Source organism: Ictidomys tridecemlineatus, unplaced genomic scaffold, assembly GCF_052094955.1.
Source record: "Ictidomys tridecemlineatus isolate mIctTri1 unplaced genomic scaffold, mIctTri1.hap1 Scaffold_150, whole genome shotgun sequence".
Classification (NCBI taxonomy): domain Eukaryota; kingdom Metazoa; phylum Chordata; class Mammalia; order Rodentia; family Sciuridae; genus Ictidomys; species Ictidomys tridecemlineatus.
Window position 1 is genome coordinate 255,740 of NW_027521325.1, and position 144,179 is coordinate 399,918.

Below are 144,179 nucleotides of genomic sequence, written 5' to 3' on the forward strand. Positions count from 1 at the left end.
GAGGACTATATGGATGTGTGAACCTGTCCTAATGGAAATCACCATTTTAACCTAAATATTGAAAAGCCTTTAAATATCTCTTTTCCTGCATTAAAAAAAAAACACAAAAAACCTCACCAGTACACTAAGAATTATTAAACATTTCCCAGTTGATAGAAAATGTTAGAAGGATATTTTTAAATCCTCTCAGAATAAAGTACAATATTTCATAGAATTAAAAATATCACTGGTTATAAGATCTTCCATTATTTTATTTACTATTAAAAATACTGCCAAATAGACTATGACAATTACCTTCTTGTACAACACATGTTGATTTCAGATATCAAAATATGAGAAAAGTGCATCTTACAGTAGATAAAATATAGGATTTTAGATGCTGCTTGAAAGATTATAAGGTTGAATTAAATGTATATTGATTTTAGAATATTCCAAAAATCCAAAGAAAATGTTGTGCCTAGAGCAATGCCAGGTACAGGTGACTGATGCTTGTGGATAAATGGAGACTTTTACATGGCATTGGATGGTCACTATAATACAGATGGAAGAAAGCAAGAAAGTCTGTTTTAAAAGAGATACTAAGCATAGACTATGTCGAGGCCCTGTACTATAATATTAAAGATAGAGATTTTTTAAAATAATGAGGTTAGAGCCCAGTCCTTGCATGGTTTATACCCTAGTAAGAGAGAGAAATGTAGCATCACCTGACAATCAGAGAAGAGATAAGACTAACGCTGCAGATTTAGGAGTCACCTTCAGAGAGAGAAGCTGACAGCAAATAAGCTTGTCTGCCCCATGAACAGAGGGGCAAGAACAGGTCCCTGGAGAGTATTATGTTAGATGGGAAGAAGAGGATCCAGTGAGGCAAGTAGTTAAGGCTTGAGACAATCTTAAGACATTTGAAAAAAATAACATTTATTTTTCCAGAAAAACACTGCCCATTTTCATTAGCATTATCAGTACATGGGCATTAGTATGGCATTAAGCTGTTGCCATTGCTAATCAGCTATTTTATTTTAAAAAGGTGGCAAACTTGATTACTAATGCTGTAAGCTCCTATGATTTAAAATAGGTGTCCTCTAAGGTGGTGTGAGTCAGGAGGCATGTTCTGTTTCCAGAAATCTGAAAGCCACGCATCACATTGGTCAGAATAGTGCTGTTACGTGTTAGGAGAGCCCAGAAGGAGCAGCTATTTATTGCATTATAACATATGGCTTTTATTAAAAAAAATAAGAACAATGATCCTTGTTTCTATGTTTTTAATTTATCCAAAGAAATATAAAACAGGACAGAGAATATCTTTCTGTTTATGTGGCCCTCCCATGGCCTCCATTCTGCCTGTAAGCACCTGCTTCTGCAGAAGCATGCTCAGAAAGGTTGAATATTTGTTTCTTCTTCTTAACATTGCACACAAAGTCTACATCCGCTCAAAACATAGAACCCAGGTCATCTGGATTTTATTAGGGCTTTGTGGCATCTAATAAAATTGAACATCAGAATTTTTACAGTTATCTTTTCCTTATTCATGAAAGAGTAAGAGACTCGTTTTCCAAATTAATTTATGTGACTTCCTTAAGGCAAGGGCCCAGAGTGATTTTGCTCACCATTATATGGGCTTGCTCATAGATTCTGCTCAAAATATGCCTGGTCTATAGAGACAAGCCCATATTCTTTTGTCATCGATGACAGAATGCCATATCTCCAAAACTGCAGGAAAAATATAGACCCTCAAATGACAAAAATAATGTATATAGCAGTCACAAATATTATAATAGCTATCATAAATATGTTTCCTTTGCTTAATTAGGTCAAGAAGAACATAAAGATGAGAGAAAGAAAAGTATAAAAAATTCAAATGGATCTTTTAGGAATGAAAACTATAATAGCTGAGTTGACAAGTACATTGGATAGGAAGAGCAACAGGTTAGACACTACAGTAAAAAATCAGAAGCAAAGAGACAAAAAAGACTGAAACAAATAATGGTAATGCACCTCATTGACCTGAGGAACAATAACAAGTGGTCTAGTTTTATGTATGACTGGACATGTGTAATATGTGCAAGGTGTACCAATAAAGTCCCAGAAGTATAGGAAGGAAGAGGGAGAAAATAGTTGATAATTTTCCAAATTTGACAAAAACTATAACCCTAATGATCCAAGAAGCTCAAAAAAATCCTAAGCAAATCTTAAAAATCCTATACCTCCAGACATGGTGGTGCATGCTTGAAATCCCAGTGGCTCAGGAAGCTGAGGCAAGAGGATAACAAGTTCAAAGCCAGCCTCAGCAATTTAGTGAGGCCCTAAGCCACTCAGCAAGACCTTTTTTCAAAATAAAAAGATTAAAAAGGCTGGAGATATAGCTCCATGGTTAAGCGACTCCTGGGTTCAATCCCTGGTGAAAAAAAAAAATTCCATACTAAGACAAATAATAACCAAACACTGAAAACTAGTAACAAAGAAAAAATCTAAAAAGCAATCAGAGATAAAAAGACACTACAGAGGGATTAAGTTAACAAAGATAAGTATGACAGCAATACATCATAAAAACCATGTAAGTCAGAACACAATATTACAACACCTTTAAAGTACAGAAAAAAATTAGAAAAAGAAAACCTGTCAAGAATTTTTCACCTACATTTTCAATTCTGAATATATGTTTCAGAAATGCAGGCAAAATAAAAGGCTTTTTCAGACAAATGAAAACTAAGAGAACTCATTTTGAGCAGAATTACAAAAAACATTTTTTTAATAAAACTTGTTAAACAAAAAAGAAATCGTGTTAATGGAAATCTGCACGTATACCAAGGAATAAAGAGCTCCAGAAACAGCAGATACAGAGGGGAACACAAATACCTAGAGGAGAGGAACCCGACTGAACTCTTGTAAGGATCTCACAGATACTTAAAGGGGTATGCGATTATGAAAAGGTAAACTACAATAAGTTAAAAAAATATATGTTGGGGCTGGGAGGATACACAGTGGTAGAGTGCTTTGTCTAGCATGCATGAGGCCCTGCATTCAACCTCTGCACTGCAAGAAAAAACAAACACACAAAAAAAATATATATGGAGGGGCTGAGGATGTGGCTCAAGTGGTAGCACGCTCGCCTGGCATGCGTGCGGCCCGGGTTCGATCCTCAGCACCACATACAAACATGTAGTGTCTGCTGAAAACTAAAAAAATAAATATTAAAAATTTCTCTCTCTCTCTCTCTCAAAAAATTATAAAATATATATGGAAAACCTGGGTTCGATCCTCAGCACCATATAAAAAATAAAATAAAAGTATTGTGTCCATCTACAACTAAAAAATAAATGTTTTGGGGAGCTGGGGATGTGGCTTAAGTGGTAGCACACTCACCTGGCATGCGTGCAGCCCGGGTTCGATCCTCAGCACCACATACAAACAAAAATGTCGTGTCTGCTGAAAAATAAGAAGTGTGTATTAATATTAAAATTCTCTCTCTCTCTCTCTTTCTTAAAAAAGTAAATAAATATTTTCATAAAAGAATAATATGTTAGACTTAAATTTAACCATATCAATAATTACCTTAAATGAAAATGCTATAAATATTATAATTAAAAGGAAGAAACTGTCAGATCAAATTGAGGCAGGGGGGAAGGCAAGATCCAGCTATATGTTCTTTACAAGAAATATGCTTCAAATCTGAAGACTCAATTACAAAGAAGCTGAAATAGCTATATTATTATCACACAAAGTAGACTAAAACAGAAAATATAACCTCATAGGATAAAAAGGGAAAAATAGGCAAACCTACAAGTATAATTGGAGATATCAACAATCCTTTCTCAGTAATTGTTGAAATGGACCCCCCCTTACATACAAAAGCAGTTAAGACATAAAAGACTTGAGCAATCCTACAAACAAACTTATTTAATTGAATTTTTACACAATAGAAAATGTTTCATATTTTTCAAGTGAATACTAAACATTTACCAAACAGACCATATTGGAAACATTTACCACAGACTTATTGGAAAATAAGTCCCTACATATATGAAGTAATTAAAGCCATGTAGAGTATTCTTTGTCTACAATGTAATTAAACTCAATAACAGAAATCTAAGTGGAAAATCCCCAAGTATTTGGAAATGAAGCAACATGCTTCTTGATGACATATGAGCCAAGGAATCCATCAAGAGAGAAGTTAGAAAATATTTTAATTGGATAATAATAAATTATAACATATCAAAATCTATAGGAAGCAGCTAAGCTTTAAAGGAAAGTAAGAGCATTATATATATTTACAGTAAAAAAAAAAATCTCAAATTGGTATTCTAGAATTTTACCTTAAGAAACTAGAAAACAAAAGACAAAATACATCCAATATAAGGTAAAAAACAAAGCAAAAATAAAGGTGAACAAAATAAACTAGTTAGAAAAGACAGAAATTAGGGAAATCAATTACTGAAAAGCTAATTCACTGAGAAGACAATATTAGAAAAACTTGTAGCTAGAATGAATGTGAAAAAAAGATAAAAGATTCATTTATGAACATCAGGAATGGAAGAGGGAGCATCACTACAGTTTGTACAGATATTCAAGAAATAATAAGGGCATTTTCTAAATAAGTTGATGCCAACAAATTCAATCCCTCAATGAAATGGAAAATAATAATTTTGAAAGATTGATGACTAATCAAGAAGAAATAGCTTGAATATTCATTATAATTATTGAAGAATTTTAATTTCTGGTTAGTAATCAAACCACAAAGGTAACTCTAAGCCAGATGACTTCATTAGTGAGTAATAATCATTACAATTGGAGCAACAAAATAATATAAACTCTACCTAAAAAGTATAAGAGTGAATACTTTTCAATTCATTCTATGAGGCCAGCATTACGCTGTTTTCAAAATAAAGACAAAGATATTATAAGTAAAGAAAACTTCAGAACAATATCATTCATGAACACAGATTTTTAGAAATCCCTAACCAAATATTAGCAAATTTTAGCAAATCAAATTCAACAATATATTAAGGAACTACATTATGCTCAAATGGGATCTATTCTAGGAATGCTGCACAATTAGTTTAACATTCAAGAATAAACATTATTAATTTACCATATTACTTACCAGAAAAAAAGAAAATCATTTGATCATCTCAAGAGATGTAGAAAATCCCATGATAAAAATCAACACCTATTCATGATAAAATTTCTCAGCAAACTCAGAATAGAAAGGAACTTCTTCAATCTGATAAAGAATACTTAAGAAAACCTATAATTAATGTCATATTGAACAGTAAAGGCTGAATGTTTCCTCCAATATCAGGAATAAGAGCAATATGTCTGTAGTTACAACTTCTAGTAATTATTGTATCAGAGGGTCCAATCCATGAAGTGAGGCAGGACAAATAAATAAAAATCTTCCATAATAGAAAGTAAGAAGTAAAATTATCTTTATTCACAAACAACATGCTCATTTATGTGGAAAATCTAAATGAATCTTTTTTAAAGCTACTAGAAGTAAAAAGGATGTTTAACAAGGTCACAGGATAAAAAGTCAGTATAGAAATATCAATTGTTTATCATTACTACTGCCACCAATCAACTAAAAGCAGAAATTTAAAACACTGTATCAGCCATTTTATTATTAAAAAAACATAAAATATGTAGAGATAAATTTGCCAAAATATATTTGAAAGTCCTAAACCTGAATATTCAAAATTACAAAATATTGCTTAAACATTTTTAAGAAAACCTAAGTAAATGCAGACACATTCCATGTTCATAGACCAGAAGTTTCAATATTTTCCCTACATTAAAATTTAATTTAATGCAAGCCACGTTAAGATATCAACAAGTTTTTTTTTAGGAAATTAATGAGCTAATTCTAAAACTGGTATAAAAAACAAAAAGCCTAGAATAGTCAAAACAATGTTAAAAGAAAACAAGATTAGAGGGTGTGAGTACTCACCATAAAGTCACCATAATAAAGACAGTGTGATATTGATGTAAGGAAAGACATAAATCCAAGGACCAGAAAATTATAAGATTCCAGAAGCATTGTTTGTGTATGTTAAGAATTCAGAGGCAGTTTAGATGTGTGGTTCTGGTTCAGGCTCACCTGAGGTTGCAGTCAAGATGTTGGTTGAGACTAAGCATTTGAATTCTTAAGTGCAGTTCGAGGAGCTACTCCCAAAATGGTTCACCTAAGTGTCTGGTAGGTAGATGTGGGATACAGGAGGCTTCGTTTCCCTGATAAAAAAAAAACTCTCCATAGAGTAGTTTGAGTATCCAACTGGTTTCCCCCAGAGAAAGTGATTCAAGAGGGCAAGGTAGAAGCTAATGTTTTTATGATTTAGCATTGTAAATCTTACTCCTCTGTTTCTGCAAAATTATACACTATTGATTGCAATACAACCAAGGTTGTGGGAGATTACACAGGGGCATGAATATAGGTGTTCATTAGATGCCATCTTAAGATCTAGCTGCCAAGGTGCTAAGGTTATTCAAAAAATGAAATGATGCTGGAGCAATGGGGCATCCATGTAGAAAAAAAAATGGCCCTCAACCTGTACCTCACATCATATATTAAATTTACCTAGAAATAAATCATAGACTTAAAGATATGAGCTAAGACTATAAAAATTATAAGAAAAACAAAAAAAATCTGCACAACTTCATTTAAGGCAAAAGATTTCTTAACTAAGGGCTGTGGCTCTAGCTCAGTGGTAGAGCACTTACCTAGCACGTGTGAGGCACTGGGTTCAATTCTCAGCACCACATAAAAATAAATAAATAAATAGATAAAAAGCAAACAAATAAAGTCATTAAAAAAGATTTCTCTGCTAAAATCCAAACATCACAAACCAAAAAGGTAAATTATCCTCAATGGGCTTCACCAGAATTAAAACTTTACTCTTTGGAATGCAGAGTTGAGCTACTGAGGCTGCAGCAGGAGACTTGCAAATCTGAGGCTAAACTTGGCAAATTAGTGAGACCTTCTCTCAGAATAAAAAATATTGGTGATGAACCCCAATTCTAGCGACTGGGGAGACTAAGGCAGAAGGATCGAGATTACAAAGCCAGCCTCAGCAACTTAGTGAGGCCCTAAGCAACTCAGTGAGACCCTGTCTCTAAATAAAATATAAACAGAGCTGGGGATGTGGCTCAGGAGTTAAGCCCCTCTAGGTTTATTCCCTGGTTCCAAAAAAATAAAAAATAAATAAATAAAAAGAAGCTAGAAATGAAGTTCCATGGTCGAGAGCCCCCTGTATCTAGTACCAAGAAAAAAGAAAGAAAAAAAGACAAGTCACAAACTTAAGAAAATACATAAAAAACATAGACTTACTTATATCCTAAATATACAAAGAACTTTTCCATTTAATAATATAAAGCAAATTACCTTATAAAGCAAATGAATATTTGAACAGACATTGCACTAAAAGAGATATATGAATTGTTAAAATAAGCAGATAAAAAGAAACCCCACATAGAGACTTGAAATTAAAAAAAAAATAGTAAGATACCACAAGACACCTATTCGAATAACTAAAATACAAATGTTGGTGAATATGTGAAAATGATCAAAACTTCATATTCTACAATTGGGATGGTAAAATTCTCCAACCACTTCAGAAAAATAGTTGTACAGTTTCTTATAAAATTGAGTGCATTTTCTGATATGACCTAGCAATCCCATTCCTAGAAAACCATTCAAAAAAATGAAGTTTTATTCCCCACAGACTCACTTGAATATTCATAACATCTTAATTTAAATAGCCAAAACTGTGGGGAAAGCCCAAATATCTATAGACAAGGAAAAGTATAAACTTGCTATACAACCAGACAATGCAATATTAGCAATAAAAAGGAGTAAATTAATGACTTACAACAAAAGGGATGATTCTCAACAACATTATGCTAAGTGAATGAAATTAGGCCAAGTTAAATATAAATATGTATCTATAGTGTTCAGAAAGCAGTACATTGATTGCCTGGAACCCAGATGCATGGATGGGTTGGAGAGGGGGCTGAGAGTAGTTTGGGATACCACACAGATAACTTGTGTGTGTGTGTGTGTGTGTGTGTGTGTGTGTGTGTGTGTGTGTGTGTTACTGAGCATACATGACAACTTTTAAGGAGATGTACGTTGTATATAAATAATCATGTCAGTGGTATGTAAATGTGTCAAAACTCATCTAAATATTCACTTAAAATGGGTGCATTTTTTTGCATGCAATCTGTACTTCGATGAAGTTCAGTTTAAAAAAAGAAAAGAAAAGAAAAGAAAAAGGAGGCAGCTTTCCACTGAGCTTCAACCTGGACAGGCAATATTCTGGCACCTTTGTATCTTCATTTTCACCTACAGAGCCCCAGGTTTTCTGCTCGGAGACTGTCGGGGTGCCACAGAGCCCAACATCAAGAGGAACTCTAGTTAATACCTTCAGCCCGATTGGACTCCTGAGAGTGGAGCAGGTGAAGGTGGCGCGGGGTGAGTCCAGCGAACAGGCCAGGAAGAGCTGCAGGTAGGATGCGGAGCTCCCTCGTCGCCCCCGCGGGGTTGGGCGCCGGGAGCACCACCCGATCCCACCGCTAGGGGCCGCTGATTGTTCGGAGGCTGGAGGTCCAGAACACCCAACCAATATGCGTGCCCCTGACTATGCGCGGAGGCCGGATGGCCCTGGAGGTCGTGGATCCGCCCTTGGGTCCCCAATGCCTCAGCCTCGCACCCGCTCCTGCACCGAGCGCCACCGCGTGCCACTTCTGGATGACTGGGGCGATGGACCACCGAGCAATGGGAGCGGGCAGGACCTGTCCGGCCAGAGCAGCCTACCGGGCGGGAAAGGAGAAGCCTCGGCCTCCTCTCAGGAGGCGGTCACCCGCCCAGATGCGCCCGGATCTGCCCTCCTGCAAAGCCAGCTCGCTCAGGACGTGCCGGGGGGGCTCTGGCTCGTCCACTAGCCTCCTGTGCCCCATTGTAGCCTAGAGGTGCATCAGTGGACATCCTCTGGGAGACGCCGCCGATCCCAGATCTGCGGGCTCCGCAGCTCCCCGAGGGGCACTGACAGAGCCTAGCCCGATGCGGTCCGGTCCCAACGGTCCTCGGTTGGTGCTGCTTCATTGATCCGAGGCATCTGCCCACCTCTAAGTAAAATAGAATTCCTGGGAGTCACTGTCCAACCAGAAGGGGATGGGGACGACAGGGAAGCAGAAACTATCTTGGAAGAGCTGTCGCCCTGCTTAACCCAGAGACAACCCCCCCATCTTGTACATATCCTTCACTCACTCCCCACCGCCACCTTTCCAGCCCCCCACCTTCCCCTTGGACGTCTAATTGACTAATGTCTATGATTGCAACCAATTGTTTCTATTTAAACTTAAATTTTTTTTTCTGGAAGATTATTGTTTTGCAATCAGCTTACCAGCAGCTTAATCTTTAACAATCAGCAACTAAAAGCAAACGATGTTTGCATGTCCCCTGGCTTGTGTTGGATAACACAGAAAAGGGGCAGGAGCTGGTAGAGAACAGCAAGGAAAACCCCCCTCAGGTGGGAAAAAGGGAACTATCCTCGACTTTCCAGCTTTGAAGACTTTCCCAGATACCACTCTTGAGGAGAAAACAAAAAACTAAAACACTTTCTAGTCCTCTCAGCTGAATGCCTTGGGCTCAGTCCTACACAAGAGCTTAGGGACTGTGCAGCGTGGAACTTGGATACTGAGCTGCTCACACTGCTCCTGTTTTTGATAGGTCTTGCAAGTCTGAATGGGCCACGTTTTCCATATCTGTCACTCCTTTCTTGTGGAAAAATGCATCAGAGGAAATGTTCTATCATGTGCCTCTCCAGCTCCATGCAGGCTCTGGATGGCATGTAGCAATCTTGTTCTGGGAATCCTTGTGCCTTAAGAGAAGTTAAAGAGAAACTTGATGCTGTGTCAGAATGAGAGGGAAAAGACAAAGCTCAAAATTCCTAGAAGCCAAAGAGCAAAAATTATTTGTGTTCAAGGAATCCCCTTCCCGCTCCAGCAGTCCATCCTTACTGGGCAGAGTGGCCTCTTTTCTTTCATGGAAATTCCTGGACATCTAGTCCTCCAGAATGGCCATACCATTAAAACTTTTGCATTTCAGTCTTTCCTCACAGTTGGTTCAGATTCAAATGGTAGCCCTTAAAGATGTCATTAAACAGAGTACCACTATGTTTGCTTGTTATGAATACAGCTGTAAAAATAAATAACTAAATAAAAATAACTCACAAGAAGGGATTATAGGCTCTGCAGAAGGCAGTATATTGGAATACTGAGCCTTCAGTATGTAAGCAGTCAGTCATCTGCCTAGTAGATGGAATTAGGGCTGCCACTCATCAATTGAGAAGAGAAAACACACACACACACACACACACACACACACACACACACACACACAGCAAGCATTGACTAGAGAATAGAAAGAGCCTAGAGATGGAAAGTATCTTCATCTTCCTCTCCCCTATCTCTGCACTCCCAGGCCAACTCTTGTTTTAAGAACTTATCATTTCTTATCTAGATTATTGTCAAAACTTCTGATCTTTCCTGTGCAGTTTCACCCCTCATCTGGACTTAGCAGTTCTGTCTTCAATGTGCTAATCTACTTTGGCTTTTGTTCCTGAGTTCTTGTGTGGCTCTCCATTGTCTTTAGTGTAGAATTCAAACTACACAGTATCCAGCTTCTTCCAAGCTCACTCTGGCCAACTGTCAGCTTCTGCAGTGGCATTTATTACTCAGCCTAACCCTAGGCCTTCTCATCTTCCCTAAGCATTTCTTGTGGAGTGTTTGGACTGTGGGGAATTGGGTCCCCAAGGATATAACCAGGACACAGCCCACATGTTATAAAATGCTACAAACTCTAGAGCTGGGCAATCCTGGGTAAATCCTAGTTCTTCTGCTTGTGGGCTCTATGATCTTGGGCAAATTAGTTAGACTCTGGGTCTTAGATTCCTTGTCTATAAAATGAGAATATTAATAGCTACCTTATGAAATTGTTCTGAGGATTAATGAGACAACTCACATTGCCTGATCCTCCCCCACCAATTCTCACTTTCCATATGCATTTTCCTGGTCTCTCTCCCAGTTAGTATGAAAGCTATCGAAGGCCCAAAGGCTTTTTTCTCTCTCTGCTTCTGTAAACTGGTGTTAATAGCACTTACCTCGTAGGTCTTGAGCAGATTAAATGTTTCAAGGTACATGTAATCAGTTCACTGAAAAATTTTTCCAGTTCGTTGAAGTATAATGACTTGGGTGGGGAGGCTCAAGCAGGAAATAATTTCATTATTACCACACCTTTGTCTTTAATCCCAACATTTTTGTGGTTCTGGATGAATCTCAGGCAGCTTCTATATATATTTCTGGTTGCTTTTAGATAATAAATTGCCCTGATCAATTTCATGAGTTTCAGGGAAGAAAATAAATTTTAGTATTTATGTTAACATATTGTATTAATATAATCAATTACGTTATAATTGTATGATTATGGTCATAATAATATTCATATTAATGTGAGGAAAACATTTTTAACTATTGCAGTTCTCTTTTTTAGAGTTAGTTATGTGGTCATAGTTGGTGTTTTTAACTTCATTCTCTATTATTCAATCTATATTCCTTTTGCTTCCAGGACACTAAATGTCATCACTGAAAGATATCTGTATTATTGGGCTGGGATTGTGGCTCAGTGGTAGAGCACTCGCCTAGCATGAGCGGGACCCAGGTTCAATTCTCAGCACCACATAAAATAAAGGCATTGGGTTGGGTCCATCTAAAAAAAAGGTATTCTCCCTCTCTCTCTCTCTCTCTCTCTCTCTCTCTCTCTCTCTCTCTCTCTCTCTCCCTCTCTTAAAAAAAAGAAAGATATATGTATTACATGTTTTACTTACATGCCATTAACCTAGGCAGTTATATTTTTTTTCTAAACCTGAAAAGAACAAAGTTGTGCAAAAATTTCCCTGATGGATCACTAAGAATGACAATGAGAGCAATCATTCTCATTTCAACCTTTTGATTTTCAGACCATGAATCCTGACTATGGGGGGAAAAAAGCACTACATATTGATCATTGCTTCAAGACATACACAGCTTCCTGAAGTACATTGCTTCAGCTCTGTCCTATGTGAGTATTCAACTAGCATTGAAACTGTGTGACCAAGTGACCATTCCACCATTCTATTAGGCCATTTACTTCAGAGTGACCAGGTACATTATAAGACCTCTGAATTCTATGATCATGAGTACTTTGCCATATTTTATTTGCTGTTAAAGGATCCTTGATCAGAAGCCATGTTTAGTGAAATATTATATTAATAAGATATTCTGTAAGTTGGTGATCTAATTAGCAGTATGTGGACAAGGAAGGAAAAATCCATATTCAGATTAAGTGTCCCCTAGTGAGGAGAGGCTTGCCCCCTTCATGATAAAAGTGTTCCAATGTAATCAGCCTGCTACCATGTGACTGGATATTCACCCTGGGGAATGGCACCACATTGAAGGTTCAGTGTTGGTCTAAGCTGTTGGCAAGTTGGCCTTTAAGCAGTGATTGTAGACAGATCAGACTTCATGAATAGAAGCCCATATTACTAAGCCATGCACAATTTCTGTCCCTGAACTTATATAATGGAACTATGAGACACTGGACAAAGATAGAGATGGCTGATAAAGACAGCTGGGGAAAGAAATTTGCTATCTTAGTGCCCTGATTATGAAGATCATCCTCCACTAAGATTTCACTTCAGTGGACATTCATGAAGACACAAATATTTTCACTTTGTCTCATCTCATCATTGTTCATTCACATACCTCTTCCCCAGATTTCCTTATTACCGATTTTCCAAATGTGTATTTCCCTCTAATACTATGAGTATCAAGTCAAATTTTCAGCCACAGCACACACACCCATTCAAAAACTTTTTTTAAGTATATATTTTTATCACTGGCTATCTGGCCTTCCAGGAAAAATGAGCAACTATGTGTATTGCTTAAAACTTCTGAACAAAGGAAGGATTTTCCAGCTATCTTTCTGGGTCTCCTCTGAGTGGGATAGTAGTACTGCAAATATTTTCCTTTAGGTCAACTGGGTCAGAGAGAATTTCTCATAGTGTCACATGACAGGGAAGAGGCAGTTTAGCAGGGTTAGGAGCCAAGGGAATCTGTGGCACTTGTTTATGCAATTTTTTTTTCACCTTTAAGGCCTGCTCAAGTTCTAACACATATGCATACCACTTCCACTTGATAGTAGAATATTGCTGTAAATAATATCCAGCTCACGATATGCAGCTCAGGTCACATGGTAACTTGGTAATCCAGAGTCAAACATTGAGTTTCTAGTAGCCCCTCCCCAATGAAGCCAAAAAGGGAAAGTATTATCTGAAGAGAATGGCATAGTTCGATCCAAAATCCTAAAGGTTTGTTCTGTAATTCATCTTTAGCATCTGCTGAAGTTTCCATACACTTATTCATAGTCCTACACAGTACCAGACACTTGAAGTGCCATTGAACCTGAAAGCTTGGTTCAAGGAGCAGATAAGTTTGCACATTCTGGGTCCTACTCAAAATGTCCAGACATTTGAATTATTTGATATATTAAAGCTGCATGACCAAAGTAATTGAATGTTACTTTCCAAATCTAAAGAGGCTCACCAAACACTGCACCCCTTTCTTAGTGTAGAGAAGCGAGAGGTAGCAATTTGTCTTTCACCTTAGATGTGATACTTTAATGTACCTCAAATCTCTGGGCCTCAATAAATTTTACCCAAATTTCTATGGTACTTATTTCCAACCATCTGGATGCATGTGTCTTACCAAAGCCTCTGAAGTACTTGCTACTTGCTACCTACCTGGTCCATTCAGCATCATCTCATTCCTGTAGTAGATAAAGCCCTGAGGAAGGAAGATGAAGGCATATTGCTGGCTTTACCAGTTGGCAGTAAGCTGAGTCTGGTGATCTTTTCTAACAGGCATAAAGAATAAGCATTTTGCCAGGTCAACACCTGAAAACCAGATGCCATTAGAGGTCTTAGATCCACAGGCTGGAAATCTAAGAGCACAGCCAGCAGCTGCTCAGTTTCTGTGAGGGCCTCAGTGTGGCAGGGCATACGGGTGTGTGCAGAAGAGGCAAAACCCACTCCTATGAGAAAGGCATTAACAACCAAATCTCCTTTTAGAGGTCCCACCTCCCATCACTTCAAATTACAACATGATCTTTGAAGGGAATAAACCATAATCAAGCAGTAGTCATGATTTTTGGAGACAGTGGGGGAATAAGGTTTGCATAGAGAAATTGTAGGATGAGAGAAAGCCTTTCAAACTTTTTGAGCTCAGGCAGGCCAGCTACTAGAGAAGGATCCTAGAGAAGTCAATGGAAGACTGTTGTCTCTGCCTCTGAAATATGGACTGGGATTTCTGTGGGTCAAAAGGGCTGGAAGTTGCTACTACTTCTGGTAGTGGCATGGGGCAGAATAAGTACAACATGGAACATGCTGGAAGTAATTGCTGCTTCTGCTGAATTTCTCTGCCTTCCACATAATTTAAAAATATATCTTTTTAATGAACCCTAAACATGACAAGAAGATGATTCTGGAAAATATAGTTCTAGCTTACCCAAATTGACCCTATACAAAACCACCATACACCATTTATTAGCTTCTTGATATTGAGCAAATGTTTTAATATCTATGAATCTTTCTCTTTCTATCACAGTTTGGCATTGTCTTGAGGGACAGTGTCCTGGGTTTCTGGATGATGTCCTATTGCAGAGGATCTCTTACTTATAGGTATAAGTAAGAGGTTCTCTGCAATAGATGTGGGCAATACTCCTCCCACTGGCCACTTAAGACCATTTGGCCATTTGGCTTCTGTAGGTCTTTCCCTAGTTAGGGTCACCTCTCTTTTCCAGGCCCTCCAGGGCAGTCTACATCTGGCCCATGGAAAATGCAAACATCTGCTCTACTAAGCTCTCAGGGGTGCACTCACCCTGAAGGCAGTCATCTGGACTCACTATCAGAGCAGCAATCCTGCCACAGCCACTTGCCTTTAGATTATCTTTAGGCCTGAGTCCCTTTACCCCCAAACTTATATCAATGATTCCAGTCAAAACTATTTTCCCTCTGGAATACCCACCTTAAGTGTTATAGTAAGAAAGAATCAACATCCTTGGCTGGAGGGGGAAGAAAGTGACATATCTCCGCAGATAGTTCTTCAAGTGCACCATTTAGCCTCAACTCTTAGACTTCTGTCATTCTGTGAGGAGGCGGGTAATGAGCTGTTGACCACCCACTTTACAAGTCTGAACAAATAGTCTTGCATCTTGATTTATAATGTAGGGTTGCTTGAGAATAATTCATACCCCATTTTCTTTTTCCAACTTTTAATCCCTCTCTCAAAATTTTAGGATGGGAGGAATTCCATTTGTCAACAAAAATAAAAACTCTGCTCTAAGGAATAAGAAAAAGATTTATTCAGAACCAAACATGAGTAACCATGGGCTGGGAACAGATTCAAGTTCCCTGGAATGACATGGTTCTCCTGTGGAAGAAGTTGAATGGGCTTTTATAGTCACAGAAGAAAGTAGATGGGGACTACAAACAGATGGAGAAATCTCTTCTAGAAGACTCAGGTGTTGTCTTTCACAAATTGAGGAAATCTTTTACAAGATTCAGATGTTGTCACATTTTTACCAAGCTTAGTATTCATTCCAAGAGTTTTATTTCATAGTCACAAGAATGCTAGGTCGGATACACAGGTCAATAATAAAAAGCTATTAAAAGAGATAAAAGATAGCCCAAGATAACTTGGCTCTTGATCTGCAACGTTCCATCTCTCCACTCAAGATATGTTAAATGTCAAAGGTCCAACAGTCTTCAGGCTTTTTGGAAATATTTAGTTCACATGTTTAATATATGGTTACCTCGCATGGTACTTGATACATGGTAGACATTCATTAATAGCAGTGATGATGGTATATTGCCAATTACCCAGCATGTAGGTCAATTCAACTTTTGAAAATGCATAATCATTTTCAAAAGTTGAACTCCCATTCCAGAGTTAGTACCCTCATTAATGGTTTAAAGGGCAGTCCACTGGGTTTTCTTTTACCTATTCTACAAGGCTATTCCAAATACATGAATAGCTATCTGGGTCCAGTAGCTGCTGTGCCCATGTCCACTGCAGAACCACACTGAGTGACAAACCACAAGCTTAAGGATATCGGGATCCAGTTTAGCTACTTGACCTGGGGGAAGAGAGAAATGAGTCCTCTCTACCCTGTAATGGGGTCCATCTTAGCCCCAGCAGGTGGAGGAGGAATGTACAATAATGTGCTGGACTGTGTGCAGCCAGTGTGCCCTGTTCTAGCCATCTGTCTTGATTAATCATCTCTGTGCTGAACTAGTTTGATGATACAAGTGTCATCCTTGCTTGTAGATATGGAAATACGAAAATCCACAGATACCCCAAACACCAGCAGCATACAAGCATGTACAATTATATCATTACCCCAAGGTATATATGCAGTTTATTATTTTTTTAAAAAGTATGTTTCTAGTTGTAGATGGACACAACATCTTTATTTATTTATTTTTATGTGGTGCTGAGGATCAAACCCAGTGCCTCACACTTAAGAGGCAGGCTCTCTACCACTGAGCTACAGTCCCAGCCCCTGAAGTTATATTCTTTAAGTTTAAAAGTAGAAACAACATGAACTTGGAAAGCATGAACTGAACTGATATATGGAGAGACAAAACCTTAGGGAAGGCTCTATCTGCTCCAAGTCTTCTCTTGGCATCTCTCTTAGTCTTTCTTTCTTTCTTTTTTAAAATTCATTTATTTGTATGTAGTGCTGAGAATCAACCCAGTGCCTCACACATGTTAGGCAAGCACTCTAACCACTGGGCCATAGCCTCAGCCCCTCTCTCTTAGTCTTGATGTCTTCAATTCTTTTCAGGTAACACAAGTGACAACGGAAGGGAATAAAGGGGACACAGGCACACTCAGTGTCAAACAAACAGGCCCCCAAAAGCAGGAATACAATGCAGTCTCATTTTCCAGATTGTTGAGTGTGCATATTGAGAAAGCTAAAAAAAAACACTTTAGCAGGGATTGGCAAAATTGTTCTATAAAGGCTCAGATAATTATTTAGGTTTTTATGAGGGAGGGGGGCCATATGGTCTCTTTTAAAAAATTCAACTCTGAGGCTAGGGATGTGGCTCAAGCGGTAGCGCCCTCGCCTGGCATGGGTGCGGCCCGGGTTCGAACCTCAGCACCACCTACAAACAAAGATGTTGTGTCCGCCAAAAAACTAAAAAAATAAATATTGAAAGAATTCTCTCTCTCTCTCTCTCTCTCTCTCTCTCTCTCTCTCTCTCTCTCTCTCTCTTTCTCTCTCTCTCTCTCCTCTCTCTTTAAAAAAAAATCAACTCTGCTGTTATAGCACAAAAGTAGCCAATAATAAGTAGGCAATAATAAACAAATAAACATGATTCTGTTGCAACAAAACTTTATTAACAAGGAAAGGTGACCAAGGAGTTTCATTTACAGACTCCTGTAGCAGACTGTAAGAAACTAGAAGCCATCAGTGCTGGCTTCACAGCTTTCAGGGGACAGGGGCTCCATTCCATTTCCTCCAGAAGAGGCAAAAATCAATTCTATTTGTAATGGCATTAGTTTTGTTTTATTGTGTCCTGTGCTCTGGTGTTTTGATGTTGTGGTGAAGTGATACAGTACTGGGCTTGAACCCAGGGGCACTTGACCACTGTTATATCCACACCCCTTTTTACTTTTTATTTTGAGACAGAGTCTTGCTAAATTGCCTGGGCTGACCTCAAATTTGTGATCCTCCGGATTCAGCTTCCCCAGTCACTGGGATTACATGTGTGCCCACTGCACCTGGATGCTTCTTCCCTCTTTCTGTGTGTATATCTCTAAATGTTTCCATTTTTCTTCTGTCCACTTGCACTCAAGCCATGAAAGTGTCCAGGCTCTTTCACATTAATAATTCTCCTCCTCCTTCTTTCTCTTCTTCATCCCTCCCTCCTCCTCCTCCTCTTTTTCTCCCTTTGTGCTGGAGATTGAACCCAGAGGTGCTTAACCAATGAGCAACATCCCCAGCCTATTTTATAGTTTATTCAAAGACAGGGTCTCAGGAAGTTGCTTAAGGTCTTGCTAAATGTTGAGGCTGGCTTTGAACTTAGATCTTCCTGCCTCAGCCTCCTGAGCTGCTGGGATTACATGTGTGCACCACAGAACCTAGCTTCACATTCATTCTTGCTAACTACTTTCCAGGTCCCTCATCAGTTCTGGGGTAAAAAATGATGAGCAGTAATTAAAAGATCACTTGTCTGGGTGGGTCACTGGGCAGAACAAGCCAGCAGTCTGCTGCGTATCTTTGGGAAAATTATCTAAGCTCTCCAAGCCACCCTTTCCTTATCTAATAAATGAGCAAGTTAACTAACTGGCCTGAAATCCCTTCCAACTGTGAGCTTGTGATTTTAGGAAGCTACAGCATCAACTCTGTGCAACTGTCTAGGGCCATTAATTAAGATGTCACTCACAGACCTTAAGGAAACTGCCAGGAGACAACAGAAATCCACTACATGATCTGTAACTAGCAACCTTCCTAAGTTCTTCACAGCTGAGGGGCAGAGGGTGCGTGTGAACTCAGAGGATGTGAGACCCAGCACACTAAGGGGAGACGAGGAAGACAATCCATGGAAACCAATTTACATTCTAGGCTCTCATTGTACAGCTACAAAATGCACACAAATATTGACTTAGTTGGAAACAAGATCCCAGGGAGCTACTATTGGAAAGTGGGACAACTTCTCCATCAGATCCTCTCATGTGGGGCTTTTCTGGCCATGCAAAGGATACCCTTCAAAGCCCTTCAGATAAATATATGAATAGGTTTGGAGGAAATGTGTCTTTGAGGAGGTAATAAAATAAACTACCAGATCCCAGCATGTATCAAGGGAAAGCAGTCTCCTTTGAGCAGGAATGAGGGCGGCCAGGGAAGGTAGGAGAATAAGGTTGGCTGGTGCAGAGGCTGGCACTGGTTGGCTTATGATGAGCAGGGTCCTGGAGCTCTGTCCCTACCTCCTAGACACAGTCTTGAGGGTGAGGAGGGAATGGAGGAGCCCACATCCTGGCCTCCAGAAGAGCAGGCTTTTATTGCCTGACTCTGCTAAAGTTATCTCACTTGTAGTCTAAATAATTAACTTACCCATCCCTAAAGGAGCATTCAGAGAAAAACAACCCCCCCCCCCGCCCTCAAGTTCAGGTTTCCATGGCACCCAGGGCAGGCCAGGAGGCTGGGAAGCCATCCCAAGCTGCAAACGTGGCCTGACTTCAGAGGTTCACTGGTTAGTGACCTGAAAAAGGCCAAGAGTTGCTTTTTGTATTTGAGCAATTTTTTTTGGCAATTTTGAAATTTTTTTATAAACCAAATGACACAAACCACAAAAACAAAGAATGTTCAACAAACTGTCCTCAATCTGATGGAGGTGTCCCACTTTTGTGGTCTGCAAAGCCTAAAATATTTACTCTCCAACTCTTTCCAGGAATAGTATGTCAACCTTTACTCCCCTCCTCCAGGTCCTTTCCCAGCCTTGAAGGAGGCAAGAATGGCTCTGATCAGCTCACTGATAACCCCACCTGAGAGCCCACTCTATGCAGAGATTATAGTTGTCAGAGCACTGATATTTACAGTCCAGCAAGAATCTGACACCATTGTTCACCCCATTAACAAAAAAGAAAGAAAAAGAAAAAATACACTAGGGTGGGGTGAGGGAAACATCAGTCTTGATTCTACTGTATAAAGAGGTAGGCAGAGAGGGAAAAACTGAAACTAGTCCCAAATCATCTTATTTGCCTACTTGAGAATCAGAAAGCGGCATCATCCCAGTTGGTTTCTGATGACACCCTATCCCTAAAGCCCTGGTGATCCCCACCGTCACAGAGGCTGCATCCAAGCTATCATATGGTGCCAGCTGATCCTCAGCCCTAGACAAAGGCTCCAGCCTACCACCTCAGCAGGTGAATTTGAAGTGGCAGGACTTTGTCCAGCCCTACACTCCTCCCAGACTTTCTCCTAGAACCAGAACCTCTGAGAGCATCACAGGCTAAAGACCACAAAAGAGACAGGTCAGAGCAGGCAATGGGGATGCCAACCGAGCACCCCCACTGCAAGTGGGCTGAGTGACCTCTGTGTTATCATGGAGCCTATTTGGAATTTGGGGGGCTTAGGGCAGAGTGGAGACAAAGTGACTCTACATCCTGGTGTGTGAAGATTCTGGTTTATTGCAGATAGGAGAACAGTAAACTTGGTCAAAGTGTCTAGCATGTTCCAAGAAAAATGTTGCTACTGTCCAGCCAATGCTTTACAGGGTCAGGTGTAATAAGGAAGGTCTAGGTTGGAATTCCAATGTCCACACTAGTGAAAGGCTGCAGTCTTAGAGATTTGAGAGACCAGGCTGTGAGCTCATGGGATAATCATCTCAACCTCAGCACTCTGGGGCTCGGTTTCTTCTCTCTCTCTCTCTCTCTCTCTCTCTCTCTCTCTCTCTCTCTCTCTCTCTCTCTCTCGGTAATGCTAGGGATCAAACCCAGACCTCTCACATATGCTAGGCAAGTACTCTACTATTGAGTTACATCCACAGCTCTTTTTATTTTGAGACAAGGACTTGCTAAATTTTCCAGGCTGTCCTCAAACTTGTGATCCTCCTGCCTCAGTCCCAGAGTTGCTGGGATTAGGTGTGCGCCACCAAATCCAGCTTTCTTATCTGTTACAATAAACAAATAAACAGAAACCTGAGGTGCTTGGATGAGGCTGATTCTAAGGACCTGTGCATTCCATACCCAACAAACAGCTCAAACATGCTGTGACTCCACAGATGCTTCATTGCTTTCCTTCCCCAAGTCAATCCAATCCCATCCAAATGAGAGATTACTGGCCTGGCATAAGGAAGAAAGCTTTCCTTCAACTTATTAGCAGTTTACCATGGAATCAGGGTGGATGGAAAGGTGCTGATTGTGAATTCTCATCTTTTTGCCTTGTGACCAGGGAGTAGCCAAAGAGCTTCAAAAATTTCATCCCCAAACTCCTATCATGCCCTCAGCAGGTGGTTCAGAAGTCATGGTTCCATAGACTCTCAATGACCTAAATTATCTGTCTTCAATTCCCAGCCCAACTGGATATTCCTTAAGGGCAGGAATTGTGTCTTGGACTTCTTTGTCTCTAGCAGAGCACAATCTTCAAGATATGTGGTTGTAGATCCATCCATATCTGATTAGAGACTTGATTAAAATCAATAGAGTTAATGCTGAATTTGACATGAAGTATGAGTCCAGGTGAGTGAATCTCCAAATTTGCTGGGTGATGACTGGATGCCATTCTTCAGTCCAAGGCTCAATCAAGCTTCTCCTGTCCAGGCTGTGATCCCTAAGAGCTATGATGTGACCTAAACAGCAAACAATAGAAGACAAGGTGGATCCATTCCATTGTGCCAGAGACTCTCCAGGATACGCAGGTCACATTGCTGCTGGTCCCTTGCTCCTGAGGCAGTCCAGGCTGCAAAAGTGGCTCAGCTGGACCATGCAAACATAAATCAGGCACGCTTTACCCACTATTTGCTTCCAGGTCACTGTACAAATTGCAAGCACAGTGTAGGCTTTATGGGCTACAAACCTAAACATATAATGTGATGACAAATGTCACAAGCTCTGTGGTGGGTCTTACTCTCATCTAGGCATAGGTATATTCAGAATGGCTGTCTCCTTTCTCTGCCTACAGATAAGATGCTCTATATCTAGTCAAACTCCCTGCTCCATTTGTTCTGTGCTCTGGGAAAATTATTGCTTTCTTCAAAACTGTTGAGGCTGCCTTTCTTTCTCTTCTTGTTTGTTTGCCTGTTTGATGTGTGTGGTGATGGGCACGGAATGTAGAAGGCAATGCCTTGGCTTGCCCCACATTGTCACTCATCTGTACAAGTGGTGATGACAAAGAGATGCAACTAATTAACCATGACATGCATGGAATTGCTAACAACTTTAATAAAATTTTAATTACCCCTTGTATCATGGGATAGGCAACAAACCATGAAAATAATAATCCTCTTGGGTGCTGTCATAGCAGACAGAGCAATTTGTAGAGGAAGGGAGGTATGAACTGTTTGGAGTTTAGAATTGTGAGAATGGGGGGATAGTCCATGGAGAAGTGTTGGGCAGAGTGACTACTATACCTGGAATTCAGGTAGGAGGAGAGACTCCTTCCTGAATTATCTAGATAGCTTCCGCAATTCCCCACTTTTTTTTGTATAGACTTGATGTTTTCCAGAAGCAAACTCACTATAGGCAAAGAAGAGAAAACAAGGCATATGGACCATCAAAAAAATCTGCCAGAAAGATACTCCTGGATTTCTGATCCACAGCCCTAACACCAGTCCTCAGAGTCTGACTGTACATGGAAGGACCACCTGGGGATGCAGTGAGTATCTCATTGCTCACAGATACCAACTTGGGTCATGCCATCCTGGGTACCCAGGGCTCCTGTGCCCCCTTGGCTGCCCCAGGTGAAAGAGGAAGAAGAGGAGTAGAATGAGGTGTCCACCTGGATACCTTAGTGGGTTTTGACTTTGTGTCCACTGCTGCAGCTCCATCCCGACAGGTTTGGGAGCACCTTACACTCCTCCTCTGGCAGGCAGGGTTCCATCTGACACCACCACCTCTGCAGGATGAAAGAGGCTATTGGGGCAGGAGGCAGGAGTGCAGCTCTAAGCTCTCTGCAAACACAGCCAGCAGTCAAGAGGTAGGGGGGTCTGTGAATGAGGTACACATTTCCACACACCCCTGGCATGGAGTCCCATGTTTTCCTTGTCTTCTGCCTACTCTAGGATGCCCAGAGAGGAAGAAATGTTGAGGCCTGGGGACATAGCCCTACCAACTTTAATCCTACAGTTCCCAGCATCTCACCAAAGACATTGAGGGGGAAAAGAGGCAGGTGAAGTTATCTCTGAGGCAATCATGTCATTGTCACAGAGGTACCAATCTTCAGTTTGGTGTGTGTGAGCTACTATGCATCATGTGCAGAGGTCCACAGACCAGGAGGGCACAAGCTGGCATGCATGTGATCACACTGGGCATGGTTACTCAGAAGCCATTTAAGCGTGAGAACAGAAGCAAGGAGTGGGTAGGTGGGAAAGGGTGATGTGAAGGAATACAAGTGTTCATGTAAAGGCAGGGTTTAGAGTAGAGCATGTGGAAGAGGCTGGGGAGAGAGCAGTAGGTGAAAGGCTGTGTGTGGCAGAAAGCCTAAAGTATGAGGGAACTAGTCTGTTGGTGTGGGCTGGGCAGTGAGGGACAGCACACAACAAGAGCTTTCTTTGTCTATAACACAGAGATAGTCATATCTTCCCTCCTGTCCCCCAGAGGGTGCCCCATCATTTGAGACTCTGATCATGAAAGCCCTGAGATGGGTATGAAATTGGATCCCCAGAAGATGAAAAGGCCCAACCAGACCTCCTTATCTCTCTGCTCAGAGTCTCACTGACCAGGGCCTAGCTTCTCACTCACCATCCACACAGGAGGGCTTTGCCCGCATAGTGCCAACCACCTGGCTGGAAAAGCAGGAGCATTTTACAGTCTGGGAGTGCTCCTCCATGTGGTATCTGTTGCAGCAGTGGTGAGAAGCGATCACCTCATACGTGCCCTGCTTTACAAAGACTGATGGGGCCAGCCACATCAGATCAGGTCCCCAGCCCAGACCTCCAGCCCTGCTCCCCTCCCTCCCACCTGCTGGTCCTTGAGCCGCTTATACCTGCTAGGGAGAAGGCCTTTCCTTCCTTCCTTTCTTGTTTGTGTGTGTTGGGTGGGAACTACTAGGGATTGAACCCAGAAGCCCTCTACCATTGAGCCACACCCCCAGCCCTTTATATTTTATTGGGAGACGAGGTCTTGCTCAGTTGCTGAGGCTGGCTTCACCCTGCCTCAGCCTCGGAAGTCACTGGGATTATAGGTGTGCACCACTTCACCTGGCTGGGGGAAGGTTATTTAAAAAATTTCCAGGGCTTTGGTTTTAGCTCACTGATGGACCACATGCCCAGCAGCATCAAGTCCTGGGTTCGATCCCCAGCATCACACACAGAAAAAATCCAATGGCAGGGGATAAAGAAGCAGATGAAATCTTCCTGTTCCTCCCCAGTGAAGCCACACTCATCACCCTTTGGCAGACCCTGGGTCTGAGCAGAAGAAAGCTGAAGTCCGGCACCAGGTCCCGCCCCCACCTCCCTGCTTTCTCAGGGTGAGGGCAAGGGCCCCAGGACTTACAGTGCGTGGGGAGGATCATCCACTTATATAGGCTTCAGCCATCCCAGAAGGAAAACCCCAGAATTAGGCCAGGAGGCTAAACTTAAGCCCCACTCAGTGAGACCCTGTCTCTAAATAAAGCACTAAATAGGGCTGGGGATGTGGCTCAGTGGTTGAGTGCCCCTGAGTTCAATCCCTGGTATCCCCCCAAAATTAAAAAAATGGGCTGTGGTGTGGGAGGAACAATCATGCTAACTCCCATTTTTTTTTTCAGTTCTTAACCCAGGCATGCTCTTGAATCCTTCATGACTATTCCAAAAAGTAGGATAGTTATTACCTATTTTTTAGATCAGCAAATGGAAACTCAAAAAGTCTGGACACAACCCAAACAGCCACCAGTGAAGGACTGGCTAAATGCTTTGAAGAGAATCTGAGCAGTCTCTTCCAAACAGCTGTGGAAACACAATGGAAAATGCTTTATTTAATGATGCATGCAGTGATCTCCAATGATTATCCACTGTTAAGAGGGAGCAGCAACATTTGGGACAATGTGTATAAAATGTGTAAAAGAGAGAGATTTATGCTGCTTGAATAGGCATAAACTAGCTCTGGAGCCACATGTGGTGGTCTGTACCTGTAAATCTCAGCAACTCTGGAGGCTGAGGCAGGATTGCAAGTTGAAGGTCAGCCAGGGCAACTTAGTGAGAGCTTGTCTCAAAATACAATAAAAAGGGCATGCACTTCGGAGGCCAGATAAGTCTGGCTGAAGATTCCTTAAATGGTGTGTCCTCCAATGTCCTCTTAGTAGGTTCTATACCAGGCTCCGATGTCATTGGTGTAGGACCCATATTTTAATACTGTTCCTAAAATTTCACTTAATACCAAGATGTCTTTGACTTGATTTTATTCTTTGTAATTCTAGAAACGAGATTGTAGTTTAGCCATTACTGATATTTTTAAAAAAGGGATATGATTTCTTGCACAGCGCTTCAAAAGAGAAACAAGCTTCAGTTCTCAATGCTGACCTTTCTTTTTCAGGTACAAGTTTTCTAGTTCAGACAACTGAGAAAAACTATAGACCATCCTTGAGGCATTGGTTACACGTTGATTTTCTATATTGCAGGCAGATTGGACTGTGATGGGTGGTGTGCAGGCAGATACAGGATCTGACAACCTGGGAGGTTCTGTATTAAATGTTACTTTGTATCAGTTTTAGTACAACAAAATAAAGGAAAATTTCAGAAAAAAATTAATTAAAAATAAAAAGGGCCAAGGAAGTAGCTGGCAATAGAGTAGCCCTGAGTTCAATCACTAATATTGCGAGTGAGCGCGCGCACACGCAGGCACACACACACACACACACACACACACACACACACACACACACACACAAACACCAAACCAAACCAAACCTCACCAAACAAAAATGTTAAAAAATTAGCTATGGAAAAAAAAAAACAGGAATAACATTGTTTGCCATTAAGAAGGAAAAGTGGTTGGCTGAGAAAGAAGATGACTTATTTTTCTACCAATTTCTTTTTTACTCCCTATTTATTTTTTCCTTTTTTGTACCAGGGATTGGACCCAGGGATATTTAACCATTGAGCCACATCCCCTGCCCCACACTTTTTATATTTATTTATTTATTGTTTGTTTGTTTGATTTGAGAAAGGGTCTTGCTAAATTGCTTAAGGCCTCCTTATGTTGCTGAGGATGACCTCGAACTTGCATCTTCCTGCCTCAGGGAGTTGCTGGGTTAATAGGTGTGCACCACCATATCCGGCTCTTTTTCATTTTTTGAGTTTCAAACCTGGGGAATGTAGTGGCCATTTAATTTAAACAATATTTAAACTTAAAAATGAAAATGAAAAATGGGGGTGGCAGGGGCCAGAACCCAGCAATCTTCCCTATGCCCACCTACCACCTTGCTTCTGAGCTAAACTCTCTTCCCCTTTCCTTATCTTCCTCCATCCTTGGTGGTTCAAACTCCCAAATCTGTTCCAGAGAGTCACTAGAAATGGAGGGAGTTTCATCTGGGAAGTAGAGGTACACAAAGGCTGGGAGCTGCCCAGCCACAGAGGGGGGCAAAATCCGTCTCAGGAGGCATCAGGGTCTCAAGCTCAGGGATAGACCTGGGTCACTACCTCTGTTGCTCACCTAGCCCCTTGGGTCACTGCTGACCTCCCTCAAGTGCCAGCACAATTCTGAGAGTATTAGGGATCAACCAAATGCCAGGAACCTGCTGCCTTTATTAGAATAAAATGCCCGATGTCTGCCCACCCCTCACACTTCAAATCTTCAACTGTTTCTTCACTTACCTTTTGTTAAGATCTTTTAGATTCAGTCTGCTCATCTGCTGGTCTCAGACTCACTCCACCTGGACAAGTAGGAAAGATTTCAGTGAGTTGTGAGATCCAGAGGGAGTCCAGGCCCTGGTCTGGTTGGGTAAAGGAAAGCTTAGGAGAAGGCAAGGGGGTGGGATGGCCGGAGTCCAGTTATGAAGCTCTTCTAGGCAGTGGCAGAGTCTCTTTTTCTAGATTGGGAATGGCCCTTACAGAGTCAGGATGAGCCTGGGACCAGTGGCCAGGGAGCTTCAATGTCACAGGAGTGAAGCAGTGGTGGGAGGGGTCTAAGAATCAGCACTGTCATCTCTCTGATCTTGGGACAGAGCTGAGGATCAGGGGAGGGTTCTAATCAGAATCTGACAGATAGATTCCTGCTGGGATAGACCTCTGGGGAGGATTCCTGAGTCTTGAATCCTCTTTGCCTCTACCACCAATGTCCCATGGCACTTGCTTCCTGGAGTTACATACAGCTGGCTCAGTTCTGCCACTGTCACCCTCTTTCACCCCACAGAGCCAGAATGGGGGTTCAGCAAGTCTCTGAACTGCAGGCCACAGCTCCCCAACACCTTCTCCTAAGTACTCCTCCTTTTTCAGCCTCCTAAGGAGGCAGAAGTGAAACGCAGGATGGTGAGGCCCTGGAAGGAAGAGAACCCTCCCTCCTAGCTCCCAGCAACAAGGGTCCTACAAAGGGGAATGAAGGTGTTCAGAGGAAGTGATGGCAATATCCTGGAGATAGTTAAGCTCCCACCTATCTGGATGTATCTCTTTCCTGAATAGGTCTCTCCTCTCTCCGCCCCTATCAGGAAACCTCATTTCAACTATTAGAAATGCAGCTTCTCCCAGGTGAGGGGTGCTGGGGATTGAACCCAGGGCCTCAGGAATGCTAGACAAGGGCTCTACTACTGAGCTACATGCTCAGCCTGTCTCAGGTGATCTTGTTTCTGAGCTTACAGACCCTTCACTCCCACTCACCTGGTCTCTCTTATGAACCCCAAGACTCAAAAGACCTGGGGGAGGGGAGAGGATTGGGGCTAGAGGAAGCTGCAGAAAGCTTCTGGGAATGTTTCTTCAACTTCTATGCTCTACCTCAGTTTCCCAGCCTGTTTCCCCCCCCCCTCCAACCCATGCTATAGTGAGACTGAGTGAGCAGCCTGCACACCAACAAGGAGTTGAAGACGTGAACCACAAGAACCTCCAACCTTCCCCAACCTACCCTCACCCAACTCCAGTGTCCATTCAGATCTCAAAAATTCTGAGCACTCTCACAGGGACCTACCTGCCCCACAGCGGTGACCACTGTTCAACCTGCTGGCCTGAGGTCCGCGCTGCCTCTGAACCTGGGACCAAGACTCAGAGAGCAGACTACTGTTGGGTGCAGCCAGGTTGAATGCCCTCCAGTCCAGGGCTCTGTCTGCGTCCCTCACCAAGTTGCTGTGCCCCAGGACGGCAGGGCTCTGGCCAAACTCGCATCACAGACGTGGCAGTGATGAGAGCCCTTGGCCCGGCTCTGATCAGTCGGACCCTCTCCGATCCTCCCGTCAGAAGGATGGGGAGCGTGCTGCGGCCGCTGCAGCCTTGGCGCCGGTGCGGCCCCACTCCTCCACCCTGGGCCAGCACAGGACAGCGCGGGGCAATGGGCGGGCTGGCGGTTGCAGCGGCCCGCAATGGCCCCTGGCGACTCAAGACAGGAGGAGGGAGAAAAGAACTCCTGGCCCCTATGGTCAGATAGGTAACCCCGAGGAAGTCCTCCCAAACCTGCAGGCCTCCTGACGCCTAGTTCTGATGCTCGCAGGTGAAGGGCGGAGGCGGGGTGGAGGTGGCAGTGGGGAGCTGGAAGTGAGGAGTCATTGCCCGGACCTGCAAGGTGTCTTGAGCTTTGAAGATTCCAGAACTGCATTGTCCAATGGGGTAGTCGCTAGCCACATTTTATTTAAATTTAAATCTAAACTCATTAAAATTTTACTTAGCACTCAAACGCTATTTAAAGTGTCCAGTAGCCACAAGAAACTAGGGACAAGTGTATTGGGCAGAGCAGATATAGAACATTCCCACGGTTGCACAAAGTTTTTCCCTGTCCTCCTTCTACTAGGGCTTGATCAAGGGGCCCTCTACTGGAGTTACATTCCTGGTCCTTTTTATTTTGAAAGGAGGTCTTTTTTTGAAGGGGATATATGTGTATGTGTGTGTATATATATATATATATATATATATATATATATATATATATATATATATGATTTGTTTTTAGATATACATGACAGTAGGTTGTATAGATGAGGGCTGGCCTCAAACTTGTGATCGTCCTGCCTCAGTCTCTGGAATCAACAGTATTACAAACAATCACCATTAGACCCAGCTACAAAGTTCTTTTCAGCATTCCTCTCCTAGATTGATATCTGGAAGGCAATATTTCTACCCCAGAAATGGTACCCTTAGTGACAGGCAGGAGGGCTATTATAGCCTGGTGAATGGTCCCTATGGATGATGGGTGTGAGTCTCAACTTGGGAACCAAATTCTGGGACCCAGTGTCTGCATCAGAAAAAAAAATTGTAATATAATTTCCACTGTAGATTTATTTATTTAGGTACTGGAGATTGGACCTAGGGGTGCTTTACCACTGAGATACATCCCTAGTCCTTTTTATTTTATTTTTTTTTTTACTTTGAGACAGGGCCTCACTAAGTTGCTTAGAGCCTTGTTAAATTGGTGGGGCTGGCCTCCAACTTGCCATTTTCCTTCCAAGCCACTGGAATTACAGGCATGCACCACTATGCCTGGAAATAGTAAAATTCTTTGTAAGGTTATGTTTTGTATGTGAAAATCACTAGGAAAATAAAGGCAAAGAGATTCTGTGAGTTTCTCTTCATATGAAGGACATACCTCTTACTGTAACAGGGCTCTGGGGTTGGGGTAATGTGGAGGGAAAAGGCAAGGAGGAAGAAATGGTAAGCAAACTATCCCTGAAACACCAAATAATAAAAATAATAGGCCCTGAACCCCTGCATGTGGACTGTGAAAAAGGGGCCTGCCTTGAGGCTCTCCAGTCCCCCTTTATGGCTAGACATTATCAGTCTGAACTAAGGAAAACATCCCACAGATTTACTTCTTCCCAGCCTGCTACCTTTCTCCTCTCACCTTCTGCCACCTTGGGATGGGTAGGGGCGATGACTGCATTACCAGGTCTGAAACAGTCTGAGGATGAAGGAGGTGCGATCGTGTTAGGATGGGTGGGTGGCTCAGGGAGATGAAAGTCTTAGGGTCTGGGTAGGCTGGGGTGCTGTTCAACAGCCCACAGACGCTGCCAACTTCCCTGGGGATCATCTGGTACAGAAGCAAGGGGTCTCCAGGCCCTAGCTCTGTGGCCTATTTTTGCAGCCACTCCATAGATGCTGGGAAGATCAGGGAATAAGGAGCTGTGTGACAGTGAGAAGTGATAAGTAAACTGTCCCAGAAACAATGAATAATAAAAATAGCTAGGAGTCATATTTTTCTTCAGTCTTTGACCTGGCAGTGATGTTATGTCATTTATTAGAGAGCTGATTCCCATTTTACCTCAAACAGGAGGGGAACACCCATAACAAGCAGCATCGTGTTCTTTGTCCCTGTCTTTGCTGCTCTGTGGGGTCTGATGTTTTCTCCCTCTTGTGACTTCATTTGATCTGGTTTTCTGCCCAAATCTCAGGCATAATTACAGCAAATCCATACACCTTAGTGACTATTGTAGGCCAGGAAAGCCACCCCTTCTGGGAGCACAGTTTAGCCTGGGGTACAGAGTATACTATTTTCAGGAAGCACTCAGTGGACAGAGCCCAGAGGTAGGGTCCCTATAATGAACTTGATTCCAGTGTCCCGTGATGGCTAGCACAACTTACATTAGGGAACAGAGACCTTGACCTCATTTGAACTGTGTGTTGGGTGGGTGTACCTGGGACCTAAAATGATCTATTCCCTGATACCGTGTGTAGGAATAGAGCTCTTCCCAGGTCAGGTCAGTACCACCTTCCTGCAGGAGGCAGAAAGCAGAAAGAATAAGCATCCCACCTGGTACTTGGTCTAGTTTCAGTCCTGGAGCAAGTGGGCTTTTAATCCGCCCAGGCAGGAGTTTAACCTGGCCTCTGTCTCCCCCTGGCTGCAGAGAACTTGCCCAGCACTCCAGGACTTCCCAGCCTCTGTGCAAATAGGAGAAAGGCAGAGGAGGAACCTCATCCCTCTAACTGCTGTCATCTTCTCCCTAACTCTCCCTCCCTGATTCAGAGAAATCAACTTGATTCTCAAGTCAGAACCGGGTTTTGGTATCAGGAGACTGACGTGGCTATGAATCTCTCAATGGCCGTATGATCTCTTCTGGCATGCCATATTAAATGACAGGTACATCCAGTCCCGTCTCATTTGTAAAATGGGAGTGATAAATTGGCGTATAGAATGTGCTTTGTAAAAGGCCTACTGCCCAGTAGGTCTTCTATAAATGGTATTTATTTATTATATTACATTGTTATCCTTATTAACTGATGAGAAGTCTAAATCTGAGTGTACAGGGAAGGTTCTGAGAAAGTAAGTGGGGTAGGAGTGGCAACCGCTCTCCCACACGTGGAAGTGGCCTTCAGAGATAACAGTACCATTAAGAGCTCAGGAATTTACCCCCGCTCTCTGATCCAAGGTGATGAGCTGTGACCTGCATGGTTACCATTGCCTCCACTCTGCACCAGCTCGCTGCTCTCGCTCTCACTCCAGTAGCTCCAGAAGTGTTGTCATACCAGCTGTTTCACACCCAGCGGCCCTAAAGCGGCTGTTTGGATCTGAGGTCATCAGCTTCGTTGCCCTGAAGGCAGCCTGACCACCCCGAACCAGGAGTGGGGAGACCGCCTCCCCCACCCTCGTCACAATAGGGAAGGTCTATTTGATGTCTCTCCTACAGCACCACTGAAGTAAAATTTCCTTCTTTCAGACCTTTCCCACAACAAACCCATCTCCCTCTGAGAAATTGCGGCTGGACGAAGACAGAATGAGGTGGAGAAGAGATCGGGAGCCAGTGGGGCTGTTCCCAGGGTGGCCTAGAGCTTGGGGAAGTTCTGCCCCTCACAGTCCCAACCAGGCAGGGAGCCAATGGCCTCAAAGGACCAACAGGGGTAAGCACCGCCCACGCTGAGCCCTAGGGTCAGGGTCTGAGAGAGGCGGGGCCACAGCCGAGGGCGGGGCCAAGAAGCAGCAGGCTAAAACTGGTGCACTCTCCCGTGGCTCACCTGGTGAGCTCTGGGGGTGCTTCATCTCCGCGCACCAAATCCCCAGACCTGTCCAGCATGACCTCCGCGCCACTGGCTTCAGCTACAGAAACGCCCAAGAGCCCTCCAGTGAGGCCAGGAAGCGAGAGCTGGGCGTCAGCGAAGACCGCAGAGGCTCCAGCAAGCTTCTCCAGACCGACGTTTCTGCAGCTGAGTCCCGGGGGGGGGGTGGGGGGGGGTGGGGGGGGGGGCTGCAACGCGCCAACGACCACGCGGGCTGGGCGGGCTGGGCTGTGCAAAGCCCTCCGGACAGGGGCCGCCGCCTGCCCTGGAGCACTGGCTACATTGAGTGAACGCCCTCCCAGGGCACCCAAACCTGGATGGGACTACCACTTCTCCCTAACTCTGCATCCCCGTTCCAGGGATGCGCCTCCAGTGCGGCGCTCAGAGCCATGAACCCCGTTTCCCGGGACCTTTGCTATCCTCTGGGCTTCGGGCACCACCCGCTGCTCTGGGCCCTCTTTTCAATCGGGTGCAGCCTGAGTCACCTTCCTCAGAACTTTGTAACTCGTTGATAACCCTCACTCTGTCCCCTCAAAACCCCGTTTTTTCCCAGAGCTGAGGGGGTGGGGGGGGCTCTGCCAAGGATGAGTTGGCCAGGTCCTAATCGCAGCTCTGCAGGTTAAAGGCTAAGGGACTGCGGGGTGAGGGCGGTTGTTCAAAAAGGAGCGGAGTTCCTTCTAACCAGGGGATAGGGGTTGGAAAGACTATCAGCAGCTTCCAGCCCTAGAGCCCCAGGTCCCTGTCCCTCTTACCGTTCCCCCTCCCTCTCAACACCCAGAAATAGCCCAACACCAGAAGGCCGCCGGCCTCCCTGAGTGGGGAAGGGGGCAGCCTATTGCAGTGGGAGGGTACCCTTTGGATTGCGTTCTTTGGGTAGACTTATTGGTGCAGCAGATAAAGGAAATAGACCCCTTGATCAGGACGGTGGGCGTGCTTCTAGGCTACATGGATTTTTTAATGCATCTACCAGAAAACCTAACCCTGAGGGAGATGGGGACACTGAGATCGCTGAGAAAGGTGGCTGGTGGTCTCATGTTCCCACCACCACCTCTTTTAACTTCCTACAAGGGAGAAGTTTGTGGTTAAGTGGCTCCTTCCCAGTCCAGGTGGGCCTATACTCTTACTCTACTTTCAATTCCTCTTTCAGGATCTGGGCTGAAGCACTTCCTCACTGCCAAACAGGCAGAAACTTTTGCTGGGCAGTTTTAAGGTGAGGGTGGGTGTGCCCATGAGTTGTGGAACGCTGGGGAAAAAGTACTGGGAGAACTGATTGAGATTGGAGGTGGAATGTAGGGTCTTGGCGAGCAGAGAAGTAAAGTTTCTTACCCTCATCTTGCCTCTTCCAGCAGAACCCCTGAGGGAGCCTCTTTTGCCAAGTAAGGGGGGATCTGAGGCAGGCAGGTGCTACTGTCTACCTTTCTATGAAGTAGGGCCTGCCACCAAGACAGTATTCCTCGTCAGCTTTCCCTGCTCCTTTTCTCTCTGGTCTGGATACCAAGTGGCTGTGACATTTCTCAGCTTGGCCAGCCCACAGGGGAGGATGTGTATATGTCTAAGGTGGGGGTTATTCCAGGACCTGGTCTGGTGTCCAACCTGATGTGGTCACTCTGGCCTGGCAGTGTCATCAACACTGGCAAGAGCCAGCACAATGAGGACCAGGCTTGCTGTGAAGTGGTGTATGTGGAAGGATGGAGGGGTGTTACAGGGGCCCCTAGGGAGCCTAGCCAAAGCCCAGTAAGACCTCACCCCTTCTCTTAGCCTCCAGAGACACAGACACTCGTCCTGAGGGATACCAGGCATCTGGTTTTATTTCTGAAACTGGGAAAAACTGCCTCCTAACTCACTAGCTTTCTGTGTTTGCCTCAGAACCCTTTTGTGGCATTGATTCCTGCCATGTCAGATGAATGTTACTTTTCTACTTCAAATGTAGATGTTCGTGTATTATGGATAATTTAATTAATTACTGATACTGATTTTTGCATCTTTTATCTTCAGAATTTGGCTTTTTTGAGGGTCTCCTTTCTTTTGACACATAGTGTGCCCTGGGTGAATAAGTGAATAAATCTAATTTGCCTGTAATGTCAACCTCTCTAATATTTATTGGATGCCTACAGTCTTGTTCTTTTCCCTATATTATACTATACACACACACACACACACACACACACACACACACACACACACACAGATTTACTCTCCTTCAACTTTTTCCCCACCAGGGACTCAGCTTCTATTATTGGGGCCTGTTTGATGGACAGGATAGTGGTGGAAATGCCGAAATGGCCTCACGGCTCCTGCATTGCCACATCCGGGAGCAACTAAAGGACCTAGTAGAAACACTTCAAGACCACTCACCACCTCCCCTCTGCCTCCCATGCACCTCAGGGACCCCAGGTTCCTCTGATTCTACTCACTTGATTGGTCCTCAGTCCTGCTGGTCTTCACAGAAGGAAGTGACCCATGAAAGCCTGGTAGTAGGGGCCATTGAGAATGCCTTCTAGCTCATGGTGAGTGGGTGGCCCAGGACAAAGGCTGGCTAGGCAGACACTCTGTCCAACTCTGTGTGAGAGCCAGGTGGCCTCAGGGACTGACCTTGAGAACCCACAACACTATTGAGAACCAGAGCAGAGTTTGGTTCTGAGGGGAGGCAGAAGGAGTAGTTACCCCCATGTGTTTCACTATTTTTCCAGTTGTGGTTTGGCTGTGCCAGATGATTTCTGCAGATGGGAGTGGGGAGGGTGACTCGGTGTCTGCAAACTCTTCTTTTACTCTCCTCCCTCTTGACCCTTCCTCACTTGGCAGGATAAGCAGATGGCTTGGGAGCAGGAGTGTCATGGCCAACAAGTAGAGGGGGGCTGCTGTGCACTGGTTGTGGTGTACCTGCTAGGCAAGGTGTATGTGGTCAATGCAGGTGACAGCAGGTATGAAGGAGAAGGGCTTTAAAAGTGGCTACAGGAGCCATACTCTCTAGGATGGGGGGATAGAAGAGTGAGGTGGTGGGGTTCAAAGTCAAATATTGGACTTGGCATGGTGGCACATGCCTGTAATCCCAGAAACTCAGGAGGCTGAGGCAGGAGGTTCACAAGCTCAAGATCAATCTAAGAACTTTAGTGAGACCCTATAATAAATTGGGTCTCAAAATAAAATCAAAATGGCTGGGGATATAGCTCAGTGGTAAAGCTGCCCTGGGTTCAATCCCCTGTACTGTAAAAAGAATAAAATATTTAAAGAAACCCTAAAGATTGAAGGAGCTTGGAGGACCACAGATATAAAGAAAGGCCTGATATATCCACAAGGAGAGGAAAGATGGAGTCCTGGGTAAGAAATCCTAAGCAGAAGGCCTGGTCCCTCTGAAATTATCCATGAAGGGGGCTGAGGAGAGCCAGGCCTTTTCTGTCTCTGGGCAGGGCCATCATTGTCCGGAATGGTGAAATCATTCCAATGTTCGGGAGTTTACCCCAGAGACTGAGCGCCAGCATCTTCAGCTGCTTGTAAGTAGAAAACAAACTTCCTACCCACATCGTTTACTGGTTCTTTTGCCTCTCTGCACTCTTGTCCCTGAGAACATCCCCCCAACCCTACCCTCTCTCGGTCTCTCTCTCTCTCTTTCTCTCTCTCTCTCTCTCTCTCTCTCTCTCTCTCTCTCTCTCACACACACACACACACACACACACACACACACACACCACCACCACCACCACCACCACCAGTACCACCACTACCACCAAACACAGAATACTCCCTACTGGGAGCTTCTTGGGAAGGCGGCTGTGTGGGCTCTTGAGTGCAGGGCTGAGCCCAGGGGATAATGCTACAGGAAGGAGTCTGAGATGGTTTGCAGCACCCACCGTGGCCCCAGCTGAGGAAGGAAGTAAAATCAGAGATGGGAGGAGGGAACAGAAAAGGCCCCTGGGCTCTGGAACTGGACTGCCTGAATACTGAATCCTGGTTTGTTGTTCTCTGCTAATTATGTGACCTTTGACAATTCCTTAACCTCTCTGTGCAGTAATAGTTCCTGCCCCATGGGTTGTTTTGAAGAGTAACTGAGTTAATGTGTGTATCAGAATAGTGTGTAGCATGTGGACCTTTACTTAAAGGTCTGCTATAATAAATATCATCACAGGTGGCACACCTGTGATTCCTGCAACTTGGGAGCCTGAAGCAGGAAGAGCATAAGTTCAATGACAGCCTCAAAAAATTAGCAAGACCCTGTCTCAGAATAAAAATTAAAAAGGGCTGGGGATGTAGCTCAGTGGTAAAGCACCCCTCAGTTTAATCCCCATTAGTGCAAAAGAAGAAAAAAATCAACATTTTCTATATATTGTACTAGGGTATGTTTTGAGTGTAACACCCCCTGGCCCTTTGCTCTTTCTGGCCATTCTCAACCCCAGGGCTTCCTGAAACCAGAGCTGCTGGGTGGTGAATTCACCCACCTTGAGTTCCCCTGCAGAGCTCAGCCCAAGGAGCTGGGTAAAAGGATGCTCTATGCGGACCAGAACATGACTGGCTGGTAACACTTCCCTCAGAGCTGGGTCATTCCCATGGCAACCCAACCAGTCCCTCACCAGTTGCAAGGTGGAAGCTGAAGGCTGGGTCAGGCTGGGAGTTGGGGGATGGGGCCCTTCTAAGGGGTTTGTGTGTGGGTGTCCAGCTCCTAGAATAGAGGAGGCTTTGATGCCTAGGTTATGCCTCTACTCCCCCACTCCTCAGAGCCTACAAAAAGATCCAGTTGGAGGACCTCAGGTTTCCTCTGGTCTGTGGGGAGGGCAAAAAAGTAAAATCCATGGTAGAGGTGGGAGAGGGCAGGAGGACCCACCACAATTTGTCTAGGGAGGTGGAGGTTCTACCTGAGGTTAGGTGTGCGAGGGCTGTGTGGTTTCAGAGAGCCTGGCAGAGGACTAAATAGCTGTCCCCCTCCATGTTTCCCTCAGGCCCGAGTGATGGCCACTATTGGGTTAACCCTGGAATTGGGAGACCACAACCTTAATGTCTGCAGATCCACCCTGCCCATCAAGCCTTTCCTCTCCTGCTTCCCTGAGGTGAGCTGTATGGGGGCCTCCTTAACTATACCTTCCCTCCTCTGTGGGTCTCAAGCTGGCTTTTATCCAGGGTCCTTTTATCCCCAAGCTTCCTGTCCAGAAAACCCCACACCTCAATCCTCCCTATACTCTTTCCCCACCAGGTTCAAGTATATGACCTGACACAGTATGAGCACTTCCCAGATGATGTGCTAGTCCTGGGAACAGATGGCCTATGGGATGTCACCAATGATTGTGAGGTAGCTGCCACTGTGGACAGGGTGCTGTCGGCCTAAGAACCCAATGACCCCAGCAGGTAGGGGTTGCATGACATGATGGTAAGGGGATGGCACTGGCAAAGGAAAGGACAAAGGGAAGCAATGCTTGGGGACCCCATGTGGGCTTCTGTGTCTATATTACCATATACATGAATCTGCACATGTTCTCCTGGCAGGTATACAGCTCTGGCCCAAGCTCTGGTCCTGGGGGCACGGGGCATCCCCTGGGAACATGGCTGGCATCTCGCTAACAACAAGCTGGGTTTCGGGGATGACATGTCGGTCTTTGTCATCCCCCTAGGAGGGCCGGGCAGTTACTCCTGAGGGGATCAGCCCATCCCTCCCACCACCACCCAGCCTCTCCATGCTTACCCCTCTCTCAGCTCAAATTCTGAAGTTGTCTCCCTTTAGCGGCAGTTTAACCCAAAAAGGGATATCCACTAGACCCAGAATTACAGCTCTTGGCAAATAAACCCGATGGATAAAGGTGTGTGTCTTTATTTGCTTTAATTAGAAACTAAAAGTTAAGGAAAAGTTCTGTGCTGTGGTGGAAAGGACATCAGGACAGCCCCCCCAAAATGAATTTTTTTCCAAGTTCTTCTTTCTGCCCTCTCCTCTCCTCAATCCACTCACTTGCCCTAAGTGTTCTCAGACACTTTTGTATCTTCATCCATCTGCTGATGTTTCTTCCAAATTGGGCTCTCTTCCCAAATCTTTCCTGAGCTTTAGATTCATACATAGCAATCATCTCCCAAACATTTCCGTGAAAACCCACTGACACTTCACCTCAACACACCTCAATCCGCTATTTTCCCCACAACATGTTACTTCTCCTACTTCATCTTCTCAAAGGGCATCAGCTTGGCTGCTCAAATTAGAAATATTGGAGTTGGTAACCCTTTAATTTCCTCTTCATCATGCTAATCATCACTAAGTACCATCATGTGCTATATGATGACAATGAGCTGCATTTATGATGGTATACACCATATAGCCTTGGTGTGTAGTAGGCTATGCCTTCTCAGTTTGTGTAAGTACACTCTATGATGTTTACCCAACAATGAAATTGCCTAATGATGCATTTCTTATATCCCCATCATTAAAGGATGCATGACTGTATTGTTGAATATATACATTTATGTATCCGTGTGTGTGTACCTTTTCCCACATATCTTCACTCCCACTGTCACCTTCTTATTTTTTCATTATATTAGTTTCCTAACTCTAGCAGCTCCTTGCTGTACCTGAGAAAAATTCACAGTCAACTCCTAGACATGGCATATAAGGACCTTCATGGTCTGTCTCTGTTTCCTTCTCCAGCCTCATCTTCCATCACCATCACTGTCTTCTGGGGAGTTCCCATGACTCTGTAGGCCTGCAGTACCTTCAATTTGTTATTTAAAATATACACATCAACCTAATTTGAATACTTCATTTGTTCTTCAGGGCTGGGCATTCCATAGCTAATGCATTCTCTCCACCCCCCAACAGCAAATGCCTCCTGTATGGCCGCCTGCAAGAGTTGTCCATAGGGAATGGCAATTAAGAGCAAAGTCTCTAGAGTCCATTGGTTTGAATTCTAGGACCAGACCCAACATCAACTCTGTAATCTCTCTGAGCCCCCATTTGTTTTCTCAGTAAAATGGAGATAACACTACTAGGCCATCAGGTTATTGTGAGGACTGAAATAGTTAATGTGTATAGAGTCAGGTTCCCCAAGCGTTAGATATCTTGAGATTGTCTGTAGTCCTCATTTAGACTATAAATTATTTGAAGGCATAAATCAATCTTCAGCACATAGCTCTCACTTCATACTGAGTGAACTATTGAGTGGATTAAGAGGCCTGGGGACCAAACTGCTCTTGAGCTCAGTTTTCTCATTTACCAAATGCGTTGGCTGTACTTCAGATCTTTAAAGTCTGTAATACTTCTAACATGCATCCATTCGGCAAATATTTCTTGAAAACCAATCATGGGACACACACTGTGCTAGACGAGAGGAAGGGAAGACTGGAGGAGCACGGTAGTCATCAGAAGACAGCACCAGCATTGTAGTCACACAGGACTGACTGTATGAATTCTTGCTATCAGAAATCTCAAACATTTGCTAAGCTGCGTCTTCAAATCTCAGTTTCCTTACAGGCAAAAGGAGATGGGTATACTTCCCCCGGAAGGATTGTGACAAGTATTTAAAAGGTTGAGTTATGTAGTTCCTAGAATATACAAGTCAATAAAATGTTGATAGATTTCCTCCTTCTTTGTCCACCTCCTCAGTCATTTTTACAAGAAAGATCTACATGTAGGTAAATATGGTATGTAACACATCATACGGGGCTAAGCGTCACTAACGGCACAATAATACAATAGTTGTGGGAACTGTATTCCTGGTTGGGGATCCAGAAGCACTTCCAAGAGAATTGGACTCAGGGAAATTCCAGGCAGTGGAAGGAAGGGGATATGAGGCAGAACGGTGGTCTGGGTCTGCAGGTCCCAGAAGGTCCGCAAGGATTCTAGTGGCAGAGAGTGGTCTTCTGCACACACCTTGGCCCACTCCATCGCCCGCGCTGGCACCCGGGTTTCCCAGTCCTGCCTCCCGAGAGCGCCCAGGTGGGGCAGGAGCGGGTGCTGTTTGGCCGCGGGAGGGCACCAGCGGCCCTTCCTGACGCCACCCCGAGGGCCTCTCAACTTTCTCAACTTTCTCTACGCCCATCTGCCCCTAGGGGCTGGAATGCTGGGCAGAGGCCCCTCTGGGGTTCCACCCGCTCTGGTCACCGCCCACTCCTCTGCGGTACTGGCAGCTCAGAGCGACTCTCCTTCCAGCCTCTCACCCAGCCCGGGGCAGGCGCCCCCAATCTTCGCGCAGCGGAGGCGACCCTTGGCCGCCTGGGGCTGGGCCAGAGGCCAGCCGAGCCAAGGACTGAAGGGGGGCGGGGGCGGGGGCGGGGCCCGGCCCCTAGGGTCAGTCTCAGCCTCCTGCAACGGCCACGCAACTCAAGAGGCAACCGAGCGGAAGGTACAGGGGTCGAGCGAAAGGTACAGGGGTCCGGGCAGGGGGAGAAGGGCGTCCCAGTTCCCGGGAGAACACTTTCCTCCTCTCCACTCGCTGGGAGCTCTGGCGGATCCGGCGAGGGGTTTTGGCCGGTTCCCTCCCCTTGGACGCGGTGTCCGGGCTGCGCTGGGGTCTGGCCTGCTGGGCTCCTCCCCGGACTGCAGCAAGGGGCCCCAGGAGCGGCCTGGCAGCGGCTCTCTCCTGCTGAGGCCCTGATAGGAGCCCTTTCCCTTCCCTCCGGGTTTCCCCTAGCCTCCCCCGCGGAACAGGGGAGAGGCCTTGATGTCCTTAGGCGAGGGAACCCAGCCCAGACGCCCTGGCTAGCCCCAGGCTAGACGGCCCAGCGCGGACCTGGCCTGGGGTGCTGGGCATGGGCTGGGAGTTCTCCCAGGCCCGGAAGGTGGAATGGCATGAATAAGGGCGTGGTGTGACCCTTGGGGGCTGCTACTGTTGGGGGAGGTTGGACACTGCCCTCGACAGTCCTTGGAAACTGCTTGGGGCATGGGGTAGGGGAGACTGGGAAGGATCCAGCCCGTGTGTGTTTGTGTATTCGTTCATACGAGTGTGTGAATCTACCCTCCACACTCCCCAGCTAGGCTAAAGATTTATTTTAGGGGTGTCGGCTGGGGAGCCCGGGGCACAGAGTTCTCTCAGTTCTGGCTTTAAAGTTGAGGAAGAGGTGTCAACTGAAGAGTGAGTCTTTCCCAAACTTCAGGGGAAGTGAGCCAGGTAGGAGGCCCACTGGATCTGCAGGAAAATCAAGAGAATGAGCTAGGTATCCCACATATCTTGTCTCAGGGGAGGCGCCACAAGTTCCAGGCTCCGTTCCAGCTACACTTCAGTCTCTGCGGGGGTTTGGTTGCCCCTTTTAGAGTCAGTGGGGCAGTTCCTCTGGGGTTTCCTCTCACAGGGAACTATTGTTCATGCTATCTTGGCCTTGGGCCTTGTGTCGTGGCTTGGCCTGGGCTGCTTGCTCTTCTGGCCCAACCAGAGCCTGGAGGGAAAGTCTTCTGAGCTGGGGGTTCCAGGTCACTTAATTCATGTCCTTGTCCTGAAGTTCTGGCCTCTGCCTCCCACCATCTGGTGCCCGTTGCCTTGCTGGGGGATGGCAGTGGCGCACTCTTGCCTAAGTGACTGGTAGATCAGTAGTGATTGTTCTCTATCTGCACTGCCTGGGTTGGAGTTACCCCAGCCCGTGTTTACACAGCTGCGTAAGTTGAACTAATGGGAGTAGGTGGGGGAGTTGGAAGAAATCCTAGTGTCAGTCACCTGGGTAGACTTCAATGAACCACTGTTTGGAAAGGGATGTGCTGGCAGGGCACATCTTCCCTGTCATTTGGGATATCAGCAAGAGCCCCTCTGTGATCCGGAGCGTGGTTCTGATAAATTTCTCAGTGACTCATGTCCTCTTCCCCCACATCCCAGTTTTCTGAAGGTGTAAGTGGAGGAGAGGGAGGGGTCGCCTAGCATCCCACTGTTGAAGAGAAACAGCCTGGGGCTGGAGTATTCTGCTTCCTAAAAAGCAGACCCAGGCTATATAATGTGAGGTGGTGGAATGCAGGGACCAGAAGAGCTCAGCCCAGCATGAACGGATGTGGAACTGAGGAAAAACTAGGTTTGAGGCAGAGATCAGGTTACCTACCATACCCTGTGCTCCCTGCCTAGTTGGTGGAGGGACTGGTCCTAATTTGTCATTTCTTTTGGGGCTCCTCCCAGCCCAGGCTCTAGCTCCTTCCTTTTTCCCAACAGCCTAGATTTCATTTCAGCTCCAGAGCACACCCTCTCTTTCTCCCTGACTGCAGGGCTGGGAATCTAGCTGGGTGGAGTTTGGCTCCCCTCCCTGGGGAAGGAGGAAGTGAGGGGAGCTGTGAAGGTGTGATGAACTGCAGGTGTGATGAACTGCTCCTTCATGTGTGTTTGTGATGAGGGACGCATGTTAACCCTGGGAAGCTGACTCCTTGCCCTTAGTCACAGGGAGGGGTGGGCAGGGCATAAAAGTGAGCTGGACCGAGGGAGGAAGGGGCTGTTCCAGAGTGGGTGGAGGTGATTCCCTAGTGGATTATTCTGTCCCTCTGCTGTGGTGGATTCATGACTCCCTACAGTGTAGTCATTGTCCCCTATTGGGGGCTGAGTAACCTAGTGTTGCCACAAGCCCCGGAGGAAGAGGGGAGGAAGGCAGGCCGTTCAATTGTGTGCTGTGGGCACTGCCTGGACTGAGCCTCCTTTGTGTGACCCGGGCTTTGGGTACAAGGTGGGGTGGGTCAGAGAAGCTGCTGGCTGCTGCCTCTGTCCTCTGTCTGGGTTTTCCTCCTCCTTTCCACCTCTGAGGTGACATGTAGAAAGGCAGAGACTCTGGAGGCATACAGCCTGCTTTGAGTGCTGTCCTTGACACTCTGATTATCTAATCTTCAGAGAGTTTCCTTGTTGGTCAAAATGGGAAGTGCACCATTCACCTAACAAGCCACTGGAAACTGAGGTAAATAATTTTTGTCAAATTACCCAACAAAGAGTGGGCACCTTGGAGCTTTATAAATATTCCTTCTCTTACGTATCAGCCACCCAGTAAGTGGTTATGCTAGTATCTGGTTTTGTAGAGGGACTCCTTGTTTTTGACGAGGCAGGTGTGACTCAAGCCAAGGGACAATCTGTTCTAGATTACACCTTAGCAATTATTAAACCTTAAATGTATAAAATCTTGTTACAAATGAAATCTGTCTCATGACTCCAATATGCAAAGCAGATAAAAGCTGGCTTTTCTGGAGGCATCCCTGAACACCTTGCTGAATGTTTCTCCTCAATTGAATGGATAACATTGAAAGTCATGTTTTCTGGTTCCCAAGTGGGTTCTTCCACCTCGCACTGCTATATTTTAACCCACTGGAGAAGACCTGTCCCTGCCCCAGAAATTAGGATTCTTAAACTCTGTTTCCTACAGGATTGGTGCTTGGCAAGAATGTGCTGAAGCAAGCCCCCTTTTCTGTTTTCTCTTCCAGGTTTGTGGAGAGGTTTTGGAGTCCACAGAACAATTTTTGGACTACCATTTTTTCCCCAAACCCCTCCTGCCTCTTGTTTGCCAGTCCCAGCCATGGCTGCAATCAGAAAGAAGCTGGTGATTGTGAGGGATGGTGCCTGTGGAAAGACCTGCATCCTCATTGTCTTCAGCAAGGATCAGTTTCCAGAGGCTACTTCCCTACTGTCTTTGAGAACTATATTACAGATATTGAGGTGGACAGCAAGCAGGTAAGTGTTGGTAGCAGGCCTTCCCTGGCCCCCGGAGCCCAGCCCCCAATTCCTTGTTCTGCATGTCAAAGTGGCCAGCTCACAAGGCCATGACGCAGACTTGCGGTTCTCCTGTTTATCCGCCTGAGACATATGTGCTCCACAGGAACATCTTGACCTTTTCCACTCTGGTGGACTTCCTGATAAGGGAAGTTTCAGTATCTAACAATGGCAGATGTCGCAACCGAATTTCTCCCCTCTCCCTCCCTCTTTTGAGTAACTTTCCACTTCTGCTGCTTGGGGTATAAAAGGGGATGATGTAAGTAATGAAGTGGAGACTCCTGGATGAAGAACCTTGGTGTCCTGTGAGTTTTTTTTTTAACCTCGACGTCTCTTGCCGGACTCGGTTCCCGTTAGCCGGACGCGGCAGGTAAGGCCAAGAGCCCTTTCCTATCCTGCCTTGGAACCCTGTTCTTGGTCACGTAGTATGTCCTTCCTTACCACTCACTCACATTTTTGTTTTATTTTCCTGTGGGAACAAGTAAAATTTGAGATATGAAACTGCACTTTTAGAAAACCTGGATGTATTCACGTGTGGTGGTACATGCCCATCATGCCAGCTACTCAGGAGGCTGAAGCAGGAAGATTGATCACAAGTTTGAGGTCAGTGTGGGCAACTTATCCAGACCCTATCTAAAATAAAAAAGGGCTGGAGTGTGGCTTATTGGTAGAGTACTTGCCCAGCATGCATGAGGCTCTGATTTAATCCCCAGTACCCCAAAGAAAACCTGGATATATCCTCTGGTTCTACCACATACTCACTGTGTAATCAGGGCCAAGTCCCTTTGCTTCTGGGTTTAAACTCCCCACCACCACAAAATGGTGATGATGGCATGACTTACCCCAAAGGAATGTGAGAATTAAAGTGGTATTCATGATAGCAATTCATCTGAGATCACCAAAATCAAACACATTTTAGTGATTTTTGTGGGAGAGGGGTTACTAGGGGTTGAACCCAGCAGCACTTTGCCATTGAACTACATCCCCAGCCCTTTTTACTTTTTTAAACAAATTGAATCAGCATCTTGTTAAGTTCCCCAGGATGGCCTTGAACTTGGCGATTTTTCTGCCTCAGCCTCCCACAATGCTGGTTTATAGGTATGCAGCAGTACACCCAGTTTACATCTTAGAACTTTAAAGAAAAACTCAATTGAGTTTTTTATGACTGTGATTAATATGGTGCCTTGCACACAGCAGGACTAGTGGTTTGAGAGGATCTCTGGGTAGTAGGTTGGGGCCCTTGGGGTCAGCTATGTATTGCCCGTTTGTCAGGTGGAGCTGGCTTTGTGGGACACAGCAGGGCAAGAAGACTATAAATGCCTTCGGCCTCTCTCCTATCTGGACACAGATGTCATCCTCATGTGCTTCTCAATTGACAGCTCCGACAGCCTGGGTGAGGACTTTGGAGAGAGCGGGTGGAGACGCTTTGGAGTCAGCCATCTTCAGAGGCTGTGGGGATGGAGTCACAAGGGCTGCACAGGCTCTGCTGGCTCCTTTGTTGTGGTATCTCCAGTGTTTGGAAGGGCTTGGGGGAGGATATGCTACAAGGGACCGGGTTTTGAGGTATGAAGGAGACCATTAGCCTCAGACTGCTATGGGAAGGAAGACCAGTGCCCACATGCTTAAACTGAGGAAACTGTTGGGACATGTCTGTACAGAAAACATACCTGAGAAGTGGACCCTGGAGGTGAAGCACTTCTGCCCCAATGCGCTCATCATCCTAGTGGGGAATAAGAAGGACTTGAGGCAAGATGAGCATACCAGGAGAGAGCTGGCCAAGATGAAGCAGGTGGTGGGGCTGCCTGATGGGGAACCCTGGGGAGGAAGGTGCCCTCTGAGGGGTTGCAATCTGAGGCAGAAAGGAGCTCTCTCTTCTGCCAACTGTCCTGTGTTAAGCAGTCATAGTGATATCTACCTCCTCCTCTCCCATGTGTGTGCCCTGCTAAGAACCAGAAGGAACCTCAGTATCAAATCAGATGATCATAGAATGAAGTGACTTGTCCAAGGTCACTTGGCATTTTAATTTATTCCAGTTTATTATTCTGTCTTTGGAATTGGGGCTACTAAGATGAATAAGGAAGTCCTTGTCCATGGGGAGACAGCTTATGTTTCACTTAGGGTATGCAGACTGTGCCATCAGTGTACCTGGGGAGGAAGGGCATCATCAATGGCTGAAGAAAGGCTTAGAGGGTGAGGGATCTGGCTTATTCAGGGTCTCACTAAGTGGCCCACTGACCAGAGGAAGAGTTTATTACATGAAGCTGCCAGGGTATGGAATAGAGACTATCTTGAGAGGATAATTATGTAAGGCAAGGTTTTAAACTGGGGACAGCAGGCAGAGGATGGGTTGGGGGGATGATGGAGAAGGTAGTCATTTAGGAGTTAGCTGACACACATTCAGGCAAAACATATGTGGACCATAGAGTCTGCAACTAGGTGGGAGAGGAGGGGCTAGTCTGGGGATAACTTTTAATGTAAACATGAGGTTTAGATCCATGCCTGGGGCAGCCGGGGCCTGGATGCTTTGTAAGCTCAAGGCTGAAGGAGGTATTTGTTATGGGTGATGTGGTGTGAGGTGCACTTAGCCAACAGCTTCCTCTGCCTTATCTTCTGTCTTCTCAGGAACCCATCGGATCTGAGGAAGGCCAGGATATGGCAAATCATATCAGTGCCTTGAGTGCTCTGCCAAAATCTATGAGGGATTGCGGGAGGTTTTCAAGATGGCCACTCAAGCTGGCCTCCAGGTCCTCAAGAATAAGTGCCAGAGGGGCTGTCCCATTCTCTGAGATCCCCACGGCTCCTGATGCCCTTTTCCTTCACAGTGGCTTAGGGATCACCCACCTGCCCTTGAGCTCCACCCTTAGGACTCCATGCTGAAGGCTCCTTTTTCCAGTTTCCTCGTGCCCAGGATTGCTTCGTTTCCCTAGCCCCCAGAGTGGTGACAGGCCTGCTCTCCCTCCCTGTCCTCTGGGAGCTGGGCCTGTGGCCTGCCCTTCTTGAGCAGTCCCTCTCCCTGCTGCCTTGGTCCAGGGGTAGGGCTCTTGCTCCCTTTGGCCCTCCCCAGAGGATGGTCACACACCAGCGCTTTATATACTTCTGGCTCAGAGGAGCATTTCTAGGGTAGGTGGATTGGGGTTTCTCCTTTGGGCAGGGGCCTTGTCTCTGACTGAACTTGTTGGGGGTCATGAATAAAGGCCACAGGTTCCAACACGTGTGTGGCAGCTTCCTATTTCCTTTGTCTGGTTCCTATCTTGGCTACAAGCCCAGAGTCCCATCTCTCTCTTCATTTCCAAGTTGCTTGCCAGACTGGCCCCCTGTTGGCAAAGGCAGGACTATGGTGGAAGGGTGGAGTCTTGGAGCAGAGATGAGGTCATGCCTGGCTTAGCCTGGGGGGTAGGTGAGGGGCATGGTCTCTAGTCTGGACTAAATTTAGTAACTGGTGGGTGGCTTCCCACTGAGTTTCCTCCCCTGGACATGGAGGCTGTGAGGAGATGTGGCCCTGGACAGGGTGTGACAGTCTCAGCCTCTTGCAGGTCAGCTTGGGGACACAGGAAGCTGGGCCCAAGAAGAGGAGACACGATCTAGAGGATTTTGCATAGAATAAGATTTTTTGTTTTCAGAGTTTTTCTTCCTTCCCCTTCCCCCATAACAATGCTAACAAGCAGCTTGATGTGTCATTCTCGCCAGCAGTGGAAGGGGTGGAATGGCTTGGTTGTAAACACCATCCCCCAGCCTTCCTGTCCCTTAGAGGGGCAGCCCAGCTGGATTCTGGTTCAGGATTGGGTGCAGCGGGCTAAGGCTTGGCTTGGTGTGAGAAGGCAGGCAGCTGTGTCTTCAGAGCTCATTCCTCCACTGGGGCTCCACTTGCAGGGACAGGCCCCCTTTACTCTCCCACTCCTGGGGGAGGTAGTCATGACCATGGGGCCCTAGAAAGAAAGGAGGTATGGTTTGTCTTCTTTACCTTCTCTTCCACCACTGTCCCCTGCCTGGTCCACCCTGGCCTAGTCATACCTAAGGTAGAGGGGCTGAGCTTGCTCAGATCTTGAAGTAAGTTCTGTCCATTCTGTAGGTCCAGTTTGGCAGGAAAGGGACACCCTGTATACCCTCTGTTTTCTTTACCGAACTCCAGGAATCTGTGGGGTACAGAGGTGTTGACACACAGAGCTATGCAGGCCTGGATGAGGAGTACCAGCACAGGCTGGAGGCGAGGCCTGGGTCCTGCCACATCTGAGCTTTGGTTGCTCAAGCTCTAAATGTCAGCTCACTTACAAATAAGATGGAGGTTTTATGAAGATTAACTGATCCTGAGGATTGAGCCATAAACAGGTACTAATGAAGATACAGCTGCCTAAGCTGGGGCTTGTGGCAACCATGAGGGATTACAGGGCAGGAATGCTCACGCTTTCCAGTCGGGGTCATGGCCCAAGAGAATGGGGTTGCCCACTATGAAGAGCAAAGCTTTGGCCCAGGTCACAGCCACGTTGAACCTCTGGAAGGAAGAAGTGGTGGGGTCATGGGAAGGAAAGGCCAGAGGAAGGAAGAATTCCTGCCACACACACCAGCCCTCCAACCTTGGGGTTCTTAAGGAAACCCAGGTTAAAGAACAGATCCAGCTGCACAAACCTCTGTCTGCTTCGCACAGTAGAGATGAAGACCACGCTGCATTCTTGGCCTTGGAATTCTTCCACAGAGTCCACCTAGAAGAGATAGAGGCAGGGCGTGAGAAGAGGTGGGTTCAAGGGGAACTTAAGGGATGTCTGCCACATGGCGCTTGAGCTGCAAGGAGGGTACACTGGGCAATTGTCAATCAGTGGGTGAGTGCTGCCACAGGGGACAAGAGGCATGCTCTGGAAGCACAAGCCTCAAGAGTAAAGCTAGCTCTGGGATTCGGGCCTGTAAAGTCATCAGAACAAAGCAAACAGTGTTTCAAAGAACACAGTAAATAAAAAGAGTGTTTCTAAAACTTTCCTGGAGATAATCAGCAAGTACTTGTTAAGACTATAGAACCTTGGGCCCTAACCCAGACTTCCTGATCAGAATTTTCCAAGGCAGATGTCTCCAAATCTCAAAAGAGTAGGTTTCAGGCTTGTACCTGAGGAGCTATAAAAAAATACTAGTGCCCTGGCTCTGCCCCCAGATATCAGTGTTAATTGGCTGGGAGGGGCCCTGGTAGTATTAAAATCCCTCCAGGTGATTTTTCTCTGTATTAAGAATCACCATCTCAGAGCAAGTGTTAAGCTACTGAGGGTGGAGATGAGGTGACAATATCACATGACAAATGGGGGTAGGCTGTGGCATTTGGACTTCATTCTTAGGGCAAAGACCTCAAACCTGCCCAATCACAGTGATGTGGGAGGTTGTTAAACATGCAGGCTTCCTGATCCCATGCCAGAACTATAAGCTGGAGCTTTGAGGAGCAAGAGGATAAGGAAAAACCCAGTTCTGTCCAAGGCAGTGGAGGTGGGACAGGGACATGGGCCAGACTGAAGCAGTGGCACAGGAGCTGAGGTCTCTGATTTGGGAAAAAGAAGGGTACAAAGAAGGTGAGAGTGAATGTGAAGTAGTGAGTCACCTTCAAGTCCTTCCAGTCTCTGAAGCTCCCTGTCAAGTTTGGTGATGCAATAATGGATTTTTCCACCTGGAATGAAGGGAAAGGCATCTTTCTCTTATGCAGTCACCTCAATTCAAGAGGAACCAGGCAGGAAGGAGGCCAGAGAGCTGGGGAGCAAAGAGGGAGGAGGAAGCTGACCTCTGCACTCTTCTGAGATATAGGGCCAGCAGAGGCCAGGGCTGTTCCAGAGGTATCACCTGGGGGAGGACCCATCCTTGCTGGGAACTGAGGGCCTGACCTGCTTCCGGTAATGGCGAGATGACTCCAATGCTTTGTGGGCTCAGGCAGGCTTTCCCCTTCTTAGAGGAAGGGGCCAGGAGCAGCTCAGGTAGGAGGTCACCGTGGCAGCCTCTTCAGGGTTGAAGAAGGATGGGCTATTGCACTCATGCTCATCTTTGCCCATCACACTATGAAAGATGATGGGAAATCCCTGGTCATAGGTTAGAAGAAACCCTCAGCTGGACTTCCCTGCTTCCCTTCCCTCCCACTCCAAAACCCTTGCAGGCAATAAGGAAGCTTAGGCCAAGGTGACAACTGGAGGGACCCCTGGTGTTCAGTGGAGCCTTTTCCTACCTTCAGTAAACAATCAAGATATGGGGGTGGGGGCCTGAGTCCTGCTCTTTCCAGCCTCACCTGTTGAGGCAGACCCTGTCAGCAGGAGAAGCACTCTTGATCCACCACATCTGCACAGGCCTGTAGCTCTCCATCGTAGTAGAGTTGGTTGGGAATGTCCAGGATGGTGGGATGGGACCTGAGAGGCAGGAGGGAGGGAGAGCTAGACCAAGGCCTGGATTACTTTTGTCCTGCCCTTGGGGGACAGGCTTTAGGTCCACACATGAGCATCTTGCTTCCTGCTTTCTGCATAGCAGGACACATTCACCTGCAAGCTCTCCTGCCAGGCATTGCACACCACATAAAGCAGAACTTGTGGGTCCATAGGGATCCAGTGAACAGTGAAATTATTATTATTTTTTTCAAATTACTTTTAAAAACTAAGATTTGCCAGGCATGGTGGTGCATGCCTGTAATCGCAGTGGCTTTGGAGGCAGAGGAAGGAGGATGACCAGTTCAAAGCCAGCCTTAGCAAAAAGCAAGGCACTTAAGCAACTCAGTAAGACCCTGTCTCTAAAAAATACAAAATAGGCCTGGAGATGTGGCTCAGTGGTCATGTGCCCAGTTCAATCCCTGGAACACTCCATCCCTCAAAAAAAAAAAAAAAAGAAAGAAAAAGAAAAACTAAGAAATTAGGGACTCAGCTTTCAATTTTGCCAAGGAAGGTCAGTACAAAAACAATGTATCACTTCCCATTACCCTTATTTGAGATAATATGTTAAATCCAAAAATAAAAGTAGTAACGACACAATAACATTTCCTTTCTGCAACTGTCCTATATGGTACTCATTCAAGCATTTTTAATGTCTAAACTTATTCAGTAAAAGAAGTATATAAACAGGGTGTGGTTCTGTGTGCTTGTAGGTCCAGCTAGCTATTCAGGAGGCTGAGGCAGGAGGACTGCCTGAGGCCAGCCTGGGGAACAAAGAGACTCTTACAAAAAACAAAACAAAACAGAGCTGGCTATGTAACTCAGTGGTAGAATGTGCCTAGCATGTGTGAGAGCCTGGGTTCAATCCCCACCACTGCAAAACAAACAACCCTGCCTAGCCCTCTAATCTGACAATATGTTTATGAAAAACTATTCTTTTTCTCATTTCTCCTTGGATTGCCTGGAAATGCCATCCGAGACAGACATGAGACAAATCCTGGTGGCTGACCATCCCCATATCTAGATAATCTCAGTAGTCCAGAATAAAACCACTAGCTAAAGGAGGCCTCCGACCTTCCAGTCTATACTCCTTTCTGCATCACAGAGGCACAGAGCACCAGGAATGCAGACCACAGCCTCCTGCTGGAGCACAATGGGTACGAAGGCATGGGCTAGCAGTGGAGGGAGATGAGGGTGTGGGCATATCTGTAGTTTCATAGCAGCTTGGTTATGAACTGAGGTGATGAGCTTGGTCATAGCCATCAGGGCCCTTCTTGTACAGGGCATTGTAGGTGAGAAGCCATTCCAGCAGCGAGTACACCAGCCCATACTTCTGTGTCAGTGGGGACTGCAGCACAGGTCCCAGCTGTCAAGGGTCTCCAGCCAGCACCAGTTGCCCTCCTGGATTGCCTGTTTCCTTAACTTCCATCAGTCCTAGAAGGCAAAGGTGGTATGAGGAGAAAGGTAAGTGATGGGATCTCCCCATGCAGGGTGGCACACCTGTACCCCACTCTGAGCCGCTCACCTACTATGGCCACCAGACTCTCAGGTTCCATGCAGTGGCCAGCATCATCGATGAAGATGTGTGTGAAGTGATCAATGGGAAACTGGGCTTATAACAACCTGGGAGGTGTCAGGCCAGGCAGGGTCATCCCCAGGCACCCAACTACCAAACCTGAATGCTCACCCAATCTGATCCCTCACTCACCCACTGAAAACCCTTCCCCATCTTCCCAGCCCACTACCCTTTTATTTACACACACACTCTCCACCTGCTGGCCATGATGAGAGTGGTAATTAAGATGCAATATTCCTGCAGTTCCTTCTTGGCAGGAAACACATACTCCCCCATTTTCGCATCCCTGTTACAGTAGGGCTGTGGATTGTGAAGCAACATGAGGCATCAGCTTGGCTCTACCCATGCCCACCCTCACTCTGTCACTGGGCCACTTTATAGACATGGAAACTGAGGCCCAGAGAGGGTTCTCACCCACCCAAGGATGAGGATCCAAGTCTCCCTACTTTTCTGGTTTACCCTTAGAATCTCCCAGACATCTGCCATCCCTTGACCCTCTGCACTTCCCTGACCTTAATGTCCTCAGGTACCATGTAGATGTCCCTGCTGGGGGCCAGGAGGCAGTAGATGGAGCTGGGCAGGTGGACCCAGAGCCGCTGACAGAGAAGGTCAGCACCCGAGTTGGATGGAACGCAGGCTAGGATGTGAGCTTCGGGCAAGTGCTTCACCACCTGAGATGCGGACAGGTAGAGTGTGGGAAGCAGTTTCCCAAACTCTGGTGACTCACACTGGGGCAGTGAAGCATCTGCCTCCCACAGCCAAGGGAGGCAGTGATATAAATGACAAGTTCTATCCTGGAGCCCTGCTAGTTCAATTAGCACTTTGACGTGGGACAACAACTGCAATAAAACACACAAGTCTATGAATACCAAAATGCAAAAAGTCACTCCAAGAGCCACACAGTGCCCAACCTACCCAACAGTGCTCAACAGCCACACTGACTCTAGCTCCCCACTTTTTTTAAAAAAAAATTGTAGTTGTAGATGGACAGAATGCCTTTATTTTATCTGTTTATTTTTATGTGATGCTAAGGATTGAACCCAGTGCCTCACCCATGCCAGGCAAGTGCTCTGCCACTGAGCTACAGCCCTAGCCCTCCCCACCTACTTTTGATGGCTGCTGAGAAACAAGAACTTTCAGGGAGATGAAGGAAATCAGAATTTGGGGAAAACCGCTCCATCTGGGGGAGTCAAGGATATAGGTCCCAGGTTTATCCTCAAGCCTCACCTGCTTAATGGCCTCTACTAATGTGACAGTCTTGCCAGTGCCTGGAGGCCCAAAGATGATGTAGGGGGCTGGATGTGTGGTGTCCATAACAATGTGCTTTATGGCCTGCAGCTGCTCTGGGTGTGACTCCAGACTCCAGTCATACAGCCTGGCAGGGAGGCCGGGAATCCGAACTTCAACTTATCCAGCCAGCATCCCAGAGGCCTCTAGGACTCCATCCCCAAGCCCCACACTCCAACCAGCCCTGGAGTCCCCTGCCCTCAGTCTCACTTGAGCTTCACATCTGAGGGCAGCAGCAGGACCCCACAGGAGGCCACAGGAAAAAGCATGGACCACAGCAGCCAGCACCCTGTCAGTTCCAGGGCCTGATGCTGGACCTGCAGGGGCTGGCGGTTGAAGGTGAAGTTCACCTTGAAGGTCAGCCCATCCACAAATCGGTTCAGGAGGGTTTGGATAGGGAGAAAGGTAGAGTAGTTCCAGTTAGGTGGGCCAGACAGTAAAAAGCCAGGACCTCCCTCCACCTCCCTCTGCTACACTCCCTCTTTCCAAGACTTCCATAAAAGCTCCCTAGGACAGGCAGCTGTTGAGGTAGCTCAGAGTTCCCTGGAAGAAAAGCCCCTGCCCTGTGCTTGGGATCCACTCATCTTAGGAGAAAGCCTCTCGTCTCCCCTGGCCTGAGGGAGAAGACTGGAGAAGGGTTCCCCCAACACCCACCTCATGGAAAAGCTCAGTTTGACATGGTCCAGTTCCACCTTGTGCATGAAGCCCTTGTAGGTTATGGGGTCCTCCTGGTGTATCTCAGAGGACAGAGGGAAAACAGGTGGTCCCTCCGCAGCACTGAGGGGTGGCTCTCGGTCACACCAGGAACCTACAGGGTGTGAACGTAAGCAAGCTTCTGTCCCAAGCATGGTCACTGAAGGACCCAACCCCCAGGCTCTCCAGATCTCTGAGGGACGAGAACTGAGGCTCTGGCCTTCTAACCCAAGACTCAGAGAGCTGTGTTTTCCCTATTTCCCTTCCTCTCCCACCAGACAGGAGTTGTGGGGACAGGAAGAATACAACCTTCCCCAGCTGCTCACAGGTTCAGAACTCCAGGGTGCTAGTTTAAGGCCTGGCAGACACTTCCCACTCTACTCAGCTGCCCTCTCACCAGCTCAGTTCTACTCTGCCTTTAAAATATTGTTAAAACTCATCTCCTGTAGTCATCTTGCCCTGATCATCCTTGTTCTCTCTTCCCACCTGCATTTGTGTGGAGAAATTCATTCTCATGGGCAATTCTGGTCTAAGGTACACACATTCAAAATCTGTGTGCTAGAAAGGGGCCTAAGAATTATCCAGTCCAGCTCTGTGCTTTTTAGATAAGGAACCTATGGCTCAGAGAAAGCAAGGATCTTGCCCAAGATCACACAGCCAGTAGTAGCAAAGTCTAGATTAAAACCCCAATGTCCTGCTCTGACACCATTTTGGGCAAAGGATGCCCACCCTACCCCTTGCTGACCCCTCTGGGACAGGAACCATTTCATCCTTCTTCTAGTTTGCCCTGTATTTAGGAATGGCCTATAGAGGTTGGCTGACTTGAGCCTGCCCTCCCTGCACCTGATCTGAGCCCCAACCTCCAGAGTGAGCAGCCTGGGGTTCTGGTCCACGGAGTCCCAGGTCATGGGCACTGATTCCAGGTCATAGTGCCAGATGTCGTGCTCCATCTGCAGCTCCTCCAGGTGCAGCAGCAGTCAGAGTTTCACCTCATAGTTCCTCTACGTCAGGGCTGTCTCCAGCTGGGCCCTGGCAGTGATGGTTGGAGGATGAAGTGGGAAGGGCAGGAAAGGGACAGGTCAAGCACCCCCATGACCAGGAGCATTTACCCTCTCCCATTTGCAACTAGGAACACACCAGGAATCAGAGAAGACCAGAAGGACAGAGAAATGGATTGGGTCAGAGGCCTTGAAGAAGGGAGCCCCAACTCTTGCTTCCTCCGATGTCCTTGATCCAACCTCAGACCTGACTTGAGTATCCGTGGTAGATCTTATGGTGGAAACATTCTTCCCCAGATCTTCCTTCCATGACTCACACCCTAACCTCATTCAAATGTCATTCTCTGTTCAAATGTCACCCTCTGTTCAAATGTCACCTCCTCAAAGAGGCCAGGACTGACTGCTCTCTGTAAAACATCACCAATTCATCCCCTTGTCCTGCTTTGGTTTTACTTTAGCATTACTTGAGTTCTTCAAAGCACTCACCAGAATATGGAATGTACAAGAAAAAATAAAAGAAATGATCAGTGCTCACTGTTCCCCACCAGAATGGGCAAGGCTCATTTGGAACAGCACCTGGCAAGAGGGCATACTCAGCAAGGGTGAACGAATAGAGCCTGGGAGGCTGGACAGACATCCAAAGCAACAGGCAGAGGCCAGCAGGGAGAGAGAAGACGGGAGTGGGGTATCGAGGGGAGGCACTTACTTGATCTCAGCAATCTCCTTTGAGGCAGTGAAGATACTTGTTCCCTGAAGACGGATGGGGAGCAGCTGCCTGAGGCATGGGGGTGGGTACTAGGTCCCCAGTTCCATACTTAGCTTCAAGTCATAGCCTTTAGCACTGCAGAAGTCGGGGGAAAAGCTTTCATAAACATTGAACTTGTCACCTTCAAGACTCTGGGAATGCCCCTCCGTGGAGGATGCACAAGGACCCCTGTGATGCCATTGCCAAAGGGTGGTTGGCAGCCTCTGCCCAAGGACATGGAGCTCACTAGCTCATGTGGCTGCTCGGTCCATGGCTGGACCAATTTTGGAAAGCCCAATACTTGGAATATTTAAAAAATATTATTTATAATACATTTTCATTATTAAAAAAGAATCTGGCAAAAAAAGTATAACATTTTTACCATCCTGAGACAGCCAATGTTAATTTTGGGGGGTATTCAGGCTTCCAGGTTAATATATATATATATATATATATATATATATATATATATATATATATAGTTTTTGTTTTGAGGTACTAGAAATTGAACCCAGGGGCACTTTACCACTCAGCCACATCCACAGCCAGCCCTTTTTAATTTTGGTTTTCAAACAGGGTCTCAGTAAGTTGCGTAGGGCCTCACAAAGTTGCTGAGGCTGGCTTCAAACTTGTAATTCTTCTGCCTCAGCCTCCTAAGTCACTGGGATTATAGGAATGTGCCACTGCACCTGGCACCTATACATTATTAAATAAAAGTGAACAATTATCTAACTGTGAAAGTCCTACAGTATTTTGTAAGTAGCTAACTATGTTGAAAAGATGTTTACACATGAGTCCATTCACATGACGTCCAGCATAGGGAAATTTATGGAGACAGAGATAAAGTGAGTGGCTGCTAAGCACTGAGCAGGTGGGTGAGTGATAAAAGGGTGGAAGCTGAAGGGTATTGGGTCGCTCTTCTTTGGCATAATAAAATGTTCTAAAACTGACTATAATAATGGTTGCACATATCTGTGAACATACTAAAAAAAATCACTGACCTGTATGATATGTGAATTATTTCAGTAAAGTTGTTTTAAAAAAGAGAGAGATCTGGGTGCGGTGGTGCATGGCAATAATCCCAGCAACTCAGGAGGCTGAGACAGAAGGATCAAAAGTTCAAGGCCAGTCTCAACAACGTAGCAAGACTCTGTCTCAAAATAAAAAGGACTGGGCCTATAACTCAGTAGTAAAGTGTTCCTGATTTCAATTCCTGTACTACCAATTTTTTTAATTTAAAAAGAGAAGAGAGGGGGCTGGGTAGAACATGGGCTTAGCATGCATGATTTTGATCCCCAATGCTATGAGAGAGAGAGAGAGAGAGAGAGAGAGAGAGAGAGAGAGAGAGAGAGAGAGAGAGAGAGAAGAGAGAGAGAGAGGTGTGTCTGTCTATAATGGGCTGCCTGATAATTCATTACACAGTGAAAACACTTCTTAAAAAATGTTTTTATACTGTCCTTGCTCTTGATACTGTCCTGCAATTTGCTTCCTAGGCAGAAAAATTTTTCTGAGCCCAGAGGAGGGAATAAAGGGGCCCCTGGTTCCCAGCTCTGGGCTTTTCCCAAGGGCCCACACTGTTGTGATAAAGACATGCCAAGACCCATCAGGTCTGGATGGAGGGCTTACAAGTCAGGTCTTTCTCCTTCCTCTATCCAGTTGGTCAACACAGGGTTTCCAGTGATCCAGGTGCGCTTGAAGGGAGTCGTGGGCTTCAATTGTGCAGCCAGAGGGCTGTGGGCAATGGCAGCCAAGAAACGGGAAATGTAGAAAGTGCCAGCTTCTTCTGATCCCGACTCCCAGCAGCTCCCAGAGCACCGTGGCTGGAAAGTAGCCCACAAAGCTGGTCTTACATTGCACATGCAACTCATAGCATTCACCTGCAGAAAGAAGGCTGAGTGAATGGGAGGGGGGAGGAAAGGCAGAGACCCTCCCACCAACATACTGACCCCGACACTCCCCCATCCAGACCCATCCTGAGAGGAGACCTCTGGACAGCCACAGTGTGTGCTCCAAAGCTGCAGCCCTGCTAGGACAAGCCCTGCCCACCAGAGTTCTTTCCTTTGGAAAGCTACTCACCAGGGCCCAGCAGGCAGGGCAGCTTCTGGTCACCATAGTAGAAGGCAAACTGGGGTGTCTAGCAGAGAGGGAAGAGGTGACTGAGGGTAGCAGGTTTTGTTTCCTCTGTTCCGGAGCCTCAGGGTCAGCACCTCCTTGTGGTTCAAATCCAGGCAGATAAGGAGCTGCTCATCTTGTGCTTCTTGGGGCCCCTGGACTTCCACATTCACCACATGCTTCCCGTGAAGATTCTCAGCCCTGGGGAGAGTGGGAGTCAAGGGTGGGGGCCAGGGCAGGAGGGGCCTGGGATGGGGAATGCCCTGGGGAGAGTGCCAGCCATGCTCCCACCTGCAGCCAAGCCCCCCACCTGCTTCCCCCATTCCTTAAGGAAGAGGCCTCCCCACAACCTGAGCAAATTACTCTTTTCTTGGTTAGACAGCCCCTTCCCCTATGCCCTGAGCACCCCTCACAAGCAAGTGTGTGTGCACCAACAAACACACACACACACACGGACACACACGGACACACACCTGTCATAAAAGTTCTTGGCTAGCAGTGACTTGTGGTGCTTGCTGATATCTCCTTGTGGTGCTTGCTGATATCTCCTCTTTTCTGGGAGCCGCGAGTCAGTCCAGCGGTCCAGTTTGAAGAACCTGACCCGAGTCTTGGTGATGTAGGCCAGATTTGCCTTGAGAAGCACTCAGACTGAACCCAGAGATTCCAGTGTGTGACCGCAGTGCAGCTTCTGAGGCTCCCAGGGCAGCCTAGGGGAGGAGACAGGTCTCCCAAAGATGAATGGGCACTACCCAGGCAAAAGAGGGAGGGCACTGTGAGTCAAGGTGAGGGGGTGTGACCTTGCTACCTGGGCCGTTACTGCACCTCTGGGAGCCTTGCTTCCTTCCTTTATGAAATGGGAATGGCAAGGCTTGCCTCTTTTAAAGGTTGCTGTGATCCTCACCCAAGATAGTAGCATTGCGGCAAGCCACTTAGCCCAGCACCTGGCACATAGAAGACCTCAGTAATAGTGAGTGATGATTAGTATCACATAAAGTTTGGTTGCACTAAAGTGAGAAGTGCGAGGGGAGTGGCAGGAGGCAGCAGAGGTAGGCAGGGCCCACGATTCGGGCCTGGGGTGCGTAGGCCCTTACCTGATCTTGAAGTCGGGGTTATAAATGGTTCGCAGCTGCTTGCAATCTGTCTCCATGTCCAGTCCTCCTACGACTAGGAAGCACTGGCCCGTCTCCCCGGAGCTGCCGGCAGCTGAACATATTGGGCATCGTAGTGGCGGCTGCTGCCCAGGCAGGAGGGTCCGTGGAAATGAAACTGAAAGTCCCCGCTGCGGCTGGATGTTGGCGGCCCTGCGACAAGGGTGCAGAAGTGGGAAGCTCCCTACCTCTGAACCCCTGCTCCTGCAAGCTCCCTTTCCCCTACCAGGCTTCTCTCCGCTGTTCTTTCCCTACCTGAGCCTTCCCTTCGTTCTCTTCCTCTTATCCCCTCCCCCTCTTCACATTAACTCTTTACTAAGGAGTCTGAACCCTCCCTCAGGGCCCCCCCCCTTACCCCAAGCTCCCTCCCCTGGCTTCCAGCCAGTATCTGAATGTGGCCATCGCCAAGGGCCCCCAAACAGCCCAGGAGGACCTCTGAACCTCTGCTGGGGATACTCCCTAGCACTGGAGGCTACTCCCACCCTCCACAGCCTCAAGACTTATTGAAAAGCAGAAGTGCTTTGGGTCAGCTGCAGCTGGACTAGGGCAGCTCATCCAGCACTTCCCAGAGACTGGCAGAGACATAAACCAGCATGCCAGCCAAGCGGGCATCAAGCCCTATTCCCCCATATTCTCTGCTGGGCTCAGATGCAGGGAGGAAGGCATGAGTCAAAGAAGTTTGGGGTGAAAGAACTAGGAGTCTCTGAGATAAAGGTGCCTGCCTATATGTGGGAGAGAGGGACAAGGGGTTCTGCCAGGACGAACAGTCATTTTCTTCACCACACAGGCTTCATTATGTTGAAAGGCTGGTGATTCTTACCCTTGACCCACATATTTGGGCACTTAATTACACTCCAGTCTGTATTGCTCTTTAAGTGTTAGTAGTATTTAAGTAAAGGTTGCCCCAGTCATCAAAATAAACTTAGGTCCCTGAGAGCAAGGTACTGTTATGTTAGGCAATAAATGGTTAACAGCAACAGCATGAGTACCAGGAAGAGAAACTGTTTAGACAAATAAAGGGGTGGAGCTACCACCAAAACAAATATAGCAAGCCTTTTGCGTGTTTATCCTCCAGAAAGAAATAACAGAAACCCACAGTAGGATGGGATAAAGATAATTATATAAAAAATTAAATACACCATAAAGAAGTTTCAAATATATCACAGCTTGTGTTGTTCTCAAGTAGTTCTCCATAGGAGGCCACACAATCTAACCTAATGTGAGGAAATGTCCAGAAACCAAGTCATTCTCCAGCTGGGCAAACCGTGTACCTTCTTCCAGGCCAACAGTATAGGAACGCCAGGAATAAGGAATAACAGGCTTTAGCAACAGGAAATGCAATGTCAGTGAGAATCAAAGCTACAAGGATGGGGAAGATTAAGCAGGGGAAAACGTTATGTTGTAGAAATTGATTATGCAAAGTAGAGGAAAAAACTAGGAGAGCAGCCAAATATTTTACCCTTTTTCCCCCTCCCCCAACTACCCAATGAAGCCCCAGAGGAGTACAGATGGTGAACAAAAAATTGCTGTTGCTTACCATCTCAAAGACCTATTTTTCCACATGCTGATATGTGTCCTATATGTCAGAAAGAGAGAAAGATGAATATGTATTTTTTAGTTGTTTCAGCAAAATCTTGTATCTATTATCTCTAGTCTCAGATCCGAGATCTATGTACTAGTGCAAATAAGAATGGTTTCCATCAATGAACTACATATAAAGCAGGAGTGACAACTAAGGCCTTGTGAAATTTATCACACAAATCAACAGGTAAACCAAGTTTAGATTCCAGATGAAATAAATGGGCAATAAATAAAATCACATGTGTTTAAAAAAAAGTACAAGGACTGGTTGATTGTGTCAAATTTCATTCACTTAAGAAAACAATGAGATGTTGAGAGATGGTTCAGTTGAAGAGCAATTGCCCAGCATGTGTGAAGCACTGTGTTTGTTTCTCAACACCATATATAAATAAATAAAAATAAAGTTCTATCAAAAACTAAAAAAACAAATTTTTTTTTATTTTATTTTTTAGTTCTCGGCGGACACAACATCTTTGTTGGTATGTGGTGCTGAGGACCGAACCCGGGCCGCATACATGCCAGGCGAGCGCGCTACCGCTTGAGCCACATCCCCAGCCCAAAACAAAATATTTTTAAAAAAGAAAACGAGGGCATCAGGATAGAGGCTTCAAGTGCCGCAGTCTGGCTGGGCACAAAATCACGAGCCACTCACACCTTGTAGATTCAAAGAGCAACTCTTTATTCTGGAAACTCTCACCGGCACTCTACAGACACATTCTGGGAAAATCCATGTTCTGGCCAAATTCCACCTCCACTGGGCTCTGTCTCCCAAAAATACTCTCTGAATCCTGTGAGAACTCAACGGTAACTCAGGCAGCAGGATACGCCCTATTCCCAGCAGGAATAACCTTAAACCTGGAACCGTCCTAAACCCCAATCCTCCCTAAACCCAGATCTGCCCTGGTCCTTGAGCAAGGTCACCTTACATGCAATGTCACTGCAAATGACCAAGGCAAGCCCATTTCCACAATGGAGAGTCCTTCTAAGCAACATGGGGTACGCTGACAAGGAAATTGCCATGCATCATACCTACTTGGCTAATGGCTCTCAGCATTCAAGGAGATTGACCAGCTGCTGTTAGAGTTCAGCCCAGAGAGAAGTGCATTGACACTTATCACTGTATATATGGTTAAAGTAATTTGTGAATAAATATGTATATATTTTTTATTTATGGAAATTATATCACAGTTACATTAAAATTATTTAACTTTTCTGTTTTCTGGTCTTATAAAAAACAGCTTGAGATTTAAACTCATTAGCAATTCCCTGAATCAGCAATGTTCCCATATTCCTCCCCTCAAAAAAAGTGACTCAATAAGTATAATTTTAAATTTTCTACTATTCACATTAAAAATGAAAACAAAAGTCAGTCACAGTGGAGTGCCCCTGATTTCATTTCCTTGTTTTCTTGCCTCAAATGGGCCTGGAGGTATTGCTAAGCTTGTACAGTGCTTGCCTTGTAAGCATAAGGCCCAGGATTCATTCCCCAGGATCATGAGGTGGGGGGAAGGGGAGGGAGGACAAAGGAGTTTAATGAAACATTTGGAATGTGTCTATGGATGATTTAAATAAAATGGTCTTACATATGAAAAAAAAAATTGTGGACCCATTACAGTTAGTCTCCAGTGTCTGACAAAATAAATCCTCCTATGGAGCAGTTCATTTCTGAGTTTCCTCTGGGAAATCAAGTGGGAAATATACCAGCAGCTGAAATTTTGGAAATTCTGTTTTCTCCATTCATGGTATCTTCAATCATGGCCCCAACCCATGTGCATAGCTTTGTTCTGGCAACCTGGCATTTCCCCAGACTGTATGCTAATGATTGCTGTGATTATCAGGAGAGAATCCCAAATCCAGGTGTGATTTTTGTTTCTTTGCATAAGGCTTTGCTGGTATATAGGTGATTGAGTTGTTTTTTCTTCCTGAAATTTCTGAGAAGCAGAACATCAAATTCAGAATGCTGGAACTGATCTTTAGCTTTATATTCGTATCTCAGAATATATCCTATATTTTCATTTTCTTGTTCACATTCCTAATGCTAACTTTATTACTCCACAGTATAATAAACAGTTTCTCCTATTATATTTCAGACACAGTATTGTGTAACTATTTTCTCCAACACTAGATGGCACTGTTTATGGGATTTTTCTCTGTTGTATTTTATATGAGAGGAAAAAAAAGAGAAGATCGCTTGGCTCATTTGTAAAACAATGCTCATTTCTGCCCCCTCTTTGTCTTTCATAGATACAGATACCTTATTGGAAAGTCTTTGAGTGGGATTTCCCCATTGTAGACTTGACAGGATGATGTGTCCTCGTGTCACTTTTATACTTTCTCTTGGCTCAGAGGTTTCTGAGCTATCCACAGCTCTCATGTCTATATACTTTGGAGTGTTTAGCTAATTTGAGTCTCAGTGTCCTCTGTTGCCAAGAGAAAATGGTCTGAAATATGGTATAAGGGTTAACAGGGGAGTAGTTAGATGCCCTGCAGTTACAAGTAATCTCCTGGTACACCCTTCATTTGAAGAAACTTTATTTCTTCTTCTTTTTTTTTTTTTTACTACTGACAATTCTGCTACATAAAATTTGGCATGCAGTTGTTTCTTTATCTTCCTGATTCTAATACCTTGAAATTACACCCAGAATCAATTTAACCATATTATACGTTAGTTGTGTTTTAAATGGTTCAGAGTTTACACTATTTTCAAAAATGACATTTTTAAACTTACATTCTCACCCACAGTGTACAAGGGCTTTCTTTTTCCTGTAGTTTCTTGAGTCTTGGTTATTATTAAATTATTGACAAAAGCTGTTCTCTCTCTTTTGGGGGAAAGGCTATTGGGAAATAAACTCAGGGACACTCAAACACTGAGCCACATCCCAAAGTCTATTTTGTGTTTTCTTTAGAGACATGGTCTCACTTAGTTGCTTAGTTCCTCACTGTTGCTGAGGCTGGCTTGGAACTCTCAATTCTCCTGCCTCAGCCTTCTAAACTGCTGGAATTATAGGTATGCACCACCATGCCTGGTGATAAAAGCTATTTTAACAGTGGTGCTTTGTATACAATTGTCCACTGTTTGACTTGTGCATCAAATCCCTGATGAAAGATTGTAGAGTTCAGTCTGCATGAAGCCAAAGAGAGTGTGTGTTACAAACCTTTTGGGAGATTAATGGGCAAGTATTATTTATAACACCTTCTCTACACTATTGCTTGGGATTTTAACAGCCCATTGAGAAACTTGTACAGCAATGAGAAATGACTGGATTGTGATCTAGGGGAGATTTGCACGTGTTCAGTAAGCTTACTCCCAGCGCTTGAGGATTTAAAATGGCTTTATATTTGGGGTCCTTCAGCCTAAGCCTCTCACTATTCTTTTGCCACGTAGGTTGGGAATCTTTGTTTTATGTGAGACAATTAGTTTCTTTCATTGAACAGAAGCTATTAAGAGATAATACATTCAGTGATGAAAATTTTTCCTTCTGGAAATAATTGGCAGTCTTGTGATTTTTACAGGGGAAAACCCAAGATTGGAGCTCTTCGTTTGCTGAACACTCATTAAGGTAGAAGCCAAGTTCTTTTAGATTTAACTTCTCTCTCCTGATCCCAGGAGTTAAAGTCCATGGAGGTCCTTGCCTGAACATAGACAACTATCACTTTTTCTCTGATCTTAGCACTTATGAACGTGTAGATCCTTTCACAGCACAATGTAAATTAAAATAGAAAGCACAGAAAACTGTTTAGTTAGGGTGTCATATAAATGGTCCCAATCTTGCTTTTCTCAGGGTGACACTGGCTATTGATGTTTTTGTTTCAATTATGTAGCATACTGTCTAAGGCTGGACTAAGGCCTAAGTCTACCCTAGCTTTTTTATATCATTAAGTGGCAGATATGTTCCCAGTTGTGCACAGATATAAATCTCTCAACAAATAAACACACACACACACACACACACACACACACACACACACACACACACACACATGAAAGTGGATTAAGAACAAAGATTTGCTTTACGAAATCTATCCCCCAACAAACTGAATAGCCAAGATGCAAAGAAAGCACTGAGACCAGTGGTGGTGGTGGCAGCTGCTAAGGCAGATTTGTTGGGCTGGTGGATTTATTACAGGAGTACTCCTGGTTGGATGGGAAGGCTCAAGCTTATGCTTTTCCCTCTTTCCGCTTTTCTCTCTCTACCTCCTCCCACCCATCTCCCATAAGTACTGATAGACAAAAGGTGACTAAGGAGAGGTGGGGAAAATATCTTTGGCTGGTGATATCAGAAAGCTGTTTGAATTCTCAGCGAGGAGGGAGGCAAGAGACGTTGAGAGACGGTAAAGCTCAGTATTGGCTGTGCGCGCTGGCGAGCTGCGCTCCATCTCCCCGGGGTATGCGCTAGAGAGTTGCCGGTCCCCAAGCTCGCGCCTGCAAGATGTCCCCCTGCGTGCTCCTGGGCGCGCGCACCCGCTGCCAGCACTCATTCTGTGCGCTGAAAAGCTGGCCTGAGGTTCCTTGTGCGCCACGAGGTTGGGGAACCTTCTAGGAACTCTGTCTCCAGAGGGCGGGTGTGTGTGAGGGCATGTGAGGAGAGCAGCTGGGTGGGAGAAGAGGGAGGGCCCTAAGGGCGGGCGGGAGAGAGAGAGGGGCGGGCAAAGAGAGCGAGAGAGGCCGAGCATGAGAGAGAGGGAGAAGGGCGGGAGGGAGAGGGGCAGGCGGGAGAGAGAGAGGGGGTGGGCAAAGAGAGAGAGAGGGGTGAGCTGGAGAGATGGAGAGGGGCAGGCAAAGAGAGAGGGGGCAGACAAAGAGAGAGGGGCGAGGGGAAGAAAGAGGGAGAGGGGCAGGCCGGTGAGAGAAGGAGCATGCTGGAGGAGTGTGCCATGGAGATCCAGCCAGGGCCATGCCTGCAGGTAACCACTACTCAATCCCAGGCAAGTGCCAAAAGTGGTAGTTTCTGAGTCTGGGAAGGTTTTGTGTGCTTGGTTCCTACTCTCGGGCTGGCAGCGACCAACTATAAAAGAAACTGTGAGGCGGGGGTCCTGTGGGGTGGGGGGGCGTATGGTGAATGGGAAGGCGACTCTGAAGGGTGGGAAGTAAACGCTGGACTTGACCATCCTTCTCTTTCTGTCTTTCAGCACGTACCTTGCTCAGCGAGAGAGCTGTCATTTCAGCATCAGGATTCAGAATTGATCCAGGCCACGCAGAAGGGGCTATATCTCAGCTTCCATTGCTGTGGGTCTTGGCCTGGAAATAGTAGTTTTTCTCAGCAAGGACACAATTAACATCTAATTTGTTCAGGTTCGGTACAGGTTATGTAGGGACAGCAGTGAAGCGACCTAGGTTGGTAATCTTGCATTTATTTCTGCATGGGAATGGGATCATGTTTGTGGCATCTAAACTTTTGTTTTGTTTTGTGGTCTTAATGTATCTTTTTCTTTTTCAAGTTTCCCCTAGTAACAAGCTTGGGGAACAAGTGGGATGAAACCCGGGAAAACCAAGAGAAGGACCTGATTCTCCATGTAAGAGGGAAGGAAAAGATAAATTTCCACTGCCCCGCCCCATATTTTATTATTTATTTATTTAGCCTCCTAAACTGTAGGCTCTTGAAGTATTTGCTGAACTAGCTTCAAATATGGGCTGCAAAAATATCATTGGACTCCTTACTATGTCTCTGCTTGTAGACTCAATTGGTGGTTTGCAAAACAAGTGCTCAAATAGTTCAGTGATGTGTGGGAGGAGACCATAAAGGGTAATTCATTTCAAGTGTGGAGTCTTCTTAAGGGTGAGTTGCTTGAGCTACAGGTAAAGTTTTAAAGCAATTTACCATCATTTTGTCTCCTCGCTCTTCTGCATTTTTGTTTCTCTTTTATTTCTCTATCCTGGGGCAATTGTGTAGCCACAAAAAAGATATTTTATTAAAATGTTAGAGTGAAAACAGCTGAGTGAAAACAACATAGTGGTTTGAAATATTAAAATTGGCCCTTTGTTCCTTAATACATGTTAATAGAATGACCCTCTTCAAGGCTTTCTTTTCTAGGATAAGCGTTTAAAGAAAAACCCTGTAAGGGAAACGTTAATCATTTCCTAGCTGGCTTTAAGAGTATTTGCAGGAACAATCACCAGTGAGAGAAACTTGGGTGGCATTTTTGTTTTGTGTCATTTTTGGTTCATTAAAACAATTTTAATTCATTGAAACAAATGTGCAAAGAAAATATGGTTTATATGTTCAGGGCAAACTCTATAAAACAAACACATTTTTCTTAAAAAACAAAGAACATTCAGCAATACAAAGAAGGTACACATTTTATTTATTTCAACTTCCAGAGATTGAAATCATGGTATCTCCAAAACATTTTGGTCAGTTCTGTAATTTTATCCAGACAAAAATACAGATTAATGATAGATATGTAATAAAAATTAAGAAAAACTGCTTTGCACAGTTTGTGCTTTAAAAAAATGAAAGAAAAGTAAGGTTTAAATATGCTTCTATTTTACATTTAGTGGTTTCTCACATTATCCTTTAACATAGTGATTTTGATGTTTCTAAGAAATTCTTAAATGTCAAAACTCAGTGATGTAAGAATAACATCCAAAGAGAATTTTAAAAGGCTTAATTCTAAATGGAAAAGAGCACTCATTCTCGGGATCATTTCTATTCAAGTAGAGTGCAGGGCTGGATCAGAAAAGAAAGCTACCCTTAATAAAGTGTTTCAGCCTTCACACTGTTTCCTGTAACCTTCATAAATCACAGGTTCCTGAGCTGGCCTGATGATGAGCCTGCTGAGGTATATTTATAGCAGATGATTTGTAGATGATAAATATGCCAAGAAAGACATCATCTCCAGTAACCCCAGGCTCCACCGAGTTCCTCAGGGGTTCATAATTAAGACTCATAAAAGAACCCTGGATGTGGAGAATGTGTTCTCTGAACCCTGACAATAGTACAGTCCAAAGGAAAACCAAGGAGTAATCACTTTGTTTCATGTTTGCACAATGTTCCACATAAAATCTTTACCTACATATTGATTCAACAACTAAAGAGAATAGCAGTTTGCATACCTAGACTCTGTGTCTTTTCCTTCCTATTGACATAGGTTCCTTTTTATGCTTTAAAGTATTTTAAAATCACCATTTCAAATTATAAGCTGCTTAACCTCTTAAGTCCCAGTGCATGTTCATGACATCTGTATGTGTACAAACACATTTTCACACACATATATAATGCACATATATGCTTCAATTTGAATACATACATATATAAATATACATGCATGTTTTCCAGTTGGAACACATTTTTGAGGATGTTTCACGAGATTGCTTTGTGTATCTCTGTTAAAAAAGTGAATTTTACCCCCAAATTGCCAAATTAATGGTGTAAACTAATTTTGTTTCCTTTTGACTTTCAACAGAACCATTGAGAAATCAGTTTAACACATCAAAATATGGACTGACATTGCATTTTAAATTAGCCCATGTAATCAAGTTTAAAGTCAATTAAATTAATCTCTCCTATTATATATCCATTGGACTAAGATTTCTTTAGAAAACATGACATTTCTAAGTGTATTTTTATATGTTTTCCTCTTATTGTTTGTTAATTCTTCTATATTTGAGAATAACCTTATTCTCCAAGATTCCTACATAAAATTCAGTGTCACCTGCAAAATTCTTCTACTCAAAAATATGTTTCTCAAACTGGTTTACTCAGTTTTAGAAAGTTTTTTCTTCCTTTGTTCCTCCCATATCTTTGATGCATTAAAATTTTCTAAATTGTTAGTTTCAATAAGGCTTTAGAAAGATGAAATAAATTTGTAGATTATTCCTTGTTCAAAATCTTCTGATATATCTGTTTTTATTGTCTCCAATATGCACAGAAATGGCTTCTGGAAATAATTTCTATAATTAAAAGGAGAATTACCAGTCACTACATTGTTTCCTACCTTGTCCCCCAAGAGTCTTAAGGTGCATAGTTTAATAAAGGTATTGTGAAGAGTTAGGAGAAAAGAAAGTTTTTATGTTTGTTGAAAGAGGTTTTCCCAAGATTTTGGACATGGAACAATCCCTACCCCATTTTTGCATGACATCTGTTAAATTTCTGCAAAATTTGTATTCTTTGGAAAATACCTTGGGGACTATTGACCTAACCCCAATTCCGAATTTTACTGATGGAGAAACAGACACCTGAGAGGGGCTGAAGTTCTTAGAGAATATTAGAGGGGAAGTTGAAACTAGAACCTAATCTCCTGACTATTTGGCCTAAATGGTCATCTGTACCCTAAGATGGGTCCTAGGATGCCAGGCATCATGAGTAGTGCTATGAACCTCTTACTCCCTTATGAGTTCTTCTTGGGTTGATTTGCTAAAACAGAGTTTTTTGTATGTTCTTTTAAAAATGGTATCTATATCCTATTCTTATATAATAAATCTTAGGATATCTGCCCAACACAGCATGGCTATGACACTGGTACTTAGTAAATATGCTAAATGAGGATGGAAGTGAAAGCTCCTAGAAGGGCTTTAAAAGGAGGTTTATCACAGGAAGGAAGAAGGAAAGGGTCAAGAAATGAAATCAAGTGAGAAGGAAAAAACATGAAAAGAATAGAGGATTGGGGGGAAAAAATAGCCTCTCGATGGAACTGAGACTGAGAGAAGAAAGGATTGTTGCAGATGATAAAAAAAATCATAAAACTGAGTGGGAAGCTGTGATCTTAACATGTAAACATGACCCATGAGGCTAATTCAGATGCCCTTGTCTAAATGATGGGGAAGACTACCAACTGCTGAGAACCTTTATGGACTCGTATCAAGATGTATTCATTGCATGGGTGTATTAAGTTGATGAAGCAATTTTTTAGGCACCACAATAATAATGAGTGAGACAAATCTTGTCCTCATCAAGGTTACATTCTTGTTAGGGAGAAGAGTTCAGACAGGGACTCATATAAAATAAAACTAGGTAAAATTTGATCAGGGCTTCTGGTACTGGGAGAAATCAAGGAACAGGAAAACAGATCATGAAAATTATGAGGCAGAATAACGACTAAGTGGGTGCAGCATGAGGCATGGATAGGATTGCACCAGGTAGAGATGGAGTAGGGCAGACCCATTTCAAGGTGATATGATGAAGAAAATGGGGAAGCATATGTAGCTGTGTTTGATGCAAGTGGGTTGGAGTCAAGGTGGGTATTACTGGAAAGAGCATAGAGACATGGCCAGAAAGCCTTCAACCTCACTGCGGTTCTTGAAAGTTTAGCTGAGGTTCTGACACTCCAGAAGTTGATGAGAAACTAGTGAAGAGTGTTTTATTTTGTGCAGAGAAATAGTAGCACTAGAGGTGATATGTAGGCATGGTGAGGTTTAAAGACAGGAGAAAGAGCCAGCTGGTAGGGGAGGAGGCAGTCAGTTTTGGAGAGACCAACACACCACTCAAACATTGTCCATCAGATAGCTTGTGAGGAAAAGTCACAGAGACCAGCCACAGGAGACTGTTTCAATACAAAAACCGCCTGCATGGTTGAGAACCACAGCCTTGAAATTCTGTATGGGTGCATTTGAATTCCAGCAACCTACCTAATTTGCAAAGGGACTTCAAAGCTTGTTTTAGTCTCTTTATCTGTGAAATGGGAACTATTTCTATATCAAACGGTTGTGGATATTCACAAAGAGAAACTTCTTAGCACGGGAAATTCACACAGCCAAGGAGTGAGCATGGGCCACTGAGAGAAGGAACTGGAGAGTTAGGGTTATACCCTGAGGCAGTCCAGAACGAAATTTGGGCCTTCAGGAAGCCCAAAACCCTGGCTTCAGCTGAGTATGTTGAATGCCTTCTGGAGAGAATGGGTGAGCTGGGGCAAGGCAGCCTTGTCCTAGCTCCCATCCCAGGTTCTGCCCAGGTTTCATCCAGACAAGTGTCCCAACAATTCCGAGCTCCAATGCCTCCACTGTGAGGAGCCAAATGCGCAGGTGCCCCGCTGTGCCCCTCCCCCCAATTCCCTTCAGCACTCTAGCTCCACAGCTATGATTGACCAGAGGACCTCTGTGTCTTGGCCAATAAACGCCACTGTGTGCACAGCTTTTACTGGGTAGAAGAATACCAAAACGGTGAGAGGGGCCCCGGTGGCCTGAGGTGGCAGCCGAGGCTGAAGAGCCAGGTCTAGGCCAGACAACCAGGTACCTGGGGAGTGGTGGCAAGACTGAGGGGTCAGTACAGTGGGCATGGATTGTAGAGTCAGGAAGACCTTGCCCACTCCTGGAGCTCCAGACCCTCCTCAGAGGCCACAGCACCTGGGGAGGAGGCGGGGTCCTGGCCTGGCGGGTGGACAAGGATTCTCGGCCCCTCCAAACCCACCCGCGTGGGCTAGTGGCGGTGGGACTTAGGGCTCAGTAATGTTGGGCACTGCTTGCAGGCTCGGGAAGACCATGTCCTCTGACCCCGTCCTGGCGCATCCTCGGAGGACACCACGCTGTGGGGAGGGGAAAGGGGCATGGAGGATATGGCGGGGTCCTGGAAGGCAGGGCGCACCACCTGATCCAAACCCGCCAGCGGGCCGGCCTGTCCCTTGGCCCTGTGCTGCAAGGGGTTGGCGCTTCCTCTTCTCCCAAGACCTCTCCCCACCGACCAGGCGCTTGTGGGCGTGGGCGCTTTGTCAGGGATGCAGATTATATTTGAATCAAGAGTTTATATTTGCAGCAGAGTTTTAATTTTGGAGAAGGATCGAAGTGTGTTTCCGCGAGGCTGAAATTCTGGGAGAATGGTCTACACGGTCCCCACCTTTTTGCTTCCCCTAGAGAAGCCCAGGCACCTCCCAGGAGCCCCGGGGTTGGGGGCCTTGGGAGTCCAGAACACGCGGCTGCATTGCAGCACGTTCATGGGGAGTCAGACACGTGCCCACCGCCCAGCCCCGCTCTGATTGTGCTGTGTCCCTCCACTGGAAAAGGGTCTGCGTAAATTAAATATAATCTGAAAGAAACGGGACGGAAGGGGTCCTTGTTGTGCTGCGTATGTCAGTTTGCTGTAGGATGCACGATTTTTTTTAAGAGCTTAGAGCCGCTCTGCAGTCGTCACTGTCTCCCATCTCCCTCTTGCCCTTGTGCCAACCGGCTGCATAAGCAGCATCCATAGGATCCACAGGTGATTAACAATGCAGTGCATCAGGATGGTCAGGATGAAACGTTGCCACCTGTTTTTTATTTTAAATTGTTACTGTTGTTTTCCAGAAATTTTAGTGTTTTTATTAAAGGGATACTCTTTGGGAAGCCTCCTTATACATTTTAAAAAAGGGACCACAGCAGATATGTTCTAAATTTAACTATTGTTATGTATGCCTTTAATTACATTTCATTATAGGTTAATTTAATTCCTAAGTATCCCAGTAGGTGTCAAAATATACTTTGTTTTCATGTAGTAGTAAATGTCAAGGGAAAATAGGAATTCAAAAATAAGTGCTACTTGGATAATTTCTATAGTGCAAATTTTTGCGTTACACTCCTAGAGTATTTCCGGGTGATTTTATGTTGCTGATAAGGACGATTGGAGCCAGGGAATGCAAAAAAGTCATTTTATATTTTAAAAAACATGTAATTTTCTGGGCTGGGGATGTGGCTCAAGCGGTAGCGCGCTCGCCTGGCATGTGTGCGGCCTGGGTTCGATCCCCAGCACCACATACAAAGATGTGTCCGCCGAGAACTAAAAAATAAATATTAAAAATTCTCTCTCTCTCTCTCTCTCTCTCCTCTTTCACTCTCTCTTTAAAAAAACAAAAAAAAATTCAATTTCAGCCTTAATATTTTCCAACTTAATGTTTTTCCACCTCTTGTTTCCTCATTGAAAATTAACTTTTATAGATTAGTATGAAAGAACTAGGGTTTAGGGTTTTTTCCCTGTACATTTTCTTAATTTTAAGTTGAGAATATTTTAAGATTGTTAAAATGAAAAATATCTACTTTGAAGAATGGGAATGTGGGATTTTTTTATCCTTTCTTTTTTCTTTTACTTTTTTTTTTAATTAAAAAATGTTTTAATCTTTATCCTTTCAACTATTTTGCTACTACCAAATGTGTGGCTGAATTCTTGATTTCTTCATAAGGTTATCATTGTCTAAAGAATTACTTAATAAAAACAAATTTAGTAAGTTATAGATAATAAGCAAAACCTGATAATTTTTTTCTAACTCAATGTCTTCTGTATAATATTTTAAAATAATTTTGTTGTTCAATAAGCAGTACTTAAAATTTTGATTTAACAATAGAAGTCTATGCTTTAATAAGCTTCCCTCTATTAACTCTAAAGAGAATTTTCATGAAGAATATTATAAAATCTTTTACTTCATTTATTAGGTCTGAATTTTAACCTTGGTTATTCCATTGAGCAGCTTTCTCTCCTTGGACTGATTACCTACCTTCTCTCAATATATTTAATTGTGTGAAATGCAGAGTAAACTACCTCAAAATTGTCCTGTGAGGTGCATGAAATAAAGAATGTAAAATGATTTTGAAATATAAAGGCTTTATGAGCTTTGGTTATAATCATTTTATTTCTAAGGTTCTGTAGGAAAAACTCTCATAGATTATATTTGCATCAAGAGTGAAACACTTTAAAATATAACTTTAGTTTAAAAAAACTCAACATATACCATATAACAAATATAACACATTATCCCTTTCCTATAATATACTGAAATTAAACAGTATGTGGCATTCTTAGACATGGAAAGGGCTAAATGTTTTGGTTTACAGATTATTTTTGTTCATATGTGTTTGAATCAGTGTACATGCATTTAAAAATATTTTTGAGTTATTGCCGGACACAATACCTTTATTTATTATTCTGTGTTGCTGATTATGGAACCTAGTGCCTCACCTGTGCTAGGTAAGCTCTCTGAGCTATGACCACAGCCCTCTTATTCATATTTTAAGATTCAGTTTTCCCCTAAATCCAGAGTTGCTTGGAATTATAATGAAAAGTGATTATATAGAATCACATATGCCAGTTTATTCTGAATAGACTTAAATAATGATATTTCTGTTTTCTTAATTTCTGAATCTATAATATGATAGCATCTTACACTAAGGTTTACCATATGTTTATAATTTTAGCATACTCAGTATTTATGTTGGTTTCACAATTTCATAGCCTCTTATTTTGAGAAAAGAGCTATGGACTTAAGGAGTATTGAGGAATTCAAAAGTCAGCTCATCTTTGTGTTCCTAGAAGCATCATATAACATTTTATCCTAGAATGACATCTAACAGTAAGTCATTGTATATGAAAAAAAATTCTGAAGTTAGTTTTTCACTAATTGTTGCATTTTATTTTGAAAGATAAGCACACTGCAGCTGTAATCACTGCAAATTACTGGAAGAACTTATATCCAGAATTAATGACTTAAACAGTATACAACACTTATGTACTTTAAACTACTTTTAAAAAAAATATCCAGAAATTTTGAAATCTTACTTCAGATTTGACATCTGGCAATATATTTTAAAATATATTCCCAAGAAACAAAATTGTAAAGTCTTTCTTTAAAATAATGAGTAGTTCTTGTAAGTAATTGGTAGAGAGCTTGCCCATATTTATGTATGTGTGTGTACGTAAACATCAGATTTTGGGGCTTGATATTCTTAAAAGATTTGGGATATGTGTATGTCTTTAACTTGAAATGTAGACATACAGAAAATGTATGTTTTAATTCCAAGTTTAAAGGGTGCACTGCCACACACTAAAATCTTGTGGTATTTCATATAGTTAAACTTGTCGAGAAAATTTGAATCAAATGTTAATTAATTTATTCCTGGTTTTTTGGAATATAAATTGAACTCATAAAAATAGAACTGAACTTGTCATAGTGGTGTATGCCTGTAATCCCAGTGGCTCAGGAAGCTGAGGCAGGAGGATCACAAGCTCAAAACCAGCCTCAGACAAAGAAAGGCATTAAACAACTCAGTGAGGCCCTGTCTATAAAAAAAACAATACAAAATATGGATGAGGATGTGGTTCAGTGGTTGAGTGCCCCTGAATTCAATCATCAGTGAGCCCCCAAAATAGAATTATGTAATTTTTACCATGTTCTTAAATATGTTGGATTTACATTATTTTTATCAGTTTAGAAAATGTTAAAATTTTGTGTTTTAAAAAATAGATACTAAAGGAAGTCTTCTATTTGGTAATTCGTTTAATCAGTGCAAGTGAAATGAAAAAACAGTATAAAAATGAATTTAGAAAATGAGAAGATACTGAGTGTAAATCCCATAGGTGAGTAGAGATTTATGACGAGTGCGGGCCATTTGATAGTAAAAGTGTCTTTAAATACTATCGTTTTTTGCCATCAGGAAACAAGTGATGCTATTTTTATTTTTAATTTTGTTTTTATTTCTTACATACATGACAATAGTTGAATGCATTACTATTATAATTTTCCATTCACAACACCATTTTTCATAACTCTTCCCTCATCATTAAACAAAATACATGTATGAAGACATGAATTTGGTGTCAACATACCATATATACAATCAGAGATACGATGCTATTTTTAAAATCAAGTTTTTGATTCTTACTTTCCTAGAAATTTATTCTGCCCTCATTTTTTTCTTCTGCCTGTCCTTACACATTGCATATATTCTTACTTGCCATTATTTATAATAAAGTATATAGTACAGAATGGAGAAGAATAGTGAACCTACTTACTAATATTTCACATTGACTTGTTAGTGATCTCTTCAACATAGGCTATAATTGGCATCTTTGATATATTTCCTAACTATTTCTTATAAATTACATATGGTATTTTCCCATGGTACTTCAAGCACATAAACAACATAAAAACAAACATGGTTTTGTGGAATAGATGACCATGTTCTAAAGAATATGTGTTCATTTTGTAACTTTCAGAACATTTTTCCAAAAAGAGTTAAATTAGGGTTGTGCAATATGTTAATAGTGATATTGGTATATTATAGATAATTGCTTGTTAATAATTTTATTAAAATGAAAACCTTGTGTTTTCTGTACTTGTAGATTATTTAACAGTTAAATACTAATTTCATTTCTCCAGTGACTTTTATTCACTATTGTATACAACTTTAGTTTTCTTTATCTAAACCTTTTGATTTAAAGTAGGATAGAAAATTATATTTGAAAATTTGCTCCAGGGCTGGGGATGTGGATCAAGCGGTAGCACAATCACCTGGCATGCCTGCGGTCCTGGTTGGATCCTCAGCACCACATACAAACAACAATGTTGTGTCTGCCAAAAACTGAAAAATAAATATTAAACATAAATAAATATTAAATATTTTATATTTAATATATTATATATTTATTTTTAATATTAATAATAAATATTAAAAATAAATATATAATATAAATATTAAATCTCTCCTCTCTCTCTCTCTCTCTCTCTCTCTCTTTAAAAAAAAGAAATAAAAAAGAAAATTTGCTCCAAAAATTAGTGATTATTATGTGCTGCTATATACAATGACTAAGTGAGTACTGGGAAAGGTGTTAGAGAATGAAGGCTGAGGCAGGAGGCCCACAAGTTTAAGACCATCAGGAATTTAGTGAGGCCCTGTCTCAAAATTAAAATTTACAATTGCTGGTGATATGGCTCAGTGGATACGTATTCCTGAGTTCAACCCAAAGTACCAAAACAAAAGTTTTTCATGTATAGGTAACTGTTTCTTTTCTGCACTGTCCCTTACAATATCCACTAGGCATTTGTGGCTATTCTGAATTTAGATGCAGGTGAAATCTCAAATTTCATATTGATTGCATGTTCAAATAATATTATTGTTACATTGGGTAAAATATTTTAAAATTAATTTTACCCATTTTAATTATTTTAATGTGGCTACTAGAGAATTTTAAATGATGTGGCCTAGATGTCACTTCTATGAGGAAGCATACCTTTAAGCTTTATAAGTTTGTATTCTTACTACAAGAAGACCTCATTAAAACTCATCCTCCCAGTACTTCCTTGAAATAAGGGATTTAGTCTTTAATATTTGGATAGCCAAGAGGCAAACTTTGCAGTAAATTCTTCCTAGAGCATATAGTTCAAGTCAGAGACAATAGTATTTTAATCCAACTTCTACCTTTACCTTTACCAGTTTTTTTTTTTACTATGAGGAAGTAGGTTATTTATGTAACCTTCAGTTTCCTTATGTATAAAATGGGAGTATACAGTTTTATAAATTTATTTTTAGAATTATCGATATATTGTATGTCAAGCATAAAACCCTTTAAGGTATGTAAAATACTCCTAATATTGTTACTCTAAGGTTGCCATTCATTGGAACTCCAGAATTGGAAATGTGATTTCTGATACTTTGGTCATATAAGTGGAAGTGGTTAATACTGAAATGTCAGAGAATTCAGAGAAGGAATTAATTCACAGTAGAAGATACCACCTTCTCTGTTTTCAGTTTTTTTTTTCCTTTTTAATTTTATTCAGTCAGATTAACAGTTACTTGACTTGCCCCAAATTTAGGTAAGTCTGTATAGCAATATATCAAAAAAAAAGAATTGATTTAGGCATGGATGAAAAATTATAATATTATTATAAAAATATTATAGAAAACAATGCTGCAGACACAGAAACACATATTGAAGAGGGTGCTAAAATAGTTGGAGAAAAGAAATTCAAGTATGGAAATACATATGTATAAATTAGATACTTTAATATTTCAATAGAGTTTTTTTTTAAAGAGAGAGTGAGAGAGGAGAGAGAGAGAGAGAGAATTTTTAATATTTATTTTTTAGTTCTCGGCGGACACAACATCTTTGTTGGTATGTGGTGCTGAGGATCGAACCCGGGTCGCACGCATACCAGGCAAGCGTGCTACCGCTTGAGCCACATCCCCAGCCCTTCAATAGAGTTTTAACACCTTTTGTTATACTTGTAAGCCCTTTATCTTGTGGACCCTCTATAGTTTAATGTTAACAGAATGAAAGCAATATATTTCAATGATATTTTAATGATTTTTTAACCACCCATTCTTATTTGAAAACTCAATCTAATATGTCTATCTCTGGTTTTTCCTCCTTTCCCTTATCTTCTGTTCATCTTTTTCTACCTTTACTCCTTTGTTTATCCTGTCTCTTTACCTTTCAACACTGCTGAATTCTAGTTTTATATTTTCTGTAGTTTTATGAAATTTAAAATGTGGGTTTGATTCCTGGTCACAGTTCTTTCTAGATAGGGAAAAATTTCAGTAAAATAATTTTTTTCTGTAAAGTGAGTTTAAACTTCCATAACTTCTTTATAGAGCTTTGTGTGGCTTATAGACCATATATAGAAGTGAATGGCATGCAACCTGGTATACAGTGTGTACCAGGTAGTATAGAACCCGATATCTAGTAGGTTAACAATAGTAACTGTAATGACAAAAGAAGTAATTATAGAAGTGCTACTAAATATGGTAAGCTACTCTTGCTAGTTTTGTTATAATGATGTCTCATACATGTTCTTGTAACACCAGCTTCCCATATCAAAAACTTGTAAAGCATTATTTTACTATTCCAATATGCTAATTCTGTTCCATGTGAAATGACATTTTTAACAGTGAACCATTATTATTAACTCCAGTTACTACACTTAACCTTTTCCAATTAGCTTGTCACTGAATTACTGCAACATTTTCTTAGCTGTCACCCCCATCACATTTTATGTTTTTATCTCATACATTTTATATTCCTCCCTGCAACTTATTCCCTGAACACCTACCTATCATACCAAATCTAAGGTTAAACGATTTGGATATGTTTTTAGTCAGCAGTGATACTGTAAGGGAAGCAGGGATAAGATCATGGATTACTTTAATTTACAAGGTAAAACCTTTGCATTTTAAGATAATGGGAAAAGCTTTCAAAGGGTTTTCTGTGTTGGCATATTTTGGAAAATGAGTCTCTTTTCTGTTTGGAGGATATTTAAAAGATTAAAGACAGTAATACTACTTGTGAGAATAATGGGAAAAATTGATTTCAATTAATGTTTTTATTTTTTAATTTTTTTGTTTATTTGGACATAGTACATTTATTTTATTTTCATGTGGTTCTGAGAATCAAACCCAGTGCTCCACATGTGCTAGGCGGGCACTCTACCACTGAGCTATATCCCCAGCCCTGTTTTGTATTTTATTTATAGACATGGTTTCACTGAATTGCTTAGAACCTTTCCCTTGCTCATGCTGGCTTTGAACTCATGATCCTCCTTTCTCAGCATCCCAAGACACTGAAATTACAGGCATATGCCACCATGCCTGGCATGCTTTTTTTATTACAATGATGTTTGTTATTAACTTTTATACTTTATGTCATGAATTTTAAGTGTTAACCTTTTTAGAGCTTCATTTAAAATTTTTGTTTCTACAACTTAAAATATATTAAAGTCCATGCACATAGATCTGATGCATGGTAGTTTTAAGTAGGCATATTTAAAAACATTTAAGACCTGGAAATAGTGGTGCACATCTGTTATCCCAGCTACTATGGGAGGCCAGGGTAAGAGGATTGTAATTTCAGGACCAGCCTGGGCAACTGAATGGGACCCACTCTCAAAATGAAATAAAATAAAATGGATGGTGGATGTAGCTCAATGGCAGAGTGCTTGCCTCACATACATGTGGTTTCTGGGTTCAGTCCCTACTACTGAATAAGAAAAAAACTTTTTGTGCTCTGACTTGAGATAACCATTGATGAATAAAACCAGCATAGTGATAAAATAGCTTTTCTAATTTAAAAAGTTTTCAGAGCAAAGATTAAATGTCTCCATGTGATCTCCATGAACATTTGAGTTGCCAGAATGAAGGATGATTTGCCAGGTGTTAGTACACAGTAATCACAGTCATAGCCATTTGGAAAAGCAAGGCTGCTTCAAAAAGAAATAACAAACTGATTTCCAAGATGTGTTAGATGAATGGTATATGACTCTTAGTGTAGCTGTGACTATAGAGTTGTTACAAAAAGTCTTCATGGAGGGAGTCAGATTGAGGTATATCCTAAAAGATTTGGATAACTGAAAAATCAAGGATGATATTAATATGGGAACCATAAAGAACTCCAAATTTGTTGCTCTCTTTTAGGTTATATTGTCCTTAGGCTAGAAATTTTCTTGAGTATGGAAAGTGTAATAATATGTGTCAAATTTGGGGAGATTATTAGAGTTTTTAGATGATGGACTTGAAAGTAAGCCCTATCTTTAAGGCAGTGGACCATCAACAGTTGAGCTCATTAATCACATCTGATCATCTGTTGGCCAAATGTGTTTCACTCTCTTTTGAGTTACTTATATTTCCTAACCCTAACAGGGTAACTATACTTCAACATGTTTGGCAAGTCATTTAAACACTCTGAAACTTAGTTTACTTATTTATATGAATGGTAAAATAATTACCTGCCAGTCTTGTGGGTAAACGTGACACAGTATAGAGTACAATGCTTGATAAATAATAGACTTTCTGGAAACATGAATTTATCTCCTTTTTTTCAAGATTCTTCATTTTAATATTTCTAATTGCTTAATTATTTTTGCTCCCAAATGTATAATGATTCTATGATGTTGATGTTAACATAGATGTTGTGGTCTAAACATGAGATAACATATTTTAAGGAAAGCTTGTTCATTAAAATCAGTGTTTTAGTTTATCTTTCTTTATAATGGGAAATGTAATCTGATTCAGTTGTCAATTATTAGATTGAGATGTTTCCAGGTTGTAACTGCTATATTAATGGTTAGAAATGGTAATTTCATGAGAGTCACCCTAATTAAACTTGGGACATCACCTGATAGACCAGTGGATACTTAAATACTTAGTTTTCATAATTTCCTTTTTCCTCTTAAAGGTCCTGATAAATTCAGTGCCTTTCTATTTTCTAATGATAAAGAAAATGCTGTTACTGAGGAAATAAATGATAAAAGGTGGTTTAAGTACTAATATTTTCTCAATACATACCTCTATTACAGTGCTCAGCAGATATTGTAAAGGAAATCTCTCTTCCATTTTGAAATAAATTCTGCTTAGTTTTATTCCTGGGAAACCAGTACCACTTTTATCTACTTTCCACGTGTGTGTGTGTGTTTGTGTGTGTGTGAGTGTGTGTGTGTGTGTGTGTGTGTGTGTGTATGTAAATAGGAGTACAGGCTAATCATGATCATGACTTAGTTGGAAAAGAAATAACAAACTGATTTTTGTGATATGTTACATGAACGGTATGTGACTCTCAGTGTAGCAGTGACTAAAGTTTTTATGAAAAGTCTTGGAATATGCATATGTATATATAATTTTTACAGGCATGTACTGCTGCTTCTGGGGATTACAGGCATGCAATTTCTTTTACATCTGGACATATAATTTTTTCACACATAGTAGTAAAGTATGCTTTTTGAGCTCAGTTTTCCTCACTTAACGATAAGTACTATATGTTAAATATATTAATATTTAGCATATAGTACTTTTTCTGTTCTAGGTTATGTTTATTAAGCATTTGGTATTTATTATTAATATTCATTTCAACCTTGAGAAATAGGTAATGCTATTCCTTTGTCATAGGTAAAGAAATAGGCCACAGAAACTGTAAGTAGCATCTTTGTTGTTGAGTTGAACTCCAGCAGACTGGTAGAATCCTCACTACTGGACTGTTTGCTGCTATACAATAGTTTCTCTTTATCTGTAGGAGCATGATCCAAGACTCTCAGTGGAGGCCTGAAACTATGGGTAATACTATGTTTATAAATTTTTTTCTTACAAACCTATGAGAAAATTTAATTTATAAATTAGTCACAGTAAGAAATTAATAGTATCTAGTTATAAAACAGAAGTTTTTACAAATGGACATTGGATGTAATAACTGAGCTAATTTCAGTAGCACATACAATGTGGATATGTTTGATTCCACATCCCAGGTGGAAGGAAACAGAATTGTGTGAGATTTCATCCTACTAGTCATAAGAGCGCACAGTTTAAAAGTTGTGAATTGTTATGGAAATTTTTGTTTGATCAGTTAGGATTATGGTTTATTGTAGATAGCCATAAAAAGCAAAAAAGAAACTAGTACTGATTCAATTGTTTCCTACCACTATATAGCTAACTACTGTATTCTTTTAAATAAATACTTGGAATTCTATTAATTAAAAATTAATTCTTAATATAACCATGTCCTAGTTGGTGGACATGTGTTTCCACCTATGTAATGCCTGCATCATTTTGAATATGTACAAAGTTTCTACATGTTTTTCATCCTTTCATATTTTGAAGTAAACGAGTCTCGTAGTCACATAATTATGTTTTGGTTTTTGACTTGAGGCTTTTTCTTATAGTGGATATATTTAGAACATTTATATTATGGAATAATGCTTAGTTCTTCATATTTTAGAGATAATGGTTTGAGATAAATGAATGTATGACAATGGAGGTGTACTTAATGGTGTAAAGAAGTACAGTTGTAACGATGTTATAACTCAGTCCATTTTTTTCCTCAATTTTTGTTGGTTATGCAACATTGTCATTGACTCTATCATTTGTATTTTGAGGCAAAGTTTTTTTCCAGAGGACTATATAGGTATTCCTTCAATGATTTTTAAAAATATTTTTATTCTTTTTAGTGGTACATGAGAGTAGAATGTATTTTGACATATACACATAGAGTATATTTCCAGTTTTTAAAACATTGATAACTCCATTCTTCTGCTTTTTACATAGCAGTGCTTTTGCCTAGATTCTCAAATGATTCTCTTTTTAAATCTGTCAAGTATATTGAATATAATAGCATTTATTTTGATTAGTTTGTACCTATTGTTCTTAGGAAAATGTGTGTCCTTTCAAACTATGACTTCTTCTGATTCTTCTCTGTCTTGAGAGGTGCCCAAGGATTTGGGTGAATGTTTCAGGTGATGCAAGCAGAGATTGATTGGCTGTGCAATCTAATTTAGTGAACGGATGATAGTTTTTAGATTTGAAGCTTATACCTTTCATGCTTGCTTGAGATGTTCCACCATTTCTCGTTAGTTTCTTCACTGCATTTGGCAACTCTTCTTCTATAATGTGGCTATGGTGGTTTCCTGTTTATTTGAAGATAGTATTAGTATTTCTGTTTCTCATTTTTCTCTCCTGGTTGTTTTGAGACTTTCCAAGAGGAAGAGGAGGCCATCTTTCCTCTACCATTTTTCAAACTAGAAATCTTAAGAACTGTTGGTCCTGTTTTTTTTAAATTAAAATAATTTTGCTATAACAAATAAAATATGGGAGCTGGAATAGTGGCTAAGCAGTAGAGCACTTGCCTAGTCCATGAAAGGTGCTAGGTTTGATCCTCAGTACCACAAAAAAATAAATAAAATAAAGCTATTGTATCAAAATACAACTGAAAAATATTTTTTAAAAATAATAAAATACATGCTTATCTGTCAGTGTAGTTTCCTGAGAGCTAAAACCATTTTATTTACAGAGGGTGTGCTAGGTTCCCCCTCCATCAATGCTTGCTAGGGAAGCATGTCAGCACTGATCTACATCCCAGCTATAGATTAAACAAAAATTAACTTAAAAAGTCACATTTTAGCATTAAATTGTTTTTAAAAGTATTTTTCTTAGCTGTAGGTGGACACAGTATCTTTATTACACTCTTATATGATGCTGAGGATTGAACTTAGTGCCTCATGTGTGTTAGGTGAATATTCTACCACTGAGTAACAACCCTAGCCCTACTATATTATTTTGATTGTATCAATTTGTGATTATAAAGCCTTGTATTAGAAAATATTAAGAATGATATTAGAGAATATAGTCAGGCACTATTAGTAGATTGGTTATTAGTTCTTTAGTATGTCTTACTGTTGATTCCTTTTTGAACTGAATCTGAAAATTTAACTTTGATGTTTTAGATTCTGCCACTCAAATAATTTTACTTTAAGACCCTTGATATAATAACAGTAATTATACAATATATTTTTTCTGAATGACATTTTGTTTTCAAAGGAAAATGCCAATCATTTTTCTCACTTAATGATATTTTTAAAATAAATATTTAAAATCCTTATGTTCTCTGATTTGGATATATGCATTTGACTCAGTTCCATTCTCCCTATCATTTTGGATTTGCAAGAGAAGTATAGCAGTTGGGAAGAGATCAGTGTTTTCCCCTTAATTTTTCCTAGGCAATTACAAGATTACTTTCTTAGTTCCAAATTAAAAGTACATCTGACAGGGTTGGGATTTTGGTTCAGTGCTGGAGTGCTTGCCTAACATGAGCAAGGCACTGGGTTTGATTCCTTAGCACCACCTAAAAAGTAAATAAATGAATAAAATAAAGGTATTAAAAATGACATCATGTTTACAAACAAAAAAAATTACATATGACAATGTCACGGAATATTTTAATATTTGGTAGATTATTGGAAATTTTGGTCTCAACTCTTTATCATTCCAGTTACTGGTAACTTTATACTTTTTAAAATCTCAAAATTATAATAGTTTTAAAAATATATATCAGTGTTCTAGTTTGTTTGATAAATGACACATGTTTGCTAGTAAATGGAACTTTAAATGCTTAAAATATTATGAGATTAATAGATATTCCTGAGAAAATGTTTTATTATCCTCATAAATTTGAGAACTTTTGTGTATAATGTAATGATGGCCCCATGAAAAATATAAAGAGCACAAATAATTTCTTCTGAAAATCCAATCAACATTGATGTTAGAAACACATTTTATCCCAAATATCTTTGACCATTGAAACTAGAGGATATTGAAATACATTTTGGGGAGATTTTGAGAATATATTACAGAATATTTTCAGATTAACATATTGTTAGGATATTCATAAATATGTGTTTGGAGATAATCATGGTTACCTAAGGCCATGGGGACCTAATATACTTTTAAATATTAAAATATCTCAGTGTGTAAATATACTCAGAACAATTAATAATGTTTGTGTCTTCTATTGTCAAGTGTATTTTTCTATAATCCTAAGAATTTTATTAGAATTGATTTTCAACATTATGTACTAAACCTTTGGGTTTTTTGGAACTATATTCTATTAAGACTTAGTAGTAGAAATTTTGGTGTTTTAAGAAACCTATGAAATCATTTTATATACCCTCAAGACTTACTTTTCTTATAAAAAATTGAAGCCCAGAAATATATATTTTTTTTTTGCTCAAATCATATTGCAATTCATCAAGGGATTTAGAACCAAAACCCCAGTTCCACATCTTTTGTTGTCTTTTTTTTTTCTTTTTACTGCATTTTCATTTATGTATTATTCTTTTAAGGACATTTCTTCTGAGATGAAAATTAGTTAAATGATATCTCCATTTTTGAGGGAAAAGGTTGTTTGTATAATATGAGGTGAGTCATATTTAATGAGAAACTAAGTAAGCCACTAGACACACAGTTCTCTCCACAATAATCTAAATTATTTTTCTCTTCTCTTTATCTCATCCACCTTTTGTTGCCCCCCAACATAAGATTACTAGTTTTAAAATAAGCATGTATCCTTACTGGTTATACTACTAAGCAAATTATCAGGGCTAGGTATTAAGACCAGGGAAATGGGCCAAGGATAGGTGAGTTCATTTCTTTTCTGAATTGAGTTGCATCATCAATTCTTAGTGGCTGGTTATGGAAAGATTTATCTATATCATCTAATATTATTAAACAAGTGCACTTAAATGACTAGAGTTAATATCTACATTTTGAATTTAAATTTATTTAAAAAACTATTTTGGCATACTTTTGCATACAGATATTTAGTACAATTGGACTTTATGAATTATGCATTTGATATAAGTTTATTATTTTTAAGTTCCAGAATGATCAGTAAATTACAAGTGTGGTTGTAGGATCAGGACTGAATTGAGGGGGAAATAATTTCTAAAAAAAATACATATTTGAGTTTTTTTGTATTTAGTTGGCAATTTTTCCTTTAAACCATAGAATTCAATCCTACCTTTAGAAATCTTTTTTCTGTCAAATATTTTTCTTGGTTCATATGTCCAATTCAAATTATTTACATGATTATTTATATTTACTTATTGTATTCTGAAATTCAATAGGCATATATTATCATAGGTGATAGTCTCATGACTGTCAAAAATATCTTCTTAGATAGGTCATTTAATTTCTTTAAGCCAGCATTTTCTTATCTATAAATGGGCCTTAATCTGCCTCAGAATTATTTTAGCAACTTAGTGAATTGAATGATAAAAGCACTTATCACAGTGCTTGGCACATAACAATTGCTCAATAATTACTTTTTTGCTGCTGCAAATACTGTTGTCAGATTCAAATGATACTATCTGGCAAATCATTTCACTAGACCTTGGTTATCTGTTAAATAGGAATACTGCTACCTGGGATGCTTGCTTTTTTAAAAAATTGTTTTGGAAATCAAATGTAATAGTTGGTAAACTCTCCTGTCTGAGCTGAAGTAGCAAATTTTATACTATTAGAACCAAGTGGGGTGGAATGGGGGGTAAAAACATATAGAGTGGAGATCTGCTTTTAGGAAAAGAGTTTAACTAAAGGCTCTAAAACAGATTTGCCTTTCCTGAGTTCTGCCAGACATAGACACATGGGGATATACAGCTTCCTTCTAGGCCAGCCAGACAAATACAGACTCCTTTGTTAATTGTCATTTAGAGATACATCATCCCTCGGAAACTAAAAATTATCAATCAAGATATTAGTTTCATTGGTGTTATTGATATATAGTACCCATGAAATCCTAGAAGAGAAATATGTGGCAGGGTATAGACTCTTTTAACGGAGTATCCATAGCCTTTAAGAATTTGGCCTCAAATTTTTTACCTTGTTCAACTTTGTGCCCTCACCATGCCTTCCCCTTACTGCCTCATCATCTCAACTCCCACATCTTTTCCTGTGAGAGATTAAGCACGTAAGTTTGGTGTATATTTTTAGTTCTTCTGTGCTCTTACATAGATGTGTAACTTCCACATAAATTTATACTTTTTTATTTTAAAAAGATACAAAATTACACATTATGAAGAAGACACATTTTTGGAATTTATATCTCAATACCAGCACATATGATAACAACAGTCTATAAATACAAAATCTCCGTCAAACTTCTGTAAATGCTTATAAAGTATATTACATATAACTTTGGAACATATTACATATGATTTTTCATATACAGTATATGTAAACATGGTGATTTATATAGTTGTGTAATTTTAGAGATATGGTTAGTGCATTATTTAGGTATTGCTTATGTATTACAAGAAATTCATTAACATTCAAATTTACAGATTCATGCTTGTTGTCATCTTTTGTTCCTGTGGTTTTTATCAGTTATTGTTTATATAATGTTTTTCTGATGCTTTCAATTAATTTAGACTTTTCTGTGACCAATTTAGAAACCATTACCTCCACTCTGTCTGGTCTCTTGAGTAATTGGCAAAGAAGGGGGTGTTGAAATCCTCAATTATAGATGAAGATTTATGAGTTTTCTTTTTAGTTTTATTATGGTCATCTTGAGACTTATGAAATAATCATTTAAAACTTGAAACGGTGACAAGATAAGACTTGTTAAACTATGGACCAGTGGCCAAATGTAGGTTGAGGCCTGGTTTGCTATAAAATTTTATTGAAACTCATCTACTTCTGTTTGTTGTGTGTTGTCTTCTTCTGCTCTCATACTGAAATAACAGAATCCATATTCCTGCCACACAGACTTAATTTGGTCTGCAAAGCCTATGTCCCTCTACAGAAAGTTTTTTACCTCAAAATTTCATGTATTAAAGGCCTGGGCCCCACCTTATGGCCCATTTGAGAGGCTTTGAAACCTTTTATGAGGTAGAATTTAGTGGAAGGAATTTAGGTCTTCAGAGGCACACCCTTAATGGGAATATTGAGACTCTGGGATGTTTTTCCCATTTTGCTTCTTGCAAGCATGTTGAGAGAAGTCTTGCTCCTCATGTATTCCCTGCCATGATGTACTGCCTCACAATAGGTCCAAAGGTAACTGGGCCAAGCAACCATAGCCCAAAGCCTCTGTAATGTGAACCAAAAGAATCCTTACTTCCTTAAAGTTGTTTATCTGATATTTTGTCACAGTAACAGAAAGCTTCTTGACAGAACCCTGACTTAGAAGATACTGGAAGTCTAAATTAATCAACACCCATATGCAATCATGATATGGATGCTTATCTTTGTAATTGAGCATGTTATAAGGCAAAGGATATACATGGAATTTAAAATCAGCATCCCTTTTTTAAAAATTTTCCACTTATTAGATGTGTCATTGTTCTTGTTTATATGTACGGAATAGAGTCACTTTTCAACTTTGAAATTCAAAATTGTTTTCATAATTTATAACATATTTTTTTTGCTCATGAAATTACCTCAACCTAGACCTTTGCAAGGGGGAAATCAGTGCCATTTTCTGGTTTGATGCCATTTTGGATTAATAGTAAAATGGATTTAAGAGAGTTAACTTGGTTATAAGAATGAGATTTGTTTAATATATTCCTTAGAATCTGGTTGTGAGACTATGAAAAACCCCATATAAAGTGCTCTATATACAGTAATTATTAGATGGTTGGAAATAAGAGTTACCAGGGGTGGTGAGTATCTCAGTATAAAAACACATTGCTGGCATCAGTTTAATTATTGATACAATTTTAGGATTTCTTCCTCAACTGGATTTGAAGCATTTGAGACTGAGTACTATTTATACTATTACATGAATGAGTACAAAATTCTCAATTTTTGTAAATGTAGCTGTCCATCCAAACATTATACAATTAAAGTAATTACATAAAGCCCAGACTCTTGAATATCTTATTTTCAAGCAACATCAAAGATTACTCTGAGTACATTTTCTCTTTAAAAGTCTGGCAGTGTCAATTGATTCAGAAATAGATTGAGAATTTACTTTTGGACTCTCAAGTCAGTTCACCTGAACAAAATGTTTTTACTAGATGTGTTTTTTTTAATGTAAATAATCCAGCCTGGTTATTTAATTAAAGAATAAAAGCATGGTGAACTGTGAGTAAACTGTGTAGTAGCAAACATCATTAGGTACAGGAGCTGCAGGATGGGTATGTGACTCAGCTCAGATCCATCACGGCTAGAGTAAAATCATTGAACTAGCTCAAGTATTGGTAGTCTGAATTTCAAATATAGTGGATGATGTTAATAAACTAAGGGAACTCCTTTAGACTTCAAGAGTACCCTAAAATTATGAGAAATGTTTTTTTTTTCATTAATGTACTTATTTCATGAACTGTCCTTGACCTTCAACCTTCATTATTTTAGAATGATACTTGAGAAATACATTTACTGGTTTTCAGATCCCACATTTGGTCACATCAAATGTTTCCCAAACTTGATAAGCTTTTATGCAGACACTTTGGTTTAGGTTTTACATTTCCTGGACTCTCTTCCATAAAGATTCTGATTGAGTAGTTAGAGATGGAGCCTCAGCTTTTGCACTTTTAAATATTATTTACTTTTACACAGTAACATTGGATTTTTCCTTCTAAATTGTGTGTATATATCTAAATAAAAACTGAATTTTCAGAAACTTAGCATGATGGCCTTTTTTTCAATGCTTTTTTTGTTATTGTTTGTTTGATTTTAGTACCAGAAATTGAACCCAGGGGTGCTTACACACTGAGCCACCTCCCTGGCTCTTTTATATTATTATTATTATTTTTTAATTTTGAGATAGAATCTTGCAAAGTTGCTTAAAGCCTCACTAAATTGCTGAGGCTGGCTTTTAACTTGTGATGCCCTTACCTCAGCCTCTGGGGATCTACTAGAATTTACAGGCATGTGACTTCATGCCTGGCTCATGATGACATTTTAAGTATATGTGAGTAATTCTGCATCCCTGAAGTGATGCATATTTTCCATTATTAATTGTTATATTGTTTAAGTAAAAGCACTTCGTTGGTTTGAATGGGCCATAGTGGTGAATGTCATGATCCAGAGTTTTCCTGGTATGCTAGCAAATAACAGCACATTTATTTAATTGTATTTACCAGTGTAAGTTTATACTTTGCATTTTCAAATTATAGATCCTTCATTCCCTAGCCTGCTTATTTTATCATCTCAAGTCTCCTGTTTGATCAAATTCCTAGCTTTTCACTATCATATGTAAACTAAGCCCATTCATTCTTATTTTAGACAAAATGTCCCCTTTCCTGATGTACCACCCCCGTCTCCTTGTTTGAACTCTACTCCATTAATAACGGGCAAGTTAGCCTAAGTTCACCTCAGCTGTTTTCACTGATAATGATTGTCCGAAACATTCTATAGTTTGTGACACTCATATGAGGAATTAATATACTACACTACCTAGTTACTTAGTTGTCTTGAGTGTTCTGACAGTCTAACCTCTGAACTTGTGTGAGTGAGGGGCCATAGCCTACAATTTTTTCTGTTCTTGGGATCAAACCCAGAGTCCTTATTCGTGCCAAGCAATGTGTATCATCAGTTAAAGCTAACAAGAGTTAAAAATAAGAATTGTATATTTTAAATTTAAAAATATGTTTGGGAGAACTGATGCCTTTCACAAAAGTTTTCCATACCATTTCTTCACCAGTGAACTTTTTGTACTTTTCCTGTGCTATTAATCTTTCACTTTTCCAAGAATATAGACATCATTAGAGATTGTTGTGTCATGGATTCTCAAGGGTGATCCTTCTGATTAATCTGTATGAGAATAAAATAAAGTGCTTACTAAAGTGCACAGTTTAATACTGTTTTCCCTTATTTAAAAAATTTTTCCATCTATATAATTTTGTTCCTTTTGTTCTTTTGCCACACTGCTGGTCCATTCTTTTATCAACTTTATAACCTTTCCTGTTCTCTAAAGCTATAATTACATGTAGGTAGAGCAGTTTAGGGTGCTGGTTAGGAATATAGCCTGTAGATATATGCTGATTTAAAATGTCGGCTGTTTTTCACTTCCATGATAACAAAGCTAGTTATCTAAAAGTACTTCTGTGTTTCAGTGTCCCTTTTTAGAAAATGTGGATAATAATTCATCTCATAGTGCTGTTATATATATCTATGTAAAATATATAAATATTTGTAAATTCTTCAGTATTTGTATTAGAACTTAATAAATGTTAGCTGTCGTTGTGATTTCTCTCACTTTAACTTCCATAAAGTTTTACAACAGAGGGATTTGTAATCATTTACCTCTGTCAGATTCCAAATTCCTTGAAGAGAGGGCCATAAGTCAAAGAAAGAGAAAAGATGTCAAAGACCTCTGGAGTTTTGGAGAGAGAAAGCCTTAAAAAAGAACCTAAAACCAAAGGGAAAGATGCCAAAGATGGAAAAAAAAAAAGGTCTCCTGTGCTGCCCAACCAGGGGTGGGTTTTTTAGTTGACAATATGATCAAGTGGCCAAGTCCTGCATGTGGGACTGGGAAAAAAGACAGAAATGCAGAAGTAACTAAAGAGCTCAATAAATGCCTGGAAGAGAATGCAGTGTGTTTGGACATATCCAAGAAGTCTATGCACATATTGCCATCATCAATAAAACACTTGACTCAATTAACCAAGCATTATTTATACAGTAACAAACTGCAGTCCCTCCCAGCACTGGTGGACTGTCTAGTAAATCTCATGATACTGGCTCTAAGTGAAAATTCAATTACCAGTTTGACTGACTCTCTTGATAACATAAAGAAGCTGCAGTTACTTGATTTACAGCATATTAAACTGAGAGAAATTCCTTCAGTGGTGTATAGGTTAGATTCTCTCACCACTCTCTACCTTCGCTTTAATTGCATAACTACTGTGGAAAAGGACATAAAAAACCTTTCAAAACTCAGAATGCTTAGCATTCGAGAGAACAAAATCAAACAACTACCTGCTGAAATTGGTAAGAACATTTGGGTTATTACTATTGATTTTACTATTTGTTATGTTAAATAATTCTGTTGAGTGCTTTTCCACATCAGAAAATTTCTAATATTTGTTTCTAAGTTCCATTTTCCCTGTGATCTACTTAATACTACATGACTTGAGATTATTTTGTAGGATTAAAATGTAAGATAGGATATAGATATAATTATACCTTTATTACAAACACAATCAGTTCTGATTTTGATTGGAAAAATGAATTTGAAAGACATTTGCTTAATTAATAAGTTGTCATCTGTTTTCAAAGTATATTTATACTAGATATATTAAGGCTTTACGTGCCCATTCTCTAACTTTCCTTTTTTTTTATCTGAAGGCTTTAAATTCACATCACTTTCTACTTAGTGTATTTCTAAAGATCTTCATATTATACCTTTGTGAACCTGAAGTGCCATAGGAAAATAGAAAAATATTTTTTTTTAAATTTTGGCAGTACCTACATTTTTATTTAAAACTCTAATATTACTATACTAGAGTGAATCTCATCATCATGTATGTCCACAAGACATTAATTGGAAAAAAAAGTACTTAAATAGCAGAAAGATCAATAAAGGAAAGAAAAGAGGTTCTGAGGGGTGGATAAAAGCAAGTATTTTATATTGAATTGGAGCAAATCATACTTCATGCATTTATAATTGCATCAGAACGAATCCTAATGTATCACTAATATGATGCAATTACAAAATAGGAAAAAATCAAACATAGTAGCTGTGCAGGGTGCCACATGCCTTTAATCCCATCTACTTGGGTGGCTGTGGCAAGGAAGGTGGCTTGAGCCCAACATTTCCAGATATGCCTGAGCAACATATTGTATCAAAAATGGAATCAAAACAGCAAACAAAAAAAATCCAGAACAGAAAAGTAGAAGAGAGATCTGTATTAAACCAACACTTAGCATTTCTATAGCACTCATTCTTGTCTTTTATAGTAAGCTGAATATTAAGGAAATAAATGAAATGTTTTAAGAGAATGGTAGTAGGAAAAAAGTAATGAATCTAGATGTGTAAAGTTAGTAAAAAAGAAATTAATTATCTTTATTTTTAATTATGGGAAAACTTCTGAACTATTTTGAATATAGAAATTTATTGGCATTAATGTTGTGAAATTAAAGTTACAGTTTTGTGGGGTTTTGTAAGAGTTTTTAAAAATCAAAATACAAAGTATATTTTTATTTTTTAAAGGGCAGCTTTTATTCTGTAAAAGGTTTATTCAAAATACACAAAGATGAATTAAATACTGAATTCTTTTTTTATTGGTTGTTCAAAACATTACAAAGCTTTTGACATATCATGTTTCATACATTAGATTCAAGTTGGTTATGAACTCCCATTTTTACCCCAAATACAGATTGCAGCATCACATCTGCTACATATCCACATTTTTACATAATGCCCTATTAGTAACTGTTGTATTCTTGCATTCAGTATAGATCTTGTTAGTGATAAAGGAAATTTTCTTATTTTAGGCTCTGGAGCTTTTCAGGGAGATAATGTTCTGTGTTTTAAAATGCAGTTAAACTTTTAGATAACCTGTTTTATTAGATTTAAGTCTAGACACTTAATTATTAATTTTAACTTCAAATTACTCAAGACTATCCATTATAGACTTTCTCAAGTAATACACAGCATGTATGAAGTAAGTATAGTTTGCTCAAGAGGTATTAAAATACTCCCAGGAATTTCTGTGTGGAAGAGATTTATTACACATAGTCCCATAGAAATGAGATTGTAGAATGACTGCTGTTAGTATCATATTGTCAAAATTTGACCTGCATTTATGGCTTATTGTTGGATAGAAATATAGACTTGGAAAAGCAAATACTGAATTTTTTGTTGTTCTGAGGAATTGAACTCAGGGACACATGACGAGTGAGATACACCCACACCACATTTTGAATTTTATTTTGACACGGGGTCTCACTGAATTGCATAATGCCACACCCTTGCTGATGCTGGCTTTGAACTCTTTGTATTCTGGTCTCAGCCTCCTGAGATACTGGAATTACAGGCATGTGCCACCATGCTCAGCCAACAGCTGAATTTTTGTAAAGAAATGTGAGATATTATTGCTTTTCTTTGTTATTGTTGTTTTCTTTTTGTGCTATCTTAGTCCTAAAAAATTTGACTTAAATTCACAAGTCATTCTGTAAGGGTTTCTTTCTATAGCATTGCCATCAAATTACCTAGACATTAATATAATATTGTTGAATGAGGAATTATTTAACAGGATTTTAAATTTAACTTCACTTTGTTCTTGAGAGTATACAAGCAGCCTTTTTACTGAAAATTGAATATACTTTAAAAATTTTTTTTAAATATTTCATTTTTAAGTGTAGATGGACACAACAAAATACCTTTATTTTTATTTGGTGCTGAGGATAGAACCTGGACCCAGCCCGTGCTAGGCAACAGCTCTACAGCTGAGCCACAATCCCAGCTCCTGAACATAACTTTTTAAGTTGGTATATTTTATGCCATTAAATGATTCATATTTGCACCTACCTAACTTTTGTCTTTTATTCCTAAATTTCTAATTCTAAAAACAAATCATGGAATTGAAACATCTTTAAGTATTATGCCTTTGAGAAGATGATGACAGATCTTAAGTTTTATTCTGAAATGAAGAGTAGAAGTATCCAAAATTTTCTTAATTATCTTTATTCTTTCAATTAATATAATGCTTTGCACTAAGCACCAAACAGACACAGTGAAGATGAGGAAGTACTCATGCTCTAAGGATTGTTATGTCTAGTGTGAATTAATCTGTTCATTTATTATTATGTAATGTTTTCTGTATGCCAGATGATTTTCCTTGCTTTGAAGTTTGCTTTGTCTGAAATTATAGCCATACCAACTTTCTCTTAATTGTCTATTGTTTTAAAGTTCTATTAAATTAAGAAGTTATTTTTATTTAATAAAAAAATTATGTATTTATGTAATATCAGATTATATGCCTGTATTAAGCATGTATACTTTGAGGTGTAAGGCATGTCTCTATCTGAACTCAAGTTGTATTTGATATAATTGTGCTATATTTGTCAGCTTTTTAAATCTGGACTATGTCATCCAGAATTTGTGGTTAAATTTGCTACTTGAATATATGACATGGAGCCCTGGATGTAGCTGGTGGTAAAATATGTTCTTAGTAGGTGTGAGACCCAGAGTTCAATCAACAGGACAAAAGAAGAAAACCCCACATGATACAGATTAGTAAAGTAATCTTTTACAAGCAATATTTTTATGTTATTAGATGTAATTTTGAAATAATAGATTCAAATTTTGAGTTCAATTTTAATATTTTCAGAAAAAATGTAAATATGTTGGAGAAAACCAGGTTTTGTACTTACAATACAAGTATGTTCATTGATTATCCATTTTCAAAAAAATGTTGCCGATGTAATAATTTAAATTTCTAGTTATGTTTCAAAATCATAAAAAATGACTCCCTTTCATCCTAGTATTACCTGAGATATTATTTAATAATGCTTATTAAATCACTATGTTGGTCAATTTACAGGTGAATTATGTAACCTCATTATGCTGGATGTAGCTCATAATCAACTTGAAAACCTTCCAAAGGAAATTGAAAACTGCACATACATAATCAACCTTGACTTGCAGGACAATGAACTGCTAGACCTCCCAGATACTAAAGGTATGAGAGAAGAAAGAAGATATTGATGGTTATTTATAGCAACCTAGATATTTAAAGGGTTATTTTTTATCCATTTTGGTAACACAAATTAAAGAAATTATCAAAGTACTATATAAGTAATAAGAATTTTAAGACAGTGTTTGAAAACTTTTTCTATTTCAGGAAAATAAAATTAAATTTTAGGAAATTAATTCAGTTGGTTTAAAAGAATGTTAAGTTTCATGTATATACTCTATTATTTATAGATAATTATAAAATGATGGAGTTTTGGTATTTTTATTTCAGCATATTACATGGAGGAGGTCCCTTCTTTGCTAAAGTAGGCAATGTTAAAAAATAAAGCCTTTGCTGTTTAGTTTTCTGAACATGGCCAGTATAGTTTTAAAGTTGCTTATTTGTAGTGTTGAGGGAGTAGTAAGAAAAAACATGTTTTGAAGACTTCATACACCACACTGCAAAAAGTTTAAGCTTACCAAGACGATGTTCTATAATTATGTAGATTTTTTTCCTAAAGCCCCAACATTTCTACAAACACAAAAGGTAATTTTAAAAACATAATGCTTTTTATTTATTAGTGTAATATAAGAATACAAGAGTGCTTATTTGGAAAAACATTCATATACTCTCATTAAAAATATTTCAGAGATGCTATTGTATTTTTTGAGATGTAGGTTTGTCTTATCTTTCTCTAGAAAGATTTTTGATTAACTGTGGCAGGTACCTAATGGGAGCACTATAATCAATCTGTGTTCATAGCTGTATATTTTTGTGGTCCATTAGGTAATACAAAATTTGTTACAGATTATTTGGAGGAATGTTTTATCTCTAATTCACCTATATTATTGGTTATAGTCATGATTGGTCCCACTCTGCTCAGGCCCTAGATTTGACTCTTGCCATAATGACAGCCTTGGAGCTGCAGGTTAGGAAAGTGCTCTCAAAATCTTCAGCCTTTTGATTATTTATGGTCTATTATTTAGTTCTTGTTAGTTCTATATTTTTATTTTGGAAGATGGTTTTTAGAGTTTTTTAAGGGTATGGTTTGAATTAACTCCCAAAGAAACTGCTAAAGAATTTTAAAATCCAGTTATTTGGCACAACTCTATACAGAAAAGCTTGCTGAGACTTAATTATAGATACTGTCCATTGAACATATGCTTTCCTGAATTCTTGTCATGGGTCTTTATGTCATATTCTTATTTGAAGTGATAATGGGTTAAAAGTATTTTCTAAATGTTGTTCTGAAAGGCAAGATCATCTGTAACTCATAATGAATTGGTCTTATAGCCATAGTGAATATTTTATATAAATTTTCTATATGAGATTTATATTCATGGTTCAATATAGTAGGAAACAAGAACAACTATATCCTAATTTTCTTTCTTTAAAATCTATTGAAGGGGCTGGAGTTTTGGCTTAGTAGTAGAATGCTCATCTAGCATGTGCGAGGCACTGGGTTTGATCCTCAGCACCACATAAAACTAAATAAATAAAATAATGGTATTGTGTCGAGCTACAACTTTAAAAAATTAAAAAAATAAAATTACTGAAATGGCAATGATGAACAAAGAGAAATGATCCTGGAAGAAAAAAGCATAGAAAATATGTATTGTATATAAAACATGATCAGACTAATTAAAAAACGAAACATGAATAAAAGACAAATCTTAGAAATATGCTTCACAAATCAAACTAAATAGAAAATGCTATATACTTTAGTGATCAAAAACACCAAAAATATTGATCTATAGGATAAAGTAGAATTTCCGTCAATATCTAGAACAGAAAGAAGGGAATGTGTGTAAATGCTGTGAAAAATTATATCATGAGAATAAAGCTAGAAGTACTAGAAAGAGAATATTCTAGTAATCCAATGAAGAAAATTATAAAATATAATTTTAAAATATGCTGATTACTTAAAACTGATTAAAACCTAGATAATAAGAATAAGACTAATATTGGTTTCCAAAAAATATAATCAAAAAGGGTACTTTTAGTTTTAAAAATTATGTTCATTGACTTATTTGGAATAAATTATATATTAACGTATAAAATTTTACAACCCATCTTTGTTTTATTTTGGTCTAAGGATACTGCTGGCCAACATATAGTAAGTCCCACTTTTGTTTTTGGAACAATTTATATGAAATTGGCATTATTTTATTCTTTACTATTCATAAAGTTTTCCATTGAAGATGTCTGGGGCAGGGGTTTTCTTTTATATGAATGGTTTTTAGAGCATTTCCAATGTGTTTAAAGGTTATAGGGGTGTTCAGGTTATTATTTTCTTCTTGAGCAAACTTGGTCATGTGTTTTTTTAAGGAATAAGTTAATTGCATTTGAGTTGTTATTAAAGACATAAAATTATGACATTTTCTTATCTTTAATATCTACAGAATCTAATATTGGTAAATTGTCTTGTCTCTCCCTCCCCAATATTCTTTATCAAAACCGTAAGTTTTATTGCTCCTCTCAAGGTTTTATTGATATTTTCCTATTTCTCTGATGTTTAGTTCATTGATTTTTTCCATTTTGAACTTTATTATTCCCTCTCATCTGCTTACTCTGAACTTTATTTGCTGTTTTTCTAGTTTCTCATGGTAGGAGTTTGAGGTCATTGATTTAGATCTTCCTTATTTTTCATAAAGATATATAGTGCTATGACATTCCCTTTAAGGATTGCTTTAGTTAGCACCTCACACATTTTTATATACCATGTGTTCCTTCTTTCTGTTATTGATTTATAATTTTATTTCATGTGGGGAAAAGCATGACTTTGTATGTCTTGAATCATTTTTAGTGTATTCAAAATTTATGGTGCAAAAGTATGATGTCTATCTTGTTAAATACTCTGTATGTAATTGAATGTATATTCTACATTTGATGAATCAGGTGTTTTGTAAATGCCAGTCATGAACTATTGTGCAGATGAGGCAACCAGTGAATTTATTCTATTTTCTGCCTTTTGGGGTATTTCCTTGTAATTTTTATAATGTCTGGACAGGTAACATACACTGCTGTGCTAATCCCTAATCTTAATTTTTGTTTCAGTCTTAATGGCCATCAGCAGGACTGTTACCACTGTTGTTTTTGTCAGTTTTCTTTTAGTTAAAGTCAATCCTTGTAGAAGTTTTTCAAACATAGTTTATGGGAACAGTAGTGTCTCTATTGTTATTGTGTTTGTGACCTTTTTACTTAAACAGGTTGAATGTGCTTAAAGTCATTGTATTTGACTTCCTTTTCTTGAGGATCTTAGTAGAACTAACAGGCAGTTTCTCTGTTATTTGGAATTAAATGATCAAAACTACAAGGCCAGTCCAGTATTTTTCATTATAAATGATTTAATATATTTGCCTGGCCACTCAAAGATTATTCTTTATTTCTAAAATTCAAAAACTATATTTTATCTCCTAGTGTTTTTTTTTCCCAAGGATGCATGTCCCTGGTATGCTATGGGCCAACTCAACATGTACATCCAATTTTTATTTCAGTATACTTTTTGAATACAGAATTACATTTTTAATTTGTTATATGTTCTTACATTGAAATATATGTCTTTAAGTTTACTTTGAACAACCAACTAATTGGGATGGTAAAGAGAAAAATAATGTGGAATCTCAGCATGATAACTTCAGTGGAATTCCATTTTCAGAAAATAACTATTATCATCAAATACAAAATCTTGTTTAGTTTTTAAAAGAGAAGCAGAAAAATTTATTACTATTTATGCAGATTAGACAAAAGAAGCAAAAGTTAAGATACTCAAAATGTTTAAAAGTTAGCTTCTTCTCATTGGTGCTTAGTCACTGTGTATTACTATTTCTCTTTCCTCATTTTTTATTGATGCATCTTAGTTGTAGATTGTGATGGAATTTGTTGTAACATATTTGTTCTTGCACAAGATATAACAATATAATTTGGCCAGTTATCACTACCCAGCTCCTCATACCTCTCACAGCCTTGTCCCTTTCCTCTATTGTCTCCCCCTTGATTTTTATTGATCCCCTTCCCTATCTCTTTTCTTTTTCCTTTTTTATTCTAGCACCCACAGATGAGAGAAAATATACAACCTTGGACCTTTTGAATTTGGCTTATTTTGCTTAACCTAATGGTCTTAATTCCATCTATTTTTTTCTTGCAAATTATACATTTTATTCTTCTAAAGAATGGCTGAATTTATCTCCTCTGTGAACACATACCACATTTTCTTTATCCATTTACCTGTTGATGAACAGCCAGCTGACTCCATAGTTTGGCTATTATGAATTGTGCTGCCTATAAATGTGGGTATACATGGATCATATATTAAAGCTTTAATGACTTTAATTCTTTGAGAAAAAAGTACTGATGATAATTGTTCAACTGGGTCATACAGTGTTTCCATGCCTAGATTTTGTGGCCCCATCATACTGATTTCCATAGTGGTTGTACTAATCTGCAATCCTACCAACAATGTAAAAGTTTCTTCTTTTCTCGACATCATCTCCAGCATTTGTTATCATTTGTATTTTGATTTTTTGTTCTTGTTGGGTGTTTTTTTGTTTTTTATTTTGTTTTTGGAATTGAATCCAAGGGCACATACCACTGAGGCTGTAACCCCAATCACTTTTATATTTTGAGGTGGTGTTTCAATAAATCAGTGAGGCTGACCAAGAACTTGTGAATTCCTTGTCTCAGTCTCAGGATTCAGTTGGGTTACAAGCATTCTATACTGTACCGGCCCATGACTGCCATGAGATCAAGTCTCAGTGTAGTTTTGTAGTGCATTCCCTAGTTTTTAAAGGTGTTCAAAAAAATTTTTAATGCCATTTAGCCATTTGTACTTCTTCTTTTGAGAAGTATCTATTTACCTATTAGGGGGTCATTTGGGGTTATTTGTTAGGTTTTTGGAGTTCTTATTTTAGCTATTAACACTATTTTAGGAGAACAGCAGTGATTCTCTCTCAGGTGTGTACTTTTTCTCATTACATTCCTAATTATTGCCTTTGCTGATCAGAAGCTTTTTAATTTGATATTGTCCCATGTATTAACTCTTTTTACTATTTCCTAGGGCTTTTTGGGTTCTATTGAGAAAGTTATTGACTGTGTCTAAAAGCTGGAGTGATGACCCTGTATTTTCTTCTAGGAGTTGCAGTTTCTGGTCTAATTCTTAGGATTTTGATTCATTTTGAGTTGGTTTTTGGTAGGGTGAGGCATAAGGGTCTAGTTTTATTCTTCCCATCACCAAGTGCTAAAAAGGTTATCTTTTTCTAATATATGTTTTGTACCTTTTGAAGTATCATATGACTGTGGGTTTGTCTCTGTGTCTTCTATTCTGTACCATTGATCTATGTCTCTTTTTATGCCAATACAATGCAGTTTTTGTTACTGTAGTTCTGTAGTACAATTTGAAGTAATTTATTGTGATGCCTAAAGCATTGCTTGGTTGGCTAAGCATTGCTTTACCTATTCTGGTTCTTCTATTCTTTCAAATGAATTCTGGGATTTTTTTTTAGTTCTATGAGTAATGTTATTGGTATTTTGATGGGGGTTGTATTGAACCTATATTCTGCTTGTTGGAGTAAGATCATTTTAATAATATTTTGTCTATCCATGAACATGGGAGGTCTTTTCATCTTCTGGGCTCTTCAATTTTTTAAATATTCCATACTTTTCATTGTAGAGGTTAGATTTGTTCCTAGGTTGGTCAGTTGGTGGTTTATTTTATTGTTGTTTTTTGTTTTAAAGTCTATTGTGAGTGAGATTGTTTTATGATTTTTTTCTCTGTGGATTCATTGTTGGTATATAGAAAAGCCATTGATTTTTGTATGTTGGATTTGTATCCTGCTAATTTGTTAAATTTGTTTGTTAGCTCTAACAATCTTTCGGTGGAATTTTAGGATTTTCTAATTATTGACACTGTATAATTCTTGAAATATTGTGGATGCTATACACCATTGGTACTTGAGCTTATCAAGCAAATTATAGCTTCAAGGTCTTTAATCTTATTGTATCTCTGCTTAGGCCTCCTTTCTCCTAAACATTGATATCATTTTCTTATTCATACAGTTCATCAAATGGATACATGGGGCTTGGTAAGCAATCGACCCTATCCATTCTAACATTTTAGCAATATTTTCTTGTTTTGTATTTTTGAGCATGTATTTGTATCCTTAATCCATGGGTGATGCAATAAGAGCACTAAAAGAAAGGTTTTGGCCCACAGAGAGAGCGTCGATGGGACTAGATTGTAAAATCTCCCAGAAAGTAGGATGCTAGGGTACTTTGGTTCACTTCTTTCGACACAAAGTAACTTCTTTATGTATCCTTCTCTGTCTTGGTTTCATTAATTATTCTATGTTTCTTTTTTATTAGAAATTATTCTTCTGATTTTAATTTATATTATGAATATGAAAACAATTATCTTCGTTATAAATATCTTGTAATTCAGATGACATATCAAAAACACATGGCTTCATGTATAACGTTTTCTTCAAGGTCAGGTAATATTTTAGAGATCAATAAAGTCTAAGAATAATATTGCCCTTATTTTATGTGATTTGCTAGTGGTCAGCAAATATAGTACCATTCCTATTTTGAGTAAAGAAAGTTAATAATATTATGTTTTTAAAATTTTATGAATCACAGTTTTTCTTATTTACAGTGTTTATTAGAATAATTTTTTCTCTCTCTTTTTTTTATCATTCCTGTCTCCTGTATCATGTAGCAGAAGCCTGAGTTTTGGTAAAAATTTGAACCTTTGAATCATGATCTGTAATAAATCTCAGCAGTCTTAATTGACTTTTGAGATTCTACCTGTCATCTCTTGGAGAAGATTGACATACCTGAAACAGTATTCACAAACTTAACAGAAATGTATCTTTTGATTCTGTTTCTTTACTCTTGCTACTTCCTTAGCACTTCAAAAGTGTAACTTATTATGAAAAAAATAAATACCCAACTGCTGTCTTGAAGAGCTGATGTTAGTCAAATAGCAGCTGCCATAATAGTTTTTCCTTGGGTTAAAGAATGTTGCCATGGGGTGGGGTTGTGGCTCAGCAATATAGCATGTTCAGAGAGGTTACCAACTTGCCCATTGTCACATAAGTACACTTTGGTTTTTCTATTCTATGGTTATGCCTCCAATTTAAACATTCTGTTTTTGTTGAACATTTAGATTGTCTCCATTTTTGCTAATGTGCATATAACTTAACATGTTTAGTCATAGATTATTTTACTTTTGGCCAACACATATTTTGCTGTTCTCAATGTCGAAATGCAGTGATCACAATAGTAAATATTTTTGCCTGTATTACTAACCACTAAGTTCTCTGGAGCTTTGAAAATGCACCCAAGCCCTCCATTCCCATCTCCCCTTCAAAATGGATGCAATTTACCAGAGTGTCATCAAAAAGATGCTAGTGAATTTCCTTAGTTAATTGAGAAGATACATTAAAGACAATACACACTTAATATTTCCTAAGTAATAGTTTTTAATCTTGATTTTTGTATACTATTTTATTCCTGTTGGAATATTGCTTAATTGGCACCAGAATACTTTTTGGCTCAGTTTACAAACCCTGTTGAAGTAAAGTGATGTGCATGAGCCTAACAATAGTTGTACTTGGAAGAACTGACATTGATGCTTTCCTGCATTATAGTTAAATAGATTTAGAGTATAGACTTATGCGATGTTTTTTTACTTTCAATGACTAAATTTTATAAATGTAGAAAGCAAAACTGTACCAATTAATCATTTTCATGTAACTTTCTTCAGTAAGAGGGAAAGAAACCAATGAATGAATGAAAGAAAATTATGAAGCATAATGACTGTCCTCTTAAGTTCCAAGGCTTAATTTATGCTGTCAACTTAATGTATGCTATCATCCATTTATAAATATCAAAAAGAAAGTTTATCATACAACAGTTTTTAAAAAATGATCAAACCAAAGAGAAACAAATGGACAGATACTAGAAGGTTCTGAAAATTGAAAGCCCACAAGTATTTGTCACTAAAAAACATAAGTGTGACCTAGAGACCAGACATTCATTTCTATGTCTTCTAACATTGGAAAAGAAAATTTAAAAGTAAAGACAACATCTGGCATTTTAACCTACCCTATGTAATAATGTCATAGCAACTGTTATGTCAAAGAAACTTTTTTCTTATATATGTTATTTGGTAAGTTTAATTTGATTTTAATCTTTTATGGTAGTAGATGTCATTATATCCATCTGTGTAGCTCATGTGTATTCTCATACTGACAATAAAACTAGAACATGCCTGGAAAATAAAGCACTATTTTTAATGTACTCATTAGTGGCTAATATGTTCTTAAGCAAGTTTTGCTTAAATTTCATTAATGTAGATGTATTTTTGTATGGTGCTCAGAAAGTTATTGATCTTGAAGCACTTCAGATTTTTACATTAGTGATGCCCAATCTGTGTAACTACTTGTCACAAGTTGGTTCTAAAGATTAAGTTGTTAAAAAATGACAATAATTTTCAATAGGATACTTAACAAAGTATAGCTGCATATTTGATTATTTTTCTTATACAAAGTTCCTTGGTTCTAGAAGATAAGAATCTTGTAATCCGGTGGATACCCTGTGACAGTAAAGAGATTCATTTTATATTTTCAGGCAACCTGTCTCATTTATATCATCTTGGTCTGAGATACAATAGACTGTCAGCAATACCCAGATCACTAGCAAACTGCAGTGCACTTGAAGACTTAAATTTGGAGAACAATAACATTTTCGCCTTACCAGAGGTAAGAATTGGATGAGAGAAAACATAACTGGATTGAAATAACCTTCAAGATAATTTAGGGAAAACTAACCAATCTTTATAGCTGGGGACATAATTTGGTAACTGAAATTGTTTAAATAACAAGCATCCTATATAGCTACCACTAAAATATAATTAAAAAGAGGAAAGAAAGGATACAGGGAAGCTTTTTTTAATATAAAGAAGGTAAAAATCTGAAGGAAAATTAGTGTGCTATAGTTCCCTGTAGCACTGTGTAAATCATTCTTATGTCATGTTGGGCATTGGCAGTAAAAATATTAAGAAAAAGTTGTATGGCTAGTTTTAAATCTCATCTATCCTTCACAGTTCCTTATAAAAATGTACTGTAGAAAGATGATAAATGGCAAGAACTACCTTGATAGAACATACTACTTGTTATTAAAATAAATGTTAGCTACAACTCTAATGTGACACAAATTATTACCCTTATCAGTGCAGTAATATTAAAAGTATTTAGTATATTAGAATCACCAAAATCTTTCATTTTTAAACATTACTTTTTAATTTTTGAAAAAAAAAATTTAAATTACTTATCCATGACAGTATTATGCATTTGTGCACTTTTATATACATAGGTAGGTATAATTTATTTTTCTGATTTTCTATGTGACAGACACAGTACTTTTATTTTTATTTATTTATTTTCTGTGGTGCTGAGGTTTGAACCCAGTGCATCACATGTGCCAAGCAAGTGCTCTGTCACTGAGCTACAGACAAAGCCTTGATTTTACATGTTATAGAATCACATTAGTAATACAGACATATATGTACATAAGGCAATAATGTTTGTGTCATCGTTCCTATTTTTCTAACCTTTCCCCTCCCCTATCTTTACTCCCATCTACCTAATCTAAGGTAATCTAAAGTATTTTTTCCTAGTGCCCCCTCCTTAGTTTGAATTACCATCAAAATATCAGAGAAAACATTTAGCCTTTGGTGTTTGGGGATTTGCTTATTTTGCTTATAATGATGTTCTAAAGCTCCATGCATTTACTGGAAAATGCCATAATTTCATTTTTCTTTAGGGCTGAGTAATATTCCATTGTACATTTATTAAGCCATTCATATATTGAAAGACACCTAGATTGGTTCCATAGTTTAGCTATTGTGAATTGAACTGCTATAAACATTGACATGGCTGTGTCATTGTAGTATGCTAATTTCAAATCCTTTGAGTATAAACCAAGGAGTTGGATGGCTGGGCCAAATGGTGGTTCTATATCAAGTTTTCTTAGGAATCTCCATCTGCTTTCCATAGTAGTTTTACCAATTTACAGTCCCACCAGCAATGTATGAGTGTTCCTTTTTCACTATCTCTTTGCCATATTTTCTTGCCTTTATTCTTGATCATTGTCAATCTGCCTGGAGTGAGATGAAATCTTAGAGTAGTTTTGATTTGCTTTTCTATAATTGCTAGAGATATTGAACATTTTGTCATATATTTGTTGATTGTATTTCTTCTGAGAAGTGTCTGTTAAGTACCTTAGACCATTTATTGATTGGGTTATTTTTGTATAAGTTTTTTGACATTAATGCTTTATTGTATGTGCATGCAGTAAAGATATTCTCCCAATATCTAGGGTCTCTCTTTATATTATTAATTATTTCTTTTGCTGAGAAGACATGTTTTAGTTTGAGTCTATCCCATTTATTGATTCTTGTTTTTACTCCTTGCACTTTTGGGGTCTTGTTAAAGAAGTTAGATCCTTGGTCATCATGGTGAAGAGTAGGGCCTACTTTTTCTTGTAGTAAGCAGAGGGTCTCTTTTCTAATGCCTAAGTTTTTTATCCACTTTGATTTGAGTTCTGTACAGAGGAGGAGAGAGAGGTATAATTTCATTTTGTACAGAGGGAGACAGGTTTAATTTCATTTTGCTACATAAATGTTACTTTTAACTTGGCTTGTGTTGTATATATCAAATAATTTTTATTTATTTTGTGTTGGTAGTAATTGGGTAAATTATAACACTGTTTTAAACTGTGTCTCTCGAAAATGAAAGGGAATTTTACCATAAATGTTTGCTTCTGTTTACTCAAGCATAATATTCTAAGAAAAGAATGGAATGTGGACTTAAGAATTGATAGATTTTTTGCAAATTTTTTTCTTCCCTAATGATTAAAACTGTAGATACACACATACACACACACACACACACACACACACACACAGTAAATTTGTGTATCTGAATTTTCATAAAACAGCTTGGTCAGGGTTGAAAGATGAATTTCAACCAGGCAAAGTGGTGCTTGTTTTTAACTACTCCAGAGACTGAGGCAGGAAGATTGCATGCCTAAGGCCAGCATGGGCAATTTAATGATACCTTATCTCAAAATTAAAAAAAAATAAAATAAAAAGGGCTGAGGTTTAGCTCAGTGGTAAGAGTGCCCCTGAGTTCAATCTGTAGTATTCGTGGGTGGAGAGGAAATGAGTTTCCCACAATTGCAGTTCTAGTCTAGTTACTCTAGTATTTCTTCTTTACTTTGGAATTAAATAAGGGTTCTTCATTTCCTTATCAGTTCATTAAGACTACTATGACAGGAGCCTACCTATAACAAAAGAGTACTTCTATTGGCAACAGGTTGAATGGGATAAGGAGTAAACCCACAGATATCAGATACAACTCTGAGAACCAGAATATCCGAGTTTTTGTCTTTGATCATAGTAATTTACACATGATCAAAGTGTATGAGCTTCTTTTGTTTAATGTCACCCCTCTTGCTAATGAATGACTTGTATACATAAGAGGGTAAGTAATTAGCACATTGACTAGTTGTTTTTGAGATTATATTTGGACGTGGTTTGTGAGCTTAATTAAGAGTGACTGATTTTAATATATATCCATATACATAAGTATAAAGACTGGGTCTATATCAAAATTCAAAAAGTGGAAATTCAATTTAAATATGCGTGTATATATTGCCCCAGTTTTATTGTCAGTGAGGGGAAGCTTATAAAAATATATGTGTGTGTGTGTGTGTGTGTGTGTGTGTGTGTGTGTGCGCGTGCGCGCACATTACCCTATTAAAATTATACGCTGTACTTGGGTTACTTTTGACAAAGTCATACATGCATGTAACTCGATTTTAGTTCGGGCTCCTCCTCTTTACTTCTCATGCCCCTTTTCTCATTTTCCTTCCTATATGATAGTGATTTTCCTTTTGTTCATGTACTTGTTCACTTTTTTGTGGTTCTTTCTACTTTTACATAAAGTTGAAATAGCCTATGTTATGTTTGTGTATGTATATAACATGACTTTAAAATTGCTTTGCATACCCCCTTTCCATTCCCTCCATTCTCCCTCTCAATCTCCTTCTAGTCTAGTGATCTTTCCATTATTTTATGATACCAATCTTCTCTTTCTTCATTTTCTTATTTTGCTTTAGCTTCCTCATATGAGAGAGAAAACATTAGATCCTTTAATTTTTGAGACTGGTATATTTCACTTAGCAAGATTAAATACTCATAAGGAAATGGAACTATAACTTTAAGCACATATGCTCAAGACATGAAGCTAGGAGCTCTACATGTATTATTTTATATTCAGTATCTTCCTAGGATTTGTTGGGAATATTCTTATTGAATAGATAGGGGGAAAAGACAGACAGTTTTATTTTAGTCAAATTTGTTACTGTAAACATTTTTTTGAAAATATGGGAGAGATATTATCTAATAAATTTACCAAAGTTGGCAAAATTGATGAGTAGAAGACCTAAGATAGGAATCTAGATATATGTGACTCTAAAGGAAAGATAAACATCTATGTTTCCCAGTGTGATATAAATAATGCATGGAAGAGGGTTGGGGAGGGAGCTCAGTGGCAGAGCACTTGCCTCCTAGCATGTGTGAGGAATTGGGTTCGATCCTAAGTACCAAATAAAAATAAAATAAATAAAATAAAGACATTCTATACATTTACAACTACAAATTTTTTTTTAAAAAAATGTGTTGAAGAGAAGTCTTCTTGTACTCTTAGTATAATCAAATATTAATATTTTGTCATAGAAGAATATCAGTTAAGCAGTTTAAGTCAGTTTTAAGAATAACATTTTTGCAATGAATCTCAATAAAATTTTTTTCTGATAAAGCAGACTAAAGACATTTTCTTGAAATGTCATGTAAGGTTTCCTTAAGCACTGTTCTTCTGCTCACATTTTGTCTGTGTGCAAAAATAGATGCTAAGGATAGATTTTAATGTTTAGTGTGAAAATCAAATATTTATTAAATAGATTATTCACTTTCAATTCTATAGTTATTTTCTTCCTTCCTTTTATATTGCCATAACTGACATCTCAGGTACCAAGCCTTCATGGAGGACAGACAGCTGAATTTTGAATGGTATTTTAAACCCACATACTCTCAGTGGGCTTTGTTTCCTTTTGCTTATATTTTTATTTAATCTAGATTGGATTTTTTCCTGTTCTGAATTCTTATTTCTTTTTTGATATTTCAAAATTTTATTGCAGTTTATTTTCTCCATTTCTAGTTATTCTAGTATTTCTTCTTTACTTTGGAATTAAATACGGATTCTAAAATTCTAGCAGTTATTATATGTTAGGTATGGTAAAACTGTTTGTGTATTTTGTCTCCATTACCTTCACTACAACCAATAAAGTAAGGCATTATCATTTCAAAAGTGGATAAACCAAGTATTACTACATCAGTTTACCCAAACAGGAATTTTGGGGCCCACCTGCAATCTCAGCTACTCAGAAGGCTGAAGTAGAATCACAAGTTCAAGGCTAGCCTAGGCAATTTAGTAAAACTCTAAGATAATTTCAAAGAAAAATTCCAAGGATATAGCTCATAGGTGGAGAAACCCTGGGTTCAATCCCCAGCACCAGAAAGAAAGAGAGAAAAGAAGAAAGAAAAATAGTTTGCTCCAAATCACAAGCTATTAAATGATAAGGCAAGATTGATTCAAAACTATTTGAATAACCAATAACAAACAGTGTTTCTTAAATATTGGTATGCAAGTCAACAGAGAAGTTTGTTGTAATGCATATTAATTCTGTGAGAGTCAGCCCAGAGTCGCCATTTCTAATAGCCTTTCAGGAGCTACTAATGTTGCTCTTCTTTGATACAGCCTAAATAATGAGCACCAATTCTGTGTAATTTTTTACTGATGATATGCCAATTGTGCATTATTTTCTAAGTGCTTCCTATTTGTGCTTTATATCTCTAAAAATGTTTAATGTTCTTAAAGGCAGATATTTATTTATATTTACACACTTAGCAGTTTCTTTATGTAGTGGGAAACTAAAGTAGGGACATATTAGTTTATGTGTTTAGTAAATACTTGCTTAATAGGTACTTATATTCCTTCAAATTTTACCATATAAAAGGAATGTGTTATACTATATCAAGAAGTATAATCAGCTTCTGAATTTAGTATTCCTAAATAACCACTAAATTATTAAATAATGATTTATACTGTGACAGGGAGTTATGTTAATTGTTTACTATTTATTTTTATTTATTTATTTTTACATGCTGCTGAGGATCAAATTCAGGGTTTCACTTGTGCAAGGCAAGTATTCTACTACTGAGCTACAACGCCAGCTTAATCTTAATACTAATTTAGATAGTTATATAACTAAAACCTATATAGGATTTGTTACAGTAAGTGGCATAGCACTCTCAAACTAGTCACCTTGAGATCCTTCTCAGTCACCAATTTGTAATTTATGTTATACAGTGATTTAAATAAACTAAAGCCAAACAATTCAAAAAAAGGGAAAAAATTCCTGTTTTCTTGTGAAATCTGAAAAATCTGAGTGCACTGTCTTCCACGAGGCAAGTCAATAGCTTCCTGGAATTGAGTATTGATTATCTGGAGGAAGTATCACAGAATCAGCCTAACCTATTTCTGTAGATCCTTACTTGCAAGGCCTTGAGGTATTTGTGTTTGGAATTTGCTGTTCTATTCAAATGAAGTTTTTTTTTAGTTCTAATTTAGATTTATGCTTGTTTTTTTTTATTAACAGAGCCTTTTATGCAGTCTTGTGAAACTGAACAGTTTGAACTTGGTTAGAAATTACTTCCAGTCATATCCAGTGGGTGGTCCAGCTCAGTTTTTCACCATCTGTTCCCTCAACATGGAATATAATTAAATCAATAAAATCCCATATGGAATTTTTTCTAGAGCAAAACCATTAAGGGAACTCAATATGAAGGTAAACTTTTTGTATCAGGAGGGAAAGGAGGAATTACTAATGCATTGATATTCTATTGTCTCTAAAGATGTGGGTTATGTGTCATTTTACTTTGTTGATGAAGTCTACTTAGGGGAGATATATATATATATATATATATATATATATATATATATATATATATAGAGAGAGAGAGAGAGAGAGAGAGAGAGAGAGCTGATAATCAAACTCAGTGACACACATATGCTAGGCAAGCACTCTACAACTGAGTTACAACCCCAGCCCCTTGGGGGCAGTTTTTATCACATAAAAAGTGTTTTATAATTGTGTATAATACCATAGGAATTTGCCCTGAAGAATTAATAATGAGGATTTATTAAAGTATATTTGTAGGTATGTTTATTGCAGAACAGTTTTAAAGGTACCAGATTATTATTACACTTAGGGATTTACATTTTTAAAGTGGAATACTGCAGAGTCACCAAAATTGATGCTCAGATATAGAATATTAAATACCAGTTACAATATTCTTAGTTTATTAAGAATTAGGAGGTAACAGCATATAAAAATTCTTTTCATACATACAGTTTAAAGCTGTTTGGAATATGATTAAATATAGTAAATACATAGGTATTTATGTGTCCATATATAGTCAGTATTTTCTAAAATGTATCTCTTTAAAGACCACCCATAAGTAATTCTGATCTCCAGTTCTTTTTATTTTTTATCTCTATGCTGTCCAGTGAAAGTGAAAGGATCTTACTTTTGTAATAGTTTATTGTGAAAGAGGTGAAGAAATGATGATTTATCTAGTCCAATGATTTAATTTTTAGTAAACTTTCTACACAGAGAAAACAGTCTATTTGGCCATACAGCTATTTCTTGGCTGAGGCAGGAATTCAGCTTCCTAGATTTTTTGAATCAAGGTAAAAGTTTCTTTATATTATATCATTCAATATCTTTTTGTCTTTGATGAGCCAGTCACACAATTATTGTTCTTTATAATTTAAATTTACAATTTCTTGACTCTGTCTATACTTTGTCATAAATATAGTAAGTATCTTTTATGATAATTTGGAAGCACATAATTACTGAAGTAGTATAAATTTGAAATCCTATTGCAAACAAAATCTTTAATATAGTTACATAATTAATATATGCAGTAACAGTAATGTAGTGGTAAATAACATTAATTCTGTATATTCATTTTATAGTAATAGATTTAGAACATAGTGGTCCCAATATTAATTAGTTTTTGTATTTGAATATACACTATATGAATTTGACATTATTACAGTACGTTAGCTTGGAAAGGATTGTTGTTTTTAGTAAAACAACAAAACACTTTATAGCACTTTTCCTAAATTTCTATTCAGACTTGATAAAGGTTACACAAAACTTTCTCTTGAAAAAAATCAAAATGATGGTTGTTGTATTCTTCCTCATATAAGCACCTATAGTAAATATTTCTTAATGAAAATACTTTATCATACTGTACCTATTGGTAGTCTGGGCACAAATAGATAATGTTAAATATTTTTAATAAATAATAAATTTCAATTTATAAAATATAAACTGGATTTTTAAATATATATACACTGATTGGGATTTCTTATATTGATGATTTTGTGTAAAAAGACACAAGGATCCATGAGTGTTGCAGAAAAAATTAGAAATATACACTAACAAAAGAACATAAAAGATGGGACTGAGTTTGTGTCCCAGAGTTAGAGTGCTTGCCTAATGTGGGAGGCACTGGGTTTGGTTCTCAGCACCACATATAAATAATTTAAATAACAAAGGTCCACTAACAACTACAATATTTTTTTTAAATCATGTAAAAGAAATCCGTGACCAGTTGGTTAACATATTGGCACATTGATACCAAACTATGACAAGGGGGATATCACCCTCTTCCATTAACATTATAATAGTTTATTTAGGGTTTAATTTGATGGGCATTGTAGCACACACCTGTAATTCTAGCAGGTTGGGGGGACTGATATAGGAATATTGAACATCTTACTGAGGCCCTAAGCAATGCATTGAGATCTGTCTCTAAATAAAATTCTAAAAAATAGCTGGGGATGTGGATTAGTAGTTAAATGCCCCTGGATTCAATCCAAAATATTAAAAAAATTAACATGTAAGAGCAGGAAAGGGGTAATTTAAAATGCTTAATTAATATCATAGCACTCCATTATGTTTTTATTATTTAGTGATGAATGTATTCTGTCTTCCTCTTTTTTTTTGGCGGGGGGGTATGACCTAGGGATCAAACCAAGGGGCTTGTGCATGGGAGGCAAGCAGTCTACAAACTGAGCTATATCCCCATCTTTTTCCTCTTTTTTTTTCTGCTCAGCATCTCTTCTATTCCTGAGCTCACCTGGGTTTCCTTTTCCGCCATGTATCTTCTTTCATGGTGTTCATATCTCAATTTGAACAGTCACATTTTCTCCAATGGTTCCTAAACATTATTGTGAAATAAAACATCAAATTTATGACTATTATCTTTGAACTCTGAAGTTGTTTCTCTGTGTAGTATTTTTATATTTCCATTACTCATATTCACATAGGAAATAAACTTCCTATTTAACTTCAAAGCAAAAGCTCGGTACTATGCAAAAATCTTGGAAAATCGATGATTTTGTTGCTGGTCTGTATGTTTATTCCAGTTGTTTCCAGCATCTAACTCTTCTCATCCTCTTTTTTTTCTTTAAAAATTCATTCACATGAATAGATATCCATCTTATTTTCACCTTCTTAGTAAGGGATAACCACTTCTGCCTGAGTCCCTAAAGTTTTCATCTTTTTGATGAGTAAAGCTTACTAATAGTACTTCAACTTTTTAAAAATTTTCCTATATCATGTTTTTTTAAAATCTTGTTTATTTAATTTGCTAAGATGAAATAGTATTGTGTGATTGAAAGCATGGGTGAAATAAGAAGATATAAAATTAGCTAGAAGTCTCTGAACACCTTTCTTCTTAGTGCTTGTTTCAAAACCTCATTGCATTACCGACTCCTACTCCTATGGTAGTTTATAATTTATTACAAAACAAGGCCATCTTTCTCCCTCCCCCAATTTTATTTTTTTAGAATGCTTGAATTGTAGTAAATAACCTAAATTATAAATACTGTAGATTGTCAGTTGTGACCTTCCTTATGTGATTGTTTACAACAGGTGGTTTCATAGACATTTGCAACTTTTCAGTATCAGATAGATTAACTAACTATATGATTGATATTCATGGAAAAATAATGATTTTAATTTTTATCATTTAGTTATAGTCAAATTTTTATTTTAATTTTGACATTAAAAGATTATTTCCAATAACTCTACTGGGTTTGAAATTTTTTAGAGTACTAAATTAAATATTTTATGTAATTTAATTGAATGTTACCTATCCTAATACTCACTGTTAGAAAAATTATCATTGCTTATAAATTTTTAAGACACACAATTGTCATATATATGGCTGATATAAAAATGAAAAGGTGGGTACAACAGAAAGAAGAATGCTGCACTTTGGACAGCTATTTCTTTTGTTTTCCATTAGCATTTGAAAAATGTCTCTTTCATGCAGTGTTCATTAAGATTTTAATTTTGCAGTTTGATCCTTTTTTAAGTGACATGCAATTAATTAAGGTTTAATGTGTCATCTATTTTCTACAATGACATTTTTACTGCCCCCTTTTCATTTTAGGCAGTTTATAAATTGTACTCTAACTAATGAGTTCTCCTGATTTCTGGTTCCAAATAATTACCACTCTTGTAAGATGGCTATTCTTTAATGTGTCACAGTATTAAGACTATTAGCAGGTGAGCTCAAGTGAGCCAGGTCTGCCTGGCTATGAGGCCACTGTGAGCTGGCAGGGCAGGGAAGTGGGAGTGCTCCCCCACCTCTCTCAGCTCAGTCCATATTGATCAGCCACAGCATGTCAACACCTGGGTCTGTGTGGGATATAAATGAAGCTGCCTCTGCCAGGCCTGTCTCCAGGGAGCTCACAGACTAGATAATTTCCATAGTTTTTCACATTGCTTTGCCAGTAGAGATATGACTAATGGGACTTTAAATACTGAATGATTTCAAACTGTATGTGGGGCTGAGTTTGGACCAAGATTAACAGCAACTTTGTAATAATTTCTGCATTGCCAAGTTGAAATTTATGCATATTTCACCAGGATGATTTGGAGTTTAATGTTGGAATGTTTGTATGTGTGGGGGGGTTAGTGGGTAGAATGGAGAGACATTCAGGTAGACATTGGGGATACATTATTAAAGATTTTCTAGACAATCAGAACTGATAGGGTGCATAAATTAAGAGATTTGTTTTAAGGAATTGGCTCATGAAGTTGTGGGGGTTGGGAAGTCTAAAATTTGTAGGCTAGGCCCACAGGTAGAAGTTAATACTGAAGTCTAGAGGCAGAACTTTTCCTTTTATTCCATGTTTTTTTGTTGGTGCATTATAATTTTTTTATGTTTTATTTATTCTACTTAGATCAGCACCCACTAATCTGAGAATATGTTCTGCCTTTGGTTTTATGGGACTGGCTTACTTTATATAGCATGATATTCTCCAGCTCTATCCATTTATGTGCAAATGCCATAATTTTATTCTTTTTAATGCTGAGAAATAGTCCATTGTGTATACATACCAGTCTCTTTATCCATCCATCTACTGATGGGGATCTAGGTTGGTTCCACTGAAAAGCTATTGTGAATTGAGCTGCTATAAACATTGATGTGGCTGCATCACTGTAGTATGGTGTATTATAATTATATATAATGATGGGATTTGCTGTTGCATATTCATATATGAATGCAACAAGAACTTTTTCTTCTCTAGGAAATTTGAGTCTTTGCTCTTAAGGCAGTCAATGATTGGATGAAGCCTAGCCACTTCTTTGGGGTTGATCTCCTTGACTTAAAGTTAACTGATTAGAAGGTGTTAGCCAAAGCTACAAGATCCCTTCAGGCTACACCTAGATTAGTGTTTGATTAAAGCTCTGGATGTTCTAGTGTAGCCAAACTGACACAGAATACTGACCATCACATCTGCCCTGCTGGGTGGTTGTTAGCACACAGAGCTGAGTGCAGGGGACCCAAGGCGCTCCCTGGAGCTCTCTACTCCATGGAGCTTGCCAGCTTTGCAGCCCAGGCAAGCCCCCAGCCACTGTGACCATCATTCATTCTGTAATGAATCTTTGTTATAGGCATGCCACCCACCTGCCAGGATTAGATGTGTTGCAGAATAAAAATGCATAAGATATGGCCTCTGTTTTGGAACAGCCCACTGTCTGGTCTATAGGAATATGGGCTGCAGTCCCCCAGCCAGTTAACTACCCAGTGGGAGAGGTGAAGGACCACCATTTCCCACAAAAGAGGACCAACCCTCCAAGTGATAGGACAGAAGAGATGGTTCCGAGTGCCTTGCAAGTGACTGTTACCGTTAGCAATTAGAGCACTAAAGCTGCATCATCAAGTGATCTCAATACATTTTTGTTGTCTAGTCATGTCTCCATTGGCAGAGAGCTATGGAATCTTCTTTCTTTCTTTTGGGTACCAGGGATTGAACTCAGAGGCACTCAACCACTGAGCCACATCCCCAGCCGTATTGTGTATTTTATTTAGAGACAGGGGCTCACTGACTTGCTTAGTGCCTTGCTATTGCTGAAGCTGGCTTTGAACTTGCAATCAATCCTCCTGCCTCAACCTCTCGAGCTGCTGAGATTACAGGAGTGAGCCACTGTGCTCCGCTGGAATCTTATTTCTTAAAAAAAAATAATGATTTAGACAAATTTTTATTTAGAAAAGACAAAAACATCAAATGATGCATGAGAAACCTTTTCTTGTTGCAGTGGTAAATGCAGTAGGTGACTGTCACATGCAGGTGGCAGTGGGCCAGGATAGAGCTTGTTATTAGGTTTTGGAAAGTTAACCTTTGTTCCATTCTTTGAGTTGCTGCTGCAGCCATCCATTTGTGCTTCTTGTTTTTCAGGGGCAGATGTACACGCCGGAGAAAGCCGACGTGGGATGTCACCCCAGGAGTGGGCTGCTTACACAGGCAGGGTGGAGGTAGTCCAACTCATGCAGAGGCTGCTGGAGCGACCCTGCCCTGAACAGTTTGGGGAGAACTGCAGGCCAGAGCTGCCGCTGAGCCCGGAGGCAGTTCTGAAGCCTGCAGCCTCCAAAAACTGCTTGCAGAGGCTCACTGAATTCGTGCAGTCTGCGCTGACCTCGGGCTCAGGCCAGGGCCTGGAGGATGGGGGGTGTCCTTGACCATATAGTCAGGATGACCACAAGCCTTTATAGTCCTGCTGGGGCCATCATCTGCCGAACTGTGTGTCCTGAGGACCCTCCCAGTGTTGGAAACAGGCGGCTGGCAGTGCAGGAAATCCTGGCATCTAAGGGGGACTAGGACACCCTTGCCCAAGAGAGGGACAAGGCAGAAGGCGCTGAACAGCAATTTCAGACTTCTGAGGTAGGGGGCTCCGGAGAGGAGGCTCTGAGACTCAGTCCCCCATTTCCCTACCTGCCAGGGGCCCAGGGTTCAGCCTCTGCCAGGCAGAAGCAGAGCCTCCTGCCCCTGCAGCTCCTGTGCCTGAGCAGTGTGCAACCGGGTATGGTGGTCCCCAGGTTCCGCATCAGCAAGGCGCCTGCGCCCACCTTCCAGCCAGAGCGCATAGGCCGCAAGGGCAGAGCTAAGGACAGCACCCACCTGCAGATCCCCAAGTGGCAGTACAAGGAGGCCAAGGAAGAAAAGTAGGCAGAAGAGGCCCAGAGGAAGTGCCAGTAGGAAGCGCAGAAGGAAAAGCACCACGCTGGAGGAAAAGGACTGTGAAGGGGTCTATGGGTGGAGGGCCTGTGTCGAGCTAGCGCTGCAGGGCGGGGGTGGGGGCGGGGGTGGGGGCGGGGTTGGGGGTGGGGGTGGGGGGTGGGGCAGAGCCCCAGCGGGGAGGAGGGGGATGGGGGCATGACCATGGAGGAGGTGGAGAGGCACAGGGGAGGCTGCCCCCTGGCTGGGTCCTCAGAGGTGCTCTCCAGGCTCCTGCAGTGCGCTCATACCGCGCTCACAGCCGCCTTCTGGGATCCCAGGAAGTGGTCAAGTGTTCCTAAGAGGGAGCTGGGAACAGCGCGTATTGATTTCCCTAACCCTCCTTCCCCTAGCAATCAATACACCTAGCGGGCAATACACCTAATGTTTCCCTTTAGAGAACCTCAATTAAGAATTTTTAAAAACCAATTTATCAAAGGGCGGGGTTCTATTGCATAATTTTGTACTTTTAATCATTATTTACCAATCTGCAGAATTTTACAGGTGATGGGGATGTTTGTATTTAAGGCAGTTTCAATATATGAGTCTGAAGACACCTGGTTTAAATTACTGTATCTAGCAATAAATATTTGTGAGAGCTGTATGAGTTCACACAGTTCACGGGATTCTCCTTTTTGCCATTGGCTCTGGCTTTTGCCTTTCCATCTCATTGTGGGTGCGCTTTGGTGTAGATTTTCCTATTTGATTAATTGATGCTGAATATTTATTTTTATTTGATGGAGGCATTGACTTTTACAGCAAAATTATCAAATGAAATAGTTCAAATTTCAGTGTCTTATTTTAAAACTCTCTTGTTCATACAGTAATAATAATGAAAATCATTGTCGAATTATTAGGAAACAATGCATTAACTGCATTTCTTGCTAGACTCATTTTAAATTGGAGCTTTGGATAAACTGCATAGGAAATCTTTTATTGGATATAAGAGAAAATTTAGCTTTTAATAAGTGGGGTGAGCTCAACAAATGATTACTGGAAATACAAAATTAAGTCTTCCATGCTCTTAGATAAGTCAAATCTGTATATCCTTAAAATGTAAAAATTCAGGAAAGATAGGATCCCAGAGGGATGGAACTGCTGAAGGGGGCAGGAGGGTGATTTATGGGAACAGGAGGCTAGAACTGAGTTTTAACAAGCTTGTTTGAGGCAAATTTCTAGGAGTATTTCGCATTTTCAGGGCATCCCTCTCATTCAGGCTCAAGTGGAGTTTACTTCTATTTCTCCTTTGATGATTGTCGCTGATCTTTAGTTCATCCTCATGCCAATTGTATAAGATGTCCAGGATGTGGGGACTTTGGCAGGATGCAGATGTGATTTGCCTGGGCCCTGAGCTCTTAGGGGAGTTTTCTGTTTATGCTTTTATCTCCAAAATCTGAGAAATTCTTACTGGATCTTAGAATATCTGTTACACATGCACTTTATTTAAATATTTATTTGAAATACTGGGAACTATGAATTCAAAAACTATCATAGAGTGTTTGGAAGCTCCTTACTATAACCCTGGATACATGCTGACACGAACTTATCTGTCTCATGGTGCAGGCAATTGTGGCTCTGGGTTCTCCTTGCGGCTTCCCATCAGCACCTTCTTGGTGTTGAGCAATCAGGGATTTCACACTAGCCCTTCCCCCTTTATCAGATCGCAAGATTGCGCCCAGGCTGTTGGAGAGACTAGTGAGATAAAAACACTGTGTTTCAGAATCAGATTTTAGCATGTTTCTCCTTAATCCCAGAAAGACATCAAGATGAATGCCACAGAATCCTAGACCCACGTTTAGAACTACGCATATTAGTTGGTTGTGGATCACCCCTGTGACTTGGAAGTTGGATTTGACAACATCTTCTTGACCTCAGTTATCTTTGGAGGTTGTCTTCTCTGGGTCCCTGGCATTGTGGCATCTCCGTGCCATGTCTGTAGAATCCACAGCTTCACCTAGCTTGCCACAAGCTCCTCCCTCATCAGCTGAGTGCCCAGCCAGGCAGTGCCAAATGGCCTCTAATCTGTGACTTTCAATACTGGGTGCCCTGAGGACCACCAGGCAGTTTGTCAACATTTTCTGCCTTTTCCCCTACTGCAGAGGCTGGCACTGTGTTGTTCTGGGGGAGAAGAACCCCAGTGTTTGAGTTCCCAGGAGAGTACACTGCAGCTTGTGTTGAGAACTGCAGCTTCTCCTCTCACTTGGGGGTTGCTCTTCCTGAACACCCATCCTGAGCTCCCACAAAAGGCTCTAACTTTGTAAGAATGTCAAATTATCATTGGAACAGACAGTGTTAGTCAGTGTCTGTTCTGGCTGATTCAGCATCTGCCTGCCACTGCATTGCCAAGTAATCCTGCTTGCTAACCACCGTGGGACCTATGCACTGGGAATGGTATGGAGCCCTGCACCCCGCCAAGCCATGTCTCTGCTGCTACCTGATCAGAAGTGCACATTCCTGGTCCCACCCGTCCCCCTACCTCACAAGACCCATTGTCACTGTCCAGTGATGGGTGGACTGTCAACAGCGTGATAAGTGATTTCTTCAGTTTCTGTTCTGGGGCCTCCTATCCTGTTTGTTCCAGCCTTGACCAGATGCACAGGACGCACCTGACCAGCATGGGGCTTGGCCAGCAATACTGCTGGTGTCCACAAGACAGCTCTAGAGATACAAGCATTTAGAAAGTCTACTAGGCCAGCAAACTTTGAAATACATATGTTTAGAAAGTCTACTAGCCCATCAGTTTCTTTGGCAGACTTGAAGGTGAACCAGCCACATTCCCTGTTCCATTGGAGCAGCCATGACCTGGTGGGTTTCATGAAGTAAGAATGACAGATGCGTGGGAGAGCTGACTGGCAGGAGGGGAGCTAAAGTGTACCCCCAGACAGAAGAACTTGTCTGTGAAGCCCAAAGGACTCAAGTGCAGGAAGTGTCCATGCACAGCCTGGTGCAAACTCTCACCAGTCCCTCTCTCCAGAATCAAATCACTGCCCTGCCTGGGGAGGCTCTTCTCTGGTATGTCCTCAGGTTGGGTCCAGGTGGCTTCTGAACCAGGTGCCCTCAATTGTCACTGTGGTTGTGTGGAAGTATATTTTCTAACAGTGTTCTCCTTCAAGGACAATGTCTCTCCCCTCTTTCCTCTATCTAAGGAAGAGGCTTTTGCTCTTGTTTTCTTGGCCTCTTTGGAGTGGGCTACATGACAGCCAGTGGACACTGTGCCCAGTCTTGGGCAGGCAGTGCAGGAAGTCAGGAAGAGAAGTCTGGATGCTTCTCAGCAGGTGGCCTTTGGAGTCTCTCAATTTGGGGATCTGTGGGAGCACAAGAACAGATATCCTCAAGTGGGACCCTTCTGCCCAGGCTTGATAGTGTCACTGTGAGAAGGGTGGGGGGAGGCAAGTGGGGAGAGGCAGGTGGGGGCAGCAGCTGGGCTTGGAATTAGCTCCACCTAGAGAGTGAGTAATCTGGGTCACCTTGAGGAGGCTTGTGGGACTCAGTGAGCCAGTCCCTTCTTAGGCAACATTGTTAGGGTGACCTTTTCTGAATATGGGATTTGCAGAGAAGATATGATCGTTTGGTCCCTGAGGCGGAGAGAAACCACCCCTGGTCTCTCTGACAGTCCAGCTGGCGTCATTTGTGTGTGTTTTTACTGCTTTGAACAGCTGCATCTCATTACTGAGGCTCCACCCTCCATTTATCATCAGGTGCTGATGGGTGAGGACCCATCACAGTATCCTATCCAGCTTCCACATTCTTTCCCTGAAATCCTCTTTACCTTCTCTTTAGTTCCCCCTTCCTTTTCTTTCTTGGCCTGTTTTCTTCTCCCAGTTTGGTTAAACTCCTTGCTCGTCTTTGGCACCAGCTATCCTGAGGTCTAAAAAATCAGAATAGGGGTTCCTGAGAAGCATTATGGTGGCCCTGATGCATTGTCATGGCAGGACCTCTTGTCCCCAAGGATGAGTGAGCAGCAGGCCCTGCCTCTCCTGTGCTGGGGTCCCACCTCAGCACCCAACCCCTCCTACTTTTAGGAAGGGTGGCCTGGTCTGCTCTCCTGACATGGACAGTACAGAGGGCGCAGGCTTGGGGCCTCTGCTTGCACCCAGTGTGTTTATTAACTGTAAATAATGAATTTCTAGTTGACATGTATCTTCTCAGGGATTTATATATAAATAGAGTTGGGAGAATGTTGAAGTATACTTTAATACGTTTTAGAGCTTGAGTAAATTATAATTAAACTGGCCAGAAGAAATATTTCGAAAACTTTGTTAATGCTGCTGATTTTAAGTGAGGATTCTGGAACTTACCCTTTGGCAGAGATTTCCTTGGTTACTGGAGATTGGGGGACCCTCACAGAGGAATTGGCTGTAAAGTGGCTGTGAAGTCGCTTCTGTGTGAGAAGAGGTGGCTACTTGACAATGCAGATGGGCTCTTCATGGCTTCTACCTCTAGAGCTGGCTACACCAGGACTGACGCTGCAGATGCAGAGTGATGCTGATGTGGTTGTTCCCGTTTGCTGTGTGCTTAAGTGTCCTGCAGGCGGCTCGGCACCAGCCTACCAAGAAGGAGCAGGGAGAGTCAGAGCTGCTCCTCTCTGCTTGCTGTAGAGAAGTGCCCACATCACATCATGGACATCCTGGGAATCATGACATCATCGTGCAGCCTCTTGGGCTATCCTAGCAGCTTCCCAGCAGCTAGATACCTCAGAATTGCAAGACCATCACCTCCTCCACTTTGGGCACTCCTGAGATGTCAGCTCATTTTGTGGCTCAGGAGAGTTTGTGACATGGGCTGGAAAATGGGATTTGTGATGCCTCTGTCCATTCCTTCCCAGATGTCAGCAGTAACCAGACGTTTGGAGTAGAGGCTGCTGTGGGTGAGACAGAGGCCCAAAAAGGGGGCCAGATCGCAGCCCCAAGTGATGGAAAGGCTGCCATCTCAGACAGTTGGGAAGCCACAGGACTCCCAAGTTCCATGAAGAATTGACTCTTGAAGACTGAGGGAGTGAGCCCAAAGCAAGGAGAGGGTAGGAAGTGCCCTGCACGCTCACCCTATCCACATGAACTAAAGCCAGAAGACCCTTTTTGTACAATTTGCCTTGACATAAATTTGCCCTGGGGAGTGAGTTACACCCTGATGCAAGTCTCTGGGTCTACTACAGGGTTGTGCTGGCTCCTCCTTTAACACTACGCTTGCTTCCCACTAGTGTCAGAGTGGTCAGGCAGTACTGTGCGCTCCCAGCACAGTTGGTCTTTTATGTGATGAATTACTTTTTCTTTACAGTACTTAGGAAGTCACCTATCTTCCACAAATTTCCTCAGGATCCTGGTCTTTCACAGTGGGTAGCTGTTTGAATTCTGAACCCTGCTGCCTCGTTATTGGTTTGCTGCCCACCAGAAGCACACAAGCCCCCCACTTTGAACCAGGTGGTCACCTGGAGGGCCTCCGTCTTCTAGGGAAAGAAAGGATGGAACATTGATCCTGTTCTTATTAAGATTCATAGGAAACAGAAAGTATCAATCACAATAAATACTTACAACAAGCCAGTCACGGTTATTGAGGCACGTGGAAATTTCACAGTGGATGACATTAGCCACAAAGAACTTAGAACAAACCTAGTTTTTTCCAAAATGCTGATTTTTCAAGTTCCCACCTCTGGACGCATTTAGAGCTTGTTTTATGCACCTATATAATAACTATTGAGTCAGTGAGTCATTTCTGTGCCCTTGGGTTCACATTTCTTCATTAAAATTTTAAATAAGTGGCTAAAAAATGCCTCTGATTTTTTTTTAATATAAAGAAACGGGAGAAAACAAAACAAAACAACTACCTGCATTGATTTGACTGATTTTCAAGGACATTGAATGCCAGTTCTCACACTGAGTTTCCTCACTCTGCCTGCAATAAGAATTCTGTGCAAAGTGCACCCCTGTTGTGTTCCAACAAGCACAGTGTTTAATAGGGTGACTGTGTGCAGAGGTGACCAGGCACACACACGTGCATGCACACCAGGTACACACGGATGACTTCAAGGGAGACCAGATTGCCTGGAAAGGTGACAGTGGCACCCAGGGAATGTCTAGGTGACCCGCATGGTAAGAAGAATCATAAACCTGAGGGCTCCCTGGGAGTCGAGGTAACGCATCTCTTTTTGAAAGATGACACAGGAAGTTTGAACAGAGCCACTTAGGCCGGGACTGTGAGATCTCTCTGCCTTGATCAAGGCACCTGACCATCCATTACTAGAACCTGGTTTGGAACCACTTAACTATGGTTACACTCAATGGGAACTAAGTGCATGATACCACACTCCCAGGAATGGTACCCAGCAATCCCAGGAACCTTCGATGGATTCAGACTCTTGGTTTGAATCAGATTTTTCATTCAAATAAAGTGTTAGAGCTAATTTTACTGGGATTTTCTTTGCTCAGATGACAGATGGTGTTTACTGGATGTCCCAGGATCTGTGTTTTTAAGCAACGGTGTCTATGTGACGGGTTAGGAATGGAACAGACATTTGCACAGGGTGCTGGGTTTCAAATTTTGTCATTTTGGTATAAATGGGTCTTAGAACCTGTTTTCTGAATATAAAGCTATTTTGTTTATTATTTCTATAAACCCAGACTTGATACTGTAAAGCTATTGAATATGGATATAATTGTATACATTTCAGGGTGTTTTATTTTAAGGTGAGGGTTTTGTTACAGTTTATGAGATATTTTCTTATTTAGATCTCAGGGCTATCTTGGGACCTTCAGATAAATGTGACCCCCCTTCGCAGCAGCTTCAATTACTGATATTTAAAAGGTTCATGATTTTTAAGTTAAATGTGATATTTTCAGCAGAAAGAATGTTTTTTTTTTCCTTTTTAACTTATGAAAAATTCTATTGAATATTTTAAGTCTAGAAAAAAACGTGGTAGTGTAAAAACATGGGGAAATTGTGGCAAAAGAATTAGAACCACTTGCAAAATAAACATATTCTCATGTGATATTTGAAAAAACTGTGTGTATAAATTACAAAAGATATAGATGGTATATTTCAGGTGATATTTTAATTGAATCAGATTTTTACTTTCTTATTTCCACACTCTTTCACTTAATTTTTCCAAGGTAAGTATTTAAAATATGTCAATTCCTCATGAATACTTTCTCATACAGTGAAATGATTGAGAATTGAGATGGTATTTCTCAGACACTCCCATAGGCAGAAATTCGCATCACACACAGAAGCAAAATAGAGCTTCCTTTTACCTAAATGGTATGCTGGATATGTTTTGGAGGACCTTTTAAAATAATTTAAAAGATATTTTATTAACTTTTGGGGGAGTGGGTACCAGGAATTGAATCCAGGGGTACTTAACAACTGATCCACAGCCCCAGCCTTTTTAATATTTTATTTAGACACAGGGTCTTGCAGAATTGCTTAGGGCTTTGCTAAATTACTGAGGCTGGCTTTGAACTTTTGATGCTCCTCCCTTAGCCTCCAAAGCTACTGGGATTACAGGCATCCACCAACATACCCAGCCTTTTATCTACTTTTTTTTTCAATAATTTTACTAAACCCAGGGATGCTTTACCACTGAGTTATATCTCTTGTCCTTTTTACTTTTTTTTTATTTTGAGACAGGATTGCACTAAGTTGCTTAGCTGATGAGGCTGGCCTAAAAAACACAATCCTCCTGCTTTAGCCTCACAGGTCTCTGGGATTATAAGCATGTGCCACCATGCTCAGCTGGAACCAAGTTTTTAATCTGCTCTTCCTGCTATTGTATAAACAAGATCCCACTGAACAAGCAGTTTTTTTCATTGTCTGTATTTTGGGAGAACATTTAGATCCCTTTCATTCAATTTCTGCATAGTATTCTGTTGCAGTAATTCACTTGCAGGTCAGCATGGGAAAAGAAAGAAAAAGAAGAAGCAGAGCAAGTGAAGCAGCAGCAGAAAAAAAAGTCCTTTATTATGTACAAGCAATCTTTTTATAGTATTGTGAACAAAGAAGGCAATCTTCCAACATCAATAAATCAGGTCTTTCAGCTAATTAAACATAGCATGCAGAAGTTTTACTTTCTAATCAGAAGTGACCCGCTTCTCATGGCTAATCTATTCTCTGCTAGGAGTACGTTGAGCTCTGCTCTTTGTTAAGAACAGATAATAACATTTTTCTCAGCGCCCTCCTAGCCCACTTGGCAAAACATTCTGTTTGCAGGCAAGTCCTCCCAAGGACAGCAGACACCTCGTTTTCAAGCATGTCCACTGTTACTTATCTATACCTTGACAGAATATCCCGTTTGCAGTCAGACTCCATCAAGAACAGTAATAGTAACGCAGTTACATCTGATTCTCTACATCTCCCTCCTTTTGTTTTTGTAAATGAGCCTTAGCAGAAGCGATAAGAGAGGTTTCATGTTTCAGTTGCCTTTGCTTTTTCCAGCATTGGATGACTATATACAAAACAAAACACAAAACAAAAATTATTATAGTGTTACCTAAAGAAGTTGACAACAAGGTAGATAAATGATTTAAAGGATTTAAATTAGCAATACTTGAAGACAATTTTTGTAAAATGTCAGATCCTGTTAGTTCAGGTAATGTCTTACTAAAGGTGTCCATAATAGTTTTTTCCAAATTTATAATTTCTAAAGTTAAGTTTTGATGTCCATTTAACCGTCTTTTAACAGTTTCCCAGAAACCACTGGTATTCTATGGCACAGGAGTCACACAACTATGAGAAGAATTCCAGTCACACTTCAGAACATTTCTGGTAGCTAAGATAGTAACTTGATCGCCAAGCCAGGAAACAGTATGTTGATCACATCTGTAGCCAATTGAGAGTTTAAGTCCATTTGTTGTTGCCATATTAAATGAGCATCTTGATGCCATGTTTTCATGAAATTTGCAGTTTGAATGTCTTGATGCAAAGCAACACTAGCTATCGCAGCAGTGGCAGTTACAGAAGCAACTGCAAGGAAGCTATAACTATTCCTATTAATTGTAGAGAGCAATATAACAAAACTTGAACAGCATTGTACAAATGAGTAACAGACAATGAATCAGAGCAAGGATGAGTCAAATTAACAGGCACCCACAATTTTGTGCCAGCCTTAACAATAACTAAAGAATAATTATTAATTTCTATTAATTCCCAATTAGTTCTATTTACACATTGAGTTACATTCCATTTCCAGTTTCCAATCATAAGAGAATAAGGGAATTTAACACATGCAGAAGCTAAATAAATCAGATTATTATGTAGATGTACTTCAAAAGGAGAGGAACGGGATACATCTAATGTGAAATTTCCAGTCCATACAGTGAGTTTCCCAGATACTGCCCATAATTTCTATATATCCCCTTGAATATTGGAAAACCTTATATGCTGTAATATTGGAGAGACCAAAGCATAATGTTGCATTTTAATTGTCTCATTACCCCAAGCATTTATTGTCCCATTATGTCAATGCTGTCTTAAAGTATGATTTGACCAACTTTCTATAAATTCAGAATGATTAGGACTCCAATCAACTATATTGATATTTTGATATTTGACTACTGTATTAGGGTGATGATCATGATATTTTTCCCACTTTAAATGAGTTAAAAATGTTTCAAAATATTTAGCTGAACATAAAGGAAGATGAGTTCTGACAAAACATTCTTTAGACGATAGCCATGATGGATTAACATACATACTAGAGGTATTAAATCCTCGGGAAGATATCATGACAGTAAAAACAGCAGTATAATAACTACGATAATTAACTCCCCAAGTATTAGAAGAAAGAGAGTTGTTATGTGCTATAAGAGGCAAACAGAAAGAATGAGCCCCTATACACAATGGGACTCCTTCAACAGCTACAGTTATATTATAAATATTATACAGATTTTTATAGAATGGAATATTTTTAATTTCCCCACATACGTGAGGGGGGAAATTAGTATTATTAGTACACACACGAACTTCAGGTTTTCCCCAGGAAACACTGTGCACCAAAGGAGTGTTAAGAACAGAGGCCCAATAAGCAAAAGAATGAGCAGAAACTATACTTACCTGGCAATTAATAACTGCAAGCATAGCTAATAAAAGATTAACAGGATTTAAAGGCTGATTTGCCCTTTGGAGGGTTTTTTCAGCTTCTTGAGTCAACTTTTTCATCTGTTCCCATGTTGGAGGTCTGCTGTTCTCGTTGCCATCATAGAATTTCTCTGCATTGTCAGCTCCTGAAATTGTCTGACAAATGAGTCACTCATTCTGCAATTTGATAAGTCTTGAAGGTACTTAGAAAGGTGTTTTACGTGTAGAAATAAGAGCAAACTCCCTTCCCAAGTGGTGCAACAGTATTCCCCAGGAGAGGTGAAACATAAATGTTCTTGGTTTTTACTGTTTATAAATAAGGAAGGTCCCTGTACCTATTTATTTGTACACACGAATGAGTGTTTTTAAAAGATCAGAATGTAGAAGCAAATTTTGCCTGGTAAAGGAAATATTCATGTTAATTTCTATAGTGACATTACAAGGCTCTTTGCACAGGCTTAGCCTTGCACTCAGCCACCATCTGGGGGCGAGAGTGCCTCTCCCCTTGCACCACTAAGTTTTGCAAATCCAGTGGTGAATTAAGGCATCTCTCATTGCCTTAATTTTCATTTCCCCAGTTATTTGTGAGGTTGACTATCTTTGCATGTTTCTCCAACAATTTTTATTTTCTGTTTCCTAAATTCCTTATTTATATTTGTTCTTCATTTTTTTTATTTTACAGTTTAGCATCATTTTTGCTGATTTTTTAAGGTTTGCTCTGTGTTTGGGGAATTGAACCAGGGGGGATACCTTTTTAATGTAAACTTAATTTAAATCAAATTTGTCAAGCTTTTTTTATATTTACATTTTTTTGTTTCTCTAAGAAGGCCCTGCTGTTCTTCCTTTTAATCATGACTGGACCAGTACCGGGAAAAATTACTGAAAAGCCTAGCTGTTTGTTGGTTTGGTTGGCTGACTTGGGTTTTATTTTGGTAAGCAGAGAATAGAATTTACTTTTTGTGTAAAATACTCTGGTAATTAACAGTTTTCTAAAACAAGAAAATAATTATCTCCATGAAAACATATGGCATGCCAAGAAGCTTCCTACTGAGCAGACACAAAGAAAGATAGTCATCCAATCTCCCAAACCAAGAATTTTAGAAATGATTATGTTAAGAGAAAGTCCACAAAATCATTTCAAAGCTCTCAAAGGGACCTCCTTTGGTCTGCCTCTTTCCTCATCTGTAAAAAGGTGTTGGTGACCCCAAATGTAGAATTTCACATGTGTTACAAATCAGAGGGGGAAAATCACACACACACACACACACACACACACACACACACACACACAGCACATAAACACCTGACAGACACAAACACACAAACTAAAGTAGTTCCAAAATTATGTAGGCAAAGATAATGAAATTTGCCAGAAGTGAAGTGCCCCTCTAGGTAGGAGCTAAGTTCAGTATCTTCAAAATAAGGTTCTAATTCACATTCTTCTCCATAACCAAAGCAAAAATTACAATCAAGAGTGGATGCAGTAATTATATTTTCTAAAGAATTCTTTTTAAAAATGAGAAATCTTAAGCTCAGGTATAATGACATGGCTGGGGTTACTCTATTGTCCCATGGAGAACCAGGACTCAAAGCCCCATCTGCTGACTCTCTCCCTACCCTGGACTCTTCCCTCCTCTCTCTCATTAGGACCCAGAAATCATGCCAAGACACCAGTACTCTGTGTCATATGGGAAGCAATTGCCATAGTTTATCCAGGGGAAGAGGCTGTCTGCTTTTATTGCAAAATATGCTTACTCAATACATTGCATTTGGGATCCAGAAAAAAAATTATACAAACAAGCTTGATATATTATTAAGTAAGTAGGCAAAATCTCCAGAACCATCCAATTTTACTCCTACAGACTTTTTGAGTGAAAAAACTAGAACTGCACATAGCCATGACTCACTGAGGGTAAGCATATGGCCTGAAGAGCACTATTTTAAAGGCATTAATATTTAGCACAAATCACCTGTGGCCTCTACAAGATGTTGCAACTCTCTCAAAGACTGATAGAAAAGGCTTCTGTTAGGCATGGGCTACAGTAGCTAAAGGATCATCCATAGTATCTATTGTCTTACTCTGCTCACCCATCTAAGCATTGGTTGTGTGGGTAGTTGCCATGGTGACCACCAAGATAATGGAAATGACCTAAACCAATGTCTACATGCAACTGCTACCAAAGTTCTCCTCCTTGACAGGAGCCATAGTTGCTATGGCAGACATTTGGTTGATGGTTTCATGAAGACCTCATCCAGGTACCCTGCCATGAGTTGGAAATAAATTGCTTAGAGGTTGGGTCCTTTCAACCCACATGCCAATGGGTCATGTACAAAAGGTTAAAAATATAGTAGTGCTTAAATCTTGGCTCCTGACTTTAAGCACTTAAAACCAAAGCCTGAACAAAGGCAGACACAGTGAATGGTAGAAGGGAGTTGTAAATGGAGTGTCCCATGAATGGATGGGTATTGACCTTGAAATTGAGGCAGGCAGGAAGAACACAAGAATGATCACACACATAAGACATGGAGCCCTCCCCTGTGGCTTTCCACTGGGCTTCATGGCATTCTGGGAGGCAAAGTGTATGGACCATTTCATCCCTTCTTCCACTCTCTTCATCATGGCTTTGGTAATGCCACTGGGGCCAAAACTTAAGAAACTTTATGCTCCTTCCTATGGGTTTAGCTCTTCATTCTCATCCTCCTGGAATCTTTTGCCAGAACTGACTGTGCTGCCTACCATCTTACAAGTAACTCTGCTGGTCTTTATGTATTTGAGTTATTGAAAGAAAAAAGAGAGATGGAGAATGAATCAAATTCTCCACATATGCACAAATTATTCTTCTAATATGTCAATATTCCTGCAGAATCTATTAACATCAATATATTATAAGCAGATATGTTTTTCAAGAATTTGATAGAGTTCTCAGTCAAAAGAGTGAAATCTTTTTAGCTCTAAGTGGGAAATATTTACCATGGACTCAAAGTTAGAAAGGGTATGCAGAAATTATCTTTTCTAAGTTAAAATTAGGGAAACCTTCTTAATGTTCTTTTAGTACCCTACTGAGAATTGGAACTTGTATCATTTCCCAAACCAAGGCTAGGCAGTCTAGCTTCTGCATGGGCTCCTAAGTCCAAGAACTGATTTTTTGTTGATTGCCATATGTCACCAACATCTAGTAAGTTTTCTTATTAGCTATCAGTGTGGACACAGAAAAATATCCATTTCATGAATTAATAAGAATCTTAAAACTGTTTTTCCCACCTAAGAAAACAAAAATAAAGAAGAAAATTGATCTTCTTCAATAATTCTGGTTTGATATTCCTTTTTGTCCCCCAAAAAATACATTCTAGGAAAGCAAACCAAACCTGTTCAAGTTGTGTGCCCACAGACTACATTACAACAGAGCTGGTATTGAGGAATCAGGAGTTTAAGGACCAATATGGAATATTTAAGTGATGGAGAGAAACAGTGTGCTTCCACAAAGGTCCTTCTGTTGGACAAAAGAATTACCCACAAGAATTGGCTAATAATATGCCCCAAGATTATTATATGCACCAATGAATTTCCAATTTTCCAGGATCACATGGGTTTGGGCCAAATCACTTGAAGTAGTGACGAATTAATTACATCATAAAACTAGGAATGATCTTCTCAAGTAAAACTATGATCTCATTTTATTTGTCCTCTTTGTGTTATATGATGTATAAAAAAGGTAAGACGTGAGACTAAGAGTGTAAAGCACTTGCGCAGCAGGTTGATATCCCAGACTTAATCTTCAGAACAACAACAAAAAGAGTAAATTCAATAAGTACAAGTAAGCAAATAATTTGGAACTGAGGATTAAGTTCACTGATAGGACATGCATGACTGTTCACGAAGTCCTTGGTTCAATCCCCCCACATCACACACCCATGCATGCACACAAATTTTTAAAGAGGCCAAATTTTAGGAAGATCAAAATTAATGAAATAAATTAACTTTACAAATGTTAAACAAAATGAGATTCTATGGGGGTGAGAACAAACACTTTAGATGAAGCATGAGTTTGACTATCAAACGCTAGCACACAAGCAAGCACAAAAAGATATATATATATTTTTTAAACTGGGAGACAAAGAAAGAAACACTAAATTGAGAAAAATCTTTTCAATGACTGTATTCATTCTTAGAACTGAGACTTCAGAGTTATTAGATATGACACTGATATTATTAAGCTCTAGTTTTCATTAAAAACAAACCACTACCACCACCACCACCACAACAACAAAAACCCAAACAGGAAAACCCCAAACTATAGAGGTCATCGCAAACTATTAGTCAACAGTTACAAATCTATGTCTATCCGATTCAGGCACTTTGTACTTTGAGTTGAAAGAGTAATTAGCTATAGAAAACTAACATAACAAAATCCACTCATGATTTGCCAAAACTATTTTTATATTTCTATGCTACTGAAATGAGAGTGTAATAAAAAAAATCATTTGTTTATTCATTTGACAAAATTTATTAAGCACCACTCTATGCCAGGAACTGTGTAATCAAAATTTGGAGATTAGAAAGCCACAGTTTCTGCCATGAGGAAGTTAGGAATCTGGGGGCCTCGAATGTCAGAAGTCCCTTAAAACTGTTTAAGAAGAATGGAAAATATCTGATTTAATTGCCACAGACAACTCTGTGGCATGAAGAATGCTTCCCATCTTGAAATGGTTGAAAGTTCAACTAGGAAGAAAGTGAGAGCACAGACCTTGCATCAAGATTGCATGAACCAATCTTGGTTCAAAGATCAAAATGAATAAAATAAATTAACTTTACAAATGTTAAACAAAATGAGATTCAGCTGAGTGGGCTGAATGGGAGTCTGGATTTCTGTTTTGGACTTTATAGCTCCAGTTAAGCTGTACAAGAAGGTGGCATCTGAAGAAGCTAGCTTCTCCCTCCTCTCTAAATCCTTGCCTAGATGGAGGCCAGGCAAGAAGCTGAGCTACTTGGTTTTCACCATGCTACCAAGAGAGGCTATGATCATGGCCCTATCCATTTGAATAGAATGGGGTCACATAGTCTATGGGAACTGGCAGGTCAAAGTCTTTAGGAGCAAGAGAAGAAATTTGTCCAGGTCTTTGGAAATCACCTACACTTCCAACAGTGCTGCTGACACACCTCTGATTCCCCAACCCTGTGCTTCTCCAGCAGATGCATGTAGCTGCCCTTTGGTCTCCATGAATAGTTTTTCAAGGCACCTAGGATTACAAAGATTTTCTTTGCTTTCCAAAAATTCTTAGGAAAGGAGTTAGGAAACTCCTTCTGAAAATTCTTAGGAATTTGCCTTTACTTGATCTTGAAAATTCACTCATTTCAGAATGAAGTTTTAAAAAGAGTATCTTTTCTTCACATCCAAATTAACCCAACATTCTTTTGTTACTGCTATTTTACCATTTAAAACTGAACTAATTGCCCTCTATACAAGGTAGCAGGTAGCACTTCATAGAGGCTCAGGTTAGAACAGGTTAGAAAATAGGCAATCTGCATAGTTTTCAAGGTTTTTAGAACTAGTAATAGTAATTCAAAGAGATAAGAAGGTTATAGAGCTGACCTGAATGAAACTTTGTGTTTTAGAATATTCAAAAGTATTTAACATCAATTATTTTTGTCTTATTTTGTCAATTGCAAATAAGGCAATCAGTCTATATGAAAAACCCCTAGTACAGTGACAGAACCATGTTTGGAACTGTTATTCAGGTTCTTTTTAACAGTAAGTGTAAATAATTTGTCTAATTCTTTGATGTTACTTATGACTTCTAATTTTACACCAGAATTTTTTTTCAGGAAAAAATGATGCTGGAGATATTATCCCAATCATTGCATGACAAAATCAGACCCTGTTACAATTACTTTTTATATAAATACCACTCTATAACCAAACATGGTTACTCTTCAACAAAATGCAGAAGAGAAGGAATGTCAGGATGAAGAGAGGAGAAAAGTTTGATCCCACTGACATTCCCCTAGACCCAGTTGCTGTACTGTTCTCTCAAAAGAGGGTTTACAGGAAGTAAAGTCAAAGAGATATGATTAAATGTGAAAGGACTCCTGGTACAAGACGTGATGGCTGTCAGACTCACTCTAGCAGCAAGTTGGGAAACTTCCAGAAGAAAGTTAAAGTATGTCAAATGCTTCCTGGGGACTTTTTCCCAGACTTTATCAGCCTCAGCTTCGGCACCCCTGTAGGAAAATTGTGACTGGCTTTGACTTATTATATAGATGCGTGGAGACAAAATTTCATAAATTCTGAGATACTCAGAGCATGGGGAAACCTGACCATCCAGAAAAACTACCTCTCTTTTTAGATGGGAAAGCAGAGGCTCAGAGTGTGGGGAATCACACCAGGTTTCTGATTGAATAAGGGATGGAGTAGCAGATTGAACCTAGAATGCAAGTCTCCTGAATCCTGTTCCAGATGTTGGAGACAAAGAAGTGTGACTTTGGAGCCCAGAAAATGAATGAAAATTTCCTGGCCCACTCAATAAAGTCCTAAACCAGACATATTTCCTGAGACTTCTTCCCATCTCTGAAATATGATCGATGTTCCCATGTATTTAAAGATGAATATGTTCCTCCTTAAAAACTCCTTCTATCTTCCAAAGGCCTTCTGCTGCTAGGTGTAGTTGAGAAAATATAAAGAGCAATCCTTAGCCACTTATCTGGCTATTCCCGCTTTGTTCCTCTTCATCCTGACAAACTTGAACTGGTTCATCCATTTGGCCCAGCTTGAACTCATTTCAGCCCCAGAGTCACAACTCAGCTTGTACCTCTTTCTATAGGACAAGAAAATTGATTTTTCTATGGGTTTTATTTAAGACAATGAGATATGATTTCTTTGGGGATCTATATTACCCCAAATTGCCAGTTCTACCAAAGGTGTCCCTCTCTACTGGGATCTGGTCTCATCTGAGCACAACCTGGTTTCTCATACCTTGTTCCAGAGAACCCCCATGTTCACCAGATCCTAACCAGGTATTCCAGGGCCTTCATCAAAAGCTACAAGAAGCAAATGGGATCCAACTTAAGACATTTTATGTTTGTGTAAGTAGGGTATTATTTTAAGAAATCACCAGGACTTTATTGACTCTCATAAAGATCTCTGTAGTTGGTTTCCACTTGGGTTGTACTTGGGACCGATCTAGGCTTTCTGCATTTTGATAAAGAGTAACCATGTTTGGTTACTCTTAAACTCCATGGAAGGAGTTTGGCTCTCCTGCATCAGGCTTAACCAAATGCTAATAAGAGAATCAAGGAGAAAGGTGGTCAAGTTCTTGGATGGCAGTAATTGAAAAATTATAATTGTACCCAAGGCTTGTTCTTCCCAATAGAACTATTCTGGGATTAACATAAGTTTCAGGAAAAAAAGAATTACTAGATCTTTACAGTCAAAATGGTGACTTTATGAGAATAATCTTAGAATAGCTAACAATCCATCAAAACCTGGCCTACTGTTTAGGAATGTATTTGTAATTGCTCTTTTACTTGTCAAAAAGACTGAAATTTGAAGCCTAAGAGTAATGAAAAACGAAAGAATGTTTTATTTAACTTCAGTGTTCCCTTCTGTTTCTCTTCCCATAAGACTGAGGTCAAGGAAAGAGAGAGAAGCTTAACCTAAGTTCTTTTCATGAATATCAGAAAACACAGTTTTTCTCTATGGACCATGCCATCCTCATCCCAAGCCCATGAGGGAGACATTCCTGTCTCAGTCTCAGAGATGAGGAAACTAAAAATAGGAGGGAAACAGAAATGACCTTGCCAAAATTCAAATATTATAGGAGGAAGTGGTGAGATTGTAATCAAATCTCATGGTTCTCCCACTCAAATTCTGCCCTCACCTGCATTCCAAGACTCCTGTGTCATATAAATGTTCACAAATCAGGCCCTGTGTCTCCCCATGAGGCCTTGCTTTCCTCTGTCTGGTAAGCTTTACAGTAAAATGATCACAGACCCACAGACTCCCCTGGGGAGAGCAGGGATGCCAGGACTATTCAGTCCTTTGATTTCACAATCCAGCTGTCAATGGCAGAAACTAAGGCCACATAAGTTATTCACCTGGTTCATGATGGAATCCATTAGCTCTTTGGGTTTGGTGGCTGCAGCTAATCCCACAAGTGCCCTTTATTCTCTGTCCCCAAAGTTCTTCTGTCATTGTTTTTAATGGAGGGAGTTCAAATATCTCTAAGTCTCTGTTGACTCCAATGCTGGTCTTTTGTGTCTAAACTGCACCTTTATTTCAGGGCTTTGGATTCCTGTAGAAACAGGCTAGTCTTTAAAAACATTCTCTTGAGGCCAAAAGCTCCGAACAGTTGTGACTCTTTCTTTCACAATATGAAAAGATCAAGGTTCTGCATGGAAGCCAACCAGATCTGCCAATGGCACCCTTCTTTACCCCTCTGAATACATTTCCAAGGAAGAAAGAATCAGCTTTACTCTCCAGTGTTTCCCTGAAAATTGGAAACCCAGCTGTGGGCCAAGTTCCAAAATTTGGGGCAGCCTTTCTGTCTAGCCTCAGTCATTTGCTGATAGAGAGGTAAAGTAGGCTCTGCCTTATTCTGGAAAATCCCTAAGAAAGACAGATGAACCTCATCACATCTGTTGACCCTTCTTAAAGAAAAAAATGATCTCTACTTTGCTTCAGATGGGATAGGATTATTTCCCCCCAACTTTTTCTATGTAGCAGGGATGAAAAACATCAGTCATCAAAGAAAAATTGAGGTTTCCAATGATGCAAACCCATTGTATTTGATTTGCGTCATTTTCTTCTTTTACCTCCTTCTTCTGGCATAGAATTATGATGCCTTGCTCCCTGGACTTGTCTCCTCCGTGCTATGAATAGGCTCTCTTCACGTTCTGGCTCACAAGGGAACACAACTATTCCACAAGTGGCCTTTAGTGCTCCATATAATATGATTTCCTGTAATTTTTAAACTGTATGTGTAATTTATATTCTGGCTCTGTCCAATATTTGAACAACTTTAATAAGTTGATTTCCATATAAATATAAATATTATGCAAACAATTCTTACCTGATTTTTTATGTTCTATCTAAAAATAAACACTGTACCAGTTATTAATAAATAGACATTTCAACAGTTATGTAGAGGAATGTTATTTACTTCAAAATAGCTCTGTGAGATTGTATTATTTATAATAAACAACTCTGATTGCTGCAATAGAAAAACCTATAAACATCAGTGACCTAACAAAACAAAGATTTATTTCTTGATCAAATCACAAACCAGTGTAGGTTGTCTCAGTGTGAAAGAGTATTGCAAAGATGTAGGCTATTTCCATGGGATCTGACATGTTGGAGTCCTTTACTTCTAGGCACAGAGATGGAGGAATGTGGAAAATCCATAACAATTTCTGCCTTGGAATCACAGTGATTCTCATTTCTATTCATATTCTCATTGGCCAAACTCATTCCATGACAACCCCACAAGGAGTGCTAGGAAATGTAGACTTCCTGAGAGTGTGAGGAAATGCGTTAAACCTATAGCTTTGCTCATGACAAGAATGTCACCATTGATCTCATATTTTTACTGGTTAGTAGTAAATGGTGGCAAGATGTAACAAAGTGTAGGCACTACTCCCCCAGCCCTATGCAAAGTGTAGGCATCAGGAAGCCAGAAAATTCTCCTGAGTGCCATGGGAGTTAAAAATATATATGTGGTATAAATTTAATTGCAAACTGTTGGCAAAAGCTAGTTCCCCATTAGTGATGTACACTTCAAATGCATCCATACATTTCTCCATTATGAATGGGACCCATTGGGAATATGATACCTTCATAGGCCAGTTTTTCAACTCTGTCTCCTTGAATATTTGGATGTTGATTGTAATCCTTGCTTTTTCCTATCAAAACAATTCATTTCAGTTCAAGAAACATTGGTTATTTACTGAAAACATGTTGATTGAATGGCTACCATGTGCCAACCTTGGGAGGTGCCTGTTTTTAACAATTTAATGGTAGAAATATATTGGCCTGAGATCATTTCAATTCTCTGAGAAGTGTGATGGTGGAGACAAATCAAGAGTACTATAGAAACACAAAGAGAGTTCCTAGCTCATACGAGAGGTAACAGAGAAGGCTTATTAGAGGAAATGGGTACTGAATGAAATATTTAAGTGTGATTTTGCAAAGCCACTGTTTAAAAGGAAGAGAGGCCTGTCAGACACTGGGAATAGGGTGGGGAAAGCCCTAGAGGTGTGGGACAAAGTCGGTTCTGTTTAAAGGAAAGCTGCTACTTGACATTCTTGTCGTCATGGCATCCATTGGGGGTGGGCAGGATAATTAAATGGTAGTTACACCCCAGGGAAGCAGGGGGCATCCCTGGGAATGAAAGGAGGCTAGTATGCTTAGAGGGAAGAAAAGGTGAAAGAGAACGATCTAGGGAGATGGGGGCTTCAAGGTGCATTAGAGATCCTGAATCTTTCCTTAAGAATAGGAGATCCTGTAGCAGGGAGGAACTCTCTTCCTATATCAATGGTCTGAAACTTCATGCTTCCTCTGACCTTTGCCTCCCAACACCAGCACCATCTTTAGGATGCTTTGTTTGGGCTTTCCCCTTCAGAGGAGCAGCTCCCTTCCCATAGAGACTAGAGAGATTCTCCCAGCCCTGGTCCCAGTTCCTCTCATCAGCAGAAAGATTTATGGTCTCTTTCCAATAATGAATGTCATGGCCCAAGGAGCCCACCCACTAACCTCCTTTCTTACTCTGTACAACGCTGCTCCTCCCCCCAACCCCATGCAGGATCCTAGTCCTAGATGTCTCAGAGACAACCTTGACCCTCCACCCGCATTGTGATGGTGACACATGGCTTCTATCTTGCTGTTTCTCCATGGTCATCTTATGGACACACTTGTTTCCTGACTAGTCTCCCAGCTGGTCCCTTTGACTCTAGGTTCTACCCTTCTGGTTCATCCCTTGCAATGACATAGTGTCTTTAAAAAACAGAAATTCAATTATGTTGCTTCACTATTTAAACCTTCTAGTCTCTCTTCTACATCATATATGGTTTAAATCTTAGAATTGTCTTTCAAACACATAATCCTTGATGGTTAGCCCAACTCACTGCCACCACCCCTGTCTACACAAAGGTCCTGCTCCCCACCTGCATGCCTTCTATGTCAACACATTCTGTGCTCTTCTACTCCATAAAGACCTGCACCTGCCTGGACACACCAGGCTGTTAACTAATAATGTTCTTCCTAGGTAACACAGTTCCTTTGGCCAAGGAAGCACTGATTCCCATTACTTCGCTAAAATCCACCACATGGTCACATCTTTCCTGAATCCCCCATCTTCCAGACCACCCTTTACTTATGGCTTTGGCTGTGTCCCAGCCAGACATCCAAATTTCTGTGTTTCTGTGATATTCTCAGTGGTTTCAGTGTCAGCCTTTCCCCACCACTACTTGCTTGAGGGTAGAAACTAAGTCTTTGCCCTCAGGACCTCAGAGAGGGCCACCCAGTGCTAGAGAAGGAAGCAAAAGAACAGAGCCACTTCACAGTCCTTTTAGTTATGTACCTCAGCATAACAAGATGGCCACAAACTTAGAAGCTAAAAACAACACAAATTTCTTACATATCTCACTGATTCTGAGGACCAGAACTCCAGCTCAGCTTCATTGAATGCTCTGCTTTGGCTCTCACTAGGGGACAGTCAAGGAGACAGATGGAGCTGTGGTCTTATCTCAACTCCACTGGGAAAGAATGCCCTTCCAGGTCACTTCAGTGATGACTCAGTTCTGGGAGAGTTGCTGGACAGAGCCAGCCTCGGTTCCTTGCCATACGGCTACCCAACGGTGTACTATAGGGAGACAGCTGGGAGAGCACACAGGACAGACAGAGGCTGCCATCTAAAGTAGCATGATTGGAACTGGCACCCCTTCACCTTTGCCACATTTTTGTCATTAAAATGTCATAGGTCTTGCTTCAAAGGAAAGGGAATAACATGAAGGTGTAGATTCCAGGAGGGGAAAAAATTGGTGCCATCTTAGAGCCTGAGCCACATTAGGTAATTAAGAAATTCCCAACATCAGCATGGACTTGGTACTGTCTTAGGAGCTGGGAAAATTAGTACTCAGAAACCTCCTCCAGCTAACAAGATTATTTGCCTCATCCCTGAAATACACTTTATAAACTCCCAAGCTCCATTCCATTAGGTATAGGAAAAGTAGCTAAGTTTATTGAACACTTACATATGAGACACATTTTACTAATGTATTCCATGAATTGTCTCATTAATCTTTACAGTAAACCTCTTTGGGTTTGGTGCTATCCTGATCTCTATTTTGTAGACTAGAACACTGAGGTTTAGGGAAGTTGGTACTTGTCCCAAATCACATAGCTAGTAAGTGGTTGAACCATAATTCAAACTCAAAGTCTGACTCCAGAGCCTTGATCCATAGCTGCTAATGCATTAGGACCTTTTGCTTAGAACAAGATTCCCCACTTATTAAGCAGGAGATGGATATGTTCACAGGAACTTAATGTGAGTCTGCTTTCTGACCACCTGCATCTCCAGCAACTTCACAGTGGTGTTATATCAGCCAGAGACCATATCAGAGAAAAGCCATTCTCACACTAAAAAAGTTGAAGATTATATATGGATTGCTTTCAAAGATTTGATGAGGTAAGTCAGCTTGAGATGGTATCATATCCCAGAGCTAGCCACAGCATGGAGACTTCAGCACACGCTGGCCACCAGAGTCAGAACCCCAGAAACTGATCCTTGGGAACACATGGGCTCAATTCTACCAAAGTCCCTGTGAGAACCCAAGTAATAATGCACCAAAGAATAACCCAACTGGACACAGGCTGCTCTTGGTTGGCTGAGGATTGCCCCTGGGATGTCAAATTCCTTACACAGGCAGGGTTCCTTTTGCAGTAGCTGGGCAAGTTCTAAGATGATAATGCCCTTAGGTCAAGAATCAAAGAGATGTGGCCAATGAAGGTAGAGAGCTGTCAGCATTTTGGAAGAGATGGCTACAACTGCAGGTGAATTCTAAGCCCAGCAGAAGGGATATGAAGGTAGGGTGTCACTAGCATCTGGCACATCAGCCCACTTTAAAATTCTACATGAACAAAGGTAAGTAAAACACCATAGGACTTTGAGTAGAGAAGCAACAATTTATTTATATTTAAAATGGTTTCTCTGGCTGCTAAATATATAATGCTAAAAGGTAAAAGAGCAGAGAGGGAAATTTTTCAGGAGCAGTACCATATTAGCAAAAATCCAAATGAGAACTGGAAGTGGCTTGCCCCAGAAGGATAGTAGAGGAATTCATGAGGAATGTTCAGAATCTGGGTGTATTTCAAGAGCAAAGGTGGCAGAATTTGTGATTGACATGGATGTGAAGTGTGAGAGAAGAAGAATCTAGGATAATGGTGAATTGTCTTTTATTTGAGTTCCTGGGTGGTGAAGGTATCATTAATTGAGATAGAGTAGATTGGGTATGGAAGAGTTTCTGCAATAAGAGTATGAATCCGGTTTTGTATTTGTCAAATTTTAAATGCATATTAGACAGTTGGTGGAAATGTCTAGTAGGAAAGTGGGTATGGAGTTAAGATGCTATTCAGAGCCAAAGATATACCTGTCCCTGTCCCTGTGTCTATATCTGTCCATTCACACACTTTAAGACAACATCTAAAGCCATGAAAGACGATGAGATCACCCAGTGAATCAGCATTGAGAGGAAAAAAAGATATACAAGGACTGAGCCCTACAAGGTCAAGAGATCTGGGGCTTGATAAGGAACCAGCAAAGAAGTCTGAGCAAGAGCAGCCAAAGAACAGGAAGAAAATCTGGAAAGGGGAGTGTCGGGGGGAGCCAATCTCAGAATGTCCCAAGGAGGGAGTGACTGGCTCAAGGCACCAAGGACTGCTGAGATGTTGTGTGAGGGAAGGTTAGCTACATGGAAGCCCTGGAGACCATGAAAAGAGCAGTTCTGGTGGTGTTGGTGATATAACCAATTGCACTGAGCTTGAGAGAGAGGAGAAGGAGAGGAATTGGTGCACTTCAAAGAGACCACTGAGAAGTTTCAGTACAATGGAAGAGAGAGAAATGGAGAAGGAGCCATAGGGATATAAGGACAAGCAGATCTAGTTTTTGCTTTAATGGAGAAAATGACAGCTTACTCGTAAACCAATGAGAATGAGCTTGTAGCAAGGGAAATTTTGAAGAAATCATTAAGACAAGGGGGCCTGAGGTTGTGGCTCAGCGTTAGAGTGCTCACTGAACAAGCATGAGCCACTAGGTTCGATCCTCAGCACCACATCAATATAAACTAAAGATATTGTGTCCACCTAAAACTAAAAAAATAAATACTAAAAAAATAGTTAGGAGCCCAGTTATCTCATCCTTAGGAACAGGAAAGAATGCAGCAGAGATGGTCCTGCTGCAGATGGAGGGCATTCATGGGATGAAGCCCTGGGAAACCCTCCAAGTTGTATTTTCTCAGGAAGGTCATTAGTGGGGAGTACATTGGGCAGAGGAGGTCTTGGAGACAGGAGAGTGGGTGGGTTGTTTCAAGGGCTCTGGGCTCAGTGTTAATGATATATGGCAGGACGTGCAGTCACAGAAACCACTGTCATGAAGAAAGAAAGGCACTCACAGTTCCCTGGGAACAGGGCAGGGAAGACCCACAGGAGGTCACAGGAGAAATACCAGGGCCAGTCAAGAGGCAGAGAGAAGAGGAGAAATTTGTCAAGAGCTTTTACCAGGGTTTCCTTGGGAAGGAAGAGGGAAAGCATGGGAAACAGGCTTAGAATTTCCTTTGAATAATCTCTGTAGTGCGAGAGCTGTGCTTATTTTTCTGGTGCTGGCCCTAAGGTGATTGGGGTAGGAAACTAGTGGCCCTGAGGATAAGACCCCAATAAAGAAGCTGGTTGGAAAAGTGGGCTTTGGGTGGATTTGTTTGCATAGGAAAGAAATGCTCAAGGGCAAATAACAGGAATTGGCCTAAGAGGAGTAGTCCCTCCAGCTCAGCACCACAGGAGATGCCAGAAATCAATCAAACACAGAGACTGAGATTCATGGTGATGCCTGGGTGAATGGACCCTGGAAATAGTGTTCACAGTAGCACCAAGGGCTCTCTGGGCGTTAGACTCCAGATTCTAAGGAGAGCTCAGTTCATACAATGTTGTGTGTCTTTTTTCATCCCAGGTCACCAGCTCAGGCCCCAGTAAGAGTGGGCAGAAATTCAAAACTGGGCAGGATTGGGGTCTGCTGAAGAACAACAGGGTCTTTTCTGAATCCCTCAAACCAGTGATATTACTGAATTCAGAATTTTTTCAGATTGTAGAAAGCTGTTTGCATGCATAGCCTGCATGGTAGACCTATTACACTCTGGGGTTGCTCCTCACGATCAAAATATAATATTTCTGCAGCAAAACCTATGAATGCCCACACTAAGTAGGATCAATAAATAATAAATAGCATAATATCAGTTCAGGTGGCAGCTTGCAGTGCAATTTGAGCTGTGTGGCTTTGAATAAACTGTTTAACTTCTCTGAGTCTCATTTTCCTGATACTTCAAAATGCAAGCCTTGTGTAGCTATTGAGCATTTCTAATGTGGCTACTCCTATTGAGAATGTTTTGTCTATGCAAAATGAATTCCAGCTTTTGAAGACAGTGCAAGTAAAACGGAAAATATCCAAAATATCCATTGATGATATTCATTACATTGCACTACCAAATAACAGGATCAAATTGCCCTGCATTTTAGATCTTTTTGGTTTTAGAGTCACAGAAAACAAAATATGGACTTGTCCAAGGAATCAGAAAGAGGTGGGAGGTAAGGATATAGTGTGTGCTCCTCACAGGGACCATGGAGTCCAGGATGAGGAAAAAGGGAAGAAAGGGCCAGAGAAGGTGCTCAGATTTAGGAGATTGGACTAGAGTCCCAGTGAAACCAATAGATTGTTTCTAGAGTTTGCTACAATGATAATACTTTAAATTTGTAAGTGATTTTCATGTTCCAAGAGAGTTTGATTACTTTGAGGAACTATTACTTGCATTTTCAAGTATCAGGAAAATGAGATTCAGAGAAATTTAACAGCTTATTCAAGGCCACACAGCTACAGAGCCCCAGAAGCAGGACCAGGACTACGGCTTTTGTTCCTACTTCCTGTTCCAGAAATACTATCACTAGAACAATAGGTAAATTTCACAGAAAACAACAAAGTTCATAAATACAGACGTTTTTGACAGGTAATGGGCTGTGATTATCAAATGTTTATCATAACCCAGCTTTGCATGACTACTATATCCTCATGACAAACCTATCCAGGAGCTACAATCATGGTTTCTGTTTTACATATGAGAAAAGTGACTTTGAGGAAACTCATAACTGCCCTAAATTGAAAGACACATGCCTGGAAGGCAGGGAACTTGGCCTGCTTATGCAGTTAGTTTTACAAAGGAAAATCACTGACCATGTACAATGGTGTCATCCAATATGTCAGCCATTGGCCTTGTGAAGCTATTGAGCATTTAAAATGTGGCTACTCATACTGAGATGTTTTGTCTGTGCAAAATGCATGCCATCTTTTGAAGATAGTACCAATAAAAAAGAAACTATTGATATTGATGATTTTGGTTACATATTGAAATGATGAAATTGGTTACATATTGAAATCATAATATTTTTGATTTCTTATATTAAATAAAATATATTCTGAATGTTAATTTCAGCTGCTTTTCTTTTTTACTTTTAAATATGGCTATTAGAAGATTTAAACAATTTAAAAGATCCCAGTGATTCAAAATGTCAGGCATTGAATTAGATCCTGGGACATGATGGTGAATTTATATGGAAAATGAAAGAACTGATTATCTAGAAACAATCTGTTAATATCACTGGGATTGTAGTTCAAGCTCCTAAATCTGAGCACCTTCTCTGGCCCTTCCTTCCTCCCCACCCCCCCGCCTGGACTCCATGGTCCCTGTGAGGATCATACACTATATCCTCAGCTCCCACCCTTTTCTGATTTCTTGGACAAGTCCACATTTTTTTTCTGTGACTCATGATTCCTTTTATTTCAAATATCCAAAAAATAAAAATATGTAAAGACTAACTAAATTAGGTGAGTTGTCTCCAGAGACTACTTGGCAGGAGCTGTGGAGTAACTGTGAATTTGCAGACCCTTTCTGGGGTGACACAAATGGAGTTTGCACAGTATTTCTATTGAATGTCACTGGTACATAGAATGAATTCAAGAGGAGAAAGCATTAGGAAATATTATCTAAAGTCTGGTTAAATAATGACTGATTGATTCACCCATTCATTCAAAATGTCAGGCATTGCATTAAATCCTGGGATATGATGGTTAATGGATATGGCAAATGAGAGCACTGATCTCATCAATCTCTTATCTTTGTCAGGAAAAAAGATCATAATAAGCCAGACAATTAACAAACACAATAGAGTTATGATCATGTGCAATCATTATAAGAACATCCTTTGGTAAAATATGCCATAGGAGGTAACATTTATACTGATAACTGAAGGGTAGGAAAGAATCAGTCATGTGAAACACTGAAGAGTATTCCAACCAGAAGAAACAGTCATGGAAAGGTCTAGGGGCTGTCACTGGTAGACTGTCACTGAAAGAATGTGCACAAGGAAAATAGCATCTTGAAATGTGGCTGAAGACTTTGGAAGACAGCACCTTTGTCAGTCCTCATGGGCCAAAGAATTGGGAGTTTAT

At 40.4% G+C, this 144,179-nt stretch overlaps 1 protein-coding gene, 1 long non-coding RNA gene and 2 pseudogenes across 2 annotated transcripts; 3 read left to right on the forward strand and 1 right to left on the reverse strand.

Annotated features, from left to right (window-relative positions):
* Positions 1-35,509: 35,509 nt before the first annotated feature.
* Positions 35,510-37,692, forward strand: LOC144372723 (uncharacterized). Its single transcript, XR_013432630.1, has 2 exons — positions 35,510-36,949; positions 37,093-37,692. It is a non-coding gene; the product is annotated as an uncharacterized LOC144372723 (long non-coding RNA).
* Positions 37,693-38,480: 788 nt separating this feature from the next.
* LOC144372725 (uncharacterized) lies at positions 38,481-116,429 on the forward strand. The gene is made up of 5 exons (XM_078036002.1): positions 38,481-38,575; positions 39,927-40,219; positions 94,459-94,596; positions 103,219-103,349; positions 115,542-116,429. The coding sequence occupies exons 1-5, from the start codon at positions 38,481-38,483 to the stop codon at positions 115,620-115,622; spliced, it is 738 nt and encodes a 245-aa protein (XP_077892128.1). The 3' UTR covers positions 115,623-116,429.
* LOC144372728 (rho-related GTP-binding protein RhoC-like) lies at positions 40,154-46,742 on the forward strand (annotated as a pseudogene).
* On the reverse strand, positions 47,124-58,869 carry LOC144372722 (helicase MOV-10-like; annotated as a pseudogene).
* Positions 116,430-144,179: the final 27,750 nt, after the last annotated feature.

What these genes read in the sequence shown, in the direction of transcription:
- LOC144372725 (XM_078036002.1), top strand. Translation starts at nt 38,481, where the DNA reads ATGGCATATAAGGACCTTCATGGTCTGTCTCTGTTTCCTTCTCCAGCC. An exon ending in TGGGGAGTTCCCATGACTCT is followed by an intron (nt 38,576 to 39,926) that starts GTAGGCCTGCAG and finishes ATCTGCCCCTAG; the next exon opens with GGGCTGGAATGCTGGGCAGA. An exon ending in AAGAGGCAACCGAGCGGAAG is followed by an intron (nt 40,220 to 94,458) that starts GTACAGGGGTCG and finishes GTCAATTTACAG; the next exon opens with GTGAATTATGTAACCTCATT.